Genomic DNA, 121,331 nt, shown 5'->3' on the forward strand with positions numbered 1-121,331 from the left:
ACTGGGAGGGGAACAGCGTACACACGGGGGGCACTGGGAGGGGAACAGCGTACACGCGGGGGGCACTGGGAGGGGGACAGCGTACACACGGGGGCACTGGGATGGGGACAGCATACACGGGAGGCACTGGGATGGGGACAGCGTATACACGGGGGGCATTGGGATGGGGACAGCGGGGGGGGGGTTCGACAGTGTACACACAGGGGGCACTGTGGGGGATGACAGCGTACACACTGGTGCACTGTGGGGGATGACAGTGTACACACGGGGGCACTGTGGGGGATGACAGCGTACACAAGGGGGCACTGTGGGGGACCACAATGTACACACGGGGGCACTGGGGGGGACCACAATGTACACACGGGGGCACTGGGGGGGACCACAATGTACACACAGGGGCACTGGGGGGGACCACAACGTACACATGGGGGCACTGGAGGGGAACAGCGTACACACGGGGGGCACTGGGAGGGGAACAGCGTACACACGGGGGGCACTGGGAGGGGGACCACAACGTACACACGAGGCACTGGAGGGGAACAGCGTACACACGTGGCTGAACCTGGTCCCGACAAGTCCCGGCGGCAGCATGGGGAGGACAGAGTCTGGGCAGGAAATATAATAATAATTACTACAATAACAATAATAATGTGTACACATGGGGGGGCACAGCGTACACACGAAGGGGGGGCACAGCTTACACACAGGGGGCAGTACACACGGGGGGCACAGCGTACACACGGGGGAGGAGCACTGAGGGGCGATAGCTTACACATGGGAGGCACTGAGGGGGGACAGCGTACACACAAGAGGCAATGAGGCACTGCGTACAAACGGGGGGCACAGCGTACACACGGGGGGCACTGAGGGGGGACAACGTACACACAGTGGGCACTGAGGGGGGACAGCGTACACACGGGGGGCAATGAGGGTGGACAGCGTACACACGGGGGGCAATGAGGGTGGACAGCATACACACTGGGGGCAATGAGGGTGGACAGCGCACACACGGGGGGCAATGAGGGGAGACAGCGTACACACGGGGGGCACTGAGGGGAGACAGCGTACACATGGGAGGCAATGAGGCACTGCGTACACACAGGAGGGGCACAGCGTACACACGGTGGGCACTGAGGGGGGACAGTGTACACACGGTGGGCACTGAGGAGGGACAGCGTACACGCGGTGGGCAATGAGGGGAAACAGCGTACACGCGGGGGGGCACTGAGGAGAGACAGCGTACACACGGTGGGCACTGAGGAGGGACAGCGTACTCACAGGGGGCACTGAGGGGAGACAGCGTACACACGGGGGGCACTGAGGGGAGACAGCGTACACACGGGGGGGCACTGAGGGGAGACAGCGTACACACGGGGGGCATTGAGGGGGACAGCGTACACACCGGGGCACTGAGGGGGTCAGCATACACACGGGGGGTGCACTAAGGAGGCACAACGTACACATGGGAGGCAACGCGTACACACGGGGGGAAGGCACTGAGGGTGGACAGCGTACACACGGTGTGCGCTGAGGGGAGTCAGCGTACACACGGGGGCAGAGCTTACACATGGGGGGACTGGGGGGAAGCGTACACACGGGGAGCACTGGGGGGGACAGTGTACACACTGGGGGGACTGCGTACACACAGGGGGCACTGGGGGAGGGACAGCGTACACATGGGGGCACTGGGGGGATGACAGCGTACACATGGGGGCACTGGGGGGGGGACCACAACATATACACAGGGCAGTGGAGGGGAACAGCGTACACACGGGGGGCACTGGGAGGGGGACAGCGTACACGGGAGGCACTGGGATGGGGACAGCGTACACACGGGAGGCACTGGGATGGGGACAGCGTACACACGGGGGGCACTGGGATGGGGACAGTGTACACACGGGGGGCTCTGGGGGGACAGCATATACATGGGGGCACTGGGGGGTAGCATACACACGGGGGCACTGGGGGGGCAGCATACACAGCGGGACGGGGGCACTGGGGGGGCGAACAGTATACACACGGGGGCACTGGGGGGCGGACAGTGTGCACTGGGGGATGACGACAGCGTACGCACTGGGGGGGGACAGCGTACACACAGGGGCACGGGGGGGGCAGCGTACACACGGGGGTACAGCGCACACATGAGGGCACTGGGGGGGTACAGCGCACACACGGGGGCACTGGGATGGGGACAGCGTACACATGGGGGGCACTGGGGGGGAGCAGCGTACACACAGGGGGCACTGGAGGGAGTGCGTACACACGGGAGGCACTGGGGGAGGGACAGCGTACACATGGGGAGGGACAGCGTACACATGGGGGCAATGGAGGAGGGACAGCGTATACACACGGGGGCACTGGGGGGGACAGCATACACACACACAGGGGCAACAGCATACACACAAGGGGCACGGGGGGCAGTTTACACATGGGGGGCACTGGGAGGGGGATAGCATACACATGGGGGGGCAGCGTACACACACGGGGCACTGGGGGGACTGCGTACACACGTGGGGCACTGGGGGAGGGACAGCGTACACATAGGGGCACTGGGGGAGGGACAGCGTATACACACGCCCCGTAGTACAGTGGGTGCCCAGACAGCGTACACACGGAGGCACTGGGGGGCGAAGAGTGTACACACGGGGGCACTGGGGGGCGAAGAGCGTACACATGGGGGGCACTGGGGGGTACAGCTTACACACTGGGGGGTACAGCGTACACACAGGCAACAGCATACACACAGGGGGCAGTGTACACATGGGGGGCACTGGGAGGACAGCATACACACAGGGGGGCAGTGTACACATGGGGGGCACTGGGGGGACAGCGTACACACAGGGGGGCAGTGTACACATGGGGGGCACTGGGGGGACAGCGTACACACGTGGGCACTGGGGGGCGAACAGTGTACACATGGGGGCACTGGGGAGGGCAGCATACACACAGGGGGCACTGGGGGGGACAGCATACACACAGGGGCCAGTGTACACATGGGGGGCACTGGGGGGGGCAGCATACACACAGGGGGCACTGGGGGGCAGCGTACACATGGGGGGCACTGGGGGGGGCAGCATACACACAGGGGGCACTGGGGGGCAGCGTACACAAGGGGGGCACTGGGGGGTACAGCGTACACACGGGGGCACTGGGGGGGGACCACAACGTACACACGGGGGGCACTGGGAGGGGAACAGCGTACACACGGGGGGCACTGGGAGGGGAACAGCGTAAACGCGGGGGGCACTGGGAGGGGAACAGTGTACACATGGGGGGCACTGGGAGGGGGATAGCGTACACACGGGGGGCACTGGGAGGGGGACAGCGTACACACGGGGGCACTGGGATGGGGACAGCGTACACGGGAGGCACTGGGATGGGGACAGCGTATACACGGGGGGCATTGGGATGGGGACAGCGGGGGGGTTCGACAGTGTACACACAGGGGGCACTGTGGGGGACGACAGCGTACACACGGGGGCACTGTGGGGGATGACAGCGTACACACGGGGGCACTGTGGGGGATGACAGCGTACACACGGGGGCACTGTGGGGGACCACAATGTACACACGGGGGCACTGGGGGGGACCACAATGTACACACGGGGGCACTGGGGGGGACCACAACGTACACACGGGGGCACTGGAGGGGAACAGCGTACACACGGGGGCAGAGCTTACACATGGGGGGACTGGGGGGAAGCGTACACACGGGGAGCACTGGGGGGGACAGTGTACACACTGGGGGGACCGCGTACACACAGGGGGCACTGGGGGAGGGACAGCGTACACATGGGGGCACTGGGGGGATGACAGCGTACACATGGGGGCACTGGGGGGGGGACCACAACATATACACAGGGCAGTGGAGGGGAACAGCGTACACACGGGGGGCACTGGGAGGGGGACAGCGTACACGGGAGGCACTGGGATGGGGACAGCGTACACACGGGAGGCACTGGGATGGGGACAGCGTACACACGGGGGGCACTGGGATGGGGACAGTGTACACACGGGGGGCTCTGGGGGGACAGCATATACATGGGGGCACTGGGGGGTAGCATACACACGGGGGCACTGGGGGGGCAGCATACACAGCGGGACGGGGGCACTGGGGGGGCGAACAGTATACACACGGGGGCACTGGGGGGCGGACAGTGTGCACTGGGGGATGACGACAGCGTACGCACTGGGGGGGGACAGCGTACACACAGGGGCACGGGGGGGGGCAGCGTACACACGGGGGTACAGCGCACACATGAGGGCACTGGGGGGGTACAGCGCACACACGGGGGCACTGGGATGGGGACAGCGTACACATGGGGGGCACTGGGGGGGAGCAGCGTACACACAGGGGGCACTGGGGGGAGTGCGTACACACGGGAGGCACTGGGGGAGGGACAGCGTACACATGGGGAGGGACAGCGTACACATGGGGGCAATGGAGGAGGGACAGCGTATACACACGGGGGCACTGGGGGGGACAGCATACACACACACAGGGGCAACAGCATACACACAAGGGGCACGGGGGGCAGTTTACACATGGGGGGCACTGGGAGGGGGATAGCATACACATGGGGGGGCAGCGTACACACACGGGGCACTGGGGGGACTGCGTACACACGTGGGGCACTGGGGGAGGGACAGCGTACACATAGGGGCACTGGGGGAGGGACAGCGTATACACACGCCCCGTAGTACAGTGGGTGCCCAGACAGCGTACACACGGAGGCACTGGGGGGCGAAGAGTGTACACACGGGGGCACTGGGGGGCGAAGAGCGTACACATGGGGGGCACTGGGGGGTACAGCTTACACACTGGGGGGTACAGCGTACACACAGGCAACAGCATACACACAGGGGGCAGTGTACACATGGGGGGCACTGGGAGGACAGCATACACACAGGGGGGCAGTGTACACATGGGGGGCACTGGGGGGACAGCGTACACACAGGGGGGCAGTGTACACATGGGGGGCACTGGGGGGACAGCATACACACAGGGGGGCAGTGTACACATGGGGGGCACTGGGGGGACAGCGTACACACAGGGGGGCAGTGTACACATGGGGGGCACTGGGGGGACAGCGTACACACGTGGGCACTGGGGGGCGAACAGTGTACACATGGGGGCACTGGGGAGGGCAGCATACACACAGGGGGCACTGGGGGGGACAGCATACACACAGGGGCCAGTGTACACATGGGGGGCACTGGGGGGGCAGCATACACACAGGGGGCACTGGGGGGCAGCGTACACATGGGGGGCACTGGGGGGGGCAGCATACACACAGGGGGCACTGGGGGGCAGCGTACACAAGGGGGGCACTGGGGGGTACAGCGTACACACGGGGGCACTGGGGGGGGACCACAACGTACACACGGGGGGGCACTGGGAGGGGAACAGCGTACACACGGGGGGCACTGGGAGGGGAACAGCGTACACGCGGGGGGCACTGGGAGGGGAACAGTGTACACATGGGGGGCACTGGGAGGGGGATAGCGTACACACGGGGGGCACTGGGAGGGGGACAGCGTACACACGGGGGCACTGGGATGGGGACAGCGTACACGGGAGGCACTGGGATGGGGACAGCGTATACACGGGGGGTATTGGGATGGGGACAGCGGGGGGGGTTCGACAGTGTACACACAGGGGGCACTGTGGGGGACGACAGCGTACACACGGGGGCACTGTGGGGGATGACAGCGTACACACGGGGGCACTGTGGGGGATGACAGCGTACACACGGGGGCACTGTGGGGGACCACAATGTACACACGGGGGCACTGGGGGGGACCACAATGTACACACGGGGGCACTGGGGGGGACCACAACGTACACACGGGGGCACTGGAGGGGAACAGCGTACACACGGGGGGCACTGGGAGGGGAACAGCATACACACAGGGGGCACTGGGGGGACAGCATACACACGGGGGGCAGTGTACACATGGGGGCACTGGGGGGGGCAGCATACACACAGGGGGCACTGGGGGGCAGCGTACACATGGGGGGCACTGGGGGGTACAGCGTACACATGGGGGCACTGGGGGGGGACCACAACGTACACACGGGGGGCACTGGGAGGGGAACAGCGTACACACGGGGGGCACTGGGAGGGGAACAGCGTACACGCGGGGGGCACTGGGAGGGGGACAGCGTACACACGGGGGCACTGGGATGGGGACAGCATACACGGGAGGCACTGGGATGGGGACAGCGTATACACGGGGGGCATTGGGATGGGGACAGCGGGGGGGGGGTTCGACAGTGTACACACAGGGGGCACTGTGGGGGATGACAGCGTACACACTGGTGCACTGTGGGGGATGACAGTGTACACACGGGGGCACTGTGGGGGATGACAGCGTACACAAGGGGGCACTGTGGGGGACCACAATGTACACACGGGGGCACTGGGGGGGACCACAATGTACACACGGGGGCACTGGGGGGGACCACAATGTACACACAGGGGCACTGGGGGGGACCACAACGTACACATGGGGGCACTGGAGGGGAACAGCGTACACACGGGGGGCACTGGGAGGGGAACAGCGTACACACGGGGGGCACTGGGAGGGGGACCACAACGTACACACGAGGCACTGGAGGGGAACAGCGTACACACGTGGCTGAACCTGGTCCCGACAAGTCCCGGCGGCAGCATGGGGAGGACAGAGTCTGGGCAGGAAATATAATAATAATTACTACAATAACAATAATAATGTGTACACATGGGGGGGCACAGCGTACACACGAAGGGGGGGCACAGCTTACACACAGGGGGCAGTACACACGGGGGGCACAGCGTACACACGGGGGAGGAGCACTGAGGGGCGATAGCTTACACATGGGAGGCACTGAGGGGGGACAGCGTACACACAAGAGGCAATGAGGCACTGCGTACAAACGGGGGGCACAGCGTACACACGGGGGGCACTGAGGGGGGACAACGTACACACAGTGGGCACTGAGGGGGGACAGCGTACACACGGGGGGCAATGAGGGTGGACAGCGTACACACGGGGGGCAATGAGGGTGGACAGCATACACACTGGGGGCAATGAGGGTGGACAGCGCACACACGGGGGGCAATGAGGGGAGACAGCGTACACACGGGGGGCACTGAGGGGAGACAGCGTACACATGGGAGGCAATGAGGCACTGCGTACACACAGGAGGGGCACAGCGTACACACGGTGGGCACTGAGGGGGGACAGTGTACACACGGTGGGCACTGAGGAGGGACAGCGTACACGCGGTGGGCAATGAGGGGAAACAGCGTACACGCGGGGGGGCACTGAGGAGAGACAGCGTACACACGGTGGGCACTGAGGAGGGACAGCGTACTCACAGGGGGCACTGAGGGGAGACAGCGTACACACGGGGGGCACTGAGGGGAGACAGCGTACACACGGGGGGGCACTGAGGGGAGACAGCGTACACACGGGGGGCATTGAGGGGGACAGCGTACACACCGGGGCACTGAGGGGGTCAGCATACACACGGGGGGTGCACTAAGGAGGCACAACGTACACATGGGAGGCAACGCGTACACACGGGGGGAAGGCACTGAGGGTGGACAGCGTACACACGGTGTGCGCTGAGGGGAGTCAGCGTACACACGGGGGCAGAGCTTACACATGGGGGGACTGGGGGGAAGCGTACACACGGGGAGCACTGGGGGGGACAGTGTACACACTGGGGGGACTGCGTACACACAGGGGGCACTGGGGGAGGGACAGCGTACACATGGGGGCACTGGGGGGGGGACCACAACATATACACAGGGCAGTGGAGGGGAACAGCGTACACACGGGGGGCACTGGGAGGGGGACAGCGTACACGGGAGGCACTGGGATGGGGACAGCGTACACACGGGAGGCACTGGGATGGGGACAGCGTACACACGGGGGGCACTGGGATGGGGACAGTGTACACACGGGGGGCTCTGGGGGGACAGCATATACATGGGGGCACTGGGGGGTAGCATACACACGGGGGCACTGGGGGGGCAGCATACACAGCGGGACGGGGGCACTGGGGGGGCGAACAGTATACACACGGGGGCACTGGGGGGCGGACAGTGTGCACTGGGGGATGACGACAGCGTACGCACTGGGGGGGGACAGCGTACACACAGGGGCACGGGGGGGCAGCGTACACACGGGGGTACAGCGCACACATGAGGGCACTGGGGGGGTACAGCGCACACACGGGGGCACTGGGATGGGGACAGCGTACACATGGGGGGCACTGGGGGGGAGCAGCGTACACACAGGGGGCACTGGAGGGAGTGCGTACACACGGGAGGCACTGGGGGAGGGACAGCGTACACATGGGGAGGGACAGCGTACACATGGGGGCAATGGAGGAGGGACAGCGTATACACACGGGGGCACTGGGGGGGACAGCATACACACACACAGGGGCAACAGCATACACACAAGGGGCACGGGGGGCAGTTTACACATGGGGGGCACTGGGAGGGGGATAGCATACACATGGGGGGGCAGCGTACACACACGGGGCACTGGGGGGACTGCGTACACACGTGGGGCACTGGGGGAGGGACAGCGTACACATAGGGGCACTGGGGGAGGGACAGCGTATACACACGCCCCGTAGTACAGTGGGTGCCCAGACAGCGTACACACGGAGGCACTGGGGGGCGAAGAGTGTACACACGGGGGCACTGGGGGGCGAAGAGCGTACACATGGGGGGCACTGGGGGGTACAGCTTACACACTGGGGGGTACAGCGTACACACAGGCAACAGCATACACACAGGGGGCAGTGTACACATGGGGGGCACTGGGAGGACAGCATACACACAGGGGGGCAGTGTACACATGGGGGGCACTGGGGGGACAGCGTACACACAGGGGGGCAGTGTACACATGGGGGGCACTGGGGGGACAGCGTACACACGTGGGCACTGGGGGGCGAACAGTGTACACATGGGGGCACTGGGGAGGGCAGCATACACACAGGGGGCACTGGGGGGGACAGCATACACACAGGGGCCAGTGTACACATGGGGGGCACTGGGGGGGGCAGCATACACACAGGGGGCACTGGGGGGCAGCGTACACATGGGGGGCACTGGGGGGGGCAGCATACACACAGGGGGCACTGGGGGGCAGCGTACACAAGGGGGGCACTGGGGGGTACAGCGTACACACGGGGGCACTGGGGGGGGACCACAACGTACACACGGGGGGCACTGGGAGGGGAACAGCGTACACACGGGGGGCACTGGGAGGGGAACAGCGTACACGCGGGGGGCACTGGGAGGGGAACAGTGTACACATGGGGGGCACTGGGAGGGGGATAGCGTACACACGGGGGGCACTGGGAGGGGGACAGCGTACACACGGGGGCACTGGGATGGGGACAGCGTACACGGGAGGCACTGGGATGGGGACAGCGTATACACGGGGGGCATTGGGATGGGGACAGCGGGGGGGTTCGACAGTGTACACACAGGGGGCACTGTGGGGGACGACAGCGTACACACGGAGGCACTGTGGGGGATGACAGCGTACACACGGGGGCACTGTGGGGGATGACAGCGTACACACGGGGGCACTGTGGGGGACCACAATGTACACACGGGGGCACTGGGGGGGACCACAATGTACACACGGGGGCACTGGGGGGGACCACAACGTACACACGGGGGCACTGGAGGGGAACAGCGTACACACGGGGGCAGAGCTTACACATGGGGGGACTGGGGGGAAGCGTACACACGGGGAGCACTGGGGGGGACAGTGTACACACTGGGGGGACTGCGTACACACAGGGGGCACTGGGGGAGGGACAGCGTACACATGGGGGCACTGGGGGGATGACAGCGTACACATGGGGGCACTGGGGGGGGGACCACAACATATACACAGGGCAGTGGAGGGGAACAGCGTACACACGGGGGGCACTGGGAGGGGGACAGCGTACACGGGAGGCACTGGGATGGGGACAGCGTACACACGGGAGGCACTGGGATGGGGACAGCGTACACACGGGGGGCACTGGGATGGGGACAGTGTACACACGGGGGGCTCTGGGGGGTAGCATACACACGGGGGCACTGGGGGGGCAGCATACACAGCGGGACGGGGGCACTGGGGGGGCGAACAGTATACACACGGGGGCACTGGGGGGCGGACAGTGTGCACTGGGGGATGACGACAGCGTACGCACTGGGGGGGGACAGCGTACACACAGGGGCACGGGGGGGGCAGCGTACACACGGGGGTACAGCGCACACATGAGGGCACTGGGGGGGTACAGCGCACACACGGGGGCACTGGGATGGGGACAGCGTACACATGGGGGGCACTGGGGGGGAGCAGCGTACACACAGGGGGCACTGGGGGGAGTGCGTACACACGGGAGGCACTGGGGGAGGGACAGCGTACACATGGGGAGGGACAGCGTACACATGGGGGCAATGGAGGAGGGACAGCGTATACACACGGGGGCACTGGGGGGGACAGCATACACACACACAGGGGCAACAGCATACACACAAGGGGCACGGGGGGCAGTTTACACATGGGGGGCACTGGGAGGGGGATAGCATACACATGGGGGGGCAGCGTACACACACGGGGCACTGGGGGGACTGCGTACACACGTGGGGCACTGGGGGAGGGACAGCGTACACATAGGGGCACTGGGGGAGGGACAGCGTATACACACGCCCCGTAGTACAGTGGGTGCCCAGACAGCGTACACACGGAGGCACTGGGGGGCGAAGAGTGTACACACGGGGGCACTGGGGGGCGAAGAGCGTACACATGGAGGGCACTGGGGGGTACAGCTTACACACTGGGGGGTACAGCGTACACACAGGCAACAGCATACACACAGGGGGCAGTGTACACATGGGGGGCACTGGGAGGACAGCATACACACAGGGGGGCAGTGTACACATGGGGGGCACTGGGGGGACAGCGTACACACAGGGGGGCAGTGTACACATGGGGGGCACTGGGGGGACAGCGTACACACGTGGGCACTGGGGGGCGAACAGTGTACACATGGGGGCACTGGGGAGGGCAGCATACACACAGGGGGCACTGGGGGGGACAGCATACACACAGGGGCCAGTGTACACATGGGGGGCACTGGGGGGGGCAGCATACACACAGGGGGCACTGGGGGGCAGCGTACACATGGGGGGCACTGGGGGGGGCAGCATACACACAGGGGGCACTGGGGGGCAGCGTACACAAGGGGGGCACTGGGGGGTACAGCGTACACACGGGGGCACTGGGGGGGGACCACAACGTACACACGGGGGGCACTGGGAGGGGAACAGCGTACACACGGGGGGCACTGGGAGGGGAACAGCGTACACGCGGGGGGCACTGGGAGGGGAACAGTGTACACATGGGGGGCACTGGGAGGGGGATAGCGTACACACGGGGGGCACTGGGAGGGGGACAGCGTACACACGGGGGCACTGGGATGGGGACAGCGTACACGGGAGGCACTGGGATGGGGACAGCGTATACACGGGGGGCATTGGGATGGGGACAGCGGGGGGGTTCGACAGTGTACACACAGGGGGCACTGTGGGGGACGACAGCGTACACACGGGGGCACTGTGGGGGATGACAGCGTACACACGGGGGCACTGTGGGGGATGACAGCGTACACACGGGGGCACTGTGGGGGACCACAATGTACACACGGGGGCACTGGGGGGGACCACAATGTACACACGGGGGCACTGGGGGGGACCACAACGTACACACGGGGGCACTGGAGGGGAACAGCGTACACACGGGGGGCACTGGGAGGGGAACAGCATACACACAGGGGGCACTGGGGGGACAGCATACACACGGGGGGCAGTGTACACATGGGGGGCACTGGGGGGGGCAGCATACACACAGGGGGCACTGGGGGGCAGCGTACACATGGGGGGCACTGGGGGGTACAGCGTACACATGGGGGCACTGGGGGGGACCACAACGTACACACGGGGGGCACTGGGAGGGGAACAGCGTACACACGGGGGGCACTGGGAGGGGAACAGCGTACACGCGGGGGGCACTGGGAGGGGAACAGTGTACACACGGGGGCACTGGGAGGGGCACAGCGTACACACGGGGGGCACTGGGAGGGGGACAGCGTACACACGGGGGCACTGGGATGGGGACAGCATACACGGGAGGCACTGGGATGGGGACAGCGTATACACGGGGGGCATTGGGATGGGGACAGCGGGGGGGGGGGGGGGTTCGACAGTGTACACACAGGGGGCACTGTGGGGGATGACAGCGTACACACTGGTGCACTGTGGGGGATGACAGTGTACACACGGGGGCACTGTGGGGGATGACAGCGTACACAAGGGGGCACTGTGGGGGACCACAATGTACACACGGGGCCACTGGGGGGGACCACAATGTACACACAGGGGCACTGGGGGGGACCACAACGTACACATGGGGGCACTGGAGGGGAACAGCGTACACACGGGGGGCACTGGGAGGGGAACAGCGTACACACGGGGGGCACTGGGAGGGGAACAGCGTACACACGGGGGGCACTGGGAGGGGGACCACAACGTACACACGAGGCACTGGAGGGGAACAGCGTACACACGGGGGTACTGGGGGGGACCACAACGTTCACACGGGGGGGGGGCACTGGGAGGGGGACAGCGTACACACTGGGGCACTGGGAGGGGGACAGCGTACACACGGGGGGCACTGGGAGGGGGACAGCGTACACATGGGGGGCACTGGGAGGGGGATAGCGTACACACGGGGGGCACTGGGAGGGGGACAGCGTACACACGGGGGGCACTGGGGAGGTTCGACAGTGTACACACGGGGGGCACTGGGGGGAGACAGCGTACACACGGGGGCACTGGGGGGAGAAGAGCGTACACACAGGGGCACTGGGGGGCGAACAGCGTACACACGGGGGGCGAACAGCGTACACACGTGGGGCACAGGGTACACACGGGGGGCTCTGGGGGGACAGCGTACACACGGGGGCACTGGGGGGGATGACAGCGTACACACGGGGGCACTGGGGGGGGGCCACAGCGTACACACGGGGGGCACTGGGAGGGGGACACAAGGGGGCACTGGGGGGGGCGAAGAGCGTACACACAGGGGCACTGGGGGGCGAACAGCGTACACACGGGGGGCAAACAGCGTACACACGGGGGGCACAGGGTACACACGGGGGCACGGGGGGGACCACAGCGTACACACGGGGAGCACTGAGAGGGGGACAGCGTACACACGGGGGGCACTGGGAGGGGGACAGCTTGCACTGGGGGGGCAGCATACACACTGGGGCATTGGGGGGGCAGCATACACACGGGGGCACTGGGGGGCAGCATACACACGGGGGCAGTGGGATGGGGACAGCGTCCACACATGGGGGGCACTGAGGGGAGATAGCGTATACACGGGGGCACTGGGGGGCGAAGAGCGTACACACGGGGGCACTTGGGGGCGGACAGCGTACAGACTGGGGCACTGGAGGGGGGACAGTGTACACACGGGGGCACTGGGGGGGGACAGCGTACACACGGGGGCACTGGGGGGGGGGACAGCGTACACACGGGGGCACGGAGGGGGGGACAGCGTACACACGGGGGCGCTAGCTACATACAGGGACAGTGGGGTGGGGAACAGGGTACACACAGGGACAGTGGGGGGACGGATTTACCTGGGTGCAGCTACTCCTCTGGTGACCAGGGTGGCTTCTTTCTGCCTTCCCGCTGGCGGAGGCAACTCAAGGAAGCGCCTGAATCTGGTCCGCAGGCTGTGGAAGCGACTGGGCAGGAAACATAATAATAATATTAAAGGGCACAGCCTACACACGGAGGGGGGCACAGCATACACACGGAGGAGGGCACAGCGTACACACGGGGGGGCACAGCGTACACACGGGGGCACAGCGTACACACGGGGGGGCCCACAGCGTACACACGGGGGGAGGGAGCCCACAGTGTAGAAACGGGGGAGGGGGCCCACAGCGTACACACGGGGGGAGGGGGGCCACAGCGTACACACGGGGGGGAGGAGGCCACAGCGTACACACGGGGGCACTGGGGGGGCAGCGGGATGGGGACAGCATACACACGTGGGGCACTGAGGGGAGACGGCGTATACACGGGGGCACTGGGGGGCGAAAAGCGTACACACGGGGGCACTGGGGGGGCGAACAGCGTACACACGGGGGCACTTGGGGGCGGACAGCGTACACACGGGGGCACTGGAGGGGGGACAGCATACACACGGGGGCACTGGGGGGGACAGCATACACACGGGGCACTGGGGGGGCAACAGCGTACACACGGGGGCACTGGGGGGGAACAGCGTACACACGGGGGCGCTGGCTACATACAGGGACAGTGGGGTGGGGAACAGGGTACACATAGGGACAGTGGGGGGATGGATTTACCTGGGTGCAGCTGCTCCTCTGATGACCAGGGTGGCTTCTTTCTGTCTTCCCGCTGGCGGAGGCAACTCAAGGAAGCGCCTGAATCTGGTCCGCAGGCTTTGGATGCGCCTCAGTCCCGGCGGTACCATGGGGTGGTCAGCGCCTGGGCAGGAAACATAATAATAATAATATTAAAGGGCACAGCGTTCACACGGAGGGGGGCACAGCCTACACACGGAGGAGGGCACAGCGTACACACCGGGGGGCACAGCGTACACACGGGGGCGGGGCACAGCGTACACACGGGGGGGCACACCGTACACACGAGGGGGGCACAGCGTACACACGAGGGGGGGCACAGCGTACACACGGGGGGCCCACAGCGTACACACGGGGGCCACAGCGTACACATGGAGGGGGCCAGAGCGTACACACTGGGGGAGGGGGGCACAGCGTACACACGGGGGGAGGGGGGGCCACAGCGTACACACGGGGGGCCACAGCGTACACGCGGGGGGGAACAGCGTACACAAGTGGGGGCACAACGTGCACACGGGGGGGGGGGGCACAGCATGCACACGGGGGGCACAGCATACACATGGGCGGGCACAGAGTATACAGTGAGGGGGGGTGGGGGACACACGGGGGCAGTGAGGGGGGGAGCGGGGGACACACGGGGACAGTGAGGGGGGGCCATGCACTGACATGCAGCAGCTGCGGCTCTCATGCCACCGCTGCACCACTAGCACATACAGCACTGGGTCCCCCCACCACCAACCCCAGGACCAGCCTTACTAACACATAAACCATCCCACCCACCCACAAGAATACTTGCAGCCGCGGCGCTGCAGACATGGGAGGGGAAGCTTCCTGGGTTTGTTTGCCTGTGTAAACACACAGCTCCCGGCCGCCGCACGCATGCACACAGTGACATGAGCGCTGCAGCAGCACGGGCTCATGTCAGTGTGTGTTAGTCACGGGCAAGACGATTCATTGGAATGAGTTGAGCCGCACGGCTCAGCTCAGTGAAGTGTGTTGAGGCAGTGACTCGGCTCTCGAGTCACTACTCATATGTAATTACAGGCATAGGGAGACAGTGCAGGGCTCACAGCACACTCAGGGAGTTGCAGAGGCTCTGTCCCTCAGTGTGTGCTGTGTGCCGGCAGACAGGAAGTTAGTCAGTGGCTGGGCTCATGAGTAGTGTGGAATTGCAAGCACAGGGAGACAGGCTCCCAGCATAGACTTAACTTGGACTCAGCTGTTACTGCACTCTCCTTTCTCCTGCAGAGCCTGACGATTCAGAGGAGGGGCTGAGCTTACTATGCTATAATGCTGCTGCTGTCTCGGCTCTTGCCACAGTGACTAATGCTGTGTACACACGGGGGCGATAGGGGCTGAAATCGCTGGGAATATGGTCGCTGAGCGACCATATTGCCAGTGATTGGAGTGTGCACCAGCGATAAATCGCCGGGTGCGCGCTCCCGTTTTCAGCCCCTGAATGGTCGCTGGTCGGAGGAGCATGCTCCTCCGACCAGCGACATCCCCTGCCTCTTCACCCAGCAGTGTTTAAATTTTCATCTGCGACCATCTCTGGTCGCAGATGAAAACGGGACATGGGGCAATATGATTACTTAGCAATATATTGCTAGCAATATATTGCCAGCGATCATATTGCCCCGTGTTTACGCACCTTAACTCGAATCATGTATTCAGCTTGATGGTTCGAGTCACTGAGTCGAGACAGCGATTCACTAGCCACTACACATGTGTGTGTATGCGCGCGGCGGCCGGGAGCTGCGTGTTTTAAACAGGCAAACCAAGAAAGCTTCCCCATCCATAGTCTGTGGCGCAATGTGAACTAGACACTACTTATTCTTGTGGGTTGGGGGGTGGGTGTTATGTGTCAGCCACCCACAGCAATCGCGTGCCGGGCGGCTGACTGCAGAAATATGAATTTAACCTTTTAGCTCCTGTCTGTGGTGCGCCGATGGTCCTCTCCCCTTGGAGGGATTGCGGGGCTGCAGCAGCGGGACCCCTGTAGGCAGCACTGAGCGGCAGCAGGTCTAAACTTCTAGCCCCTCGCATCTCCGTCGGCCATCTTGGTACACCCAAGTGAAGCCTCTCTACTCGACCTGTTGAGCTCTCCTATCTTTATAATGGAGGGACATTTCACTAGATTAAAAAAAAAAACTGTACCTATCTGAAAAGCCTAAACCCCAAAAGGCACTCCACTCCACTCTACCTAATAAAACAAACCCCAAGTCTCAATTGTTCCTCTACCCTGAGTTATGCCTTCCCAAAAAAAACCTCATAGACTAACATGGGTGACAAAGTGTCATTTCTCAAGTGTCAGAAAAAAACTGACAGTTGGAAGTTTAGAGCGCTCCCAATTGGTCATTTTTTAATATTGCGACCTGAAATTTGGCACGCAGCACCGGTTGACGATTCTTTATTTTTTTATTTTAATACTTTTTATTGTTTTTTAAAAGAGAAAATGCCACAGGTGGCCATCCACACTGAACGCGGTACAGCCGCCGACATCACTGCTGATACATGGACTGTTTAGATAATATTGCAAATGTCCAGAAGACATGTCCAGTTCAACAAGTGTCCATATTACACATTGCGTATTGCGGTGTGGCCCAACACAGTATGGCAAAAAAGGCACACACAAAAATAAAATAAAAAATAAAGCCATTAATAGTAATAATGATAACATACACAAGACATTTTATGGACAACAAGGCACCTATTTACAGGACATTGTTGTTACTCTAAATATGCCATACTTACGAACACCCGGGGGCATAGACAAACAAATATCCAGCCCGCAAAATCAGTTACATAGGCACAAACAAACATATGTTACACTACATTGCCGCTTTATATGACCCATTTCTACTTAATGGCAATAACAAATCCAACCCAGGTTTCAACTAAACTCCTGTCCCTATGTAGGCTTATCATACTTGGTTTCTAAGGAATGAACAAACATAGTATATGTCGGGATACCTGAAAACAACACTTCATGCAATTAAACAGTGTTATAACAAAATTACCCGCTCCGTTATCCTAATACAGTAATATTAATATTGATAAAGGGTACTAATTACCGTTTTGTGGTACCAACTTTTGTGAATATAGTGATACAAAAAGATATCTTCTTTACTATATTGACTATATATATTTATTTATATTATTAAACCTATTAACTTAACTTAAACTCTACAGTCATGTGACTAGACGTTAGCCATCTGTGCCAAATCTTAGTGTAGTGGCTTAAACGATTTCTACGTAAGTAAATGTACCTTTCGTGAATGGCCTTGAAATTAACCAATGATATCGAAGCTACGATGTCCTTCCTTAGAGAGCCAGGTCCTCGCTATCAGTAGCTTTGCCAGTGTACATAAATTAAATACATACATTTTATCGTGATTATTGATTAAATTACCCTTATATACATTTAACACACAGCATTTACAGTCCAACACAGACCCGGGAATCCCCGTGTTTGTCAAAATTTGTTGCACCTCATCCCAAAATGCCCCAAGAACTACACATTCCCAGGTTAAGTGCCAAAATGAGCCAGGTTCCTGTTTGCATTTGGGGCATAAAGGCGAAGTACGGCTCCCCATATTGACCAACCTTGTGGTGGACAGATATGATCTATGGAAAAATTACAGTTGCACCTGCTGTACCCTTATTGAGTTGGTCACAGAATGGCCTGAAGTCATAGCCATTCTTCACTCATCATCTGTTAGGGGGCCTACATCTACCGACCATTTTCTTTAAGCTTTACCAACCCGTCATCGAACTTAGCTACCACCACCAAATTGTACAATCTTGAGACACCCTTTCTTTTATTACCCACTTGCAGAGCTTTCTTTATGGGTGACACGGAGAAGCAAACCACTGTGTTCTTGAATTGGGCTTCCAGTGCACTTCTCATTTGCAAAAATCTAAAGAAAAAATGTCTAGGAAGATTGAATTCTGTCGCTAATTGCATAAAGGACTTCAAGGTACCTTGTTCATAAAGCTGACTAAGGGATTTCAGCCCATAATGACCCCAGATCCTATCTGGTTGCAGTGCCTTCAGTTCTTTCAAAAATGTATAGTCTGATAAGGGGTGATCAACCTCTATATCGGAAAATTTAACTAACTTATTTGCTTCCCTCCAGATCTTTAATGCTTGTCTTACCAACGGTGGGTCGTTTTGGAATATACTGCTCATCAACAAACGTAGTAGAGGAGTAAAACTTGAGTTCCCCTGGGCTACCAATGATTTAACTATACCACTATCTGTGTTTTCCATTACCCAGTCGCACAGCTGCAATAGCTGTCCAGCCAAGTAGTAAAATCTAAAATTAGGGAGTGCAATACGATTCTACGCGTACATGCCAAATTTCAGCTCAGTACGCCCAGTCACTTTTGAGGTGCAGTCCCTCAAACACCATGCCCCCATCCGAAAAGTTCCCTATGGGAAAAATCAGTTCGTTGGATTCAGCCTTCATATAAGGGCACGACCGTGCCCTTATAATAAATAAATATATATATATATATATATATATAAATATATTAAACATGGAAGGAAATGGGCACTCACCAAGGTCTTATCAACATCGATTTATTATAGATCAATAGCCATATCCGACCTAACGTGACATTTGGATCCAATGAAGATCATCATCAGGAATAGGCAGTTTGTTTCGATCCAATGAAGATCTTCATTGGATCGAATCAATCAGTCACGTTATGTCGGATATGGCTATTGATCTATAATAAATCGATGTTGATAAGACCTTGGTGAGTGCCCATTTCCTTCCATGTTATGGAACTACATGTCCCAGCAAGCCCTGACAGTTTTGGCATGCTCTTATAGGAAAAAATGTGCCAATGCATGCTGGGACATGCTGGGCTGGGCCGCAGTTTACTTAAACCATGGGTCTTAAAACTGCGGCCCTCCAGATGTTGTGAAACTACATGTCCCAGCATGCATTGCCACATTTTTTCCTATAAGAGCATGCCAAAACTGTCAGGGCATGCTGGGACATGTAGTTCCATAACATCTGGAGGGCCACAATTTGAAGACCCATGACTTAAACTGTTCTTTGAAATGTCGAAAAAAGTCTACACGACGGGTCCAACTGCATATATACAAATATATACATTTATGTAAGGGTGGGGCAATTGTCATTCAAAACATAGATGTGTATAGATCAATATAAGGGAGAGATACAGCGACAACTTGCTGATGCCAAGGTCTACCGTAAACTACCGGGAGACCCGACCAATCTTTTTAAAACAAAATTACAGGATATTCTCACCACAACTTTTGGTCAATCACCCCTGATTCAACAGCTGTTTGTACAGAATTGCTACCACTGGCTCCTTGGGTAATAGCGCCTCACTTCGCCCAAGGTTCATAAGAATATGAAGCAGCCGCCGGGGTGGCCGAAAATCTCTATTTCAGGCCCTTGTGATGTATCTGGATGCACTAATACAACTGTGCATTGTCAAATGTGTTAGTATATATGGCCGGGATTATTAAGAAAGCCGTAGTATCAGGTATAAGCTGGTGATGTCCCCACCTCGGCTTTTAGTGAGCCTTGACATTTCCATCAAGCAGTCTGTGATACCTAATGCTGATGGTTTGTTCGTTGTTGATAAATTGCTTGTTCGTTGTTGATAAATTGCTGAAGGATATTCCTTTTTACCGTGGTCCTCCAATTGAATTAATCCTGCAGTTACTTGAAATAGTTATGTGTCAAAATGAGTTAATCTATGATGGAGAGTTCTACCTGCAGCTGTTGGGCTGTGCAATGGGGTCCAATGTGGCTCCATCATACGTGAATGACTACATGCTGCAAGCGGAATGGGCGATAAATTTGGTTCTAGCAGCCAAAAGTAAAGCCATGGGTATGCAAAGGAGGGATCTTCTTGATCCCCAATGGGTTTTTTAACCTGTGCCTGGTCTCCCATGGGTGAATAACTTTAATGATAGAAGCAGTGATAACAACAGCACTGCAAAGAGATGGTGGCCAATTGTAACGGCAGGTCCCAAAATAGGGCATAAGTTAACAGGCTTTACTGGTAGCGATGTTGCGTCCACGTTGATGACTGATTACTGGTTAGCCCTGTTACAGATGGGGCAGGTCCCATCTTGGCAGGGGATGGCGACGCCAGCCGCCATCCCCCGCCAGCGCCATCTGGGTCACCCCCCCCCCTAACCCTGTCCGTCTCCCTGAGGCGGAGACGGACAGGGTTCCCGTCGCACCGCCGACGGAGATTGAGACGCGTGTGAGACGCACGCGCGTCTCAGTCAGATAGTGATGCAGGCTGCTGGCGGATCGCCAGCACTAACGTTCTGGCGATTCGCCAGCAAGGAAGAGGCCTGCCCCATCTGTATATCTGTGCGCACCACCCAGTCAGGTACATACTGATGGTTTCTTATCACGTAAGAACGGGTGCTTTAAGTGCCTAGGATGTGTTACGTTGGGATGCAACCATGGAATTATACGTGTGTCACCCCTCATCTGGCAAGAAATACTTTATTAAACACATAGTAGATATCACGAACCTCGTGGTGCAGGTCAGTCTGACTTGCCCATGTGGCCGTAGTTACGTAGGCAAGACAGATTAGATCGCCATTCAATTAAAAGTGCCTTGGAAAGTGGATGTGCCGCCATCCGTTTCTTCAGGGTCCAGTGGTCGGCCTGTGGCTCAGCACTTTTTGGTGGCCGGCAACACTGTGTCATCGCTATGGTATATCCTTATTGACCATATCCCTCTGTCTATTAGATGTGGTGATTGAAACTACTCCAGTGTGAAACCAAAGACCTTCTGGATTCATCGCTTGGGCACATTGGCCCCACGAGGGCTTAATGAACACCTTAGGTTGCAGTGCTTTCTGTGAAGTTTAAGCCATTAGAATGATAGAGCATGCAGGGTAGACTTGTCTCCAGCATAAGATATTATGGCTGTTAGTTGCCGTGGGGTATTGTACAACATTACTTTGTAGAGCCTTATATTCCGCTATACTCTGCTTGTTAAATATGGTCTGCAATTTTTATATTTCTATGTACATTTTTACATGTCTTTTTGATCTTGTGTAATATATCTTGTCATATATATATATATGAAATGGAGAGATAGAGGGAGGGGCCCAATTGTGCAATAACGTTTTTTTATTTTTTTAAAAACAAGTAAAAAATAAACACTCATTAAAAAGGACTCGTACCTAGTTTGACCTCAGCAATGGACTGATTACCACTAGATATGTACAATCCTCACTGGCAATACTGCACTTCGTCAGTGGGCTGAAGAAGTCCATGACGAAACGCATAGGGGCGTGGCCATCGTTACATTGTTTCTGAAACTCATGGCAGAGAGCAGACGCAAGCCGTTTAACATCTACCCTGAGACTCCGTGAGACGCCGGCTGTCCGGAGAAGCAGGAGGTCCTGTAGAAGCCGTCTGAAGGGGTGACTATGGTTATGGGAATGCAGTATTGCCAGTGAGGATTGTACATATCTAGTGGTAATCAGTCCACTGCTGAGGTCAAACTCGGTACGAGTCCTTTTTAATGAGTGTTTATTTTTTACTTGTTTTTTAAAAAATAAAAATAAAACGTTATTGCACTATTGGGCGCCCCCCTCTATCTCTCCATTTCTTCTAGATTCTTGGTGCTTGGGAAGAGCTCATATCAGAAGGGGAGCGACGGTCCAAAAATTATTTAAAGGACAAGTGCAGATTGAAATTAACATTGGGTGTCTGGGAGCAAGCTAGCACCGACACAAGAGTCCAGTTAATTGGGCATATTCCTGCAAGTTTCAGCGCTCCTATACCACCAACAAAATACCAGACTATATATATATATATATATATATATTTATTTATTAATGTTTTGTACACTAGTTTCGACAGTGTGAACTAGACATTTTTTTTAGTTTTCTGTCTAAGTCGAATATATAGATTTCTTTGCCTCGCCTGTCTTAGACAATAAAACAAAACGAGTTGACAGGCGGAATGCGTTAGCCTGGCGAGAAAAAATGACCTTAAATAAAAAAGTTTAATTGGTCCTTAGGTTAATTTTGGCAGAAACAGCCTATTCAAACAGAAAATATGCAGTCATCATCCACCCATAAGGGGGTATTCAGTGTTGATTCAAATTCCCCTATTCAGTATACAGTGGGAAAAAAAACCATATTAACACTTCCCTGGTTTATCTTCTAGAACAAATATTCTCAAACTTAATCTGGCCATACCTCTACAGATTTATTGTTTGGTACAACCAACAAGATCAAATACCTGGTAATGAATGAGAGTAAATGAATGGTGACTATTTGTTTTAAAATGCTGGCAAACCAAGACCAGGTAATAATCTGAATGACAAACAAACTGGAATAACTAGCCAGATCAGACAATACATTTGTAGATGTATGGCCAACTTTAGTCCGCAGAATCCAAAACAATTAATGTTTTCCAGAAGTAAAATAATTAGCTCTACCTTAAGATGTAAATTAGTAATTACTACACCTGTGCACCAGCTAGGTGATCTGGAAAACAACGGTTTGGGATTCAGAGGACAGAGTTTGAGCACCACTGTTATGGAAAATGCCAGTGAAATTATTAGTATAATCTTATTGGTTGCTGTACACTGGGTAATTCCATAGTCCCAGCGGCGACCAGTGATGGGGTGGATCATACTGAATTCTGCAACATGGACCTAGTCAACAATGTACTCAGTCACCTGTGCATGGATGGAAATATTCATGGTTTGCAGGTTATAGCATACACATTTGGTGATATTGTTTATTATCACACAGAAGGGCAATCTGATTCAGTAGATCACCCAGTGTACATGCATCTTAACCCATTGAGTGTGAACATCTGGCATTTTTTAGCAGATATTGTGAAAATCTCTCACACAATGTCACTCACAATTTGTTATACAAATTCTAAAAGTGCAAAAAAGATATTTCGGTACTTGTGTATTTGCAGGGGCGCCCAATTTACATGCGATTTTCCTACGGTGCTGTACGTATCGCATGCAATTTTGAGATGCAATGCAGTTTTCCTTTGTTAATTTTTGTGATGCAATCGGATTTAGCACCCCCCCACTATCCACGACCTTTTCATACCACCACTATCCACATCGGCGTGGAGTTGATTTTATAAAGTGTGGGAAGTGCAGCGAGGGGACACGGAATACATGTAAAGTAATCCGCGTCTGCTCACCACACTTCGGGCTCGGTGGCTCGCCACACTTTATAAAATCAACGTGGATAGTGGGGGTATGAAAAGGTCGGGAGGACGCGTTCTCTCGCTACGCTTCGGGGTGACGTGAATAGTGGGGTGTGCTAAATCCCATTACATCACATGCATCCCATGTGCTAAATAGCATTGCATGCAAAAACACCCCCAGTGTACATGTCTATGTGATGCAATCGGTGGTTAGGGTGCAGTGAATAAATTAACTAGTGAGATCGCATCGCATGTTTTCGTGTCATGCAATTTCACTACGCAGAATAGCCCAATAAGAAAATAGCTTAGTGGGCACCCTGCAAATACACAAGTACCAATATTTCCTATATAAAAAGTAAACATTACCGGTCATTGTGATGAAAAAAAAGGTTTGCTTGCCAATTTGCACACCTATTTTGATAAATTGACTTTGCTGAAAATGCTTCTTTACCCTTTTGCATGCCAAGACTGATAGCTTCAGGGGAATTTTGCTTCTTTTTATCACAGGATCTGGTGTTCGGAGAGGGGCTGTTTGGTGAATCTGCAGCAATGATGTATGAGGGCACATTTGTATATACACCTTTGGAATGTATACATTCTCCAAAGAACTCACAAAACACAAAAAATAATAAAAAATAACCCACGCACACACAGTCTTAAGACACTTTACTGAAGTTGAATATAATTATACATGGAATATATACACCATATTTAAACAGCACAATTGGAAATTCCTGTACAGACTAATATGTACTTCTAGAACAATTTTACACAAACACAGCAAAAATATTTATATATATATATATATATATATCCTTTGTACATGTGCAGTTATAGAAAAAGCATTAAATCAGACAATTAAGGTTTTTCTTTTCTCATTACTTTTCAAAATTGTGGCCAGCTCACTAATTCTAAATAAAGAATAAGCTACATTAGCGATCAGGAGAATATTTGCAGTTGCACATAATAGTTGCATCTGCTTTGTTATTAGGCAGGTAGTTCATTCTATCAGCTAAAGCCCAGTGCGTAGGATTTGTTTTATGCATATTGAGTTGTGCTATTGCTCTGCTGGAGATTGCAATCCCTCGAGTCTTCCGTACTCACTGATCACAATAAGTTCTGCATCTTTCACTGTTACCATTATTTACAGACTAGATGTAAGCAGGATAATGGAAAGCTACATGATATCAAGATAACAATACTATATGGTTTATGAATATTGTTCATTTACACTGAAGAAAACATCAGTATTTGATGTAGCTACAAAATGTAAAAAGCAATTCCTATAAATCGGCAGTATTCAATGGCGACGGCAAGGATGGATTTTCTATGCCATATCAAATGTTTTAAGGAAATCCTCAAAGTGAGAGGCCAGTAATGATTTCCTTAAACCAGTGGTAGCCAACTTCAGTCCTCAAGAGCTACCAACAGTGCACATTTTCCAGCTCACCTCACAGGTGCACTCATTACTCACTAACACATTTTAAAAGATCCACAGGTGGATGCAATTATTTCACTTGTGATTCTGTGAGGAGACCTGGAAAACATTAACTGTTCGTAGCTCTCAAGGACTGGAGTTGGCTACCCCAGGTCTAAAGCAGACCTGGCCAACATGTGACTTTCCACTTATTATTTAACTACATGTCCCAGCATGCTATGCTGCAATTTTGCAATTAGACAATGCTAAAACTGTTGCCGGTCATGCTGGGAGGTGTAGTTTCACAACAGCTGGGGATCCACAGGTTGGCAGGGCCTTCTATATAGTGTTTATTTATCCAAAATGGCACTTACATTTTTTGGGGGGAGAGTGGATAACAAGTAAATGCACTGGAAAGGTTATAGTAATCTCTATTGCACCACTAAAGGCCATTGGGCAAGGGCATGAAACATTTTCGACAAAGGCTCTAGAAAGCTTTAGTAAAATTATTATATTTGATTGGGCGGTGTGGATCGTTTGGTTCACAGTGTCTAGGCCAACAGTCTATAGGTTGACACTATTGGTCGACAAGCAGAATGTCATGATCAAAACATTGAAAAATGATGTAAAACATGTGAAACATGTTTGACATTTTTCGTGTCGGTCTGTCATACTGCTGCAGTCACCAGACTTCGGTTTAAGAAAAACTCACATCGACCTTTTCACGGTCTACCCAATTCACTGCATACCCCATTGCAATCAGACAATGTTTTTTATAATATATATTCTGACAAAATTTACTGTATTTCTATGAAACATTACGAGGGCCGTATTCAATGCGGCCGGCGAGGGGGTTAAGCGGAGGGGATCGACTAAAACAAGCCACCCTTGCTGTTTAACCCCCTGCGCCGGCCTCTCACCCTATTGAATGTTCCGGGGAAACCCTTACTGTCAGATGATGGCAAGGATTCCTCAAACAGCGAGGCTTGTGGCTAATGTAGGGAGCCTGCTGCATTACCCACGAACCTCGCTGTTTTGGCGCCCGCACACGCTGTTTCCACATCGCTGCAAAAACCTAGCGGCACGGAAACAGCTTGCACGGTCAGTATTCAACTGATCCCCTTCACACGCCCTGACAGTGAGTATTCAGCACTGCTGGTTGTCACAGCGGGCAAAAGCATTGAATATACTTCAATATGTGAAGAAATGCACAAAAATGCTTGGTTTGCCACATTCTGCCAAACAATGGAAATGCAGTTTTGGAACATTATTGGGGTTATTCTACTAATATGGGAGTTCTATTTCAGATGGGATGTTGCTATGGGCAACCAATCAGTTTCTATGTATTATCTTCTAGAAGATACTAAACAAATAAGAAGTAGATGCTGACTGGTAGTCCATAGCAACATCCGATCTTCAACAAAACTTCCATCTTAGTAAATAAAGTACATTCTGAGCGGGATGTATTAATATACATCGTTGCCTAACCGCCACGATGCCAGCGCATATGTATTAACATATGCGGCTGGCATTGCAGTGACAGAGGTCCCCCGCAATACTAGTAATGTGGTGTCTCAGTCACCCCCCTGGGCACCTCCTCCTCCCCTCATGCCAGGACAGCTCAGCGTGGCTGTCCCCGGCGCCTCCTCCTCCCCCCTGCAGCCAGGACATCTTCCGGCTGCCTTGCTAGGGGGAGGAGGGGGTTTATCTTCCAGGCCCAGGAGGACCTGCAGCAAGGTAAACCAGGGGGAGGGGGGGGGGGGGTGTAGGCTTCTATAGGGTATCAACACTCTGTGGGTGGCGCTACCGTGCTATGCGGTTGCCGAGGATTCATACATTAGGAAAGGTGGTAAAACCCCTGAAAACTGGGGTTTTACCAAGTTTTTATCTTTGTACATCCCGCAGCCAGTCTACAAACAAACCACTGCGCCTTGAATAGAATACCTTTAATGGAGTGTACGTTATGTAGTGGAGAGAACTGTTAACTACAGTAACAAGACATGTATTTTGGAGTATAATATGTCTAACATGGTTGTGAAGACATCTGCATATCAAGTACTCAGCCAGATCAGATTGGTTCAACAGATGAAAATCCTGCTTGATATTCTTGCCAAAAATTTGGCAAGTTCACCCAAATTTAATCAATGCATTGCTCCTATCAATAGCAAAATACTTTTACTTTTCCTATAGGAGACATAAGCTAGGAAATGCAGTAACAGGTTGTGCAAATAAGCTATATATTATGGTAACATGCAGTGGTAATCCTCTTTTGGGAATGCTGGGACTGACTGTTCTGCAATGGAAGAAGAATAGCGGCATTACACTAATCAGATACTGCTCTGTGGTGTTACCAGGGTCGACCCTGTAATGGACTACTCTCTCTAATTGTAGACCATATATTCTGCAAAATGTAAATGTACAGAACATCTAAGCCAGGCATGTCCAAACTGTGGCCCTCCAGCTGTTGTGAAATGACACATCCCAGCATGCCTTGCCGCAATCGTTTTAGCGTTCCCTGATAGCAAAACTGTGGCAAGGCATGATGGGGCTTGAAGTTTCACAACAGCTGGAGGGCCATAGTTTGGCCCTCCCTGATCTAAGCAAAGGCGGAATGGGCCCACTTTCCCTAAATATCCATGTACTGTATTTCTCCACTGCCCTGCCTTTTGGCCCTTTATACTTATACCTTTTTATGATAACTTTTAGTATAGTATATTATCTATAAAATAATTAGTAAACGGAGTTTGTTTTGTCACATGATTTCTCCTGGAAAAATAATGGATCCTTAAAAATAAAAATTTAAGTTGAAAATGTATTGAAAGACATTTTATTTATAAAAAAAAAAAAAAAAAAAAAAGTTCTAGATTTTAGTGCTCATTTCTTTCTACAATTGGAAGTTGAGTTTGATTAAAACCGAATCAACACAAGAAATCAAAAAATGAATCAACACAAGAAATCACAGAAACTATCGTCATATTTCTAATATGCAAAATAAATGTATTGGGATTCATATCTGGACTGCAGTTCCACTATGTGAAGTTCAGTTACAATAGGTAGCAGGTAACCTTCTGTACAAGCAACATAAAAAGCTTGTCAAATCCGTGTCAAATTGTTCCTGAAGAATAACATTAAACTTATACAAAATTAACCAAATAAAAAAAAATCACCAAAGGCCAGGAAATTTCATAGAAGCCTTTTAAAGCATTGTCTAACTCTTGAAAGTGTAATTGTTATAAAGCCCCATATTGTTTGCTGTAGAGTTATTCTTTGCTTCCCAAAACAATGTTTCACTGGGCTTCGGAGGACTTGGCATCACCCAGGAAGTTTCTTCAGAAGATGATTTCTGGTATGAGTCAGTCTCTTCACAGTCTCCACCTACTGGAACGGGCCTCTCACTTGTCCATTGTGTGCCATCAGTCTTTTTATAAAATGTATTCATGTCTTCATGCGTCTGAGGCGCGGCAGCACCGCCACAAAACGGGTGACCTTTAGGTGAGACAGAGGGCAATTTTTCATACGTGACACCAGCAGCGGTTATGCGCAATCTACTGCTGGTCTTTTCTAAGTCATCTTCACACTGTACAGGGCCGTGAGAAGCTGCAAGAAGGATGCATCACTAATTATTGTATCTGAAAGTGCTATTTCCTCAACAATATATTTTTTAAAAAGATTATTATTTTTTTTTTTTACACAGAAGTCATGGTTTCATATGAAAATGAAGCAGTGGTTTAAGTCCTATTTCACAAAAAATGTGCTGATAATTAAAAATACAACAATTTCAAGACCGCATTTAAACTAGACTTATAGCATCAAACTGGATAAATGAGAACCAATCATACAATGACAGTATTGCATAACAGGATTGTCTGCTCAGGATGTAAATCCATGCAGAATTGTCACATCATAAAGATCAGAGCATACTTGCCTACTTTTCTTTTCACCTCTCTGGGATAAGGGGTGACTTAACCCCGCACCCATGCCATAAAACTCAATGATTTACGGGTCGCGGAGAGAGGTCAGGGCTTAAATGGAGCAGAGAGCCACTGCCGCATCATTTTAGCCCCGCCCCTCTCTGTGAACCCGCGATTTGCGGTAATAGAATCAGGGGGGAAGGGGGGTGCAGGGGCTCTGGCTGGCAAGCGGGAGACTTGCCCACCTTCCCGGGGGAAGGAGGGTGGGTCAGATTTTCAGGAGCCTCCCAGCCATTCCGGGTGGGTAAGCAAGCCTGGATCAGAGGTTCCCAAAGTGGGTACAATGGTTTGATGGTGTAGTAAATCGAATTATTTATAGCCAATGTGATAAGCAAAACCAGTGCTGGGGCGGATGATCATATAGTATGTAGTACACATACTGAAGTACAAAAACATCCACCACCACACAACTGATCCTAAAGGTGCGTACACATGGGGCAATATGATCGCTGGCAATATATTGCTCAGCAATCATATTGCCCCGTGTCCCATTTTCATCTGCGACCAGAGATGGTCGCAGATGAAAATTTAAACACTGCTGGGTGAAGAGGCAGGGGATGTCGCTGGTCGGAGGAGCATGTTCCTCCGACCAGCGACCATTCAGGGGCTGAAAACGGGAGCGCGCACCCGGCGATTTATCGCTGGTGCACACTCCAATCACTGGCAATATGGTCGCTCAGCGACCATATTCCCAGCGATTTCAGCCTCTATCGCCCCCGTGTGTACACAGCATAAGGAACAGGTAAGCACAATTTGGTTTATTCATTTTTGCAGTTTTTCCGTATTAAACTTTTTTGCCTAAGGGTGCTGTGGAAATAATACCAATAAGAGTGATGGAAGAACATTTAGGAATCACTGATGTACAGATGTGTGCACATACATCTATTCTCTGTGTGCTACAAGTCACTTTACACAGCATGTGATTTTTTTGCCATTATAGTGCATCGTATTCACAAAACTGTGTGAACATGACTCACAAACAGCTTATATTCTTATATGTAGAAAAATACAGTATACGTGTATTTAAATAAACAGAATAAAATCTGCTATTCTCAAAACCCAGTTCGCTATTTGTAGCCATCTATCACATTTCCTTCACATTATATTTAGCTGTCGCTGGTTGTAGCTTTCATGTCACAGTACTTTTGTTTTAGGATTGAAAAGTTCGGTACTTGTTTCCTAGCACGGCGCCCCCGATTTTGATTGTATTACATCTTATACAATCGCATGCAATATAGCGGCATGCGATGATGGGTCCTTACAATGTTAAATAGCCCCCCATAGTCAACACCACCACCAGGATCAACGCCAACCCGAAGCATGGCGAGGGCAGCAGTACGCGTCCGTCGACCTTTTCATACCCACTCTCTACATGTCGGCGTGGAGTTGATTTTAGACAGTGTGGCGAGCGCAGCGCTCCACCGAGCCCAAAGTGTAGCGAGCCCCGCGAGGGGACATGGATTACGGACTACATGTATTGCGCGTTCGCTCGCCACACTATCTAAAATCAACTCAATGCCAACGTGGATAGTGGGGGTATGAAAAGGTCAGAGGACATTGTAAGGACCCATCAGGGTGCTTGTACAAACAATGCGATCGTATACGATTTTTGTATGGCATACGATGCAATATTTTATTGTACAATATCGCATCACATACCATTGTATACCTTATTTAGTGTTATGGTATACGATGTGATGGGCGCCGTGCTAGGAAACAAGTACCAAATGTTCTAATAATGCTGAGTAGATAAGTGCATAATATTATCTCTCCCTCATATTCCTCTCACAAATACAGGTTGAGTATCCCGTATCCAAAATGCTCAGGACCAGAAGCGTTTTGGATAATGGATTTTGGAATATTTTTATATTTCAATGAGGTATCTAGCATTTATGTTGTATAAGAACATCAAACACATGAAATACATACAATTTCTTTATTTTGCATTAATATGTGCAAGAAAGTTATTTCTTGGCATTCAAATTCAGTGCCTGAGATAGTACACAAACTTTGTGCATAAAACAATATTTTATACCATCAAACAGTTACATATCATATCCCCAGTAGGTTTTTAGCAAAAAAAAACAACAACCATTCTGGTGACTATGGTTTTCGGAATAAATTTAGATAACAGACATTTGGATAAGGGTTACTCAACCTGTAGCAGAATTTTATTTTAATGGATGTCCACCCCAAGAGTGTCAGAGATGCACAGGAGAGTGTAGGGAGGCAATGGGGCAGATATATTACGCCTGGTGAAGAGATAAAGGACCTGATGTACTAAGCTTGAAAAGTGATAAAGTGGAGAGTGATAAACCACCGGCCAATCAGCTCCTACCTGTAATTTTTCAAACCCAGCCTGTAACATAGTAGTTAGGAACTGATATCTGCTCCTACCTGCCATGTTACAGGCTGGGTTTGACAGGTAGGAGCTGATTGGCTGGTGGTTTCTCACTCTCCACTTTTTGATGCTTGAGGCCCTTATACTTAGCTTGGTAATTGTAGAAATACCATGTTTATGTGCAGGGAGTGGTGTTATAAGAGCAGGTCTTTCTGTGGTCTTTCTACAGATCTTTTGTGACACATGCTGATGAAGTATTTTTCAAATATTGCAGCTGGTGGAAATTCATCTCTAGCATCTTTAGACTGCGTCTAAAGATGCTAGAGATGAAGTTTCATAATCTGACTATGGCCTTCTGTGAGAGAGGTGTGCGTCTTTGGATGCAGCCATCAGTGACATGCCTGTGCTTGCTTAACCACCCCGGTCCCCTCCCACTGAAATCTGCACTTCCAAATTCATTCTGTGGGGGTTATTCCGTAGGTATCTCAAAAGCAAGATCTTTCTCAAATGGGCAAAACCCATGTGCACTGCAGGTGGGGCAAATATAACGTGCAGAGAGAGTTAGATTTGGGTGAGATATTGTGTTTCTGTGAATGGTAAATATTGGCCCTTTTATTTTTACACTGCAATTTAGATTTTAGTTAAAAAAAAAAAAAACACCCAAATCGAATGCTGCCCATACACTTGTTCAATCGGATTCGATGCGACATCGCAGTGTGATGTCCATCGAACCAGATCGCATCTTGTGGTGCTAAAGTGCCCCCTTTGCAGCACCCGATGTCGCATGCCATCTTGAGATAGCACATCGGGTACTGGAAGAGGGCGGCGTTATGTAGCGCTAGCGGGTGGCGGGGGTCAGTCAGCGGTGGCGGCAGAATTTTTTAAACACTGAGCAGCCCTCTGGTTGGCTGAGAAACACTTCTGCCGCCACCCCTGACTGGCGCCCTCTAGCGCTACAGCAACAACACCGCCCTCTGCCTACCTTCTCCCACACCACCAGCGGTCCCTTCGGCCCACTCTCCTCATCCCCGCGCTGCTGAAAAAGCGTTCCCTCCCCCCCCCACCAGCGGATTGCATTCGAGCATCGCATGTGGTTAAAAAACCACATGCGATTGCTCCTGCAATTCGATAAATATTATGTGCAACACATAAGATCTTGAGACCCGACATTGGACCGGCGTGCCTGCGCATCGCGTTGAATGGTACACATTTTGTGCATACAATCATTCGATTTATCGGCCAGATGTGAGATATTGCATGCAATCATTCGATTTCGACCACAAGTGTATGGGCAGCATAACTCTCTCTGCGCATGTTATAGCTGCCCCATCTACAGTGCAGCATGTTTTGTCCATTAAATAAACCTTTTGCTTTTGAGATCCTTACTGAATAACCCTGTGTCAATACAGTAACAATCAAGATGCATGCACAGTACTTATACCAATGGCCAACTACGTGAATATCGACACTGCCATATGTTAACATGCGACTCAGAATCTGAGAGAATCACCCAGAGCACTCCACTTCCCAGGCCTAAGAAGGGACTGTGTTATGCTGTCTGAAGTACCTGTGTGGATGCGTGCTGTATACTATACACTTTCTGAGAAAGCACTGTGCCATTACTGCTTGTATAGGTGTTGACATGCACCATGTCCACACTGGCAAAATGGTGACAAGGTCAACAAGCTATTTTAACCCTAACATATGTATTTTTGCAAGGGAGACTGGCACAACCCAACATTTTAAACATGTTGACATGCTAGAGCAGTGGTAGCCAACCCTAGCCTACGAGAGCTACCAACAGTTCACATTTTCCAGACAACCTAGCTGCTGCACAGCTGCACTCATTAATCACCGACACATTTTAAAAGATACACAGGTGGAGCTAATTAGCTCACTTGTGATTCTGTGAGACCTGCAAAATATGCACTGTTGGTAGCTCTCGAGGACTAGGGTTGGCTACACCAGTGCTAGAGTAACATTATGACATCCAGGATTCAGGCGTCGCCCCTTGAACTATAGATCTAGTGAATGCTTCCCGCATACCTGTATTTCATAGCAAATCAAAATGTTAAATTCCACAAAGTTTTCCATTTTACACCAATCTGTTCATATCATTCATTGCACAGGAGATGGGAAAAGGACACCATCAAAAAACAATCAGCAGTAGATTGGTGAAGAGCAATTAGAAATGATCAAAGTAGTTTAATTTATTTATCTTTTAGCAGTTACAATATTTATTTAAAATGCACCAATGTAGATTCTTTACTGGAAACCAGCCCTTTGCCCATAAACCAAAAGCATACTGTATACCACAGATCCAGCATACATAAATATAAAAATACAAAGTGCAAACAAACTAAACAGTGATAATACATTCTTGACAGTTCAGTATTTAAACTTCCAAAATGATTCAAAAGAACCTCATAGCAACACATTTCCACACTTCAAGTATAATGCAAAGGTATCTTATTTTTATATAATAAATGATAGTTCTTTCTTGATTATCTAGCTGTAGGACAGAACGTAGGTGTCCTTTCTTACTATTGCTTTAAAAAAGGCCCTCTATACACAAGACTTAGGTATCCATTCTCAACTGTTGTTTCAGTCATGCTGAGTAGCCCCACTTTGTGATCTATATCCTGTACGACTCAGCCGAGCCAAGGGTATTTTACACTCTGGCCATACATCAGAACAATTCTACGCCGAACGTGCAATTTTGACAGATCGTGCTATCAATTGTGAGGTATCATGTGGTATTTCTGTATTATGACGATGCGATATTTGGTCTCACAGGTCTTAAGGTCTCTCCTATGACCTTATGTGCTGCACATACAACCAGTCGGGATGGGTTGTGGTCGGAAGCAGATCGTATGCGTTTTTAGCACATACGATCAATTGATCAGTCATATGATCCGCATACGATGCAGATCATTCAAATGTATGGCCAGCATAAATGTGCCTTTTTGCATAAATAAAACACAATGAGCGTGCAAAATTTGTACATTTGTGTGCCAGCGAGTCTGATGTGAGCAGGCAGGACTTTTCCTCACACACCTCTATGTGCAACTATGTACCTGTCTAAAACAAATCTCTGTGTGAATAGTCACAGCCCAGCATCTGTGGTACACTTAGCAGCTTTTCACTGAATCTGCAATGCAGGGAATACCGTACACTACTCTCCTCTTGGAGTGTCTCCATTGTGCAGATGTCTTACGCCAGGGGTAGCCAACTCCAGTCCTTGAGAGCTACCAACAGTCAAAGTTTTCCAGGTCTCCTCACAGAATCACAAGTGAAGTAATTAGCTCCACCTGTGTAGGACGGGAGTTGGCTACCCGTCTTACGCCATATAGCATATGATCAAACCACTAACACATGTATGAATGAAGAGGATCTGTAAGAGAAAACATATGCATTGTTTTAATGTGAGGCAGATATGATAAGAGGTCATATACAAATAAACTGTTCACACCACCACCTGTACACAGAATAGAGCACAGCAGAAAACCATCAGCAACACCTTAATGTGTGAAGTTGATCAGTATGAGACAGAAACCAAACCAGAAAACGGGTAGGCTGCATCTCAGACGCATCAGCCTCAAACCAAGAGATTCTGATGAGATATGATAGCCAGTTGCTCTGTAAATGGCATTGCAGGGATCTGCGGTTCAGAGGTAGAGTCCTATTATGGCAGGCATTGTGACTTGCCTGTCTTGGTTGCAGCCACTGTTCCTCCTTTCAGCTTTCTTAGCACCTCGGCTTGTACTTCAGTCACTAGATGTAAATTAGACATTTCCTTCTTCAGCTCCCAGTACGCCTGCCGCATGCTGCTTTCGCTGATGAAACAGAAAATACAAAAGGTTTTATTTGCTGCACTACAGAATACGATTTCCTCGTCTCCTTCACCTATGCACAGTAACAATAGTTTATAGCACTTCACATTCCATAGCCCACTGCAAATCTCAACACTCAAGTTAACATGTTCCTATATTTTATGGAATAGATATACTTCCTCTGATAGAGATAGATAGATATATATGCACTTACCCAATCTATAGCATAGGACAGGAACTGACCAGCACTCGTTTTGATGAAGAAAAATAAGTTTGTATTTCAAACAGATGACATAACCGGTTTTCCCAGTATTACTTTACTGTAATGTCATCTGTTTGAAATACAAACTTATTTTTCTTCATCAAAACGAGTGCTGGTCAGTTCCTGTCCTATGCTATAGGTTGGGTAAGTGCTTCTCTGTTAACGTTTATGGACCCTGCACCGTCTGCTTACATACAAATTCAAGTGAGTGCCATTTTGAGACAATAATATATTGGAAAAAAAGGATTGTGCTCACATCAAAGAGAATACATCTGCTGGGGTGACATGGACACCTCTTAAAAAGGGTTCTGGATAACATAGAAAAAATTGGGAAGCACTCACCAGACTCAAAAATGCACTTAAAAACTGCGGTGAATTTATTGGTAGCAAAACATCCAGGTAATCAAAGGTTTCCTTCCTCTCGGGACCATCGTCAGGAGAATATAAACCTTGCAAACATTGCAACTATATGTACCACAGCACAAACCATGCAGCTTCACCTACAGCAAGAAGCCTGCTGCTGGTATACTGCCATTTATACCATCCACCAGTGTAGAAAGGGCAGCAAAATTAGATACAAATGTCACTTCCGCAAGTCACCATGGACCGCAATAACGTCACTTCCGGTGGGTCATATCCCGCTGGAGCCAAATTGAAAAGTATCCACCAAACATATATTTAGAAACTTTCTAGTCAGCAGTATAGCTACAGGGCATACTCTCAACAGGGGCATCGCATTGTTGTATGTGTAAATATAGTTTTCTCCGCCACCGGCGAAAACTCTGTGACCGGAAGCGGAAGTGACCTGCGTGCCCTGCAAATATGTACACCTGTACACCCCACACTGCAACAAGGCAGGTGGTGCGCAACCAATCATGAAACCCTGCAAGTAGCCATTACCGCATTAAAGACACTGCAAGTTCTATAGGTGTTGTTGCCCTCTATTATATTCTTTACATGTGTTAGCGGCGATTAAATAACCCGCTAAGTCAGTGGTGCCAAACTCATGGCCCTCCAGCTGTTTTGGAACTACACATCCCAGCATGCCCAGTCACAGTTTTTATATAATGGATTGCTAAAACTGAGGCAGGAAATGCTGGGTTTGGTAGTTCCACAACAGCTGGAGGGCCATGAGTTTGACACCACTGCGCTATGTAGTAGCTGAATGTGTACCTGTAAATAGTGTCCCACCCGCAACATGGGCAGCCCATATAGTTCAGTGTATATATAGTGCTGATAGAAATGGAGGCAGGAGGTGCCAAAGAGGAAAGCCACCTCTAAGAAGCGATCTAATCCTGCAGCTGGATAAGTGGAAAAATGCAATAGACCTTGAACTAATTTGTTAGCACTGAACACGCTGAAGGAAGTGGTACTTGCTGTAATTATGGCACACTATGGGGGTTATTCTGGTTGACTCGTTCAGATGCGAATTTGCACCCTTGCGAGTCAACCAGAACCCGGCTTGTAAATCGTGGTACTCCCAGCCCCCCATTCGCACGCTGGGTTAATTCGCCCAGCATGCGCATGGATGTTTTATCCAGATAAAGTGGAATGTGATAACCCACCAGCCAATGAACTCCTGTCATTTTTAAAACATAGCTAAATGGCTGGCGCGTTATCACCTTCCATTTTATATCTTCACCAGGCTTAATACATCTGCCCCAATAAGAGACTGTGGGGGTGGAAGAAAGACAGGTGGGAAGATGTCGTTGTAATGTTTTCAGCTTAGAACATTCCCACAAAATGTGAAAATAAAATTACCTTTCTGCTCCTCGGTCTTCACAATCCTCTTTACCAGTAAGATTTTTGTCTACAGCTGCAGCCTACAATACAAAACAAAAAGGATATACAGTTGTCTTCAAAATTATTCAACCCCCACTGAAATTGAATGTTTTGGCCAGTTTGACATTGATTTTGATCATTCAGTCATCTTGCTTACATTTACATGAAAGAGGCACTTGTAGGTCAGAGAAATATAAACTTAAGTTTATAATGAAATAACCACAAATGTCTTTTCTGTGCTCACATCATTATTAGTTTTTATTCAACCCCCAAGTGACATTCAATCTTAGTACTTAGTACAACATCCTTTTACAGTTATAACAGCTTTTAAACGTGAAGCATAGCTTGACACAAGTGTCTTGCAGCGATCTACGGGTATCTTCGCCCATTCTTCATGGGCAAAAGCCTCCAGTTCAGTCAAATTCTTAGGCTTGCGCACTGCAACTGCTTTCTTTAAGTCCCACCAGAGGTTCTCAATCGGATTTAAGTCTGGTGACTGCGATGGCCACTCCAAAATGTTCCAGCCTTTCCTCTGCAACCATGCTCTAGTGGACTTGGAGGTATGCTTGGGATCATTGTCCTGTTGAAAGGTCCAACGTCTCCCAAGCCTCAGGTGTGTGACGGACTGCATCACATTTTCATCCAATATCTCCTGGTACTGAAGAGAATTCATGGTACCTTGTACACGCTGAAGCTTCCCTGTACCTGCAGAAGCAAAACAGCCCCAAAGCATAATTGACCCTCCGCCATGCTTCACAGTAGGCAAGGTGTTCTTTTCGTCATATGCCTTGTTCTTCCTCCTCCAAACATAGCGTTGATCCATGGGCCCAAACAGTTCTAATTTTGTTTCATCAGTCCACAGAACACTATCCCACAACTTTTGTGGTTTGCCCACATGACTTTTGGCATACTGCAGTCGACTTTTCTTATTCTTGGGAGACAGCAAGGGGGTGCGCCTGGGGGTTCTGGCATGGAGACCTTCATTATGCAGTGTGCGCCTTATTGTCCGAGCTGAAACTTCTATACCCACATCTGACAAATCTTTTTTCAGTTCCTCAGCAGTCACACGGGGACTTTTATCCACTCTACGCTTCAGGTAGCGCACAGCAGTCGAAGTCAGGATCTTCTTTCTTCCACGACCAGGTAGCATTTCAATAGTGCCCTTTGCCTTGAATTTGCGAATGATGCTTCCTATGGTGTCTCTTGGTATGTTTAACTTCTTTGCAATCTTCTTATAGCCATTGCCCTTCCTGTGAAGACAAATCACCTCTTCTCTTGTCTTCCTGGACCATTCTCTTGACTTCACCATGTTTGTAACCACACCAGTAAATGTCTAGAAGGAGCTGAGTATCACAGTCATTTTAAAGCTGCCTAATTGGTGCTTATTATGCTTGATTGGTGCTCGGTGACATCCACAGGTGTTTTCAATACCTGATTGAAAACACCAGAATTAACCTCTCTTCTTCAGAGTGGTAGTCTTTAAGGGGTTGAATAATTGTGGCAATTAAGAAACCACAAAATACACATTTACTACTGTGTTATATAAACAATTGATGTCATTTTAGTTGCATTTGGTTCTTTAAAACGTCCTTGTAGGATTTCATTCTGAAAACAATTCCAAATGTACACTATAGTCCCTAAACCCCTTTACAGCATTGGGGGTTGAATAATTTTGAACACAACTGTATTATTCTCATAGAAAAATGGCATTTCTCCAATGCAGGGAAAAACAAACTGTATCTGCGAATATATTTAAAATAGTCTGAAAATTATTAGTAGTAATGTTACTTTTATAAAATACACACAAAATTAGGAGAATAGCAAGGTCATATTGAAACCATACTGTCACAATAATAGGACACAATGTCCTAAATTAATGAATCAAGCATATTGTTGTTGCATTTTATTATATTTTCTGTGTTGGGCTAAAGAATGACATTTTAGCAGAACATGGGTTAATGAGTACAGTACGCAGGGCCGGTGATACCCACTCATAGAAACATAGAATTTGACAGCAGATAAGAATCTGTCTGCCCGCTAAGCAGAGGATACAAAGCAGGGAGGGGCCAAGCAGGAGAGGCGCTTTCCCTGCTGTACATACCCTGCTGTCCTCTCTCCTCTGTGGCTGCTGCTGCGCCTGTCACACTGCAGGACAGGCAGCAGTGCCGGAAGCACAGAGCCCCCTCCAGCAACAGGGACAAAAAAAGGGGTGGGGCTGTATGGCTGGGCGAGGCGGGGCTACACAGGGAAAGGGGGCAGAGCTACACAGGGAGCAAGACAGGAAAAAAGGAAGAAGGAAAGGATGAGCTGCCAGCCTGAACATGTGAGTGTACTACTGTGTCAGCAACTGGTGTGGGCATACAGTATGTAAAGGCAGCACTACTACTGTCAGCAACTGGTGTGGGTATATGTATAGGCAGCAGTACTGCTATTGGCAACTGGTATGGGCATACGTATAGGCAGCGCTACTACTGTCAGCAACTAGTTAGTGTGGGGGTATATATATATATATATATATATATATATATATATATACACACACATATACACACACATACATACATATACACACACACACACACATATGTAGTGCTCCTAATGTCGGCAACTAGTGTGGACGATAAGATATATATGCATCACTACTACTGTCGGTTACTGTGGGAATTAAGTATAAGCAGCGCTACTACTGTCACCAACTGGTGTGGGCTTATGTATAAGCATAAGCAGCGCTACTTCTTTCGGCAACTGGTGTGGTCATTATGTAAAAGCAGTGCTACTACTGCCGGTAACTGTGGGAATTATCTATATATAAGCAGTCCTGCTACTGTAAACAACTGTGGGTGTTATTGTATAAGCAGTGATAACACTGTGGGCATATGCAGGCGTACTTGGGGCATTATGTGTGTCACAATGTCATATGGGCATTATGGTGTGTAGCATATTGTGTAGGTGGCATTTTTATGTGTGGCATAATGTTTGATGGGCATTACGGTGTTATAGGACTTTTTATGGCCACACCCCTTCCCCATATTTTTGCCACGGCCTTCAGCGCGCACTCTCCTGTTTTGACAGTGGTGGACAGCCAGTCACCAATTCACTTTCTGGCACAGGGTACCAACATGTCTAGTTACGTCACTGGTGCTGTGTAATGTGAATAAGATTGTGCTACTGTGTGATCATTTGAAATGGGAGTACTATTGTGTGGTCACATCCTTTCCTTGTGAGACCACACGTCTATCTTTCGAACACCCTAGCACCAGCCCTGACAGTATGTACACATTGAGGGGCAGATTTATTAAGCTTGGAGAAGAGATAAACTGGAGATAAAGCAGAGAAAAGGTAAAAGGAGATAAAGCACCAGCCAATCAACTCCCAACTGTCTTTTTCAAACACAGCTGATTGGCTGTGCTTTATCTCCTTTTACCTTTTCTCCACTTTATCTCCAGTTTATCTCTTCTCCAAGCTTAATAAATCTGCCCCTGAGTGTTAAACACCAACGTTTTTAGGTGAATTACCAGGGAAAGGGGGGGGGGGGGTTGTTGAACTGGAGTCCTGGTACTAGTTTGCAACCCGTTTCAGCAGCAGTAAATGTTTTAGGACCACACATACTGTACGATTTTATTCTCATTGGGACATACACATTAGGTGACTTTCAGCTCAAAACGGCCAGTGATGGACGGATATCGATGATGCGTGCTCCTGCATCATCACTAGCGAGGTGGGCAGTCTGGATTTTAAAAGCATGTAGGTCAATGGTGGCTCATTTTTCAGCCATCATCATTAGACGTGCAGAGCCACAAGGCTGAAAGAGGAGCCACTTTCAGCTTAGCTGACCGACCCGCTCCATCCCCCTGCTTCCCTGACAACCGCACTGCTCCCATGCCGCTGTGCTCCACACAGAGCCCTGCTCTCCTGCCCAGCCACACAGCCCAACTGACCACTCCTCTCACTCTCCTTGTCTGCTCCACAGGGTGCTAGAGTATAAACACTGCCCACCAATGTTTATTTATTAGCCAGTAATATACACATTGCTGGCAGTAACATACACAATGCATTTTACAAAGGATTTTGTAATACAGAAAGTAGAAAACCACACACACACAAAAAAAATAAAGAAAACAACTAGAGAGCACAATAAACATAATGCAGAAATTATAATAAATGTCATGGGTTATGAATAGTACCAGGTAAGGCAGGGGTGTCCAAATTGCGACGAGGGCCAGTTTTGGTGAGGTGAAAATGTGGGGGCCAACCATTCAGCCTGACATACTTTGAATCATTAAATCGCATCAGAATTGTCCCCCACTCTGCCCCCATTCAGTTTATGTCCCCCAGCCTGCCCCTTCACTGTATATTCCCTAGACTGCCCTCTTATCTGTATTTCTTCCAGCCTGCCCCCATTCACGGTATGCACCCCACTTTGCCCCCTTCACTGCATATTCCCCTGCCTGAACATCTTTCTTTGTATGTCCCCCATTCACTGTATGTTCCCTACTCTGCACCCATTAACTCGGTCGCCCCTTCTCTGAATGTCCATCACTGCCTCCTTTCATTGTATGTCCCCCAGCCTGACCCTCCTTCACTGTATGTCCCCCCACTCTGACCCCATTGACTGTATGTCCCCCTGCCTGCCCCCTCCCTTCTCTGTATGTTTACAAGCCCCTTGTGTGAGCCAGAGGACGGAGAGGCAAAGCAGGAACTGCAAGGACAGGAGATGCTTGGGTTCCCGCTGCCACCCTCCTCCACTCTGCATGTTACGGGAGCAAGCTTCCCCCCTTGCTGCACCCCCGCCCCACACACTGCTGTCACTGTGATTGTGGAGGAGGGTGATATACAATTGCAGCTGCTGGGGTTGGATGCATACTCCCCCGAAAGACACCTCCTCACTGCTGCAGACAGTAAGGTAAAGGCACGCTCGCCGGGGCCCCACCTTTAGTGCTGTATGTCCCGCATCTGAAGCTCCACCTGCTTTTAGCTGGAGGCTGCGGGCCGCTTGAAATGACAGCACGGGCCGCAATTGGGCCCCAGGCCGGATTTTGGATATGCCTGAGGTAAGGCATTCCCAAACTCAGTCCTCAAGGAAAACCAATAGTACAGGCCCCAGTGATAGCCATACATAGGTGACTTAAATACTTCCGTTATTTGGATTTAACCATCTGCACTGTTATTAGTACAGTAATTGTGAATTACATGGTGAACACTATTATAAATGAAAAAGCAAATATTTGGGGGGAGGGGGGGTCCTTCTGACTACACAAGTGCAGCCTAGGTGCTATTTTCAATTCACAGATGGTATCACCAGACAACCATAAATAAAAAACGAAACATACAAATTGTGAATTAAAATAAAAAAAAAACAATCACAGCACCTCTGATCGTATGTATATATATATATATATATATATATATATATATATATATATATATATACACACATATACATATATACACATATATATATATAAATATATATATATATATATATGAGAGAGAGAGAGATAGATAGATAGATAGATAGATAGAGAGAATAGATAGATAGAGAGAATAGATAGATAGAGAGAATAGATAGATAGAGAGAATAGATAGATAGAGAGAATAGATAGATAGATAGTTTGGTTTTTATTTTGAACTCTGTCACGTTCCAATTTGGTTACTCTTCCTTATATCATTGAATTTGGTGCCACCTAGTGGCCACTGAAGTTTAACACACGATGTATGTGGAGGACATAGAAAGTTAAGAAAACTAATTTAGGGCAGTTTTTCATTGTCCTATGACAAATAAAGAGTAAGAACCATACAAATGGGATGCAGTTACAATCCCGGCGGTCGGGATCCCGACCGCCGAAATGCCGACACATTCTCCCTCCGTGGGTGTCCACGACACCCCTGGAGGGAGAATAAATTAGTGTGCCGAGCGTAGCGAGGCACCGGGCCCGCTGCGTGGCGAGCACAGCGATCCACGTCCCCCCCTTGTCGGCATTTCGGCTGTCGGGATTCCGGCGTCGGGATTCTGAACGCTGGGATACCGACCGCCGGGATTCAATACTGAATCCATACAAATATGTGCTATGGACAGTTACTGGGGGAGATTCTCTAAACTGAAAATGCTGTAAAAACCCAGTTATCGGGTTTTTACCACATTTTGGGATGCTCTAAGCATCCCCCGCCGGGTTATCGCGACGGGGAGCATCGCCAGAAAAAAAAACTGTCGATGCCCCATAGAAGCCTATGGGCTTCTAACTCGACACACCGCCGCCATGCACCAACCCCCCCTCACCTGTGTCAGGGCAGCACAGAGCTGTGCTGCCCGGACCTGGGACCTCCTCCTCCTCCCTGCACTATGATCCTCTTCCGGGTGCAGGGAGGAGGAGAGCCCGGCGCAGCAGCAGCGCCGGGTAATGGAGGGAGGGGGGAGCCGCCTGGTCCCGGTAGGACCCGCTGTCTCCCAACGCAAAGGACAGCTCTTAACGCAAGAGCTGTCCTTTGCTATAATTATCGCATAAGTTAGATCGGAATCGGTACATCTGTCAGACCAGACTTAGGTCTACAGTCATTAGGTCGACCCCGGAAGGTCGACTGGCCCCAAGGTCGACATGGCCCAAGGTCGACACTCATTAGGTCGACATGAGTTTTTCACTGTTTTTTGACCCGAGTGTCGACATAGTTTGAGTTGAACTGCAGCCCCTCGCATCGCTCGCAATGCTTCGGGCAAGGTGCCTCGCTGTGCTCGGCACACTTTTATTCTCCCACCACGCCCTAGTGGATGGTAGGGCATGAAATACCGCCTGTCGGCACAAAAAACAGTGAAAAACTCATGTCGACCTAAACCCATGTCGACCTTTAACCCTGTCGACCTTGGGGCCAGTCGACCTTCCGGGGTCGACCTAATGACTGTCGACCCAAGTGTGGTTTGACAGATGACCGTTTCCTGTTAGATCATATGCGATAATGATGTTTGCGGTAGCCGGCGATAAGGGGGCGCGGATGTTAGAGCTTCCCCCCCACTATGACTTAACTAAATAGATGTAATGTAATGTAAACATTTAGCTTCTCAGACAATTTCCTGATAATTTATATTGTACACAAACCCCTACATTAGGAGCGGGTGTGGTATGACAGGCTGACAGTCGGGATTCCGAAAGTCAGTATAACTATAACAGAATCCCAACTGTCGGCACTCAGACAGGGGAGGGCAAGCGCAAAGACCACCATGCTGCGGGCGAGGTGGCTCGCACTCACCACAGGTTCTATTCTCATTATATGGGGGGGTCTTGGACCCCCACGAGGGAGCACAGCTCTGTCAATCGGGGTCCCGACTGTTGGGTACTTGAACTGCCGTAATTCCGATGTCTGTATACGGACCGTCAGGCCACCATCCGGCAACCATTAGGAGCATAGGATACAATAAATCCCAATGTATCATATACTCCCAAAATCTGCAACCACCCCTAACTGTTATTCAACAGATGAGGGTGTTAGCATTTTTTGGGGCAGAGCTAGCTGGCATGACTTCCTGTGTAATCTTAATGTATTATTTTGTGGTACATGAATGTTGTTTTATTTAAAAACACATATTGATGGCATTCCCGAGCCATATTAGAAACATCATACACTTATGCCTCATCAGATTACCTTTTGTTATACAACACAGAAACTGTAACATTTGTTTATAATACATTAATTAAGATTTCAGACTTGTCCTCAAACTATTGCTGCAGTTTTGCCAGCTCCCGTAAAACTCTTAATAAGAAAATTTGAGCAAAAAAGAAGCTTGGCATAATCAATCACAATATGATGTGTGCTACTGATTACGAATTTGTATATAAGTGCTACGATGCAGCAGCTATGGCATTTTTTCCCCTTCAAGTTCTGTTGTGCTTCGTATATAGGGGCATCACGGATGAATGGTTATCATTTCTGCCTCACAGCACTAAGGTCATGTGTTCGATACAAACCATGGCCCTAACTGTGCAGAGTTTATATATTCTCCCCGTGTTTGCGCGGGTTTACTCCGGTTTCCTCCCACAATCCAAAAACATACTTGTAGGTTAATTGGATCCCAACAAAAATGAACCCTAGAATGTCTGTGTGTGTGTGTGTACACACATGTGGTAGGGAATATAGATTGTAAGCTCCACTGGGGCAGGGACTGATGTAAAGCACTGTAGAATATGTGTGCGCTATATAAGGAACTGTTAATAAAAAAAATATACAGATTAAGACTGGGATATTAATTTGTACCAAAATAATTACGTAAACTCATTTCTGTAATTAGAACTAGAAAGTATTTTCTTTTAAGAAGATTGCACTAAAATAACTCCGTCAGTGAAGTCACATGGATTGTGTGTCCTGAAAAATAAACATAATTTTTCAAGCGCTCTGCTATGCGACGCCATCTCCCCCCCCCCCCCCCCCCCGACCCCCCTCAGTTGGCGCCGGGCAGGGTGTATGCACTGAGTGGCTTTCCCCGCAGTGATGAATGCTATCATCGCTGTCCATACACGCTGGGAATAGTCGCCCAGTGTGTATGGACCTAATGTCAATATGGTCTAGCAGACATTGCTTAGCATAGATTGACTGTGCAGGAAAGGAACTTTTGACTAGATCATAGACTATCATTGCTTAGACAAAATCGCTTAGTCAAAATTTCCAGTGCAGCTAGCCAAAATCTCGACCTAAATTGCTTAGTCAAAATCTTCCCGAAGTGTACACCCACTCGAAACAAATGCTTCGAAAGTTAGTGTGCTACCTTGTGATTGCCTCTGTTTGTGTGAATCTGCTTTCATCTGTGAAGAGCACAGGGCGTCAGTGGCGAATTAGCCAATCTTAGTGTTCTCTGGCAAATGCCAAACATCCTGCACGGTGTTGGGCTGTAAGCACAACCCCCACCTGTGGACGTCAGGCCCTCATACCACCCTCATGGAGTCTGTTTCTGACCGTTTGAATAGACACATGCACATTTGTGGCCTGCTGGAGGTCATTTTGCAGGGCTCTGGCAGTGCTTTTCCTGTTCCTCCTGGCACAAAGGCGGAGGTAGTGGTCCTGCTGCTGGGTTGTTGCCCTCCTACGGCCTCTTCCATGTCTCCTGATGTACTGGCCTGTCTCCTGGTAGTGCCTCCATGCTCTGGACACTACGCTGACAGACACAGCAAATCTTGTCCATGAGTCAAAATCTCCCCGAAGTGTACGCCCACTCGAAACAAATGCTTAGAAAGCTAGTGTGCTACCTTGTGATTGCCTCTAAGTTTGTGCATGAGTGAAAGAAAGATGTAGTTTCATTCGCTGCCAACTGATATCAGTGTTTCTGGGACACAAACCGATACTAGACATATATAAGCCGGACCTGGTTCCAAAAATACGGGGGACAAAAAAATCTGGGGGTCCCCCTGTATTTTGAAACCAGCATCGGGCTCTAACAGCCCACGGTGTCATGTAAAAAGTGTCCCCTGGCTGTAGCATAAGGTCCCCCGACTGAGAAACATGAGCACCGTGGCTGGTCAGCCTTGGACGGGGTACCTGGAGGAGTGGGCACCCCCAAAAAAGGGGTCCCCCATGCTTCACCAATCCAGGGCTGAAGCCTGGGGCTGTCACCGGCGTCTAAAAGTGCCAGCAGGTCTCCCCCGCATGCTGTGACTTGGAGAACCTCAAGTCCCAGCATGCGGGGTAAACTCTTATCATGCGAGTATCGCTATTAATAGATATGCAAAGAAATATTAGCCAATCATTAACAGAGACCCTTCTTTGAGATCCCTTAAAAATAATTGGCTAATGAATTTTAAATCTTTCCTGGTTAAAAATGATGTAGCACCATTGTTGGAATCAGTTCCATCAATGTCATTCCTAGGTACTCCCCTTCCAGGATGCTTTAAGGGCACTCGTAACCATATGGCTGCAGGTGACTGATTTTACCATCCATACTCTGGTAAATGCTTTAACAGTAGACAGAAAGTGACTTGCAGCACAAAATTTGTGGTGTATCTGATCAGCCGCCCATGCAGTCGACATTATGTCAGAAAAATGTAACAGGCATTTAAAGAGAGAGCTGCAGTGCACCGTTCTACCATCAAAGCTGCCATAATATATGGCCACAGTAAAACACCCTGTAGCCCGTCATTTCTCACAAGTGAGAAATCGCTTAGCCACCTTGATCGGATAATTGAACATATTCCTATCAATAAACAGGGGGGTTTATAGAGGTCTCCGGCTTATACAAGTAGAAAGCAGGTGGATTTTTAGACTAGATACGCTGGCACCAAGAGGTCTAAATGAAAACCTCGGTCTGTCCTGCTTTATGTAATGTTAATCCTTGTGCCGTTTTTTGGTGCCATACGACATTTCTTTTGATACTCTTTTGCATAAAGTTATTCATCGATATTTGTTGGATGCTGTATTATGACAATGCCGCTGTTTGCTGTATATGCATGCATAGTTGCTAGCAGGGCCGGACTGCCCATCTGGCAAATGCCAGAAGGGCCGACGGCTGAGCTGATTTTAGCTGAACACTGCAGTAGCCATAGCGCCGCTGAAGCCTCCTGGACTTCATGGTGCGCTGTGCTGCATGGCCCCCCCCCCTATTCTATTTCTCCATTTAAAGTTTCAGGTCCTAGTTTAAGTAAATAAGGACACCCTTTACACTGTATACTTTATATGGGGTCCATTTATTAGGATTTGAGGCATTACAGTGTGTGGTATAATGTGTAATGCATGAGCATGGGCATGAGGTATACTATGGCTGTGTGACATGTAAAAGGCATTGCGGTGTAAAACATTTGTCAAGCTGTGGCATAATGTGCAATGGGCATAACGGTGTGTGTCATAATATGTAATGGGCAATATAGTGTGCGGCAATGTGTAATGGCATAATGGTGTGTTCCATAATGTGTAATGCCTCCTTTATGTTATGCCACGCCTCCTTTTCACAAGGCTACACCCCCTTTTTCGCTGCACAGCTTCACCGCGCAAGGGTCCCGCCTACTGAGGGTGGGCCTGTGTGCTCAAAATGCCATGGCCGATTTTTGGTCCCAGTCCGGCCCTGGTTGCTAGGTTACCAAATGCTCTGTTTTAATTAGTTTGTTTTATCACATGGTTTCTTCAGCTACATTCTGGGTCCTGCCCCTGAGTGGGCGGTTGATGTCAGGTTTTAGCATCTGAGGGAGAGGACGCGGACATGTCGGAAGGGTATATAGGGGTGTTGTGTCATATTTATTTGTAACAGCACCCTGATGAAAATGCAATAAAGTGCATTGAAACTTTGGCATTACATTTGGCCTGGGCTTGTTTGTTTCTTTGGTTGAGTGCCACCTACCATAGGATACTGTATATTTCCCCGACTGCAGCATGGCACACATACCAAAAATACTGACAGGGTTTCAAGTGTATGAAGTGGGAAAAATATAAAAAATCAAGTGTGCTCTATCGTGGTTAGAAATGTGAAAGCAGTATGCATAGTTTTTAACACTATTTGGTTTCTCAGCTGCCCTTAAGCATTCTATTCGAATCCATATGTATAACCTTACAAATATGAGATTTTTAGAGGCTAATAGTGAAAACCGAAACTGATTTAACCTTAAATAGTACTTGCCTAGAGCAGAGACTGCTATGAGGAGTAGGTGGCTTTATGCCCACCAAGCTTATTGATGCACACTGCTCAACATGGACAATTACCTTTATCCTTTGAAGATCCGCTTGGAGACGTCCACATTGTTCCTGAAGCAAATTTACTTCTTGCTCCAGTGACCGGATTTTCAATTCACTGTTGAGCTTTTCAATCTCCCAATCAGTAGGAGTCTTGCTTAAGCTTTTCATCACTGCAAAAAGTAAAGGGTTATTCATCCTGAACAGAACTGCTCTACTAAACCACTTGCATTATGTTTTATGAATACAGTTTAGGTATAAAAATATATCATACACAAAGCAATAGGGTTGCTGTAAACTGTAGTCAAACTTTGTGTCTTTGTCAAACATTAAAATACCTTACTTCAAACACCATGTAATTTTCGATACTACACACTCTTCATTTGATGTGTAGTATGTGACAGTTATTTGCAGAGACAGCATCAGCTGAGTCACTGCAGGTTACCACCAAGGAGAAGGGCGAAACCGTTCACTGCTGCCCCTTCCATTTTATACTGTAATTTGTGAACACTAGATTACACCCAAACAGATTTAAATTCGGTATGAAATACCGACATGGTCAAAATCCCTACCAGGTCAAAATCCCAACATATAGAATGTAGAAAGTGAAAAAGTCTTGACTTTCGGTCAACGTGGGTTTTTTCACCCGAATGTCGACACAGTTGGAAGTCAACCACAGCCCCTCGCATCGCTTGGCACACTATTTTATTCTCCCACCGCGCCCTAGTGGATGTAGGGCATGAAAATACCACCTGTCGGCACATGTCAGGTCAAAAAACAGTGAAAAAACCCATGTTGAGCTCGTGACCAAAGCTTGTGTTCAATTTTTCGCCTGTCTACATTCTGTATATCGGTATTTTGACCTTGTCGGGATTTTAAATGTTGGGATTTTAAATGTCGGGATTTTGACCTGGTCGGGATTTTAACCTTCGGTCAATGGTTGTCGGTATTTTGACAGTCAGGATTTTGACTGCATCCCACAGATTTAGGAGGGTATTTAATACGGGATTCCGACTGTCGGAATCCCGTGATGTTTTCGGCCAGCTCAACGGAAACCAGACAAACCTGTCGAGTGTGGGAAAGTTGGCATGACATCGAAAACAGCCGCAGATTTTCGAGAAACGACCGTGAATTTAACAATCCGCAGCAGTTTCCGACAAAACAGATCAGACTAGTTTTAATGTGGGATCTGTTTTGTCAGAATCCGCCTCCAATGCTGTCAAAAACACCAGCAGTGAATTGGTGGCGCTCGCTATTTTCCCTGGCGAAAATTGCAGCCAATATTTAATACTCCCCTTAGTCTCACAGGACTTTAACAGGTGTCTGTTCAAAAAGTATAGGATTGCACTATTGAACACCCTATTATCTTCTTACTAAAATAAAGCTTTAAAAATAATTTCTTAAAAAAACAATTGACTGAAACCTAATTTACCATTCCTTTTTTCTACAAAAATGTATCAGTATTGTTTGGGGGCTGTCTTAGCTAGAAGTACTGTGCTTGGCAGGCCAAGCTGTTCAGATGCCAATCCGGCTAAGCTCAATTCATTTTATTCAGTAGTGGGGTTAGGCGGCAGGGTACGAGCATTAGTTTTAGCAGGGATGGGGAACTTTTGGCCCTCCAGCTGTTGTTGAACTACTCATCCCAGCATGCCCTGCTACAGTTTTGCTATTTGGCTACGTTAAAACTGTTGCAGGGCATGCTGGGATGCATAGTTTGGAGGGCCAAAGGTTCCCCATCCCTGCTAAAACCCTAATTTGTTAGGGTTAGGTAGACTGGGGAGACACAAGTATACTTACCTGACCCCGGTCATTATTCCCTCTAGCGTTCCCGCTAGCTATATTTCACGGGGCACTGCGCCCTGCCCCTTTTTAAACTATTAAAATGCGCCCTTGTGCCCCCCGCTTATCAGCCGCTGATACGCTGACAGCCGCGCTCATCAAGAGGTCGGTCAGCGGCCGGTCAGCGCAGCTGGGGGGTGGAATGTGGCTGGAAGAGCTGACACGCTGCTAAACTCAGAGAGAGCAGCATGTAAGCTCTACCAGCTACACCCTGCACCCCGCAGCGCAGACCAGCCGCTCCCCTCCGCTAATGAGAGCGACTGTCAGCTGTTCCAGCGGCACCCCACCGCTCACCTCTTTGAGAGTGGCGTGTAAGCTCTCTCTGGTGCCTGCCCACCCCGCCTCCTCTTCCAGCCCGCCGTGCTGCCTGACACAAGAAGGATGTGTAAGTCCCCCCTTTGTGTAAATCAGTCATTATTTCCCCTCATACTGCAGTGTATCTCCTGCTGTTATCACACTATCACCAGCATCCATTCTTTAAATTGGGGCGTGATATTGTGCACGTGTGTAACATGCACCCAGAGGAAGCCCTCTCCATGCATTATGGCATTGCGCATAATCCTCTCTCAGGGGTAGATTTATGAAGCAGTGATAAGGGAGAAGTGATAAAGTGCCTGGTACTTTATCACCGGCCAATCAGCTCCTGACTGTTAAGTTACAGGCTCGGTTTAAATAGGAGCTGATTGGCCGGTGATAAATTACCAGACACTGTATCACTTCTTCTCCCTTATCACCGCTTCATAAATCTACCCCTCAGTAGATTTATTATAGCGGCGCTAAGAGCGCCGCTATAACACTCCCTGCTTCGCCTCATTAGCGAGGCGAAGCAGGAGGGGACACAGACAAGATCTACTAAGATCTTGCCGCCGAAGCGGGGGAGCACTAACTCCCCCCTCCGGCGATGTCCCCTCCAGCTGACAGCGCGTCAGTTAACACTGACGCGCTGTCTGCTTCTCCCCCGGCTGGCTCACTGCGCATGCGCGGGATCTAGCTACTCATGCGAGATCCCAGCGCATCGCAGCTCAGAGCCAGCATCAGGGACAGCGCTGTCCCTGCTGTAGGCATAGGGCATCGCCGTTTTGCACGGGGATAGCGCATTTAGCCCACAGCGCCACTTCATAAATCTACCACTTAGTGCCTTCTGGGTGACCTCTCTGGCATTATACCACCCAGGGCCGGGCTGCACCTGCTTACAGATTGTGCTAGCATCAAGGGAAGAGGAGGTGTATGAGAAGAACTTGTACTACAATGGTCAAGCCAGGATCTAGCCTATAGGTATTACTCCATCTTTGAGCATATAAGGAGGAAGAATCCTGGGTTACCCCCTCCACAGTTGTCCCTGCGGTGGAGGTGTGCTTCAGGCGTTGTGGCCTCTCCTTCCTGAAGCTAGCCTGGCAGTGGTGGTATACCAGGTGGGAGGGTTCAGTACACTGCATACTCTGAGGATTGGGGCATATGATGTGTACAGGATGCAGAGGGATGGGACACGTGCTCGCTGTGTGCAGGTGATGCAGAGGGATGGGATATCTGCTTGCTGTGTGTACAGGATGCATAGGTAGTGTTCCCTCCTGCCCATTTGAAAACCTGAAAATGCACCCTGTCCTTTTGGTGTGTGGCACTGTGCACCATTACGCTGCCCCCCACCGTGCTGATATGCCGCTGAGAACTTTTGGTGTATGCCATCATGTGTAAGAGGCATTACAGTGTGTGCCATCATGTGTAATTGTCATTATGACTAAATATGTAATGGGCATAGCAGAGTATGGGTGTAATCCTAGTGCAGTGTGCAATTTATATATATTTTTGTTTATAATGTAAATTTCTAATATAAAATGTGCCCTCCCGAATGAAAAAAGTGCCCTGCTTGGTGGTCAGCACCCTGCCCTAAAAAAATCCTAGAGTGAACACTACCCTCCATCCGGATGCCAGCGTCAGTAATCTGACTCCCGGCATCCCCACCACCGGTCATCTCTATGTATTCCCCAAGTAATAATCAGCATTGTTCAGCTTTACTCCAGGTGAGAATATAAAGCTGGGTGGCTCGAGTGTGGCACACCTTTACATTCTATTAACACTTAGCACTATTTTTTTTCTTTTTCTCACCAACACTATAATTTACATTTCATTTTTTTTCTTCTCTATCCCACCATCCATCCATCTATCCATCTATCTATCTCTCTCTCTCTCTGGCTTCCTATCACTAATATTTATTAACACTATAGTATTTCACTTGTGTCCCGCTCTGGGCTTTCTAGCTTATGCTACTTTACCTAGATATAGCGCTAGGGACCTCCAATATTCAGAGAAGCCTTGACAATGGCTTGGGGGCATATAATACACCTGCGCAGGTATTTGGAACCAATATCTCTGAATTCAATGATCATGTAGTGTTCTAGACTTGTTACGAATACCATTCAGTGAGCCGGGGGAAATTTTTTTCGGTACTTGTGTATTATCACGGCGCCCCCGATTTCCATCCTCCGACCTTTTCATACCCCCACTATCCATGTCGGGTAGGGATGATTTTATATAGTGTGGCGAGCGCAGCGATCCACCGAGCGGACACGTAATACTTGTGAAGTAATGCGCGTCTGCTCGCCACGTTATATAAATTAAACTCCACGCCGACGTGGATAGTGGGGGTATGAAAAGGTTGGAGGAAGCGTACCACTGCACTCGCCACACTTCGGGTTGGCGTTGATAGTGTGGTGGCGTTAAAAAATGGGGGGGGGGCATTTAACATAGTCATCACCCATCAGGGTGGGGATACAATTAAAAATCCGGTCTGGGTGGGCATTTAACATGGAAATCACGTTGCATCGCATGCCATTATAATGGCATGCGATGCGACGCAATATTAAAATTGTACACTCATCCCGGGGAAAGGCTCAAATCGGGTCCCATCGCATACCTTAATTAGTGGTATGCGATGCGCCGCGCGCCGTGATAATACACAAGTACCAAAATTTTATTTTTTACTTACTCAGTATTAACCCTTCCCTCTCCTGCACCTGAGTGGTATTGCTAAACTAATTGAGCATCTACCACTCTTGAACCTGTGTGTGGTCTTTTTTTCCTCCAAGACGCCCAAGTGCCGCCTATTGTCTTCTATACATATGCCAGCCTGGAAACAGCCTGTAGCAGAGGAAGGCACTGGGTTGCTAATTGTGCTATTAAGCAGTGGAGTGACAGCTTTATTTATATACACACACACACACACACACACACACAAGAATAAAAAAGCGACCTGTTTATGCCTTGACAGTAGAAAAACCAAATTATTAAAACTACATACCACCCAACTTTGATAGTTCAGCAGCTGGGACGCTGCTGCTGCTGCGCGCCGGAGGCGTGCCGAAATTTTCGGGGGCGTGGCCTATACTCGCGGCTCCCCCGCGAGGCCACGCCCCCATTTTGCCGCTATGGGGGCATGACCCAGAGGCTCTGTGAGCCTCTAGCCATGCCCCCAGCCCCCTGGCTGCGGGAATAGATAGTTTATTCCCCGCTGCTTAGCAGCTGACAGGGGGGACTCCCAACAGCCCCCCCACACCGTGGGACACTGCTGCCCGCGGGTGGGACAGCGGGACAGGCCCTGACAATCGGGACTGTCCCGATAAAATCGGGACTGTTGGGAGGTATGAAACTAGTAGGATCGGAGTTACACATTATACAGAGTTTAAGGAAATGGACATGACCAAAAATACTATCATGTTTTTAATGGTGGTCTTGTTTTACCCTACTCAGGGCCTACATCGCCCTTTATAGCATAATAAATGAATATTTTTTCTTACACGGTGTCATATTTTGCCTATTTGTTAGGCCGGGCATAAGAAACATATCCGCTGTTGCATTATAACCATCTGTACATTTTACCAGCTAATTAATTGTTCCACTAACTGGAATTTCAGAAAATAACTTTTTGAACCCCTACTATAGCATTCTGTAGAGTTGTGCAAATTATGGAATATCAGTTTATACCACAGGCTGCTATCCTTGTAGTGAAGAAGACTTATAGGAGAGGAGATATATACAGTACCTTGTTGTGTCTCTAGTTCAGATTTTACTTGCAGAAGCTCAACTTCTTTTGATTGCAACTGCTCATTCAGATTTCTTGTACATTCAATTTTTTCCTCCTATACATAAAAATATTTTTTTTTACTATTACTAGAAATTGTAAAAAAATCTGACACAACAAACATAAACAGACTTTTTCAACATAAGTTTATTGTATGGGATGCAGTCAGAAGACCGGCTCTGAAACATCGAATGCCGATGCGAGAATACCTATCGGTGGGTACGCGAGGTAAGTTAGGGACAGGCTGGGGATGGGGTGTTAGATTTAGGCTCTAGTGGGAGGGGGGGGGGGATTTAGGATTGGTGGCACGGAGGGAAAGGTTTGTGTTAAGCTGCAGAGAGGGTGGGTAGAGTTAGCCACTGAGAAGAGGGGGGTGAGGCTGCTGCAATGGAGGGATAGGGTTAAGGGGGCATAGAGTTGGCAAGTATACTTTCTTGACCCTTTTGGGATGCTGGCATAAGTATTCTGACTGACGGTCATCCGCATGTATCCCCTTGCACATGTAACCACAGGCTTAATACAGAATGAACAGACATTATATCCATGTTTAAGACTAAAAATAATCTAATTTGATTGGCGACAAATGATGACTGAAAATAATCTTTTTTGTATTATTTGTAGATTTTATTGTAATAGTTACCATGGCAGTCAGTTTCTTTTTCAGAATGTCACGCTCAATGCTTATCTCACGAAAGGCACTATAAGCTTTGTTCACTTTGTCACTTTCCCCCATAACTTGCTCTCCACGATTTCCATAAAGCTTAAAAAAAAGTGCAATTAGGTCACTACTTACAGTTTAGTATCATTGGTAAATATGGGAACTCTATTAAGATCTTTTATCTTTGAAGATGTCAAGAGAATCATAACACAAACAAATGACATAAAATTACATTAAAACACAAGCCTAAAACAACACCAAATCTAAAAGGCCCCTATACACTTGTGCAAGTTATCACATGCAAAATCCCACCAACCACACCAGAGAGCCGCCAGGCTTCCCAGCGGCTGGATAAAAAAAAGGATACATCATTCTGGATAGGATGTATCCCATGCAATGCCATTGACTGCCATATTATAGTACAAATCTTTTCGGAAGTCATTGTGATCTCCAGGACTGAGCATCAGATTGGAATCAGAAGTAAAACACATATGATTTTACACTTTCCACGCAATTTCTCAGTCCGATGCATCGATTTGGGTGAAAAGTGTATGGGCGCCTTAAAAGGTGTGGAAAATAGTATAGTATAAAATATTTCCACACAGTAGGGGTCTGTCTGTCTGTTCTGGCTAATCTCGAGAACAATTTGACAGATTTTGATGTGATTATCCCAATTCTATAGAGCATTACTGAGGAAAGTTTAGGTGCATGAAACATTATCTATAATGATTCTCCAGAAAATCAAGATGTAAGCACTGTTTACCGATACAAATAAAAAAAAATTCCCGTTCCTATTTTATTTACATAAATAATTTTTTTCTCAAAGTAATCTTATAAAACCTCTATTAAAAAAAAGCCTGTAACTGTAAATTCAGAATTGACTGCATGTGAAGCTAGGGCTGGTCACTAGTACTTGATCAAGAAGGTAGAAAGACAACTGTAGTTGCTGGTATGTAATGGTCTGGGTATTGGTAGACAGCATCACTATCAACATACGCTAATGAAGGAAGCAGTACAGGTTGGGTATCTGAAAGTCGCCCAGTGTGTATGGGCCTTAACTCCGTTTCTCACAAACTCACATACTAAGGGAGTGTGTGATTGAGTGAGAAAGTGAGTATGTGTAAGAAATTGAGTGTGAGTGAGATAAAGTGAGAGAAATTAGTGAGAGAATGGGAGTAAGAAAGTGAGAGAAAGAATTACGGTACTTGTTTCCTAGCACGGCCACAATCGCGGCCATCGGGTGTAATTTTTAGTGGCCTGCGACGCGACCGACGCGATGCCCCCGATTTTGCCATTGAAATGCATTGAAAACAGTGAAAATCGCGTCGGTCGCGTCGTGTGTGGCTAAAAATGCTTAAATGGTCCACACGCGATGACCGCGATTTCCCCATAGGGAACAATGTTAAATGGGTAACTTTACCCGCGATTTCCCATAGGAAACAATGTTAAATGGGTCAATTTACCCAAATCATCATAGGGAACAATGGTAAATGGGGCAGAAACCCAAAAAAAAACCCCTGACCAGTGAAATGTCCCCCCAAAAGTAGTTTACGCCACCCCGCGATCAACGTGAACCCGAATCGTGGCGAGCGCAGCGAGCCCGCGAGGGGCGGCGGTACGCGTCCTCCGACCTTTTTCATACCCCTACTATCCACGTCGGCGTGGAGTTGAGAATAGAATAGTGTGGCGAGTGCCGCGGATACCTTCACAGCTAAACTCGTCCCTTCGCGGGCTTCACAGGTATCCGCGTGCCTCGCTGCGCTCGCCACACTATTCTATTCTCAACTCCACGCCGACGTGGATAGTGGGGGTATGAAAAGGTCGGAGGACGCGTACCGCCGCCCCTCGCGGGCTCGTTGCGCTCGCCACGCTTCGGGTTCACGTTGATCGCGGGGTGGCGTAAACTACTTTTGGGGGGACATTTCAATGTTCAGGGGTGTTTTTGGCCCATTTACCATTGTTCCCTATGATAATTTGGTTAAATTGAGCCATTTCACATTGTTTCCTATGGGAAATCGGGGTCATCGCGGGTAAATTGAGGCATTTAACATTGTTCTCTATGGGGAAATCGCGGGCATCGCGTCTGGCCCATCGCACCCGATTTTTTAGTGCATGCGATGCCCCCGATTTTACACCCGATGACCGCGATCATGATCGTTGTGGCCGTGCTAGGAAACAAGTACCAGAATTACTTACAAAATTAATGAGAGAAAGTGAGTGTGATAGTGAGTATGGGGTATATTTATTAAGCACGGTGAAGTGATAAAGTGTCTGGTTTTTATCACCGGCCAATCAGTTCCTACCTGTTATTTTTCAAACCAAGCCTGTAACTTCACAGGTAGGAGCTGATTGGCCGGTGATAAAAACCAGACAGTTTATCACTTCACCGAGCTTAATAAGTCTACCCCTCAGTGAGAAAGTGACTGAGCATGATTTTGAGAAAGTACTGCATTGTTAATCATCACATATGCTCTAACATATGCGATTATTAAAGCAAGGGACAGCTCTTGCGATAAGAGCTGTCCCTTGTGATGCGGCCACTGACTCTGAGACCCGGGAGTCCGTCTGTACCGGAGCCGGCCATGGGGCATGCTGAAAACACAGCGCTGTGGTAAGAAGCCCATAGGCTTCTGCAGGGAATCGCCAGCAAAAGCTGACAATGTGGAGGGGGCTTAGAGAACATAGAAATGTGGTAAAAACCCAGATAACAGGGTTTTTGCTGCATTTCTGGTTTAGAGAATCCCACTGTGTGAGAACATGATTGTGTTATACCGCTTTCACATTGCACAAAATTACCAGGTTCATGCTGGTTTGACCTGGTAATTAGTGCGATGTGAAAGGGGTTATCGGTTACAGCTAATCGCAGAAACATGGCAATATGAACCAGGTAACCATACCAGTTCATTGCCGTGTTGCTATGCAGTGCGAATGAGTCAATCGGGTCGAGCAACCCGTTTCCCGTTCACTCTATGGAGGAGGCAGCGCTTGGAGCAGGAGCAGCAGCAGCAGCCCCCCCCCCCCCCCCCGATTGACGCTCCACCACACTCCCTCATGACATCAGCGAACCAGCGATATTGCTGGTTTGCTGATGCGATCTGAACAGACTGCTAGAGAGAGTGTTTGAGTAAAAAGTGTGAGTGAAAAAGTGAATGAGAGTAAGAGTAATAGAAAGTGAGTCAACAAAAAGTGTGTGTAAAAGTGCAAGAAAGTGAGTGTGAGAGAAAGTAAATGAAAGAGTGAGAGCGAGTACCAGTAAAAGAGTGCGAAAGGGAGCAGGAGAGAGAGAGAAAAAGGGAGCAGGAGAGAGAGAGAGAGAGAAAAAGGGAGCAGGAGAGAGAGAGAGAGAGAAATAGGGAGCAGGAGAGAGAGAGAGAGAGAGAGAGAGAGAGAAATAGGGAGCAGGAGAAAGTAAACGTAAGAGTGAAAGTCAGTGAAAGTGATTGAAAGAGTATGAATGAAAGAAAGTGAGTAAGTGTAGGTGAAAGTGAGTGAATGAAAGTAGTAAATGTGAGTAGGTGAGAGGAAGTGTGAGAAAATGAGTGAATTAAAAAGAGAATGTATGAGTTAGAAAGTGAGTGAGAGAAAGAGTGTGATAGTGAGTATGTGAGAGAAATTGTGAAAGAGAACATGATTGTGTTAGAGAAATTGAGTGGGACAGTAAAAAAGTGTGCATGAAAATCAGTTAAAGTGCGTGAAAAGTAACAGCGAGTGAAAGTAAGCGGAGAGAAAGTGAGTGAGAAAGGGAGTGTGAGTGAAAGTCAGTGAGTGTGAAAGTCAGAAATTGAATGAATGTGAGAAAGGGAGTGTCTGTGAAAGAGTATGAGTGAAAGGCAGTGTAAGAAAGTGAGTGAAAAAGTAGGTCAAAGTGAGTGTGAGAGAATGAGTGAGAAGATAAGAGTGAGAAAAAGTCAGAGAAAGCGAAGTAGAAGTGAAAGTCAGTGGGTAGTATTCAATGTGCCGCCGCTATTTCCGACGGGGGAAATAGCAGCGGCTCCCTATTCAATGCTGTCTTTAATGTCAGCATTGAAGCGGGTTCACGCAGAACGGGCCCGTTCTGTCGATAACGGCCATGGATTGTCCCGATCCTGGACGAAGATCAACAATCCACGGCCATTTTCGCGGCCACGCCCCCTTTGTGCCACTCGGCAGATGGGACATTGAATCCCGCCTGTCATTCAGCTGTCGATCAGACCGCAAACAGGCCAGGATCACAGCTGTTAGAAGGGATCGACAGCCCTAATCTTCGATTGAATATCCCCCAGTATAAGAGTGAGTGAAAAAGTGAGTGTGGTGAAAGAAAGTGAGTGTGGGTGAAAGTCAGTGTAAGAGAAAAAGTGAGTGAGTGTGAGTGAAATTTGATGAAAGCGAGAAAGGGAGTATGAATGAAAGTCCATGTAAAAAGAAAGTGAGTGTGAGAAAGGGAGTATGAGTGAAAGAAAGCAGGTGAAGTGAGTGAAAGTGTGAGTGTAGGCGAGAGCGCGAGAGACAGAGAGCAAGCGCGAGAAAGTCAGAGCAAGTGAAAATAAGTGAGAGAGTACATAAGAGAAAGTAAGTATTAGCGAGAAAGAAAGTGTGAGAGAAAGTGAGAGAGAAAAAAAGAGAAAGGGATTGTGAGGGAAAGAAAGTGAGTAAGTAACAAACTACCTGATCTATCATATTGGGCTAACAGAGAATTAGGCAGCCACCCCACAGACCAAGAGTCTATTGCCGTTTACTAGGACAACACTGGAATATAATTTAAGTACTTTTTGAAAGATTCTCACAACTCACCTACTGGCGAATCACGTGCCTGAGCCCTAGATATTTTTCGATATATAATGATAGAAAACCGTTTCAAATCAATAGGAAGGAAGCTATAGTTATATAAAAGTGTATACTGTATTCTCATTAGGATCCGAACTGACCCCACGGTCGGGTATGTGCAGCGTTCAAGAACCCATGCTATTTCTCTGGTAATTATGGGATATTTGTAGTATAACCCACCTTTAAACAACAAGTACGTGGAGTATTCTATTCTTACACTTTTTGCAATTGGCAAATACAATTATTTTATAGGCAATTATTTTATTGTTTAATGGCGGTGTGTCAACAAAGTGGTAGCAGTACGAGATTTGTCCTATGATAGTGTACCTTTTCTTCCATTTGTCTAAATTTTTTCTTCAGGGAATAATTTTCCCTTTCAGTATCTTTCAAGCGTTTCTTGATGTCTTCATAAGCGGTGACAAGGGCAAAGTGAGAGGCCACCGATGCCTCTCCAGAGGATGCAGAGACCGGAGTGCCTTGATCTCCAAACCTCACAGATTCTTCCTTTTCATGAGTCAGGATACAAATGTCATCATCTATCATGGAATCCATGCTGCCTGGAAATAAAAGAGAATTAAAGTAAAGCTTATTGTTGCTGCGGTCAGCATTCACAAAGTAATAAAAACTCTAGAGTGGCAACATATTGCTAAACATTAAATCTCAGTAACGATATAAAATATTCAAAGTCAGTGAAGTAGATGTACATTTATTCTGAGCATTTTACCCTGTAGTTTATGTATAAAGGCGCTTTTTTAAAAAAAAGCAATGGATTATACTTACGATAATTCCTTTTCTTCAGAATACTTCATGGCAGCCACACATTGGGTTCATCCCTCTCTCCCTCATATAGTAGAAAGGTAGTTTTTCCCTAGGACACGCCCCTCTTCTTCCTCCTCTATATCTACCAACTCCTCCCCCTTGCCTTTAGTCTTTGAATGTTTCCGCCACCGATCCTAGGGAAAAAATATAGGCTGCCATGAAGTATTACGAAGAAAAGGAATTATCACAAGTATAATCCATTGCTTTCTTCTTCCTACTTCATGGCAGCCACACAATGGGATATACCAAAGCAGTAGGTAAGGCTTAAAATACCTTTAAATTAACGCCTGTCGCAAGACTCTACTTCCAAACCGTTCTTCCAACACATCTAAAGCATAATGCTTAGCGAAAGTGTGAAGTGATGACCATGTTGCTGCTTGGCATAGGTCTTTAATTGAAACATTAGCCTCTCGCGCTCAGGAAACTGCCATCGCTCTAGCCGAGTGTGCCTTTATTCCCTCAGGAATTTCATGTCCCACTTTCTTGTACGTATAGCTAATTACTTCCTTAAGCCATCTTGAGATAGTCTGTTTGGATGGAGCAAATCCTTTCTTTGCCCCTTGCGTAATAACAAACAAGGACTTCGTTTTTCTGAAACTGGCGGTCCTGTCCAAATACATTTTAATTGCCCTAACCACATCCAAGGTATGGAGATTCTCTTCTCTCCCATTGGCCGGATTAGGAAAGAAAAAACATGGTAAAACAATCTCTTGATTGATGTGGAATGAAGAAACTACTTCAGGTAAAAATGAAGGTCTGGTTCTGAGGACTACTTTTTTTCGGAAATAATTTCAAATAAGGCTCGAAGTGATGGCTACAAGAAAAATAATTTTCCATGTCAGGAATTTTAACTTGGTCCTATCCAATGGCTCAGAGTGGACATTAGACCATTCAGAACTAAATTGAGATCCCATTGAGGGATCACTAACCTAACCCTTGGCCGGATTATTTTTATTGCCTGACAGAACCTCTTATTTAAATGGTGTTCTGCCAGTCTCTTATCCAACAATGCACTCAATGCTGAAATGTGTACCTTCAACGTTGCCACTGCCAAACCTTTGTCGAACCCTTCACAAAGAAACTGTAGAATATGTGAGATACTTGCATTAGGAAACTCAAACTTGTCCTTTGACCACTCGTAGATCTTCCAAACTATGATAAATGTCTGAAGAGACCTTCTTCCTTGCCTGTAGAAGGATGTTGACAACTACCGGAGGCAGACCTTCATTCTTCAGCTGCTGCCTTTCAATATCCAGGCCGCTAAACTGTGGGTCTTAAACTGGCCCTTGCTTCAACAGGTTGGGAGACACTGGGAGAAACCATGGCTCTGCCACTGCCATGCTTTCCATCATAGAAAACCAAACCCTCCTGGGCCATTACGGCAGGATTACTATCGACTGAACCTGCTCTGATCTTCCACAGAACCTTGTGAATGAGTGGAAAAACATATGCCAGAAAAAACTGAAACGGTATTTGTGACCCAGCGCAGTGAATATTTAATGAGTGCTCATTAAATATTCACTGCGCTTCACCCACGCTCCGCCCCCCCCCCCCCCCCCCCGCGCACACCGGTTAAAATCCCCCCCGACGCGCGCCGGTTAACGTCCTCCCCCCCCCCAGGGCTAACAAACCCCCCATGCAGCCGGTATCTCCTGCGACGCATTGAGGATCCCGGCAGTATGGACGGATGCATTGCACTTGTAAAAAAAAAAAAGTGTATTTTGGAAAATGGCTGCCCCATAGGAAAGCCCGTTTAAAAAAACTGTCTTTTGTATGGGGGCAGCCATTTTCCAAAAGTCACTTTTCTTATAAGAAAAGTGTCTTTCGGAAAATGGCTGCCCCCATACGAAAGACAGGTTTTTTAAACGGGCTTTCCTATGGGGCAGCCATTTTCCGAAAGACACTTTTTTTTTTACAAGTGCAATGCATCTGTCCATACTGCCGGGATCCTCAACGCGTCGCAGGAGGTACCGGCTGAACGGGGGGGGGCTCCTTAAAAACATTGGGGGGGGGTCCTTTAACACATGGGGGTTGTGTGTGTGTGTTAACCCGCGGGGGGGGGGGGGGGTGCCCGGTTGTGTGTGAGTGTGTGTTAACGGGGGAGGGGGGGGGGTGCGGTTGTGTGTGTGTTAACACGGGGGGGGGGGCACTGAAGACCGCACTGGCTTTGACCCTGTTTTTGGAAAGCTTCCAAAAACGGGTCTGCCAGTGTCAAAAAAACGCCACTTAAACGGTAATATACAGTTTGATGCTGTGTACACACGGGGGCGATAGGGGCTGTAATCGCTGGGAATATGGTCGCAGGCGACCATATTGCCAGTGATTGGAGTGCGCACCAGCGATAAATCGCCGGGTGCGCACTCCCGTTTTCTGCCCCATTGTAATCGACCAGCTAATTACCTCTGCAGCTCCCCCAGCAGGTTTCTTTTAATCAGCGACCATCTCTGGTCGCTGATGCAAAGGAGACACTGGGCAATATATTGCTCAGGAATATATTGCTAGCAATATATTCCTGGGCAATATATCTCCCCCGTGTGTACGGAGTTTAAGAGATGCGGTGTGAAAGGGGTTTTTCCTGGCAGACCCGTTTTTGGAAACCTTTTCAAATACAGGGTCAAAGCCAGTTATGCGGTCTGAAAGCAGCATTAGTGACACCTTTTCAATTCTCTTGTAGAATGTGAACTAGTTCTGGAATTTTCTCGCACCTCTGTATGGTCAGTGAGATTTTGAACTTTTTCTGTATCAATACCAATACCAATACCTAGGTATTGGATTCTTTGAGTGGTAACCAATTGACTGACCAGCCGTGAACTTGAAATTAAGTAATGGTTTCTGAGGCTAAAACGGCTTCGTCCTCCGATCGTGCGGAGATCAGCAAATCGTACAGATAGGCCCACACCTGAGGGATTCAATGAGAACTACCAGGACTTTTGTAAACACCCTTGGTAAGGATGTGAGGCCAAATGGAAGGCAGGTAAACTGAAAATGGCTTCTTCCCATGCAGAATCTTAGATATTTCCTGTCTTACACCCAAATAGGGACATGGAAATAAGCGTCAAATGAGGTAGTCGATTCTTCTCAGCCCCATTAGAATGGACTTGGCTGTTTCCATTTAAAACTTTCGCTTCCAAATTCTGTCGTTTAGGTTCCTTAAGTCTAAGATAGTCCCGACTCCTCCAGAACTTTTTCTTATGACAAATAGACGCGAGTACAAACCTAGACCTCTCTCTGCCTCTGAGACCACTTAGACTGCTCCTGAATCTACTAGGTCCTTTATGCTTGACTTTAAAGCTTCCCTCTCTGTTCCTGGGCTGGAGAGCTTTGAAACTAAAAATCTTTCCCGTCTGGGTTTTGAAAGGAATTCTAAATCGATACCCCGTGGAGACCACCTCCAACACCCAACTGTCCCAGACAGTCTGCTTCCAACTTTGAGCAAACTTCAGCAATCTTCCAGACACCAGGACCTTTTCCATGGGATATAGTTTGTCATTGCTTCTGGGTGCCTCTTTTAATTGATTGTCGAAAAAATGCTCTGGAGGTCCCAGATGCATATCTCTCCCGCAATTGCCTAGCAGGCCTATATGATCTAGTTTGTCTAAAGCTTTGCCTCAGGAAAATAATTTGACGATCTTCCCCTCCTGTCTTGCGGCAATCTAACAGACTTGTCCCCAGACATCCTTTGTATCATCTGGTCCAACTTCCTTCCGAAGAGGAACTCCCCTAAAAATGGGAGAGTACCAAGTTTGTTTTTAGAGTGGGAGGATTTAAGCCACAGGGCTCTCCTTGCCACTACTCCTGACATCAAAGACTTATCTGAATAATCCAACACGTTTAACTACGCCTCGCAGATATAATCTACTGTCAACTGTACTTGAGCCAGGTTTTTGCTGATCTGCTCTCTGGCAACTTTCTCTTGTAAGTCATCCTGCAATAAGGCGCACCAAATTCTAAGTGTCCTGGCAGAGGAAGCTATGGGTACTCCTGACTTCATCGATACAGAGCTAGAGATATGCAATCTTTTTAATGCACTCTCCATCCTTTTGTTCACCCCCCCAGAGGGTTTAAGGTCTGGAGCACAGGGGAACGCGGAGAGCTGCAGTGGCAGAACAGCGATCCAGCGTGTAAGAACATTCCCCTGGGCAAAATCAAGAGCTTCAACTCAAGTCAGGTGAGGTCATCTGTTGTCTTGTCCTAAGCTCCGACCTATTCTGATGAAATATCAGGTAGGGGCTCCTACAGGAAAGAGCGCTTCGCTCGGACACTCTGCTAGCTGAAGCCAGAGCTAACAGCATCACCGTCTTCCCGTGAGATATTTAAATTCTGTTGAATCCAATAGGTTCAAACCAGGAAGACTGAAGGAAGGTTAGAACTACTTCCACATCCCACGGTGCCATTGGCGGCAGAAAAGGAGGTTGTATACGTAGTACACTTTGCAAGAAAATCTGGACTTCTGGAAAACCAACCAAAAGAAGATGGAAAGGGCCAAATCTAGACTATTAAGGACCCCAGACTGAGCCCCAAATCCAAGCGAGACAAAAATGCAGAAAATGATCCAGTTTAAAATCCGCTGGTAGAAAACTCCATTTCTCACACCATGCCATGTATCTTGTGATAATGTGACACAGTCACCAACTTCCTAGCCTGAGTCATAGTAGTAATGACTGCGGAATGAAATTTTTGAGCCAAGATCTGAAGCTCAACTTCCAGGCCTTCAAACAAAGTCGCCCTAAGTCCTGTAGATGAAGGGCCTTGAACCAGAAGATCCCTTCTGAGAGGCAGTCGCCACGGTTCTTCTACTAGCATGTCCAGCAGACTTGCCTACCACACCCTTCGAGGCCAGTCTGGGGTTATTAGAATTGCCTCCACCCTTTGGCTTCCAATTCTTTCCAATACTCTTCCCAACAGCGGGAGAGGAGGGAACAGGTACACTAGATCGTATGACCACATTGTAGTCAGAGCATCCGCTGCCTCTGCCTGGGGATCTCTTGTACTCGAGCAATACTTGTTAACCTTCTTGTTGACTCTGGAGGCCATAAGGTCTATCTTCTGCACTCCCCACAGATCCACCATGCTTGCAATTAACTGGGGATGCAATCCCCATTCCCCAGGGTGAAGGTCGTGGCCACTGAGGAAATCCGCTTACCAGTTGTCCACCCTGGGAACGAAGATAGCAAATATTGCCACTGCATGAAGCTCCCCCCAGGAGAGGATCTTGATTACCTCTCTCATTCAAGCTCTGCTCCTTGTCCCTACTTGCCGGTTTACATAAGCAACCGTCGTTGCGTTGTCCGACTGGACCTTGAATCGCCTGATTCTCCAGAAGGTAATGAGCCTGCAGTAGAGCTCTAAGTTGTTTATATGGAGCCGAGCTTCCCAGGGTGACCATTTCCCTTGAAACTGCACCCCAAGTGTCACCGCACCCCAGCCCTGGAGACTGGCGTCCGTTGTCAACCGAATCCAGTCCTGGATTCCGAATCTCAATCTCGCAAGGAGATTTGGAGAGTAAAGTCACCACTGTAAAAACTGTTTTGTCCAAGCTGACAGGTGTCACCTGTGCCTATGGACATGTGACCCAGGCCACTTGCTCAGCAGGTCCCTTGGAACACCCTGGCGTGGAAAACCACCATTTTGCCCATCAACCTGATGCATTGATAAATTGACACCTGCAATGTTGGGTAATCACTTCAACTGTTGAAGTGGAGTAACACCCTCCTCTCTACCATATCCAATATCATCCCCAAGAATTGGAGACACTAGATCGGAACCAGAGAGGATTTGGGTATGTTCAGTATCCATCTGTGTTCTGAACAGCAGACGTCTGGTGGTATACAGGCCAAAAGGTAGGGCCTGAACTGGAACTGCTCATCCAGGATGGCAGACCTTAAGTATGCCTGGTGTGAGCCCCACACCGGTACGTGAAGATAAGCATCTTTTACTTCAATGGATGCCAGGAATTTCCTCCAACCCCGCAAATCACCTCTCTCAATGATTCCATCTGGAATTTGAAGCCCAAGGATAAGGGTTCAATGTCTTTAAATAAAAAAATCGGTCTGACCGAGCCATCTGGCTATGGTACTATGAATAGGTAGAAGAGGTATCTCTGGCCCCTTTCTAGAACTGGTATAGGTATAAATTACAAGACTGTACTATTGTACGGCCTGTCTGAGAATCTGCGATCCTCCGCAGCTGCCGGGAGTTTTGACCTGAACAACCTGTGAGGGGGCTGTTTTTCGAACACCAGCTTGTAACCGTGTGAAACAATATCCCTGGATGATTCCCCTACGTGTTTGAAGAAATACTTCAACCGAACCCCCCCCCCTCTTTTCAAGGTAGGGAAAGCCCTTCATGCTGAGGGCTTGGGCGCAGCTGTGCTTGCACTGCGGTCACAGTATTGGAGAGGTCATTGCTCTTCTGGGCTTACCATGAGCACCTCTGATGGCATTGGAGCCACCTCTGGCCTTAGGCTTAAACCTGGAAGACCGAAAGGATGCTGGGTATTCCCTGAAAAGGGTGACTTACTTGTGTGGAAGCAGACGAAAGGAAGGTAGACTTGCCAGCCGTGGCCTTTGAAATTTATTTATCTAATAACTCCCAAACAATCTCTCTCTCTCATGAAGGGAATATTCTCCACACAGTGCTTGGAGTTTGCATGTGCAACCCACTGCCACAACCATAAGGCCCTGCGGGCCAATACTGCCATTGCTGAATTCCACGCATTAATGGTGCCTAGCTGCTTTTGCGGCTCACACAGCATTTTTGCCGTATTTTGGATGTGGCATACCTTCTCAGCTACCTGAGTCAAGTCCATGTCACCCAGCAACCCTTCCTGTATTTGGTACCCCATGTAAATACAGCTTTAGCCAACCAGCAGCTAGTGAGCACTGAGACGCGCCACTAGCAGTATAAATTGCCTCAACCGTATCCTTTAAGGTGGGAGACCCTGGTACAGGGAGTACCACCTTTTTAGATAGATGGGACACCGAAGCGTCCACCGCTGGAGGCTCCTCCCACACCTTCCTACCCAAAGGATCGAAGGGGAAGGTTGATTTAAAATGCTTCAACAATTTAAACGTTTTCCAGGGTTTTTCCAGGCTGCTTTAAACCTATCTTCCAAACCAGCCTGCTGTGAGGACACAATGTCCTTCCTTCTATGTGAAACAAGGAAGGGACCCCTCTACGAGATCAGCCAGACGTAGGACTAATACCTCTCTGATGGCTAGGATATGATACTCTGTGCCTCGAATGGGAGGCTGCGACCCTTGAGAGTCATTTTCACTGTCCTCCTCCTCACCATTATCCTCACCCTCCTCTGTCAGAGTCAGGTGCAATGGCAGCCAGTGCCCCCTGCGGGACGTCCCTGGCATAGGTGTGAGAATATCCACCCTAGCAGTAAGCACACATAAATCCTGCTGCACTTGCTTGGTATGCAAAGTATTTAGTGCAGGCTGTGATGAGACATGAGGCATTATTTCATGCTGCTGGCCCATGTGAAAGGTCACTAAGCTGTGGAGAAGCCCTACTGAGCTGCGGTGACATACATTGCTCACAAGTGACTTATGCTGTAGAATTTGGAGTAAACTTGTTATTGCATATCATTCAGGTTAATTTTCCCACCATATTGGAGAATGTAACCACCCCACTAACACACTTGAACACTCTTAGTACACAGCCAAGTCAGTGGGCAGTATTCAATGAGAAAAATTCTCTGTGCATGGCGAGAGATTTTTTCTCTCGCCATGCACTTGCCCTGTTCCGGAGGGCTCGCTGCCACTCCTGCTCCCACTATTCAATGTGGTTAAGACTCGCCGCCACTCGCGGCGAGTCTTAACCCCTGCAACGGACGAGCGTCCGCGGCAGGGAGCCCCCTGCCCCCCCCCCCCTATAGCCAGCGGGGGACCCAGTATTCACTGCACCCGATCGCGCATATGTAATGATCGGGTGCAGTGAATATATGAATATCTAATGAGCGGCTCGAGAGCTCCGGCCCCCTGCTGGCTGCTCTGTGTAAAAAAAAAATATATATATATTTTTTTTTTTTATTTAATATATATTCATGTGCTATAAGCACATGAATAAAAGTTACAATTTTTGGGAAAGAAAGTATTATACTTTTTTCTCCCGGTGATAGGCGCTAATAAAACTGTGATACTTTTTTTAAAAAAAATTTTATTTATCAAAATCTTAATTAAATGTTGTAGCAAGGATATTCTATTTATTGAGCAGCAGACTAAATGGTGCGATTGTGATCTCGCACCTAATCAGGTGTTGGGTGCACCTAAGTTTACCCCACCTGTCCAACCAAAAACCTTTTATATAGACTGCGCTTATATAGCAGGTGCACGTGGGCTGAATCAACAATCACTTACTAAATTATAAATAAATATATATTTATTAGTATGAATATATCAATATATAAAATTAAAGAGAATTTTATACACATTTATACATAAAAAACACATATAAACTAAACACAATAAAAATCGGTGGCCACCTAAAAATGATGAATAAATCAATAGTTAAATATTGCTTCACAAAAGGAAGCTTTCCTTGATAAGGATGGATATCGTTTTTCCAGTGGAAGAGGGGACAGTATTAGCAGCCAATTTAGTAATTTCCAATCACCGCTTGTGGTTTTAATATGAAATTGTCCAGTGCACTTTAGATTAATCTCATACTCACAGGTTCCATATAGATGTAACGTTGGGCTGTAGCATAAATTAGCAGGGAGGCAGGAGAGTTGGTAAATCTACTTTAGTCTGTGACTTTTTATTGTGTTTAGTTTATATGTGTTTTTTATGTATAAATGTGTATAAAATTCTCTTTAATTTTATATATTGATATATTCATACTAATAAATATATATTTATTTATAATTTAGTAAGTGATTGTTGATTCAGCCCACGTGCACCTGCTATATAAGCGCAGTCTATATAAAAGGTTTTACATGAATAAAAGTAGCATGCCCCTTCACAGAAAAAAAATCCTGATTTTTTGACACCCGAAAAAAAAAAAAAAAAAACCTTTTAGTTTAAAAGTTCACATTCCAGTTCTCCATGAAAAGATGGAGAATTGCTACACGGAGAGACACGGCGAAAATCACTTAAAAAGACAGCGAAAATATCACATTGAATAGGGTGGTTCACTTTTGGAGAGCAAAATGCTCCTTCCAATGCGAAAATAGCACAAACTCGCCATAAAACACGGGGAATTTTTCTCATTGAATACTGCCCTTAATCTCTCTGCAACTCTGAGGAGTGGTTGCTGTACGCATAGGAGAGGATACTGGCTTATATTCAGTGGGTACTTGTGTATTATCACGGTGCCCATCGCATCGCAGACCATAAGGCATGCGATGGTATGCGATGTTCCGCCAAGGCCTCTCGATGTCATACAATGTTAAAATTGCCATACAATACGATGCGATTATAAATTGTATAAGCACCCTAATGGGGGCTTACAATGTTAAATGGACCCCCACTATGAACGTGAACCCGAAGAGACCTTTTCATACCCCCACTATCCACGTCGGCGTGGAGTTGATTTTATATAGTGTGGCGAGCGCAGCGAGCCACTGAGCTCGAAGCGTTAGGGTGCTTAAAAACACCCATAGTATAGGGGGCTTAAATCGCATCGCTGTGCATCGGGTGTATGGCATGCGATACGATTAAAAATCTTGCTCTGGTATGAGATGGGCGCTGTGATAATACACAAGTACCATTCAGTGTCTCTGCTGTTGTAATGGCGCCCACAGCATGAGGAAGAAGCAGGAAGCAGTGTATAAGCACGCTTTCTAGCTCTGGTCCCGCTCTGAGCGCCTGGGCTATACTTATATTTATACTGGCGCCAGTGTAAACATGCCCTGGTGGTCCAGTGGCAGCTCATGGCAGCCAGTGTAAGCGGTACACCATCTTGTACTTGCCGCACATGAACCGGGGGTACCCCACTGTTAGGACCCCGGTTAACACTCACCACTCGACGGCATCAGGCTGACCCAGGGGTGTACGTGCACACTGCAGCGCAATGCCCGCGGTAACAACACCCTCTCAGGTCAGGCCAGCCGAAAGGAGTCAGGACGGGACACAGTCACACACGGTGCACCCGTCCCACTCTCCCGGCACTGGACTCTGCTTAGCATATGCCGCCAGCTAATATCACTGCCCCCCCCCTCCTCGAGCGCCATGCCGCGACAGCACGCTGCCCGCAAGACGCCCACAGGCACCCAGCCGTACAGAAAAGGGGAGAACCGCCGAGAACCAGTCTAGGGGAACCATGCAGGAGTCCATGCCGTTGGACAGGACTCCCCCAGGGATATAGCTCCGCTATCCCATGCTGCCCAGGACCAGCAGCGTAACGCCTACTGGTAAGCCAAAATAAACCAAAAACCTACACTACATCTTACTCTAGGAGACCGGAAAAAGACTAAAGGTAAGGGGGAGGAGTTGGTTGATAGAGGAGGAAGAAGAAGGGCAGTAATGAATAGGCACCCATCGCTATTTGCCCCATCGGAACTAGCAGACTATCCCCCTTAATCTGATATAAAGAATGAAAACCTGGGATCCAGTGATCCCGCAGAAAAAAAAAAAAACATGGACTCATCCCATACAAAAAAAAAGGTGCTAGATTTTAGGAAGACTGATTTTGTAGGGATGGGGGATGTAGGGATGTAAGCAATGCTTTGGCAGAGTGGAGGAATTTAGGAGTGCAGGAGAAGTTGGGAAAATGAAAAAGTGCAATACTAAAGGCTACAGAACTTTGCATCGAAAGGGTTCGGAAAAGTACTAGGGAAAAAAAAAAAAGCCAGTGTAGTTTATGAAAGCAGTAGCAAGTATTGTGAAAGCAAAAGAAAAGATGGCTTTTAGGAAATATAAGCACACAAAAAAAGAAGATAAAGATATGTATCTTGTTAGACAGAAGGACACTAGGGCCCCTTAAGGCCCTCTTACATTATGCGATTTGGGCACGATTTTGCCCGATTCGGATGAATCGGGCCGTGAAATCGTCCCAAATCGCATATGGTGACATCCCCTCCGACCCGATGCGCGGCCCCGTGCGCATCGGATCGGAGATGGGAGGTCGGACGGGCTGCACATAAGATTTGCTAAATCTTATGTGCTGCTCGGAGCCGTGCTCCCCCACAACAGGGGACCTACCAGAGTCAGACGCAGGGAGCCGGGTAGCATCAGCGGGAGCAGGGGGGGCGGCGCAGATTACCAGGGACCTGGGCAGGAGAACACGATGCAGCAGCAGCAGCACTTCCAAAAAAAAGAAAAACCCCATACAAACGAATAGGAAGCCATTCATTGGCTGAGACCTCTCTCAGCCAATCAGCCATTGGCTGAGACCTCTCTCAGCCAATCGCTGATTGGCTGAGAGAGGTCTCAGCCAATGAATGGCTTCCTATTCGTTTGTATGGGGTTTTTCTTTTTTTTTGGAAGTGCTGCTGCTGCTGCATCGTGTTCTCCTGCCCGGCTCCCTGGTACTCTGCGCCGCCCCCCCTGCTCCCGCTGATGCTGCCCGGCTCCCTGCACCCCGACCCCCCCCCTGCCCACTCTCTGTTTGCGGGCATATTCCCGCTGCTGTCCCCCGCTCCCATTGTCCCTGCAGCTCCCCGGGAGTGGCATGTGATAAATCGCATGCGATTTATCACATGCAAAACTTGGCACATGAAGTGCCATCGAATGTGATCCCTCCCGGTGCTGGGACAATCGGGTCCGACTTGTCGTTATGACAAGTCGGACAAATGTAAGGGGGCCTTTACACTTGTGAGATTGTGAGATTTGACCCAATTCAGGTGGATTGAGTCAATTTATCTGACAAAATCTGATGTGCCTGTCTGACAAAATCTGATGTGCCTGATGTGTAGGACACAATGCACAATCCTGTGCCATTGGGTATAACCAAGAGATTGTAAGAGATTGATCCTCCTGCACATAGGATAAATCTAGAGTCAATCAGGTCCAATTTGTTGAACAATAAGTTGAACAAGTAGGGGAAGGTAAATCCAATGTGCAAAGGCACAAGCTGAGGAAAAAATGGGCCAGTCAGTGGGTTAAGGAGGTGAAAGGTTTTTTAGGTATAAAAGTGAAAGGAGAAAAACAAAAAGGTGGAATAATAAGGCTAAAAAGACAGAGGGCAGTATTCAATGAGAAATTTCTCCGTGTTTTATGGAGAATTTTTGCTTTTTTCGCCTTGGACGGAGCATTTTGCTCTCCAAAAGCGAGCAACCCTATTCAATGTGAAATATTCTCCGTCTTTCTAAGTGATTTTCTCTGTGTCTCTCCGTGTAGCACGGACGCTCGTCCGCTGCAGGGGTTAAGACTCGCCGCGAGTGGCGGCGAGCATCAGCCACATTGAATAGTGGGTAAAGTGCCGTGACGGAGAATCTCCAAACATGGAGAATCTCCGCAAAAACACGGAGAGTGCATGGAGAACGAAATAAAACGCTCTCCATGCACGGAGAACTTTCTCATTGAATACTGCCCAGAGTGGGAGTCTTGTTGAGGGAGACAATGGGCATTATTCAATGCTCCCGATTCACCGTATATTTCGGCGAATCGGGCTGTTTTCACTACTTGCAGTGAATCTTTTTCACTGAAAATGTGATTCACCCTATTCAATGTTCACAGTTAGCCGAAAGCGAACAGTGAATGCCGGCCAGTTCTTCATTTCACGCACGCTGCAATTCGCTGGTGTATTTCAATGGGGTTCTCCCTGGGATTCGCCGAGAGTGTATTTAATGCTAGGATGGCGAATTGCTTTCTCCCTGATTTTTGTCATGATTCTCCATTTTGCATTGGACATCTTTTTAAGGTTTAATATTTTTTAAAATAAAAAGGTGTTTTTTTGTGTGTGTCAAAAAAAATCTGATTTTTTTTTTTCTGTGAAGGGGCATGCTATTTTTATTCATGTGCTTGAAGCACATTAACCCCTTCGGTGGCAATCCCGAGAATTTTCCAGGCTGTGCCTCAGTGCCCAGTCTGGCAAGCCTGGAAAATTCTCGGGATTGCCACTGTTAACAGCCTCCTCCTCCTCCCCTCCGGGTTTTGTATGAAGTCCCCGGCGCCGGCTTATGACAAGCCGCTGATTGACAGTACAGCGGTGCTGCCCGGACCCAGGGAGGTAGTGGTGGTTTTTTTTTTTTTAAGGGAGCGCTCCCCATTAAAAACTTGCCCAGTGGGGAGCGCTCCCCCCCCCCCCCCCCCCCCCCCAAAAAAAAAAACCCCACCACTGAAGGGGTTAATATATATTTAATAATTATTATTTTTTTTACACATTCGCCAGCAGGGGGCCCGGGAGCTGCTCCTTAGATATTCATATATTCACTGCACACTGGTCCCGGCTTCTTACGAGTGGGACAAGTGGAGCGGCTCCTTACCCCTGTCTCCTGCCAACCAACGCGGGGGGGTGGGCAGCTTCTGCTGCCTGTGTCCCCTCAAGCCATCCTTCTCCACCACAACCATTCTGGGGCAGGCAGGGAGGCTTACATCTCCCTGCCTGCCACCGTCACCCGGCAACATGAGGGGTTAAAATTCGCCAGCAGGGGCAGCAAGCCACTGAATAGGGTGAGAGGGAGGGCTGGCAGTGAATGCTGCAGCCCTCTGGAACCCTGCGAATGTGCAGCGAATTCTAAACAGGATTCGCTGCACAAGGAGAATAAAAAAAACATTGAATACTCCCCAATGTATGAGGGCTGGATTGAAAAGTAATGCCTCCATGGCTATAAGTTTTTTTATTTGTAAACACGTCCCCCCTCCCTTCCTTACCCGGCGCTGCTGCGCAGGGCTCTCCTCCTCCCTGCACCCGGAAGAGGATCATAGTGCAGGGAGGAGGAGGTCACAGGTCCGGGCAGCACAACTCTGTGCTGCCCGGACACAGGTGAGGAGGGTCGGTTCGGAGTGGAGGTGGGTCGCGTTCGAAGCCCATAGGCTTCTATAGGGCATCGCCAGATTTTTCTGGTGATGCTACCCGTCGGGATAATCTGGCGGGGGATGCTTAGAGCATCCCAAAATGCAGTAAAAACCCTGATAACGGGGTTTTTACAGCATTTTTAGTTTAGAGAATCTCCCCCAAAGGGCCAGATTCTCTAATACCCCTTTCACACCAGCCTAAATTCCCGGGTTGGGTCCAGGAAGAACCTGGGACTAGCTCTGGTGTGAAAGGTTCCAGGGACAAATTCCCGGGTTAATTTGCTGGCAATTCAACCCTGCTAGGTAGCAGGGTTGCTCCCGGGTCCTTTCAGGGTTACTGGCTGGTGTGAAAGGTGCAGGGACATGTCCCTGCTTCCCGTGTTGCCTCTGCTAGTGCTGATTTGTTAGCATGGCAACTTCCTGTTGTGGTGGACACTCACAGACACGCCCAGAGGCAGCATACAGCGTGCAGGGAGACACACTGCATGTTCTGTAGCACCACAGACCCCAGAAATGCATTTTAACCCCTGAAAGCCTGCAATGTGTGCCATGTCTTGGACAAATGAGGAGGTGAGAGAGCTATTAATCATTAGAGGGGAAGATGCTTTCATATGCCTTTTAATTTGTTTTATACAAGTAAACAAAGGCTGAAACACTACAAATGTTTTGTGTCTTAATTATTATTAATCAATAATCTAATGTGAGCCTAAAAAAGGCCATATTCAATGCTATTCTCATAGAAATGCAGGGACATCCCGGGTTCAGTGTGAAAGGTGCCGATCCGGGTTGTCCCTGCTTCAACCTGGGGTTTCACCAATTTTGATACAACTGGGCTGTGCAAATGAAAAATTACATTTTTTACACAAAAATGCAGTTCTGGCTCAAAATTTTTCATTTTCACAAGGAATGAAGGAGACAAAGCACCCCAAAATCTGTGCCCCAATTTCTCCCCAGTACGGCAATGCCTCACATGTGACCAAAAAATACCATTTGGGTGCATGGCAGGACTCAGAAGGGAAGGAGTGATTTTTGGATTTTGCAGCTCAGATTCTGGTGGAATGTTGGTGGGTGCTATGTCGCATTAGCAAGACCCCCAAAGCACCAATACAGTGGAACCCCCCCACAAGTGACCCCATTTTGCAAACTACACCCCTCAGGGAATTCATCTAGGGGTATAGTGTACATTTCAAACCCCCAGGGGTTTCACCAATTTTGATACAACTGGGCAGTGAAAATGAAAAATTACATTTTTTTACACAAAAATGCAGTTCTGGCTCAAAATTTTTCATTTTCAGAAGGTATGAAGGAGAAAAAGCACCCCAAAATCTGTGCCCCAATTTCTCCCGAGTACGGCAATGCCTCACATGTGACCAAAAAATACCATTTGGGTGCATGGCAGGACTCAGAAGGGAAGGAGTGATTTTTGGATTTTGCGGCTCAGATTCTGGTGGAATGTTGGTGGGTGCTATGTCGCATTAGCAAGACCCCCAAAGCACCAATACAGTGGAACCCCCCCACAAGTGACCCCATTTTGCAAACTACACCCCTCAGGGAATTCATCTAGGGGTATAGTGTACATTTCAAACCCCCAGGGGTTTCACCAATTTTGATACAACTGGGCTGTGCAAATGAAAAATTACATTTTTTACACAAAAATGCAGTTCTGGCTCAAAATTTTTCATTTTCACAAGGAATGAAGGAGACAAAGCACCCCAAAATCTGTGCCCCAATTTCTCCCCAGTATGGCAATGCCTCACATGTGACCAAAAAATACCATTTGGGTGCATGGCAGGACTCAGAAGGGAAGGAGTGATTTTTGGATTTTGCGGCTCAGATTCTGGTGGAATGTTGGTGGGTGCTATGTCGCATTAGCAAGACCCCCAAAGCACCAATACAGTGGAACCCCCCCACAAGTGACCCCATTTTGCAAACTACACCCCTCAGGGAATTCATCTAGGGGTATAGTGTACATTTCAAACCCCCAGGGGTTTCACCAATTTTGATACAACTGGGCAGTAAAAATGAAAAATTACATTTTTTTTACACAAAAATGCAGTTCTGGCTCAAAATTTTTCATTTTCAGAAGGTATGAAGGAGAAAAAGCACCCCAAAATCTGTGCCCCAATTTCTCCCGAGTACGGCAATGCCTCATGTGTGACCAAAAAGTGGCAGGACTCAGAAGGGAAGGAGTGATATTTGGATTTTGCAGCACAAATTCTGGTGGAATGTTGGTGGGTGCTATGTCGCATTAGCAAGACCCCCAAAGCACCAATACAGTGGAACCCCCCCACAAGTGACCCCATTTTGCAAACTACACCCCTCAGGGAATTCATCTAGGGGTATAGTGTACATTTCAAACCCCCAGGGGTTTCACCAATTTTGATACAACTGGGCAGTAAAAATGAAAAATTACATTTTTTTTACACAAAAATGCAGTTCTGGCTCAAAATTTTTCATTTTCAGAAGGTATGAAGGAGAAAAAGCACCCCAAAATCTGTGCCCCAATTTCTCCCGAGTACGGCAATGCCTCATGTGTGACCAAAAAGTGGCAGGACTCAGAAGGGAAGGAGTGATATTTGGATTTTGCAGCACAAATTCTGGTGGAATGTTGGTGGGTGCTATGTCGCATTAGCAAGACCCCCAAAGCACCAATACAGTGGAACCCCCCCACAAGTGACCCCATTTTGCAAACTACACCCCTCAGGGAATTCATCTAGGGGTATAGTGTACATTTCAAACCCCCAGGGGTTTCACCAATTTTGATACAACTGGGCAGTAAAAATGAAAAATTACATTTTTTTTACACAAAAATGCAGTTCTGGCTCAAAATTTTTCATTTTCAGAAGGTATGAAGGAGAAAAAGCACCCCAAAATCTGTGCCCCAATTTCTCCCGAGTACGGCAATGCCTCATGTGTGACCAAAAAGTGGCAGGACTCAGAAGGGAAGGAGTGATATTTGGATTTTGCAGCACAAATTCTGGTGGAATGTTGGTGGGTGCTATGTCGCATTAGCAAGACCCCCAAAGCACCAATACAGTGGAACCCCCCCACAAGTGACCCCATTTTGCAAACTACACCCCTCAGGGAATTCATCTAGGGGTATAGTGTACATTTCAAACCCCCAGGGGTTTCACCAATTTTGATACAACTGGGCAGTAAAAATGAAAAATTACATTTTTTTTACACAAAAATGCAGTTCTGGCTCAAAATTTTTCATTTTCAGAAGGTATGAAGGAGAAAAAGCACCCCAAAATCTGTGCCCCAATTTCTCCCGAGTACGGCAATGCCTCATGTGTGACCAAAAAGTGGCAGGACTCAGAAGGGAAGGAGTGATATTTGGATTTTGCAGCACAAATTCTGGTGGAATGTTGGTGGGTGCTATGTCGCATTAGCAAGACCCCCAAAGCACCAATACAGTGGAACCCCCCCACAAGTGACCCCATTTTGCAAACTACACCCCTCAGGGAATTCATCTAGGGGTATAGTGTACATTTCAAACCCCCAGGGGTTTCACCAATTTTGATACAACTGGGCAGTAAAAATGAAAAATTACATTTTTTTTACACAAAAATGCAGTTCTGGCTCAAAATTTTTCATTTTCAGAAGGTATGAAGGAGAAAAAGCACCCCAAAATCTGTGCCCCAATTTCTCCCGAGTACGGCAATGCCTCATGTGTGACCAAAAAGTGGCAGGACTCAGAAGGGAAGGAGTGATATTTGGATTTTGCAGCACAAATTCTGGTGGAATGTTGGTGGGTGCTATGTCGCATTAGCAAGACCCCCAAAGCACCAATACAGTGGAACCCCCCCACAAGTGACCCCATTTTGCAAACTACACCCCTCAGGGAATTCATCTAGGGGTATAGTGTACATTTCAAACCCCCAGGGGTTTCACCAATTTTGATACAACTGGGCAGTAAAAATGAAAAATTACATTTTTTTTACACAAAAATGCAGTTCTGGCTCAAAATTTTTCATTTTCAGAAGGTATGAAGGAGAAAAAGCACCCCAAAATCTGTGCCCCAATTTCTCCCGAGTACGGCAATGCCTCATGTGTGACCAAAAAGTGGCAGGACTCAGAAGGGAAGGAGTGATATTTGGATTTTGCAGCACAAATTCTGGTGGAATGTTGGTGGGTGCTATGTCGCATTAGCAAGACCCCCAAAGCACCAATACAGTGGAACCCCCCCACAAGTGACCCCATTTTGCAAACTACACCCCTCAGGGAATTCATCTAGGGGTATAGTGTACATTTCAAACCCCCAGGGGTTTCACCAATTTTGATACAACTGGGCAGTGAAAATGAAAAATTACATTTTTTTACACAAAAATGCAGTTCTGGCTCAAAATTTTTCATTTTCAGAAGGTATGAAGGAGAAAAAGCACCCCAAAATCTGTGCCCCAATTTCTCCCGAGTACGGCAATGCCTCATGTGTGACCAAAAAGTGGCAGGACTCAGAAGGGAAGGAGTGATATTTGGATTTTGCAGCACAAATTCTGGTGGAATGTTGGTGGGTGCTATGTCGCATTAGCAAGACCCCCAAAGCACCAATACAGTGGAACCCCCCCACAAGTGACCCCATTTTGCAAACTACACCCCTCAGGGAATTCATCTAGGGGTATAGTGTACATTTCAAACCCCCAGGGGTTTCACCAATTTTGATACAACTGGGCAGTAAAAATGAAAAATTACATTTTTTTTACACAAAAATGCAGTTCTGGCTCAAAATTTTTCATTTTCAGAAGGTATGAAGGAGAAAAAGCACCCCAAAATCTGTGCCCCAATTTCTCCCGAGTACGGCAATGCCTCATGTGTGACCAAAAAGTGGCAGGACTCAGAAGGGAAGGAGTGATATTTGGATTTTGCAGCACAAATTCTGGTGGAATGTTGGTGGGTGCTATGTCGCATTAGCAAGACCCCCAAAGCACCAATACAGTGGAACCCCCCCACAAGTGACCCCATTTTGCAAACTACACCCCTCAGGGAATTCATCTAGGGGTATAGTGTACATTTCAAACCCCCAGGGGTTTCACCAATTTTGATACAACTGGGCAGTAAAAATGAAAAATTACATTTTTTTTACACAAAAATGCAGTTCTGGCTCAAAATTTTTCATTTTCAGAAGGTATGAAGGAGAAAAAGCACCCCAAAATCTGTGCCCCAATTTCTCCCGAGTACGGCAATGCCTCACATGTGACCAAAAAATACCATTTGGGTGCATGGCAGGACTCAGAAGGGAAGGAGTGATTTTTGGATTTTGCGGCTCAGATTCTGGTGGAATGAATGGTGGGTGCTATGTGGCATTAGCAAGACCCCCGAAGCACGGTGAAATTATGAACCTAATAATCCATAGATGTGTGGTATATTTTAAAACACTCCTTTATACATAGGCCGGGTTTGTCGGGGCAAGTGTCACACTGGAAAATAGTTTGCTTTCTTATTCCCTTTTTATAGCAAACTTTGCACCTTTTTTGTGTCCTGCCCTTTTTTCCAGTGGAGGGGATTTCATCAGGAAAATGCTGCCCTGGTACAATACGGGGGCCATTACTAGAAGTACTGGGGCCCTCTGCCTGCTGGTTCCCAAATATTAGGCCCTTTATGACTTCCTCTTGAAAGTGCATAAATGTCCCCCTCTGGCCGGTAGAACGGAATAGCACGTAAGCGTTATACAGTGCCATCTGGATGATATACACGGCCAGCTTCTTGTACCAGATTTTTGTTTTCCGCAGGGCACTGTACGGCTTCAGTACCTGATCTGAAAGATCCACTCCGCCCATGTACCTATTGTAATCCAGGATACAATTAGGTTTTGAGGTGTGGGTACTGGTACCTCGTACAGGGACGGAGGTGGTACTGTCTCCGTGAATTGTTGTCAGTATAAGGACATCCCTCTTGTCCTTATATTTGACCAACATATTTTCGGTGCATATTCCCCTGCTTTCACCCCTTCTCATTACTTGGGCAATGTGCGTTTTTGGGAGGCCTCTTTGGTTCTTGCGCACAGTACCGCAAGCTGCTGTACCTCTTGAACCAAGGGCCTTAAACAGGGGGATGCTAGTGTAAAAGTTATCCACATAGAGGTGATAACCTTTATCCAGGAAGGGGTGCACTAAATCCCAGACAATTTTTCCACTAACACCTACGAGGGAGGGGGGGCATTCTGGCGGTTCAATTCTTGAATCCTTCCCTTCATATACCCTAAACCTGTGAGTGTACCCTGAGGTGCTTTCACACAGCTTATACATTTTTATGCCATACCTTGCCCTCTTACTGGGAAGGTACTGGCGGAATTTAACCCTTCCTTTAAAATGTATAAGGGACTCGTCGATACAAATAAATTTTTCAGGGATGTACTCTCTGCAAATTTGGCACTGAAATGATCAATGACCGGCCTGACTTTGAATAGCCGGTCAAAGGTGGGATCATCTCTGGGTGGGCACTGTGCATTATCGTTGTAATGCAAAAATTTAAGGATCATCTCAAAACGAGCCCGAGTCATGGCCATACGGTAAAATGGGGTGCTGTACAGAACATCTGTACTCCAATATTGCCTAATTTCTGGCTTTTTTACTATGCCCATATGAAACACCAGACCCCAAAACGTCATCATCTCTACTGCATCTACAGGGGTCCACCTAGCAAATGATGACGTGGGGTTTTGAGCAATAAACTGCTGGGCATATAAATTAGTTTGGTCCACCATTAAATTTATAAAATCAGAGAAAAATAATTTGAAAAAGTCAATTTCTCTGAGACCTGTGGAATCAAATTGGATTCCTGGCATGGCCAAAAACTCAGGAACCTGGGGCTCAAAATTGTCTGGTGGTGGGGTCCATACGAGATCAATTATTGGGGGGGGGGTCTCAGCTGCTCTACGGGGGCGTCTTTGAGGGGGTCCCTCATCACTAGAGGAGGAAGAGGAGCTTAAGATGAATCCTTCAAATTCCCCGCTTGCCTCACTGGCTGTGTCAGAGTCAGAGGCAAGCATGGCATATGCCTCCTCCGCTGAATACATTCTTCTGGATGACTGGGATGACATTTGGGATGCCATTTTTATTTTTGTGTTTCTGGTAGTTAAATGTTTCAACACGTGTATAGTGTAGGGGGGGTACAAACTTTATTTCAACCCGGGGGGTATGTAGTGTGTAGTGTGTATGTAGTGCAGAAAAAAAAATACTTTATACAGGAATTTGATCCCAATAAAAAAAAAAAATTGAAGGGGTTAAAAAAAAAAAAAAGGTCCTGCGCCAAAAATTGAGCACAGATGTTGGTCAGTAACGTCCGTCACTGAACAGCGCTCAAAGGCAACAGGAATTTGATAAAAAAAATAGATCAACCCTGTGCCGAAAAAGCTGATCAGTGATGTACGTCACTGATCAGCGCACAGTGGCCACAGGACACCCACAAAATCACAGTGTGTGTAAAAAAAAAAAAATTAAAAAAGACCCCACAGCACCCTCAAAAAAAAAAAAAGGTGATCACTGATGCGACACTGATTACCAGTGAGGGGCAGCAGGTGCACAACCTTTGGTGCAACTGACAGTGCAACTGGCAGCAACTGACAGGTATATATAAAAAAAAAAAAACCTCTGCACCCCCAAAAAGTTGCTGATCACCTCAGATATAGTGATCAGCACAAAAGGGGGGGGCAGCAGACACAAAATATAGCACTCTCTATCACTCTCTGTCACTATCTCTCTCTATCTCTCTCTATCTCTCTCTATCTCTCTCTATCTCTCTCTATCTATCACTATCTATCACTATCTATCACTATCTATCACTATCTATCACTATCTATCACTATCTATCACTCTATGACACTGCAGCAGCAGCACTGACAGTTATATATATAAAAAATAACCCCTGCACCCCCAAAAAGTTGCTGGGGGTGCACAAAAGGGGGGCAGCAGACACAAAATATAGCACTCTCTATCACTCTCTGTCACTATCTCTCTCTATCTCTCTATCTCTCTATGTCTCACTATTTATCACTCTATGACACTGCAGCAGCAGCACTGACAGGTATATATATAAAAAAAAAACCTGCGCCCCCAAAAAGTTGCTGATCAGTTAATTTATACTGATCAGCACAAAAGGGGGGGCAGCAGTCAGTTATATAAAAAATATATAGCACAATCTGTCACTATCTCTCTATCTCTCTCTCTCTCTATCTATAACTCTATCACACTGCAGCAGCACAAAATATAGCACTCTCTGTCACTATCTCTCTCTATCTATAACGCTATCACACTGCAGCAGCACAACACAGGAAGTCACAAGTAGTAACAGGATCCAGGAAGCATCCAGCACGCTACAAGCAGTGATCAGGTAAGTATTTGCAAGGATCAGGTCAGTATACCACGGCAGATAGGCACGGTGACCGCACTGCACGCAATTCCAGACCGGAATGGCGTCTGCAGTGCAGTCACCGTTAGTTTAAATCACCCTCCATGGCTGTGATTGGTTCGTCGGTCCGACGAACCAATCACGGCCTTTGGAGGCGGGCGGGGTGAGGTGGGGTGACACCAGTGTCACCCTTACACCCCGTGGTGATTGGTGCTGTACTTTACAGCACCAATCACCTCCGATCCCTGTGTCACCGGCGAACGTTATTCGCCGGTGACACAGAAAACGCTGTAATTGGCTGTTCACACTGAACAGCCAATCACAGCGATCGCCGACGGGGGGGCAGCATCGCAGCCCCCCCTGGGCATGCAGGGACATGTCTGCTGTCAGGGACAGCAGACATGTTTAAACTGTCACCGCGTCTATAGACGCGGTGACAGTTTAAAGCCATGACGTACATTTACGCCATGTGTCGGGAAGTACTTCCCGACCATGACGTAAATGTACGTCAAATGTCGGGAAGGGGTTAAAGGCAAATTCCCGGGTAGAACTTCTTCACCTGGGAATTTGCCTTGCAGTGAGAATGGGGGTCCAGCGCGGCAGTCCCTGGCATTTTAATGCCGGGTAAAAGCTGTGTCTTTCTCACTCACAGTGAGAACACGGCATGAGACATTTTTCAAACACAGTCTGTGACATGGCAGGTAGGAGCTGTTTGGCTGGCTATTTATCACTCTCCATTGTATCACTTTAGAAGCTTAGAGAGTCTGGCCCCTTAGGAGTCATAATTTACAAAAAAAAAAAGTGTTGAAATGTGTTCACACAAAAAAAAAAAAAAATTATAGCCATTGAGGCATTACTTTTCAATCCAGCCCTGTAATATCAGATCATCTTATCATTTTTGCTCAGTATTCACTACTGAAAAAGAGGGTAAAGAGTCAGTTAAGTTGCAGGGATATTCATTAAAATCAAAAATCTGTACATTTACAGGGGAGAAGGTCCTAACTGAACTATTAAAACTAAATATGGATAAAAAAAATGGGACCAGATGGGATACATCCAAGAATACTAAACAAGCTTAAAGGAGAGCTGGCAGCAACATTATCAGAATTAATTGACCAGTCACTAACTACAGGAGTAATTTCAGGGGACTGGAAAATAGCAAATGTTGTTAAAAGTGATGGCTTCGAAAATGCCCCTAAACCACTACGTGTATAGGCCCCATAAGGCTTTTGTCACTGTCCCACTCACAGGGCCAGGTGCACTAAGATTCAAAAGTGATAAAATGGAGAGAAATAAACAGCAAGACAATCAGATCCTACCTGCCATGTCACAGACTGTGTTTGAAAAACGTCAGACAGGAGCTGATTGGTTGGTTGTTTATCACTCTCTATTTTATCACTTGTGAAGCTTATGCTGTGTACACACGGGGGAGATATATTGCTCAGCCATATATTGCTATATTGCTGAGCAATATATTGCTCAGTTTCTCCTGTTCATCAGCGACCAGAGATGGTCGCTGATGAAAAAGAAACTGCCGGGGGGAGCCCGGCAGTGGTAATCAGCTGGTCGCAGGAGCATGTTCCTGCGACCAGCGATCCCCACAGGGGCAAAAACGGGAGCGCGCACCCGGCGATATATCGCCGGTGCACACTCCCATTGCGGGCAATATGGTCGCTCAGCGACCATATTTCCCGCGATTTTGGACAAAATCGCCCCCGTGTGTTTAGTACCCCAGGGATCTGAGCTTGGACCACTGCTCATTAATATAGATTTCGGTGACATTGCAAAAGTGAAGTAAGCATTTTGCTGATAACACAAAGATATGCAACAGGGTGGACACACCAGGAAGGGTAAAAAAAATGCAAAGTCATACACTTGGGTCTCAAAAAAATCCAAAGGCTAAATATAGTATTAACAGCAGAGGTCTGTGCATGTGAGTTAGTGCTGCCCAGCAGCTGACCATACTGCCCCACTGGCAGTGCAGTCTGGCTTATCTTTCGGGGAAACCGGGCCCATTTATCATATAATATTGCGGCTAAGACAGTAGAGCAATCCAAACATGCTTGAGATAGGCATAATTAAATCCGGTGAGGTCACCTAAAGGTTAAGAAATAGGGGGCAGACTAGATTGCCAAAGTGGTTCTTATCTGTCATCACAGTCTTGGCCAGATGTACGAACTGAAGCTGGCGGTGATAAACCGCCAGCCAATCAGCTCCTATCCGCCACGTCACACGGTTGTGTTTAAAGAGTGACAGGTAGGAGTTGATTGGTTGGTGGCTTATCACTCTCAGTTTTATCACTTTTCAGGGTTTAGTACATCAGATGGAGCCGAGACGGTGGTGTTAAGAATGGTGGAGCTTTGAAAGGTAGTGTCATAGAGAGAGGTGTTGAAAACGTGCCTGGATTAGTTTTGTCCATGGCAAGTAACAGACTGCATTGACAGCCGCAGAGCCGAAAGATATTATGTACATAGTTATCAACATTGTACTTTGTACACACTAACCCAGTAATTAATAAGGAATGCATTAGTGATGACGTATTATGTGGTGGTTCCCGCACATATAGTAAGCAATGTTTATGTGTTGGTCACGATTGCTATGTGTGACAGACCCGTGTCGCCCCCTCTGTGGCCGACTTACCTTATAGGAGGTGCAGGAGAGGAACAGGACCAACCCACAGACAAATCTATAGTAGACCGTGCTCTATGCCTGGGGTCTCAGTAGCCGCCAGACCTGTCCTCCTCCGGGACTCATCAGTACAAAGTTGCTGCGCAGGGCATAGAGGGGCACGGCAGGGACAGTCTCTTCCTCCTATACTTGTGGTGTCTCGGCCTGGCTCGGGGCTGCTTCTCTTCCGGACACACAGGTTACTTTTGGTTTTGTTTCCAGCGGTTGAAGAGCTGCAGCGTCCTCCTCTCTGTACATAGTCCTGGTGCCTGCTGTTGGGAGTAGAGATGAGCCGAGGCGCCCCCGTCACACCACATCCCAGCGGCGCCCGGTGGTTATACTGTCAGGCCAGACGGGTATATTCTATCTCCGCCCGCCGTTCCGTCCGTTCTACATGTATGTATGTGAATGGGAGCTAGGGAAAGGAGAGATCCTGCTCTGTGGCGTCACTGACACGCTGCGTTCCAAGCCTCGCTAGGGATGACCAATCACAGGACCCGCATTGATATTTTGATCTGCTGCAATGCATGAGTGACACATTTGTGTCTGTGAAATAGATATGAACCACAGTGTGTGCTATGGATAACTGTGACCATACCATACTTCGCACACATTCGATGCAGTGTATGACACCATGCCATGCCATCCAACTACATACACTGTGTGGGGGTCACCATGCCACCCCCCCACACACACACACACACACTCCAGAACCCATTGTGTGACACCATGCTAGCCAGCCACAGTGTGTGTGGGTCACCATGACATCTCTCACACACACTCCAGGGGTGAGATGTACTAAGCCAGTGATCTCCAACCATTTTGGGGGTGTATACTACTCAAGAATAAACCACCTGAAGAGCTACTATAATTTAAATAAATAATAAATCTGCATAATAATACAAATATGCCCTTTACACATTAGGCTACACACTGTAACGCCCCAGACACAATATGCCACACATTGCAATTTCCAATATGTCACATACATACCTCCCAACACTGGAGGCAGAAGAGAAGGGACATCTGTGCCCAAAATTAGCATGTGCATGACCTACTATCTTGGTACTCCTGCAAGGCCACATTCCCCCATATTTTCCACTATCGGGGCATGGACATCCCTCTAAGAGCTGCTGGCCATGCCTCCAGCCTCTCTGAAAAGATGTTCTGCCAAATATACACATGCCACCAGCAGTGCCAGTTACACAATGCTCCCAATACCCAAAGTAATGCCATAAACACAATTAGGGTTATCACCCGTCCGGGATTACTCCGGACAGTCCGGTAATTGAGACCGGCGTCCGGAGTCCGGATGGGTGGCTGCCCCAGACTATACAATGTATAGGAATTTCTTCCCCGTCTGGCGCCGCCTGACATGAGGACGCTCCGTCTCACTCAGTCTCTTCACTTTTACACTCTGCCAAGGCAGGGAGGAGGGAGAGACTGTCATATCTTCAGTTCATCATGTGCTTTCCGGCTCCTCCTCCTGCGGCGCTGCATGACGGCGGGCACGCCCCAGCGTGAGCCAGTGTTGGTTCGAAGTTGTACAGTAGTTCCAGAGAACGCTTACTGCTAGCCCCCGCACCCGAGACTGAGGAGGGCACAGCATTCATCATCTGCGAGGGACCGACAAACCTACAGTGGGAGCCACTGTCATCTACTGTATCTCTATAATAGGATTAAGTGAGTAATTGGATTACTATGCTAATCCCCTACTCTATTGTTCTATGTATTGTATTGCATCTGAGAAAAATAGGGGTGTGTGCACTGAAGGGAATAGGGACGCACCATCTCCCTGTATCACACCCCCTGGCATTATCACACAACAGCACGGTACTTTATACATCAAAGAGGGACTAAGTTCTCCATCAGCCCCACCGGAGATATACAGTATTGAACTATTGCATGCATGCCAACTGCCCCTTTTTTTTTTCCTTATATCCCCTTTTTTTATTTTACCTAATTTATGAATATGTATTGTTAATACATTTAGTGCACTTTTTCACCTCCTTTGCAATATTAAAATGTATGTTTTCCACATAGACTGCTTCATGGTTATATATAATTTCAGTGACACAGCACCACCGAGTGGTGAGCAATACATTGACATAGATATTGGAACACATAGCTCGGTACTTGTGTAGTTTCACGGCGCCACCGCGCGCACAGTCTGTGTCTGAAACTTGGCAGCCTGCCAGACGCTCTGTTTAACTGTGCGCGTGCCGCTCTAGCTGTTCTCAGCGCAGCGCGTGGCTGCTTTCCTTATGTAAGCTACGTTATCAGCGTAGCGCTGGGCAACAGCAGTGCACGCTGCCCAGCGCTGACAGGTCACAGGGAAATAGGCAGTCCTGCGCTCCGCTGACAACTGGGGCATGTAAACTGGACACCCCGGCAATTTAGACACTAAAGCGTCTAAATCCAGACTCCCTGAAGTGGACACCCCGGCGATTTAGACGCTAAAGCGTCTAAATCCAGACTCCCTGCAAACCACTAAGATGGGGGCATCTAAATTTAGACGCTAAAGCGTCTACATTTAGTAGGGTCTAGGGGTACACTATTAAACCTGTTTACAATGACACTAGTCGACGTAACAGCTGTCGACCTTGTTTAATTCCGCTATCCACACCAACCCGAAGCGCGGCGAGCACAGTGAGCCCGCGAGGGGCGGCGGTACGCGTCCTACGACCTTTTCATACCCTCACTATCCACGTCGGCGTGGAGTTGATTTTATAAAGTGTGGCGAGCGCAGCGAGCCACCGAGCCCGAAGCGTGGCGAGCCCCGCTACGACCTTTTCATACCCTCACTATCCACGTCGGCGTGGAGTTGATTTTATAAAGTGTGGCGAGCGCAGCGAGCCACCGAGCCCGAAGCGTGGCGAGCCCCGCAGGGGACGCGGATACCTGTGAAGCCCGTGAGGGGACGCGTATACCTGTGAAGGTATCCGCGTCCGCTCGCCGCGCTTCGGGCTCGGTGGGTCGCTGCGCTCACCACACTTTATAAAAACAACTCCACGCCGACGTGGATAGTGGGGGTATGAAAAGGTCGTAGGACGCGTACAGCCACCCCTCGCGGGCTCGCTGTGCTCGCCACACTTCGGGTTGGCGTGGATAGTGGAATTAACAAGGTCGACAGCTGTTACGTAGACTAGTGTCATTGTGAACAGGTTTAATAGTGTACCCCTAGACCTTACTAAATTTAGACGCTTTAGCGTCTAAATTTAGATGCCCCCATGTTAGCGGTTTGCAGGGAGTCTGGATTTAGACGTCTAAATCTAGACTTCTAAATTGCCAGGGTGTCCGGTTCAGGGAGTCTCTGGATTAGCGTCTAAATTGCCGGGTTGTCAGTGGTGCACAGGACTGCCTATTTCACTGTGGAACTACAAGTACCACAGTGACCTGTCAGCGCTGGGCAGCGTGTGCTGCTGCTGCCCAGCGCTACGCTGATAACGTAGCTTACATAAGGAAAGCAGCCATGCGCTGCGCTGAGAACAGCTAGAGCGGCACGCGCACAGTAAACACAGAGACTGCCAAGTTTTAAAGTTCCACTGTACGCGCGGTGGCGCCGTGAAAATACACAAGTACCCATAGCTCTAACTTATAGGGGGAGTACAGCACGCATATAATTGAGATAGTGGCAGCGCCAACCTTCTAAGCGTATATAAGTTATCCACAGAGGATTGGGGACATCCTTTTGGTTGAGCAGCGCCGGCTTAGATATACATGTAAGTTGAGTGCAGTACAGTCCCTTTTCTGTCAAATCACCTGCCGCAGTCTGTCTGCAGTGGCCGTCCCACTCCCCTCCTGCAGTCAGTGACAGTCCCCTTCCGCACCGCAGGCCACAGTCAGAAGATTTATTTTTCTTGCAAGTAAATAAATTATTAATGCCTGGCCTTACTGTTCCCCTTGCCTGGCCTTACCGCTCCCCCTGCCAGGCCTCACCACTCAACCTGCCAGTACATGGCCTCACCTCTCACTCCCCCCATGGCAATGAGCATGTAACCCTTGGCAGAGCATATAACCCCTGGCATAGTGTATGTACCCCCCCTGGCACAGAGCTTGCAATCCCTGACATTGAGCATGAAATATGAAACCCGTAGCAATGAGCATGTAGGTAAGCAGCACTTATATGTAATAGGCTTTATGGCGTGTGGTATTATATATAATGGGCATTACAGTGTGTGGCATAATGTGTAATGAGCATTACAGTGTTTGCTATAATGGGTAATGGGCATTATGGCGTTTGCTATAATGCGTAATAGGCATTATGGTGTGTGGCATAACGTAATGGGCATTATGGAATGTGGTATACTATGTAATGGGTGTGTGACATTTAATCGGCATTACAATGAATTTTTTTTACGCGCGCCTTCGGCGCACACTGTCGATGTTGTCACTAGTTTAGAAAAAATGTCAGTCCTGGCATAACAAGTAATCGGCATAATGTGTAATGGGCATCACAGTGTATGGCATAACATGTAATGGCCTTATGGCATGTGGTATACTATGTAATGGGTGTGTGACATGTAATCGGCATTACAGTGAGTTTTTGGGCGCGCGCCTTCGGCACCCACTGTCCATGTTGTCCCTACAAAATATTTGAGTCCTGGCATAACGAGTAATGGGCATCATGTATAATGGGCATCATGGTGTGTGGCATAACTTGTAATGACCATTAATGTGTGTGATGTAACATGTAACTGGCATTATGGTAAGCAAAATCAAGAATGAAATTGAAGCAAAGGTTAACAAAAATCAACATAAGGAGGGCCAAAGGGTGGGGCTGGGGGCAGGTCTGGGGTGGGTCAGCGGGTGTATCAAGGGGCGGGCCAATGACCGGGAATCTCTCAACAAAAAGGTGGTAACCCTAAACACAATGCCCCCCAGCAGTGCTAAATAAACAATGCCCCCAGTGCTTAAAGTAGTCCTGGTGAGGTGATGGAACTCACTTAACCTGTCCCCCCCCCCCTCTCATATGACAGCAAAAGTGGGTGCATGGGGGTTCAGCGCCCCCCTGCAAGCTTTCAATTTATGGCCTATCCCACACACAAATTAAGAGAATAATGTAAACGGAACAGTGCGTGCCGAAATTAGGGCATGGCTTTGTGGGACAGGGGATTATTCACACCATTACACATTATGCCACACACCGTAATGCCCATTACACAATATGCCACACATGGTAATGCTTATTAAATATTAAATATTACGCCACATAAGTTCCGCTTACCTACATGCTGATTGCTAGGGTTTTCTTGCTCTTTGCCAGGGGTTACATGCTCAGTGCCAGGGGTTACATGCTCAGTGCTAGGGGTTGGCTCCTTCCCAGCATATCACCACCCGCATTACGGTGGTATGGCTTGACACTGTTCCACGCTGGCTGCACTGTACCTGGTAAGCCGGGGAGCCAGTGCCAGGTAGATGCCAGCGAGACAATCCTGGAGAAATGGCTGCAGGGGGTGGTATCCCGCACCCACAGTGAACTTGGATGCTATTACATCCTGCCATGGGTGTAAGAGAAGAGGCGAGGAGAGAGAAAGAAAGAAAAACAGATGTAATGGAGAGAGAGAGGGTATCTTAAACAGAGAGACAGGGGTGGGAGGGGGAGCAAGAGACAGTGGTTCGAGGGATAGAGGGGGGAGAGAGAAAACAATGGACTCAAACTTAAATCCTAGATAACTTAATTCATTGGTAACTTGCCATGCATAGATATGGTTCAAATATTTTTTTTTTTTTTTTTTTTGTGTTACACGAGGAGGAGTCTGTCAGGGTTAATTGCTCATTGCCAAGGGGGAGTGCCACCAGCCGCACACAATGTAAAGCTGTGACAGATGGGCAGGTCCACCGCTATTTTCACCGCAAGCCAATGGGAGCTCGCAATCCAGGACCCAATCAGGAGCCACCACTGCCGGCTCCTGATTGGCTTCTGGATCGCGAGCTCCCATTGGCTTGCGGTCCAGCGGGAGCATTAAAATAGCAGTGGACCTGCTTTTAGTATACAGTCGGGCAGCCCAGCGCTCTCTGCCCGGCTGTCAGCCTTACATTGCGTGCGGGGCTGGTACGTTCTGGCCCTGCAGTGAGGGAAAGGAGAGACGCGCGATGCGCTCTCCTCCCCTCAGAAGGGAAGTGGCAATTGAGGGACGGGTGGCTGCAGAGTGGTCAAGCCACCCAGATCGCTACCACGAACTACCAGTAGCTCGCGAGCAACGAGTTGGAGACCACTGTACTAATCCTTGAAAAGGGGTGTGAGTAACATCCGAAAACAGTAAATGTATTGAAAAAATCCAGAAACCGTGTAAAGTGTTTTATTAGACAAGCCGGAAATCTTAGTAAATATAATGAGAAAGACAGACATCATCTAAAGCAGTGGTTCTCAACTTCAGTCCTCAAGGACCCCCAACAGTGCACACTTTTCAGGTCACCTGGAAGGTGCACAGCGGCACTCATTACTCACTGACACATTTTAAACGATCCACAGGTGGAGCTAATTATTTAACCTGTGATTCTGTGTGGAGACCTAGAAAATGTGCACTGTTGGGGGTCCTTGAGGACTGAGGTTGAGAACCACTGATTTAGAGTGTATTAGAAAGGTATTCGATCATAAGGTTTACCCTATTAAGGTCAACATGAATTGGGTCGACCACTGAAGGTCGACAGGCCTCAGGTCAACACCTGAAATAGATCAACATGGGCAAGGTCAACAGGGTCTGAAGGTCAACACAATCATTAGGGTGAAAAGAGTTTCTCACAGTTTTTTTATGGTCATGTGCCGACGGGTGGTATTCCATGCCCGATCCTTCCGAGGGGATGCGGTACACTTAGACGGTGTACTTAGACTGTCAACATTCAAGGAAAAAAACTCATGTCGACCTTCCCATTGTTGACCTAATACTTGTGTCAACCTTCGGACCCTGTCTACCTATTTCAGGTGTCGGCCTAAGGCCTGTCGACCTTCAGTGGTCGACCTAATGACCCATACCCATTAGACAAAGCCGGGAATCATAATAAATGCATTGAAAAAGCCGGAAACCATGTAATCTGTATTAGAAAAGCCGTAAATCATAATAATTGCATTGAAAATTATGCCATAAACAACATGAATAAATTGTCTAAATAATATGACGAAGGTTTAGGATACAGTAAACTTGTATATATTTAGCTCTACCTGCAGGGTGGCGCAGAATCTAATGTGACACTAGTGATGTCCATACTGTCCCACCCGATTAGTGCGATCTGTAGATGAAGGACTTTTAGCAGTACCGAGGATCTCCTGTAATTCATCTGGGGGTCGAGCTTTTAGCCATTCAGCTCCGACTTTATGGAACTCACTTCCCGGCACAGTTCAAGAGGCCCCCACTCTAGAATGCTTCAAACACAGACTCGAGACTTTTCTGTACATCATTGTTTCTGTACTATATTACATTTATGCTATTTGTTAAGTATCTTCAGTGCTATTGGAGAAAGAACACTATGGGCCTTATTTTGGTTCATTCTTTCTGACAAAATCCTTCTTAGATGGGCAAAACCATGTGCACTGCAGGGGGGCAGGTGTTACTTGTGCAGAGAGAATTAGATTTGGGTGGGGTTTTACTTCAAAGTGAGATCTATATTGCAGTGTAAAAATAAAGCAGTCAGTATTTACCCTGCACAGAAACAAAATAACTCACCCAAATCTAATTCTCTTTGCACATGTTACATCTGCCCCCCTGCAGTGCACATGGTTTTGTCCATCTAAGAAGGATTTTGTCAGAAAGAATGAACCAAAATAAGGCCCTATATAAATAAAATTATTATTATCATTATTATTCTTATTATGTCAAACTCATGACCCTAGCTATTGTGGAACTACACATCCCACAGACATACACTACCTAATAGACAATATGTTGCAGGGTGGTTGTGTGATGATTGTATATATATATATTGATGCCCTACAGGCATATGATGCCATACTAGTTATTCTTAATATAAGATACAGTATATTGTGCTATAAACATATGCTATCCCCACAGAGGACATTGACTGTGTGATGAATAATTCCCAGCAACCTCTGCAACTGTTTCAGAGGTCAGGAGTTGGTCACATGACCAGGGTCAGGGGATGACAGTTGAGAGGGAGCAAGAGTAATGCAGTGCAGTCTGTGAGGGGAAGATGGAGAATCTCTGTGGAGAGGGGCAGTGAGTGGTGAGTGTGAACCTGGCCCCAAAAAGGCAGCCAAATCCAACATCAGGCCAACCCTCCGCTTCATACTCAGAAGGGAGAAGCTAATATAGATTGACAGCCAGCATCCATGTCTCCCCTATATAAAAGCTCTGCCACCATCAGCATAGCAGCAACTGACTGACAGCTGGAGGGACATTTGTAGTGATGGCGCTGTGAGGAAAGAACTTCCATATCTGGGATAAATATTTATACAACTACTACCCAGTCCATAGCCCTGTTGCCCAGTATAAAGAGAGACTAATGATAAACATCTCACGTTGTCAGAAAGGAGTAGTTACTGCAGATATAGTGCTCAGAAAAATGGATACCGACAGGTTGTTACAGACACAGCTACAGTTTTCGCAAGTGCCAACAGCTAATTGGAGGAATATACCATCCACACTTGTGTGTGCAGAGACTGAAAGTACGCAAATGTCCTACACTATCCCAGAAGGCAGTTACCTGAGGGACAATACTAATTAATAGAGGTCCTCAGCAAAGAGACAATACACTAGTTACTCCATTTGTTTCAAGTACAGTGTGTAAACAGTATTAGCCAAGAAACCTCTCATCTTGGGATTCAGCCATCTCCCCAGCAAGTTAGTAACTACTTCCGAGACTAACTAAACTATCTAATTGCTAGCAGCCACCACTAGCTGAGTCAGTACTGTAAAGAGAGCCGTATACTCAGTCAGCTCAGGGAAAAGTGCGTTATAATCTTGAAGAAATAGCAGTGATTGCTGCAAATAAGGACGACAGCGCGGCAGCTTGAGAAATAAGGCATTGGGAACTAGGGATTCCAACATTTATGAGTGGATAACAGTATTCCTGCTTTAAGTTTGGCGGATCAGCAACTTAATTGCTTAATACTTACCTCAACTTTGCTTTGTGGATTACAAATACCCTAGGAATTAACTTTCAGTGTAGACTTTAGTCGCCTGAGTGGGAAAGGGACAGTTCTATAAAGAAGCGCTTTATAAAAGAGTAACTGCAGTTATAATAGGAACACTCTGAGACCACGGTATATTAAACAGTTATTGCGCAATAATAATAGTTCCTAGTAAAGTAGAGGCCTCTATGATATAGTAATTGTAATAGTAAAGTGGATGCTTAAAGTAACCATTTAATGAGAAATGCAATGGAGTTTATCTGTTGAATGTTAATATTTAGTACATTGTATCTTGCTGAATACTTGAAATAACTTGTGTTAATTGTAGCGACAAGGTAGGGTTATCAACCTGTTTCATTTAATAGTGCCAGGAGGGCAAGCGAATAGAAGAGGACAGGAGACTGCAGTTCCTGTATAATAAAAATTGAGTTGCAATTGTACGTTTTATTGGTGCATATATGCAAATTTAAGGTTCTTTGTATACTGATGGTATCTGTTGCTGAATAATAAATTGTTTGGTTATTTAAAAAGTACCAAATTGCTCGCTTGCAATAAATTGACCACCTGTAACGAGAAGAAAGAAATACTTACCTGTGAAGGATTTCACAGTTGCAAATATTAATACACTCATTTATGCACACAGTGAAACTGCTGGAGCACAATAGTCCCAGCACAAGCATTGGACAAATAAAGAATACTTCACATTCAATTGTGTAGGAGAACCCTGCATATGTTTTCAAGTGTCATAAAATACACTTCTCAAAAAAATAAAGGGAACACTAAAGCCCCATACACACGGGGGAGATATATTACTCAGTTTCTCCTTTTCATCAGCGAACAGAAATGGTCGCTGATGAAAAATAAACTGCCGGGAGCATGTTCCTGCGACCAGCGATCACTACAGGGGTAAAAACGGGAGCGCGCATCCGGCAATATATATCGCCGGTGCACACTCCCATCGTGGGCAATATGGTCGCGATAGTGTACAAAATCGCCCCCGTGTGTGTGCCCTTTAAGCTGTGTACACACGGGGGCGATAGGGGCTAAAACGCTGGAAATATGGTTGCAGGCGACCATATTGCTAGTGATGGGAGTGTGCTGCTGCGACCAGCTGATGAGTGTGTTCCTGCGACCAGCTCAAGGGCGGATTGGCCCGGCGGGAAACCGGGCTATTTCCCGGTGGGCCAGGCCATTTCACACATATAAAGGCCGCACATACCCATGGCTGGGCCGCGGACTGCACACGGTTTGCGGCCGCGGCCTCAGCACTTGTGCCCACAGCAAAGATGGCCGCGCCCGGCCTCAGCTATTTCAACAGTGAAAATGGCCGCGGGAGCGCTGGTGCGCATGCGCGGTCGCACTCAGCTGCTCCCGCGGTCCTCTGAGTGTGCGGAAGCTGAAGTGATCCCCAGCAGGCAGCACAGGAGTTTTCGCACTCTGGGGATCAAAAACGGGAGCAGTCAGCAGCGCTGCCCACCCTTCTTCTTTCCTCCTTCATAACAGCAGCAGCCTGGGAGCCACTGCTGATACACTGGAAGAGCCAGCCAGGGCAGCATGGACAGAGCTTGGAGCAGCTCTACAGCTAGCCAGCCAGCCAGGTATGTAATGTGATGGGCATGATATGTCAATGTGTGCTGGGGAGGGGTGTGTGTGACATGTAAATATTTGCTGGGGAGGGGGGGGGGGTGACATGTAAATAGGGTTACCACCTAGTCCCTTTAATTCCGGACACATGTTAATTACACAGGTTCTGTGGCAGTTTAAAATCAGGTGAAGTGGAGTCTTGAAGTCAGCCAGCCACAGAACCTGTGTAATTAATATGTGTCCGGAATTAAAGGGACTAGGTGGTAACCCTACATGTAAATGTGTGCTGGGGAGAGGTGGTGTCATGCAAATATGTGCTCATATTGACTGCTGGCCCATCGCAAGATTTCTAACAGCAGTGGACCCACCCTAAAGACAGCCAGACAGCCCACCACTTCTGCCTGGCTATCAGACTGCTTCCCCATGGCTAGGAGCATGTATAATGGAGCATCACAGTGTGCGGCATTTGTATAATGGGCATAAGGGTGTGCGGCATATGTATAATGGAGCATCACGGTGTGCGGCATATGTATAATGGGCATCACATTGTGCGGCATATGTATAATGGGCATCACGGTGTGCGGCATATGTATAATGGACATTACGGTGTGTGGCATATGTATAATGGGCATATGGTGTGTGGCATAGGTATAATGGAGCATCACAGTTGTCACGGCCGCGGTTAGGACGCGCCGCTCACCTGTTCATCTCCGGCGGCGGGGCCTGCGGGCCATCCGTCTGGGTGCAGGATGGGGAGCGCGGCGTCTAGGTCTTCTGGCCGCGACCATCCTCCTGGGGCCTGCGGCATGCACATCCAGCATGAGAGCTAGACAAGGTTGTCTGTCTCCAGTCCGGGCGCCGCCATGTTGTTGTAGCCAGCCAATGGTTCAGAGCTCCAGTTCAACTCCTCCAATCAGGATCTGCCCTGGGGGATAAAGCAGAGCCCTCTGGGGCATACAGGCGCCAGTGCTTTGTTGTCAATCCCTGTGGAAGAAGCTTCAGCCTGTGCTCCTGCCCTTGCCCTGTGATATCTTTCATCCCTGTCTTCGTTACCTGCAGTTCAACACCTGATACCTGGATACCTGCATTTGCATTCTGCTCCCAGCCCTTACAGAGTCACACCTGTTTCCTGGACTTTGCAATTGCATCCTGCCTCCAGCCCTTTCAGGTTTGCTACAGTGTCTCAAAGCCTCTGCACATGCTTCAGCCCTGCGTGTCTGTTGACACATCTACACTCCTGCTGTCGACCAGTTGCATCTACTGCCAGCCCTGCGTGTCTGTTGACACATCTACACTCCTGCTGTCGACTAGCTGCACCTGTTACCAGTCCTGCGTGTCTGTTGACACATCATCACTCCTGCTGTCGACCAGCTGCACCTGTTACCAGTCCTGCGTGTCTGTTGACACATCATCACTCCTGCTGTCGACCAGCTGCACCTGTTACCAGTCCTGCGTGTCTGTTGACACATCATCACTCCTGCTGTCGACTAGCTGCACCTGTTACCAGTCCTGCGTGTCTGTTGACACATCATCACTCCTGCTGTCGACTAGCTGCACCTGTTACCAGTCCTGCGTGTCTGTTGACACATCATCACTCCTGCTGTCGACTAGCTGCACCTGTTACCAGTCCTGCGTGTCTGTTGACACATCATCACTCCTGCTGTCGACCAGCTGCACCTGTTACCAGTCCTGCGTGTCTGTTGACACATCATCACTCCTGCTGTCGACCAGCCGCACCCGTTACCAGTCCTGCGTGTCTGTTGACACATCTTCACTCCTGCTGTCAGCACCTGCATCTACTGCCAGCCCTCCGTGCCCGCTGACGCTTCTCCATCCTGCTGTCTGCATCTGCACCTGCTGTCAGTCATTGGATGTCGCTGACTTCCGGCGTCTACTGCCCATTGCCGTCTGCCCCCACAGTCAGTCTTTGTGTTTCCCAGTAAGCTAACAGAGACTCTGGGATCTCTCCCATCATTCTGGACTTTCCGTTGTTGCCCAGGTACTTCACTGGGTTCCCCGATTTACAGTTTCATATATGGTCTTGCCTTCTCATGTTGGTGCTACAATAAAGAGTTATATCAAACCTGCTATTCTCCAGTCTCCTTCAAGCCGCAAACACCCAACCTCCAGGCCTCAGACAGATCCACAAGGTACCCCTAGCGTGACAGTAAGCACTGGCCCAATGGATCCGTCCGCCAGCCAGGAGTTCTGCCAAAATGTGGTTGCCCGGCTGCGAGCACTGGAAGAATCCCAGCAGCAAGTGACTCAAGCACTCCAAGGCATATCTCAAAGGCTAGCCTCAACTCCTCCGCCACAGCCTGTGTCCCCGTCCTTACGATTGTCTACCCCTTCTAAGTATAATGGTACCCCTCGTACCTGCCGGGGGTTTATCAACCAATGTGAAGTACATTTTTCCCTGCAACCAATGAACTTTCCTTCTGATCATGTTAAAGTGGCTTATATTGTCTCTTTGTTATCGGATTCTGCATTGGATTGGGTCTCCCCACTCTGGGAAAGAAATGATCCTCTACTCTCCAAGTACTCTGACTTTATTTCTCAATTCAGAAAAATTTTTGACGAACCGGGACGAGTATCCTCTGCCGCTTCAGAAATCCTGCGGATTCGTCAAGGCTCCCGCTCCGTTTCTCAATACGTTATCCACTTTCAAACTGTAGCATCTGAACTGAAATGGAACGAGGAAGCTCTAATTTCCACCTTCTTGACAGGGTTATCTGAACGCATGAAGGACGAATTAGCCTCCCGAGACCTTCCCACCTCGCTGGGTGAGGTCATATCGCTCTGCAATAGGTTGGACCTTCGTTTTCGGGAGCGTCAGTTAGAGAGACCCCGGCAAGAGCGAGGCAAGTCTATCTCCGTTTCTCCTCGCCTAGAGTCTACTCTCCCTCCAAATTCTTCTGAAGAGCCTATGCAGATCAATCATACTCGCCTAACTCCCGAAGAGCGCCAGAGAAGACGGCGACAGAATTTATGCTTGTATTGTGGGGATTCAGGTCATCTGTTAGCCAAATGTACCCGTCGTCCGTTAAAACTCCCGGTCCTAGTTGGTTGTGGAGAGACCAACTTAGGACGGGTAGAAACTTCCCCAATCAAGTCCGACTCTTTGCTGTCCATACAGGTGGGGTTACCCAATGGGTCACTCGCAGTATCTGCTTTACTGGACTCTGGGGCAGCCGCCAACTTCATTTCAGCCCAGTTTGTGTCCTATCATGGCCTGGACTCTCAGGAACTTTCGCAGCCACTCCAGTTATCTGCCGTAGATGGGAGTCTTATTCCTCAAGCCTCCATCACTCATCGGACTCGGCCCATCAAGATTCAAGTTGGGGCGTTGCATCAGGAAGAAATATCTTTTTTCATTATTCCTAAAGCGAACCATCCTGTAGTGTTGGGGTTTCCTTGGCTCCAGCAGCATTCTCCGAGAATCAACTGGAGTACTATGGAGGTCCTGTCCTGGGGTACGAACTGCCGTCATACCTGTCTTCCCGAATTTCTGCGTATCCAGTCCACCTCGCCTACGTCTCCTGATCTTCTTCCTCAAGCCTATCAAGCCTTCTCCGACGTCTTCTGTAAAGGTTCAGCCGACAAATTACCTCCGCATCGGCGCTGGGACTGTCCCATCGACCTTACTTCAGGTAAAATGCCTCCAAAGGGCCGAACCTATCCATTCTCTCTGCCAGAGACGGAAACCATAAGCCCAGTTCTAAGCCCTACAGTGTTTGCCAAGACTGCTGTAGTATCCATTCCTAGAGGAAAGACTTTTGTTGATACTGGACTCAGGTCATCTTTGCTACAGTGGGCACACTCCTCTCGTTTTTCTGGTCACTGTGGTATAAAGAAAACTTTAGAATTCATTAAAAGAGTGTACTGGTGGCCGTCCATGAAGAAAGATGTCACTGACTTCATAGCATCCTGTACCCAGTGTTCTCGTCACAAGTCTTCTCGTCAAGCCCCAGCTGGCCTTCTTCAACCATTATCCATACCCAAGTCTCCTCAGCCTCAGGCTCATCATGATGTTGCTTTTGAAATTAAAAAAATTGTGGACTCTAAAGTTCGTTCAGGGCAAGTCCAACATCTGGTAGACTGGAAAGGCTTCGGTCCAGAGGAACGATCCTGGGTGGATGCTGCTCGCGTCAATGCTCCCACTTTGGTCCGTAAGTTTCATCAACAATATCCAAGAAAACCATGGAAGTGTCCAGAGTCCACTTCAAAAGGGGGGGGTACTGTCACGGCCGCGGTTAGGACGCGCCGCTCACCTGTTCATCTCCGGCGGCGGGGCCTGCGGGCCATCCGTCTGGGTGCAGGATGGGGAGCGCGGCGTCTAGGTCTTCCGGCCGCGACCATCCTCCTGGGGCCTGCGGCATGCGCATCCAGCATGAGAGCTAGACAAGGTTGTCTGTCTCCAGTCCGGGCGCCGCCATGTTGTTGTAGCCAGCCAATGGTTCAGAGCTCCAGTTCAACTCCTCCAATCAGGATCTGCCCTGGGGGATAAAGCAGAGCCCTCTGGGGCATACAGGCGCCAGTGCTTTGTTGTCAATCCCTGTGGAAGAAGCTTCAGCCTGTGCTCCTGCCCTTGCCCTGTGATATCTTTCATCCCTGTCTTCGTTACCTGCAGTTCAACACCTGATACCTGGATACCTGCATTTGCATTCTGCTCCCAGCCCTTACAGAGTCACACCTGTTTCCTGGACTTTGCAATTGCATCCTGCCTCCAGCCCTTTCAGGTTTGCTACAGTGTCTCAAAGCCTCTGCACATGCTTCAGCCCTGCGTGTCTGTTGACACATCTACACTCCTGCTGTCGACCAGTTGCATCTACTGCCAGCCCTGCGTGTCTGTTGACACATCTACACTCCTGCTGTCGACTAGCTGCACCTGTTACCAGTCCTGCGTGTCTGTTGACACATCATCACTCCTGCTGTCGACCAGCTGCACCTGTTACCAGTCCTGCGTGTCTGTTGACACATCATCACTCCTGCTGTCGACCAGCTGCACCTGTTACCAGTCCTGCGTGTCTGTTGACACATCATCACTCCTGCTGTTGACTAGCTGCACCTGTTACCAGTCCTGCGTGTCTGTTGACACATCATCACTCCTGCTGTCGACTAGCTGCACCTGTTACCAGTCCTGCGTGTCTGTTGACACATCATCACTCCTGCTGTCGACTAGCTGCACCTGTTACCAGTCCTGCGTGTCTGTTGACACATCATCACTCCTGCTGTCGACCAGCTGCACCTGTTACCAGTCCTGCGTGTCTGTTGACACATCATCACTCCTGCTGTCGACCAGCCGCACCCGTTACCAGTCCTGCGTGTCTGTTGACACATCTTCACTCCTGCTGTCAGCACCTGCATCTACTGCCAGCCCTCCGTGCCCGCTGACGCTTCTCCATCCTGCTGTCTGCATCTGCACCTGCTGTCAGTCATTGGATGTCGCTGACTTCCGGCGTCTACTGCCCATTGCCGTCTGCCCCCACAGTCAGTCTTTGTGTTTCCCAGTAAGCTAACAGAGACTCTGGGATCTCTCCCATCATTCTGGACTTTCCGTTGTTGCCCAGGTACTTCACTGGGTTCCCCGATTTACAGTTTCATATATGGTCTTGCCTTCTCATGTTGGTGCTACAATAAAGAGTTATATCAAACCTGCTATTCTCCAGTCTCCTTCAAGCCGCAAACACCCAACCTCCAGGCCTCAGACAGATCCACAAGGTACCCCTAGCGTGACAACAGTGTGCGGCATATGTATAATGGAGCATCACGGTGTGCGGCATATGTATAATGGAGCATCACGGTGTGCGGCATATGTATAATGGACATCACGGTGTGCGGCATATGTATAATAGGCATCACGGTGTGCGGCATATGTATAATGGGCATCATGGTGTGCGGAATATGTATAATGGAGTGTCCCCCCTCCCATGTGCCTATTCTGCAGTCTGAGGGGCTGGGGACATAGCCAGCAGTTCAGAGAGCCACTAGCCATGCCCCCACAGCGGCGAAAAGGGGGCGTGGTCCTGTTGAAATAGACCACACCCCCATATCACTAGGTCACACACCCCCCAAAAAAAATCGGCGCGTCTACGGCGCGCAACAGGCCCCCCCCCCAGGGCTGCTTACACAAATTTCCCCGCCCGCTTTCAATTCCCAATCCGCCCCTGGACCAGCTGATTACCTCTGTGGCAGAGGTTCCCTTTCATCAGCGACCATCTCTGGTCGCTGATGAAAAGGAGAAACTGAGCAATATATTGCTCAGCCATATATTGCTAGCAATATATGGCTGAGCAATATATCTCCCCGTGTGTACGGGGCTTTAAACAACACGATGTAACTCCAAGTCAATCACACTTCTGTGAAATCAAACTGTCCACTTAGGAAGCAACACTGATTGGCAATCAATTTCACATGCTGTTGTGCAAATAGAGTAGACAACAGGTGGAAATTATAGGCAATTAGCAAGACACCCCAATAAAGGAGTTGTTCTGCAGGTGGTTACCACAAACCACTTCTCAGCTCCTATGCTTTCTGGCTGATGTTTTGGTCACTTTTGAAAGCTGGAGGTGCTTTCACTCTAGTGGTAGCATGAGACAGAGTCTACAACCCACACAAGTGCATACCTCCCAACATGACCCTCTCCAGGAGGGACACAATGCTCTGTTTCAGGACTTCCCTCTTAATTTATGATTGCCATCACCTGTGGGGAAACACCTTTCTTATCCATTTACCTGTTTAAAACAGGTGACTGCAATCATACATTAAGAGGGAAGTCCAGGGGGGGCGTGGCTATGGCGGAAAGCGGGTGAGACGCGTGGAGACGGAGCTCCCCGGCCAGTGATCCTATATCTCCATCCTGCGCTTTGGTAGCACTTGATCTCCCAGCCCACGGCCACCCTGGGACTCAGGCTACCCTGCAACAACTGCCCTGCCTGACACGCTCGGTTCCGGCGGTCCCTTTAGCAGGCTGGACCGAGAAGAGAACTGCGGCCTGCCTCCTGCGCCGCATCACGGACATCCGCCCAGACGCCCGCTGCTGGAGTCCTGTGACAGGGGCACACGCTGTGCGCGATCCATCCGGCGCTACCCCCTGCCTGACGGCGGTGCCCCGTGTGGGGGAACACTCTGGAGCTTCCTACCCGGCGTCTGGTGAGTCCTGTGCTGCGGGCGGCCATCTTGGTCACTAAGCAGCAAACACACCAGCCTGCACTCATTCCCTTAGTGGGAGCTGCCACCTGCTGTGCGCTGCTGCATCTGCTACACTTGCCCTAGTACTTGACACACAGGCCTGGGACTGCCCTATATTGCCTGCCCTGGTAAGGCTGCCTACTGCCAACTCACACCCTACCAATATATACCCAGCATTATATTCTGCATTGGCGGAGAGGGTCTCAGCTGGGGAGTGGGTACAACAACCCAGCACCATTCAATCATGGTGAAGCAGAACCACAACACCCCTGCAGTGAAGCTGGCCAAATATGCAAGGGGGCAGGAGGCGTAGGGCCCACCGGCGCCACCGGGAAATGATGGGCTGAACCCTGGGGACTCAGCTAGCCTTGCAACCCCCCTAACGGTGCTTCACCTGCACCCCCATCCTTTCAACAAATCCTGGACGCCATTGCTGGTACTGAGAAACGCTTGTCCGATAAAATGGAGAAGGTGCAGTGTGACCTGTCCCTCCTTAGGCAGGACGTGCAGCGCATCAGGGAGCGTGTGGGGGAGGTGGTGACCCGGGTCTCTACGGTGGAAGATGCAATAGATCCTTTGAAAACCACAGTTTCTACCCTGACACAGCAGGTCACAAGTATACAGAATAAACTTATGGACATGGAGGGTCGTTTGAGGAGAAACAATGTCCGTTTCGTCGGCCTGCCGGAGAAGGAGGAGGGCACGGCACCGAAGGCATTCCTGGAGGCCTGGCTTGTCGAGACGTATGGTAGGGAATCCTTCACCCCCCAATTTGCTGTTGAGAGAGCCCATAGGATTCCCACCCGCCCACTCCCTCCGGGGGCTCCACCTAGAACTTTCATAGCCAAATTCCTGCACTACAAGGATCGTGACACGGTCCTGCGACTGAACCGCACCAAAGGCCCTATGGTCAGGAACGGTGTCACCATCTCTACAATTCCCGATTTCGCCATGGAGGTGCAGAAGGAGAGGGCCTCTTTCGTCCCTGTGAAGCGCAGGCTACGAGACCTGAATCTTCCCTACTGTATGCTCTTTCCGGCCCGGCTGCGGGTGGTGGCAGAGGGAGAAACTAAATTCTTCAGCAGCCCTCGTGAAGTGGCAGCCTGGCTTGATAGATTCGCACCCGGTGCTCGCCAGTTGGCTCCGGCCTGATCCTCTACAATAGCCAGAGGATGGACTCGATTTAAATCTTTCTGGACATATCGTTCTATTCTCCTGTGCGCCCTCCGGGAGTTCCCCAGACGCCTGCTTGGAACCGATGTCCAGCTAACGTTATTATTATTATAGATGTGGCATGACTGATCCGATTTACCATGCCCTACGCGGGGGGGGGGGGGGGGGGGGGCGGGGGAATGTTATAACTATGCACTGTATTTTCTTACAAACGATAAAGTTAAACGCTCCCTAGTTCTTAAAATGGTTAGGCAGTACGGCTCGGATATTACCTGTCTGGTGGAGACCCACCTGGAGGGCAATAGACTAATGTCCTTACGCAGGCCCTGGGTGGGATGGGCATATCATGCCTCTCACACGACTCACTGCGGCGCCGGCAGAGGTGTCCGTGCCGCAGGGGTACCTGCGGCGCTGTCATTGTGTATAAAGCTGGCGGCGGCCGATGGGGTCCCTGCAGTGAATAGAAAATGACTAGCGCTTCCCCACCACCGCGCGCATAGCGCTAGTTATTTTCTATTCACTGCAGGGACCCCGCCGGCTGCCGCTAGCTTTATACACAATGACAGCGCCGCAGGTTCCCCCACGGCACGGACACCCCTGCCCGCTCCAGCACTGCAGGGACGCCGCCGCCGCAAGTTTTTTACACAGTTTGCTAACCCTCCATGCTGGGGGTGAGGGGCGAACTGCCGCCCTCCAGGTGCCGGCGCCCTAGGCAAATGCCTAGAGCTGCCTAGTGGTGGCGCCGGCCTTGCCCTGATCACCACTGACGTCAAGATTTTGGCGAAGGTCCTGGCTATTCGGCTGAATGATGTGATATTGTCCATTATTCACCCGGACCAAACTGGCTTTATGCCAGGTATGTCTACCAGTATAAATTTAAGACGGCTGTTTACACATATCCAGGCCACCCATATGGAGGAAACGTACTCTGCCATTGTGTCGTTTGACGCCAACAAGGCCTTCGACTGAGTCGAGTGGCCTTATCTATGGCAGGTAATGAGACGTATGGGCTTTGGCTCACAATACTTAAAATGGGTGCAGCTGTTATACCTCCACCCGATTGCCAGGGTCTCTGTTAATAGCTATGTCTCGCCTCCTTTTGCTTTGGGAAGGGGTACTAGACAGGGGTGCCCCCTCTCCCCTGGTCTCTTTGCTGTAGCTATTGAACCACTTGCCTGTATTCTTAGAAACCACCGGGACATCGTTGGGCTCCAACTGGGACAGAGGACGGACAAAGTGGCACTTCATGCTGATGATTTACTTCTCTTTTTAAAGGACTATAGGCTGTCTATCACGATTGCTCTGCAGCTAATGGAGGAGTTTGGTGGTTTTCCTGGCCTCACTGTGAATTGGTCCAAATCCTCCATAATGCCCCTGCGCGGTCCCCCACCGCTGGCCCTGGGTGCCCCTCTCCCACTTAGCTGGGTATCCCACTTTAAATATCTGGGGATTATTATTACTAATGTCAGTCCGGACTTTATCCCCAGGAACCTACATCCACTGTTGTCCATTGTCAAGGACAAATTGTCGGTGTGGACCAAATTGCCCCTAAATGTCATTGGTAGGGTCAATCTAATAAAAATGATCTTACAGCCCAAGATAATATATGCTCTAAATCAGTCCCCGGTGTATGTGCCGGCTTCCTTCTTCAGGCATTTAAACAGCTTGCTATCTTCACTGATATGGGCGAACAAGCATCCCAGAATCAGTGTCAGCACCCTTACTAGACCACGGACGGATGGGGGTTTGGCTTTACCACAATTCAGATTGTACTATTATGCTGGCCAGTTCTCATTTCTTAGGCATTGGCTGCAGGACACTGACCAGAGTTCGCTCCCGACTACATTATTGCATCAAATATGTCCCGATATCTCACCCTCGCAACTACTCAAGGGCGGGAAGATACCTGGGGGGGCCCCTCCACTGGTGGTTCAAGCCATTAAGATATGGCAGGAGGCCCAATCCTTGATGGGATACACGGCTATAGATCCTGAAGCTCCCCTCTGGCATTCCACCAAGCTACCCGAACTTGCTTGTTTGTCGGGCAGGAGACTGTGGTCAACTGGGGGAGTGGTGACGATTGGGCAGCTATACGAGGCAACTGTGCTAAAATCTTTTCAACAGCTAAAGGAGGAATACGGGTTGTCTCAGGTGTATTTCTTCAGGTACCTGCAGTTGCGCCACGCTCTAAACACTCAGTTCAACAACAGTCCCCCTGTGCTGCTGTCCTCTCCGACAAAAATATTTCTAACTAACTTGGGACAGGTTAAAACCATCTCTCTAGCTTAATCATTTTTGTTATCCTTCCTACACAAAGATTCGCTTTCCACTTTAAAGACCAAATGGGAGGCTGATGTGGGTGCTTTCGAGGAGGGGGAGTGGGAGGAGGCACTGGCAACACCACGACATGCCACGGTTTCCGCAAGATTCTAACAAGTCCAGTTATTTATTTTACATAGAACATACTTAACACCGTGTACTATGGTTAAATTCGGTGGACGGGCCTCCCCGGCCTGCCCAAAGTGTGATTCCTCACAGGGGAACCTGTGGCATCTCCTCTGGGACTGTCCCTTGGTTAACTCTTTTTGGGTGGCGGTTAAATCAACTATTACATCAACTGGGATTTCTGGGCAGACCTTGACGCCTAAGTTGTGTATATTGGGAAGTAAGGAAAACACACCTTTGAATACGGCGGGACAATATGTGATTAACTTATGCTCTCTAGCTAAAGTCGTCATAGCTAGGTATTGGATGGCTAGCTCGGGACCCAAGCTGGCAGAATGGAGAGCTCTAGTCAACACCACTGTACAGCATGAAAGATATGTCGGTACTTATGTATTATCTGGGCTCCCATGTTAAATGCACCCCATTTTTTCATACCCCTACTATCCAACTACGCATGGAGTTGATTTTATATAGTGTGGCAAGCGCAGCGAGCCACGATGCCCGAAGCGTGGTGCGCGGACGCGGTCTCATAAGAAAAACGGGAGCCCAGATATTACATATGTACCGATATGTCTATATGTCTCGGGGCACCCTGCCTAAATTTGATAAGATCTGGGGTAGGTGGCTGGAGTCTCCGCACTCCTCACATTCCTGATGCTACAGAGCTGGGCAATGACCTCAATTGTGGATACTGATAGCCACAATGCACACATATATGTAAGAACTGTTCAACCTAAGATATTGCATAGATATGCCACCCTAAGCGGGATGGAACCCCTATTATGCACATTAATGCATGACTAATGTTCTCTCTCTCTCTTTCGTTTCCTTTTCTTTTGTATTTCAACTTATAATTCAAAAATCGAAATACTGCTACTCAGTCAGAATAGAACGGGGACACCGTCTTTTTTCATTAACTGACACTTTATTTTACTTCAAATGCATATGTAACTTGACGACACTGTATGTAAACATAATGTACATTTTGACATATAACACTGGACTTTGATTGACTTTGGCATATACACATTGTTTGATTTGATTTTCTGTTCTGTGTTTATGACCTGTGAAATAAAAATACTTTATTAAAAAAAAAAAAAAAAGAGGGAAGTCCAGAAACAGAGCAAAGTGTCCCTCCTGGACAGGGTCATGTTGGAAGGTATGCAAGTGGCTCAGTTAGTGCAGCTGACCCTGTATGGCACATCAATGCGAGCTGTGGCAAGAAGTTTTGCTGTGTCTGTCAGCGTAGTGGCCAGAGCATGGAGGCGCTACCAGGTATCACAAACCTGCTTGTTTTGTTGCTCTGATCAGCAGCCTTCACACAGCTTGGATCATTGCAGTCTGCTCTCATGCTGTCAATCACAGTGTGAGAGTCTGGGCTCAGCCCTTCACTGATTGCACACCTGAGTAGAAGTCAGTCTGTAGCTAAGATTAGCTGTAACCCTTCAGTGGCCTGTTTACTGTTCGTTCAACTGTCTAGTTCTGACTGAAGCTCCTGAATCCATGCCTCTAATTGCTGATTACCTTCCTCCCTGTCAATCAAGCAATACTAGGCAGGGGGGATAAATATCCAGCCCTAATACCAACAGTTGCCTCCAGCAACTGCTCTTCCTACGTGCAGTTTCCAGGCACCTTGTGAGGTGTTCCACTGTTACCTGACTACAGTCGCTTCACCTGGGCACCTCCATCCAGTAACTCTGCTGAGACCTCTAGTGTTTGTTCCCGTGCTAGTACTTCGCTACCAGTTCCCCAGGGAGTACCTAGCGTCCTGAGCTCCAGAACCTGTCCTGTGTGTATCTTGTACCTGTATCCACTACCAGTTACCAGCATCCAGTGCATATTTGCCTACCTGACCCTCTCCATGCGGGAGAAAATGCTCTGTTCCTGGACTTACCTGGTAAGGTATGATTGCCAATACCTGTGGTGAAACACCTTTACCTAGCTCACCACAAGTGATGGCAATCATACATTAGCAGGGAAGGCCAGAAACAGAGCACTTTTTCCTGCATGGAGAGGGTCAGGTAGGCAAGTATGATCCTGTGGCAGTTACCAGCATCCTGTGGCAGTTACCTGCATCCATTGCTAGATACCTGCATCCATTGCTAGATACCTGCATCCGCTGCCAGTTACCAGCATCCAGTGACAGTTACCAGTATCCATGACTCACCAAAGTTACCTGCACCCATGACTCACCAAAGTTACCTGCACCTGTGCTTCATCCGTACCTGCACCTGTGCACCACTTGCTTCCGGCACCTGTGTACAGCCAGCTTCCATCACCTGTGCTCCACCTGCTACCAGCACCTGAGCACCACCAGTACCTGTGCACCACCTGCTTCTGGAGCTTGTGCTTCACCTGCTTACGGGCCTTGTGCACCATCGGCTTCCAACATCCGAGCACCACTCATTACCGGTAATTGTGCATATCCGTTACCTGCAAATCCGGTACCTAGTACCAGCACCTGTACATGCAAACCCAGTACCTGTTACCAGCACCTGTTACCTACACCTGCAAATTTGAGACACTCTTTAGTGCTCTCGTTCAAATACGTCATCCAGAATATATTTATACTTCTCTGGGATCTGTATAAAAAGTCTTCAAGTCACTTGGTCACCACTGGGTCCTCAAAACCAAGAAACCTGACACCAGGAGACAGGCCAGTACATCAGGAGACGTGTAGGAGGCCGTAGGAGGGCTAAAACCCAGCAGCAGGACCACTACCTCCACCTATGTACAAGGAGGAACAGGAGGAGCACTGCCAGAGCCCTGCAAAATGACCTCCAGCAGGCCACAAATGTGCATGTGTCTACTTAAACGGTCAGAAACAGACACCATGAGGGTGGTATGAGGGCCCGAGGTCCACTGGTGGCGGTTGTGCTTACAGCCCAACACCGTGCAGGATATTTGAAATTTGCCAGAGAACACCAAGAAGCAAATTCGCCACTGGTGCCCTGTGCTCTTCACAGATAAATGCAGGTCACACTGAGCACATGACATACTTGACAGAGTCTGGAGACGCCAAGGAGAACGTTCTTCTGCCTGCAACATCCTGCAGCATGACCGGTTTGGCAGTGGGTCAGTAATGGTGTGGGGTGGCATTTCTTTGGGGGTCCACACAGCCCTCCATGTGCTCGCCAGAGGTAGCCTGACTGCCATTAGGTGCCGAGATGAGATTCTCAGTCCCTTGTGAGACCATATGCTGGTGCAGGTGGCCCTGGGATCCTCCTAATGCAAGACAATGCTAGACCTCATGTGGCTGGAGTGTGTCAGCAGTTCCTGATAGACAAAGGCATTGATGCTATGGACTGGCCCGTCCGTTCCCCAGACCTGAATCCAATTGAGCACATCTGGGACATCATGTCTCGTTGCACCACAGACTGTCCAGGAGTTAGCAGATGCTTTAGATCTCTCAGGAGACCACCCGCCACCTCATCAGGAGTATAGGGTACATTGAATGTCAATTTTTAATCAATATTTTTATTGTGTGTAATTAATTACTTGTATTATTAAATAATGAAATTACAGGTAATCCCATATGTTTAATTTTATTTAGCGCTGCCATCTCTTCTTGTTGTTGCTCATCAGGAGTATGCCTTGGCATTGTAGGAGGTCATACAGGCACATGGAGGCCACACACACTACTGAGCCTCATTTTAACTTGTTTTAAGGACATTACATCAAAGTTGGATCAGCCTGTAGTGTTTCCACTTTAATTTTGAGTGGGTCTCCAAATCCAGACCTCCATGGGTTAATAAATTTGATTTCCATTGATAATTTTTGTGTGATTTTGTTGTCGGCACATTCAACTATGTAAAGTATTTAATAAGAATATTTAATTCATTCAGATCTAGGATGTGTTATGTTAGTGTTCCCTTTTTTTGAGCAGTGTATATGAGTTTTCCCATACAGTATATACCGATCAGCCATACCTTCAAAACCACTGACAGGTGAAGTGAATAAGAAATAAACAGAAGAGTAGCGCTGGTAATAACAATAGATTCAATTGGATTGGTAGGAATGAAATAAAAGTTCCAATATATTCATACTTATATAAGGACTAAAAACAATCAAATTAAAAGCTAAAAAGGGACACATAGAGGATATTGGATGGGTTTTTGTGGTACTGCTTGTTCCTATAGTGCTCAGTCCTCACATTGAAAAGTTTGTTCAATGCGTTTCGTTGTTGTAAGACATCTTTCTGAAAGTTATGCTTCTGTATCCTCATGAGGAGATATTTACTGTATACCCCAACACAGAAAGTTCAGTACAAACAATTATCCAATTAATAATCATAAATGATGTAAAAAAAAAAAAATTCTATCTCCGTCCGTTCTATATGTATGTGAATGGGAGCTAGGGAAAGGAGAGAGCCTGCTCTGTGGCGTCACTGACGCGCTGCGTTCCAAGCCTCGCTAGGGATGACTAATCACAGGACCCACACTGATATTTTGATCCGCTGCATGAGTGACACATCTGTGATATAGATATGACCCACTGTGTGTGTGTGGATCACCGTGACCATACCATACTTTGCACACATTCGATGCAGTGTTTGACACCATGCCATCCAACTACATACATTGTGTGTGGGTCACCATGACATCCCCCCCCCCCACACACACACACACTCCAGAACCCATTCTGTGACACCATGCTAGCCAGCCACAGTGTGTGTGTGCGTGTGGGTCACCATGACATTCCTCACACACGCTCCAGGGGTGAGATGTACTAAGCCAGTGGCCTCCAATCAATAATCATAAATATTGTAAAAAAAAATAAAACATTATAGTATTATGCATCAAAAACATATTAGGAGGCAGACCTATTAACTATTTCCACAATTCCACTTCGCACCCTTTCAATTTCGATGTTTGAAGAAAAACTCTCCATAAGGAATCCCGGTACTTGTGTATTTTGGCGGCGCCCATCGCATCGCATACCATAAGGCATACGATGGTATGCGATGCGACGCGATATCGCGCGATACTGTACAATGTCATACAATTTTAAAATTGTATGACATTGTACATGGCATACAATGCCATACAATGCGATGCAATGCGATTAAACATTGCATTGCGCTGCGCTCGCCACGCTTCGGGTTCACGTTTATAGTGGGGGGGTGGCGTGGGGGTGCATTTCACATTGTAAGCATCCATTAGGGTGCTTAAAAGCACCCTTTATGGTGCTTATACGATCTTTCATCGCATAGGGGGCAAAAATTGCGTCGCATCCCATGCCATGCGATACATGCGATGCGATGAAAACATTGCGCGATGCACATCGGGGGCGCCGCTATAATACACAAGTACCGGAATCCCAAACAAAACTTTTTTTTTAAATATGGGAAAGTTACATAGATACGCTACCAACAGAAACAAAACAACAAATACATAAATGCTTCCACACAACCTGAAACTAGAATACTTCTACAGGACCCACCAATTCCAATTATTCAATAAATAATTTGGATTGGTCATCTTGGACGCGCATGATCTCCCCCCCCCCTTCCCCCATTCTACTTTCTATAATTTTTGACTCTTTTTTTTCCCCTCTTAACTACACTTAAAACAGAATAACATTTATTTATCAGGGGCTACATCACCTTTATTTAAATAAAAGACGAAAAAACGCTGTGATACTAACAGCTGTTTGTTTATTGATAATTACACATACAAATGTAACATACTAAAGAATAGTTGGGTACTTGTGTATTATCACGGCGCCCACGATATTCAGTCGTATGGCATTGTATTCCATTTAAAATTGTATACCATTGTATATGGCATACAATGGCATACAATGCAATGAGATGCGATTTTAAATTGTATATACAATCTTTAATTGTATAAGCACCTTAATAGGTGCTTACAATGTTAAATGCACCCCCACGCCACTGCCACTATCAACGCCAACCCGAAGCGTGGCGAGCGCAGCGAGCCCGCGAGGAGCGGCGGTACGTGTCCTCCGACCTTTTCATACTCCCACTACTCCCACTATCCACGTCGGCGTGGAGTTGACTTTATATAGTGTGGCGAGCGTAGCGAGCCACCGAGCCCGAAGCGTGGAGAGCGGCCACGTATAACTTCACATGTATTCCGCGTCCGCTCGCCACGCTTCGGGCTCGGTGTTCTCGCCACACTATATAAAGTCAACTCCACGCCACGCTTCGGGTTGGCATTGATAGCACGGGTGGTGCTTTTAACATTGTAAGCACCTATTACGGTGCTTATACAATTATTTATCTTATAGGGGGCACATTTAACATTGAAAACACCCATTAGGGTGCTTATACAATTTAAAATCTTATACCATTGTATATGCCATACAATGGCATACAATTCGATGGTATACAATTTGAAATTGTATAACATCTGCTAACATTGTATCACATCGCATTGCATACCATCGTATGCCTTATGGTATGCGATGCGATGGGCGCCGTGATAATACACAAGTACCAATAGTTGTTTTGTCACACATTTGATGAATGAATCTTGAATCTGTTCAGAATTCCTGAAATATTGTTGATTGCAGATTGTTCTTTTACAAAACCCTGTTATGTGATCTTTTACATATGCATGCATATATCGATACTAAATACAAAACAGAAATTAAAATTGAAAATAAATGTAAGTTATAATGTCTTGCAAGATATTTTGTTATTATGTTCGATCTTAAAAATAAAATACAATTTTGAAAAAAAAACTATTTCCACATTAAAGAAATTATTGTTTCCGGACTAGAAATTCAAAATTTTCTACCTTATGAACGTCCAGTGATCGAGAAAAGTAACAGGATTTATGTGCCAGGTCAGCCTGGCACATGTGTACTACAGCATACCTCTCAACTTTAGAAGTTCGTAAGTCGGGAGAAGGGGGTGGGGCCAGGGCCGGCGCTTCCACTGGGAAGCTTTAGGCAGCTGCCTAGGGCGCTGGAGACCTGAGGGTGGTCCGCTGTCAGATGAAAGAAGACAGTAGCGGCCATTACACCTGCCACTGCTTCTTGAACTGCCGCCCGCCTGCCCGCTACCCTGCCGACGCCTCCAGGACCATACAGCGGCAGCAGCAACACATCTGGAAGGGAGAAGCCGGGGAAGCTGTCTGTCTGCTCTGTGTCGCTGGACTCGCTGCTTGCTGGGGTCACTCACCAGTCAGGAGGAGCAGGGACTCTGGGGCCGCCCACTGACAGCAGCTGTGCGCTGCACTGAGGTGCAGAACTATCGGCGGCTCAGTTCATCGGGGAGGGACCAAGAAGATTATGCGGCTTGCCCCCTGCCTGCCCCCAGCCCGTTAGCACCAAATGCCGCTGCGCTGCCGTTTCCATGGCTTTTTTTTATCTTAAAGGGGCACCTGGGTAGCGTGGGTGCGCGGACCAGACAAGAATGGATCTCGTGGCCGCCCTGCAGTGTCCCTGGACACTGCAGGGCGGCCACGGGATTCCCTCAGCCTGCACAGTGCATGTGTCTGCTCTGTGCTGCTCACGGGCCATGCCTGTATGTCAGGAGTCAGGCTGCCTGGGGCTGCTGGAGGGAGCAGAAGAGAGGAGCGGGTCCCAGTGGAAGCAGTTTGGAGAGATCAGGAGAGTGCATGAAGAATGAAGAGCTGCAGTGAGGTCAATCGGTCTGGGGTGTCCCCCAAGGTTAGTAGCTACTACACCCCACCTGAGGCCTAACACTATCACCCCCCCCAGCCTAGCTCTAACCATGCATACCCCTCCCCCACAGCCTAACCCTATACTTCCACCACCCCCGCAGTCTAACCCTAAGTATACATCCCCCATGGCTTAATCTTAACTATAGACCCCTCCCTGTAGCCTAACCTTCATTTTATACCCCTCCTCATAGCTCAACCTTAATTATACATCCCTCAGTAGCCTAACCCTAACTATGCATACCCCCATAGACTAACTATCTATACCCCCCACAGCCCAACCATTCACAACCCACCTGCAGCCTAACCACACCCATGCCCCTCCCCAGAGCCTAAACCTAATCTTACACCCCTCTGCAGCCTATAATACTAAGCACATAGGCACACACCCCACAGCCTATAACCTTAACCATACACCCCCCCCCCCCCCACAGCATATAACACTAGCCCCTCACACGGTGTCTATAACCCCCCTCTAATTGGGGGGGGGAGTAGGAAGACAGTTTGCCTAGGGCGCTGAGGAACCTTGCACCGGCCCTGGGTGGGGCTTCTGGTAGAGGCAGCATGGACTAGTGCTCCCCTCCTCCCTCGCTGCACTGTAGAGATGCCGTGCGAGTGTGCATGACATTTATTTAACAATCACTGGCTGCTCTGCAAATGTGATCTCCGGCTCCCCCCCCCCCCCCCCACTGGACAGTTGGGCAGTATGACTACAAGTTGTACTCATGTGCAGTCTATGGTTAATCATCCGGCCTGAGAATTCGCCGACGTGTGTTCAGGTCTGAATGTTTTTGCTCTCCTCATCAAGCTATACTTGTAATTATGGTCTCCTCAAATCCAGGAAAAATGTATAAATCCAGAACAATTGCATCAATGCATGCTCATTAGGTCAAGAGTAGAGCAGACATCATAAAAGAAAAAGTTTTATGGCAAAAAAAAAAATCATGATGTGCAATCATAAAATACCTACAGGAAATGGTTTCTAAAATTGTAAAATATATCATTCATGACTCTGCACTGAAACATTTAAAATGCTGCTGAAGTGATTACTCTGTTTTCTTCATCAGTGCCCGAATTTTCCAGTTCTAGAGTAAATTATTAATGTGTCTTTTTGTTATGTTGTAAATTACAAAATTGTCCTCTGTGCTTCCAAGGTTCGATATTCTAATACAGCAGTCAGTTTATATTATTTATGTTCAGGGCCATTGCAAGGGTGTTCGGCGCCTCCCAGCAAATAACAGATTTTCCCCCAACCTCCTATACTTAATAAAGGGACAGTGCACTGCAAAAAATGGGTGTTTTGTGGTAACACGAAAGTACCCCCAAATTCAAATTATGCCACATAGAAGCACTATCTTATTTGAATTACACCGCATGCAATGTCAGATTCATATTACATCACATAGCAGTGTCCCTTATTCACATTACAATACATAGTAGTTCATCTTTTCATGTTATGACACACAGTAGTGTCCCTTATTCACAAGGGCCCTTATTCTGATCGGTGCGGATATATCCGCGTGCGTTCGGGCCGGCGATGTTTTGTGTCTGCGCATGTGCAGAGGCGTCTCTGCGCATGTGCGAGCGGGGCGTACGGCCAAATCCCGCATGATATGTGAACACTCCGAACAGGTAGTGGAGAGGGGCGTGAAGGGCTATTTGGGCTCATTACCATATGCATACGCCCCGCGTTTCATGGGAGTGCCCATGAAAACGCTGGGCGTACGTATGGTAATGCGGCCGTGACGCACGTGTAGGGGGCGGACATATGACATCGCCGGATGTCAGCTGCCCGCCCAGATCCCTGCTTTTGCACGGAGAAATGTCCGTGTGGTCTGAGGTTGCGGGTGCTGGTGGAGCATTCGGTCCTGCATTCGATGGTCTGCGACCATCGAATGATGGGGAGGTTCCCTTAGATGGAGGAGGCGTATTCCGTGAAAATTACACGTGCGGGCCGTTCGGCCAGCTTCTTACCGCATACGGACGGAGTTGGCGATCCGTATGGAAGGCGGGGTTTCCCACGCACGGTCCTGGCCGCATAATCGGCTCTGGCCGCACCGATCAGAATAAGGGCCAATATGACACAGTAATGTCCCTGCCTGCCACTACTGCCTGTCACATAGATTGATAGGTGCAGTAGGGAGGAAAGGAGGGAGGAGGCAAATGCAGGATTTGTAGGGGGATAGGGGGAGTTCCAAAAATATACAAAAAATAGAAGAAGGCAGAACTCAAAAGATTTGTATACAATCAAACTGCTAGCCGCTGCCGTAGTTAATATTAATGTTTCCTAGTGTAATCTATTATTAGGATAAAATATCCTGCTGAAAGATTAAACTCTTCTTTGGAGTGTCGCTTGCTTTTATGACTTGAGTAACTACCACTTCAAAAGGGCACTGGGAGCTTAATTTCTGTTCTATGGTAAGAGTGCTTGATCACATACAGTATATGTTTATATACATATACAAATTCCAAAAGACGGCACTCCATGGACAGGCATAATAAAACATATATAAGCCCATGCCTGATAGCAGCGTCCTGGGTTTAATGACCTGTCGACAGGCAGCAAGTATTCTTATTTCCCAATGACAGATCATTAAACCCAAAACGTTTTCATCAGACATGGGGTCATATATATAAAGTGTCCGAGTACACCAGAAGAACTTGGACATGTTTTAAAGCAAAGCCATGCCTTGTAAATAACTGCCGCTTTTAAGAGAATGTCCGAGGTCAACTGCCAACCAGGCTCTCTGGCAAACTCGGAGACTATTACATATGCTGCATGGGCTAAGTGTATGTTTTATGTCATATAATATAAGTTTAGGTGCTTATCTACTGGGAATATCCACTAACCCCTGCTGGACTTGATGAGGGAAGGCTACCCTCTAAAGGGGCATACACATGGGGCGATGTCAGCCCCATTTCTAAGCAATCTGATTGGATCCCTTAGAAATGGCGCACTGACCGGTCCCTGTGTATAGCCCCGGGTGATGGCGGTGCACAGTCCAGCACGTTGCTATCGCCCACAGGGAAAGCCAGTGCTTGCACTGACTTTCCTGCTAGAACGCTGGCACTGCTCAGCATGATCGCGCAAAACACAGCATTGTGATGTGGATCACGGGCGCACCGCGATGTGCGCTGAGTGATCCTACAGTTTTTTGAGGCGACGTGCCGATAGGCGGTATTTCATGCCCTACCATCCACTAGGGTGCGGGGGGAGAATAAAATAGTGTGCCGAGCATAGCGAGGCACTGTTCCCGACGCATCGCGAGTGCAGCGAGCGATGCGAGGGGAAGCGGTGCACTTGTCCACCTTTTCACTGTCGACCTAGACATTGTCAAACTAATGACCTGTCGAACTAACAACCTTTCGACCTTCTCCCATGTCGACCTAGACCCATGTCAACCTTTTCACATGTCGACCTAATGGTGTTGACCTAATGACTGTCGACCATTATGCTATAGACCAAATGATCACAACCCAGAGATTCAGTGACACCAGTGGCGCCGATATAGGGGGATAGGGCCGGTTACTTTTTACCCAGGATTGCTACCCCCTCTCCTGTTGCAGAAAGCTGGACAGTTGGGAGAGAGTACAGGCTGCTGCTGCAGCACAGCCTCTCTTCCAAGCACAGCACACGCTGCTCAGTGCTGTGTGCTGAGCTGAGGCGAGAAGCAGGCTCAGTAGCAGCCTGTCCTCTTTCTCCCTGAGTGGCCCCTGCTGGTTTTTTTCTTCTCATACATGGGCGTTTCTACACACCCTCCTATTGATCATGCCCATCATTTTACCGGGGCCTGGAAAAGCTGTCAGTGCCCCTGAGTCACACACAGATATACGAGTGTCATATATCAAATTAATCAGCAAAGTCATTTTTGACAAAAAAAAGATTCTCACATGAGATGGAGTGCCAAAAGGGTCTGTTTCCGACACATCTGTATACCTTGACAAACAACAAACACATCACTACTACTACTTCAGAACCCTGTCAGGATGCTGTACATAAGTGGGAGCCCACACATTTACTACAGCACATGGGATGCGATAAGGATGCTGGGATTTAGTCTACAGATGCCAGCATCACAACTGCCATCAGAAGACCAATGTCGCAGCCAGCATCCCCATTTGTAAGTACATAGGACGGATACCATGCTAGCGGGTGGACTTAGGGACCCTGTTTTATACACAAATAAAATATATTTGTGTGTTTTTCATGTGGTTGATGTGTTTATACACCACAAATGCAAGATACTTCAAAATATATCATTGAAATATTAAAATATTAAAATATTCCAAAATACGGAATAATCCATTCTCCAAATTTCTCCTGGTCCTGAGCATAATGGATAAGGGATACTCAACCTGTACTAAATAAGTATTGGATTGTAAAACAAATTCCAATTCTCAATTATACTGTATATCGAGCTTTATAGACAAATACATGACCAAATCATCTATAACTTACTCTGAAAGTCCTAATCTAAATTGACTATAGAATGCTGGATCATTCCATATTTACTAGATGATGTTGACACCAATATTGGCAGCGGCTGGGACCCTGCAGGGTGCCAGCATCAGCCAGTGCTTACACACCTGGCGATGCTGGCACCTGAACATGCAGGATAAGGGAGTGGTTCATTGATGATGCGTGGGCAGTGGCGTAGCTACGTTTTGGGCGCCCCCCCGCCGTTAGGGCGCCCATACCCACCCGCCGCCCCTTCGAGCACCCCCCCCCCCGGCCGCCCGGCCGCCTATGCTAACCCCCTCCCCCGCAGTCTTACCTATCGCGCTGGTCCCGGCGGCTTCGTCCGTTCATCTGCTGAGGACCACCACAAAATGGCCGCCCCCGTACAGCAGACAGTTTCAGAGAACTGTTTGCTATATGGGGGCGGCCATTTTGTTGTGGTCCTCATCAGAAGAACGGAGCCGCCAGGACCAGCAAGATACGTAAGTCTGCGGGGGATTGGGGGGTAGGTAACTATAGCACCGCAGCCCCCGGCGCCCCCACATGCTATAGTTACACCCCTGTGCGTGGGAGCAAGCATCGTAAACGATATTGAGTGTACGTATCATAACCCAAACTAAATGCCCAAGTCTGGGTATCTCATTGTAGAAGAGAAATAACTGTTGTCACAAGTTGTTCTAAATATGCATACAAAAAGTACTGAAAATCTGTACTGTGCAATCCCCAATGTTCAGTTTAATCTTGCATTTGATATCCTGATTCCAGCTCTACTGCTCCATGCACAAGAACTATCTACACCCACCTAGTTTCCAACATAAAGCTCCATCCACTGAATCTTCAGTGTCATCCTCAGGAACAGAAGAATCTCCTTATGTTACAGTTTGTTCTGGTCAAATGAACTATAGTGGTCTTTAAAGCCTAATGAATCAACACAGTGGTAATGTGCTGTATGAAGGTTTTGCAAGGGGTCTCATCATCTCTAGACAATAGTCTTTCTTGACTGCTCAAAGTCCAGCTCCAGTCATTCCAGCTCAACCAACCTCATCAGCTACTGTTCCCATTATTCTGCTCCACAGATTGCGTTACAGCGTCTTATATAGCGCAGCAGATTCTGTTACAGTTTCTTATATAGCGCGGCAGATTCCGTTACAGCGTCTTATATAGCGCGGCAGATTCCGTTACAGCGTCTTATATAGCGCAGCAGATTCCGTTACAGCGTCTTATATAGCGCAGCAGATTCCGTTACAGCGTCTTATATAGTGCAGCAGATTGCGTTACAGCGTCTTATATAGCGCAGCAGATTGCTTTACAGCGTCTTATATAGCGGGGCAGATTCCGTTACAGTGGGCCAGATTCTCTAAGCTTCAAAAGTGATAAAATGGAGAGTGATAAGCAGCCAGCCAATCAGATCCTGCCTGACATTTTTCAAACACAGTCAGTGACATGGCAGGTAGGAGCTCTCCATTTTATCACTTTTGAAGCTTAGAGAATCTAGCCCAGTGTCTTATATAGTGCGGCAGATACCGTTGCAGTGTCTTATATAGCGCAGCAGATTCCGTTACAGTGTCTTCTATAGCGCAGTAGATTGCGTTACAAGTGTCTTATATAGCGCAGAAGATTCCGTTACAGTGTCTTATATATTTCGAATGTAACATGCCAACACAAGTTAGCCACTCCCCCAATTCATTACCGGGAGGAGGGGCGCGAAA

At 48.4% G+C, this 121,331-nt stretch overlaps 1 protein-coding gene and 1 long non-coding RNA gene across 3 annotated transcripts; both read right to left on the reverse strand.

Moving 5' to 3' along the window:
* Nucleotides 1-6,605: 6,605 nt before the first annotated feature.
* Nucleotides 6,606-14,574, reverse strand: LOC146080923 (uncharacterized). The gene is made up of 3 exons (XR_014475032.1): nucleotides 14,456-14,574; nucleotides 13,718-13,825; nucleotides 6,606-6,691 (listed from the first exon to the last, which is right to left on the reverse strand). It is a non-coding gene; the product is annotated as an uncharacterized LOC146080923 (long non-coding RNA).
* Nucleotides 14,575-24,327: 9,753 nt separating this feature from the next.
* On the reverse strand, nucleotides 24,328-86,477 carry AZI2 (5-azacytidine induced 2). Of its 2 annotated transcripts, none has more exons than XM_083188634.1 (8): nucleotides 86,004-86,477; nucleotides 60,619-60,848; nucleotides 55,471-55,590; nucleotides 54,792-54,888; nucleotides 48,947-49,089; nucleotides 37,262-37,323; nucleotides 35,114-35,241; nucleotides 24,328-28,579 (listed from the first exon to the last, which is right to left on the reverse strand). In XM_083188634.1, exons 2-8 carry the CDS (start codon nucleotides 60,841-60,843, stop codon nucleotides 28,302-28,304), a joined length of 1,053 nt encoding a protein of 350 aa, XP_083044760.1. In that variant the 5' UTR covers nucleotides 60,844-60,848; nucleotides 86,004-86,477; the 3' UTR covers nucleotides 24,328-28,301. The 2 variants fall into 2 exon arrangements, with proteins under 2 accessions (XP_083044760.1, XP_083044759.1); XM_083188633.1 differs by having other exon boundaries at nucleotides 24,328-28,690; nucleotides 86,004-86,476.
* Nucleotides 86,478-121,331: the final 34,854 nt, after the last annotated feature.

This window comes from Crinia signifera, chromosome 5 (assembly GCF_055691185.1).
Source record: "Crinia signifera chromosome 5, ASM5569118v1, whole genome shotgun sequence".
Lineage (NCBI taxonomy): Eukaryota > Metazoa > Chordata > Amphibia > Anura > Myobatrachidae > Crinia > Crinia signifera.

Excerpts from the sequence above, each read along its gene's own strand:
- AZI2 (XM_083188633.1), bottom strand. The coding sequence starts at position 60,843 with ATGGATTCCATGATAGATGATGACATTTGTATCCTGACTCATGAAAAG. Across the intron at positions 54,889-55,470 it reads AAAAGAAACTGACTGCCATG|GAGGAAAAAATTGAATGTAC; the intron begins GTAACTATTACA and ends TTTTATGTATAG. Across the intron at positions 37,324-48,946 it reads CGGATCTTCAAAGGATAAAG|GCTGCAGCTGTAGACAAAAA; the intron begins GTAATTGTCCAT and ends TTTGTATTGTAG.